We start from the raw sequence: 111,671 nt of genomic DNA, 5'->3' as shown, positions 1-111,671 counted from the left end.
GGTCAGGCTGTTCAGCTCCAACAACGTACTAAGATCAATGTAGAAAGTAGCACAAAGGCCACTTTGCATGCTATTGCCATTTGCTTCACAAACAGCAATTTTTTTACACAATTTTATGCGGGTGACATTTTAACTTGAGTCCCGCAGCTGCAAAATTATGCAAAGCCCATTAACTATGAACACAAAACTATGTACCAAAAAAGCGTCATGCATTCAATTTCACAAAAAAATGTAGCCAGCAGGAGCAGTGAAGGGTGTTAAGTGCCCTCCTAGGGAACAACCGGCCTTGCACTCTCCCCATCATCTGTTGACAGCAGCCACCAGCAAGATGGGCTCTGCTGCCCCTCCCCCCATGTGGCACTTTAGCTGACTGCCTAATGGAAGCACTGACCCTGCTCAGCTGCAAAAACTTAGTGTCTGTGATTTGTTTGCTGCTTAGTACTTCAGCCTCCACAACTGTAAAATAAAAAATTAAAATAACTTTTAAATCAGTAGTTCTCAAATGTGGCCACCAATGCCCTTTTCGCAGCCATGGTGGATGAAGGCATCAGCTAGGGTTAGCGGAGTATTTTAGTTAATGCATTGTCAACGCAAGAGTAATTCTAGGACATGTTTCATTACAGAGTGGTGGATGCATGGAGCGGCCTCCCATGGTGGCGACAAGAACAGTATCTGAGTTCAAGAAAGCATGGGATAAACTCAGGGAGGTGATGGGAATTATAATGCTAAGTTAATTGGACAGATGGGCAGACTGGATGGACCATCTGGTCTTTTTCTGCCTTCGTTTCTGTGAGTCAGTGGAACCACCGGCAATGGTTGGTAGCCCCATGTGCGACCTGGACTGGCTGCTGTCAGAGGCAGGATGCTGGACGCGATAGCTCTTGGTCTAACCCAGCAAGACAATTCTTATGTTCTTATGTAAAACTTTCTTGTGAGAGCTTCTACTCTAACTCCTTAAAATTAATATAAAAGCAAGTTAGAAGAAATGAAAGATACATTAACATTCTGTACCTATAAGTAAAGCTAGAATGCCAATAAACCTTTTACAAACATTTTCTATTGTAACTACTGTTTCCTGTTAAATTTTAACTAGTCAGACAAGCTCTAATTAAAATAAAATTGTTCACTGTCTTAATTATAACAGTTTGGAATTAAGCTATTTAGGTACACAGCTTCTGTCAACTGCACCGAATTCTTGGGTAAAACATTTGCTTAATTAAATGTTCGACTGAACAAAGTCGTGAGAGCTGTAGTGCTTACCTGCAAGTGAGTCCGTGGGAGAAGGTGTCCTATGTGACTTCGCAAGGTCTTTAATACTGACTCGACTTACACAATAGATAAATTACAACACGCAAGTGATCCAGGCTGCAGAACAGCTACTCTCTGCTGTGATCTGCGAGTGAATGGCTGGAGAGCGTGTAAAGTGATCGTTCCCTATGCCAGGAAAAACCTCTTCCCATTAAATACAGTCTAGTCCTATACCACTCCTCTGTGAAATAAATAGTGAGGCATGGCACTCTCTTCCCTGAGAGAGTCTTAGCATGGTGTGAGGGGCAATCCTGCCTCTGAGCTCCAGCAAGGGGTTAAGGATATTCTCTCTGAGTTACTACTGACCCAACATCCCCCACAGCATGGTGTCAGGGGCATTCCTCTCTCTGAGCTGGTACTGCCCCAAATGCCCCAGCATGGTGTGAGGGACACTCCTGGCTCTGAGCTCCAGCAAGGGGTTAAGGATACTCCTCTCTCTGAGTTACTACTGACCCAACATCCTCCAGCACGGTGTTCGGGGCACTTCTCTGAGCCGGTACTGACAGAACACCCTAGCAGTGCTGCAGAGGGTTTTTATCTTTTGCATGCATGTTAGGTTAAATTCAGGTTCTGATTGCTCCCTGGTCATTAAAGCTAAGATCTGACAGTCTTTATCTTTTTTTGTCTTTATTTAAAATGTGTTAATCCCTTAAGCAATGTACAAAAGGGGACATACATAAAAGTTTAAAACAAAATACGACAAAAGCTTAAATTGACAATGCCAATTCTAAGGCCTCAAGTTAAGAAATAAATGTGCTGGAAATAGCTCAAAAATAGGCCGGTTTAAAAAATAAATATTTTTAATAGTGTTTTAAAGATCTTTAGACAGTCTGCCAAATGCAAAGCCTCAGGTAACATGTTCCAGAAGGTCGGAGCTGGGATGGAGAAAGCCCAGTCTGTTTCCAACAGCCGAGCTTGTCGAATAGATGGTACATTCAGAAAGCCTGTTAGAGAAGATCTCAGTGAGCATGTGGGACAGTAGATGCGTAACAGTGCGTTACTCCAAGGCAAGTCATTGGAGATGATTAACTTAAAAACGGTCATGCCAATTTTGTATTGAGTGCGATGGCTAATGGGAAGCCAATGTAAATCGATTAGTCTAGGGGGACACGTGCTCTCTGCCTTTACCTCCTGCAATCACGCGATCAACCGTAATGGTTTCAAAGTAACTGCTGGAAGAGCAGGATACGCTGAGGTCTAGCAGTCAATCGTGGGCAGGAATGAAGCTAGGACCACCATACGGAAGTCAGATTTGTGCAACAGATGTCTAAGTCCACCCAAATAGTTTGTTTAAAAAAACCCCAAACATGGGGGTGGAAGGAGAGGTGGGGGATCAACGGCACCAAGGTTTTTAATGCATGAAAATAGGAAATGGGAGATTATCAATGACAGTTGAGGTTATGTTAAAGCTTGGAATGTGGTCTCTGAACCAGTAAAAACTGCATCTTTGTAATAGTCAGAGCTAATTTGTTGAAAAAGCCATTTTTTTTAATAGTAGTTAGGCAGATTTGTACAATCTTGCCAATAGATGAGCAGATGAAGAACTGTACATCACTGATTTTCATTGCTGACTTGTGGGACGATTCTGGATTTCAGTCCCTAGTGCAAGAAGTTGAGATACCTTAGCACTCAGATGCCTTTTTCTTACAATTAAAAGCTGCATTAATGTCCGATGTGGATCTTATCCAGCTTGTTAGATCTTTAAATAGTATGAAGGATTTTTTTTTTTAAGTGATACAGAGGCTACAGCCAAGGGTACTGCAGCTGTTTATCGGGGTATAAATACTTCAGGAAAAACTCAGACACTTATAACTGCTCGGAATGCCATGGCCTGGACAAGCATGTGATAGGTAACCCATCATCTTTCTATATGTAACAGACAAATTGAACTTATGGCTAAACTACTGTATAGAAACTATCACACCCCCCTTTTCTTTTTGAAAGCTTTTCCAGGTGCCACTATCTGTTGGTGTGGGTGTGGTGAGACAGCACTTATTTTCAACGTGTGGTGGGATTGTCAGATCACTTGCCAATTTTGGTCACAAGAGTCAGAAAATAGCTGATATTTTATTTTATTTTATTTATTTAGAGTTTTTATATACCGGCAATCATGAAAACATATCTTGCTGGTTTACATCGAACAGGAGTGCATTATAAACAAAAACTAGAACTGTGGTGTCCGAAAGTACAGTTACATTTAACAAGGGTAGCCGAACTTGGAGAAGGAAGAAGAGAGGAGAGAAAAGAGATGGTTAAACAATATACAATTTAAATATAGTATACAGAATAAATGTACAGAATAAATGTTGATATCTTGCACTTGCCCGTCTTTGCTGGTCCCTCTCTGGCACTTTTGGGCAATGGACTGACTCGGGCATGATGGGCGGCCAGCTTTTGTTAGCAGCTCAGTAATCCTACCATGGAATATTGGCTGAAGCAAGTCTGGGACATAACAGACAGAGAAGTTACGATTTGATTTAACACACAAAACAATTATGGCAAACTATGGGGTCCATATCTCACCTCTATTGATTCTTAAGCTGTCTGCGCACTCACCTGAGGGTTGATTTGGTAGGTTTAAAACTGATTTCTTTCTCATGCCTTCTCCTCTGGCATGTGGCTTGTCTCACTGCCTGTGTAGATTTGGAATAATTATACCAGCACACTATGTTGTCATTCTTGTTTATGGTGTATGCTATAAACTGTTTAAAGTTATTAAAAAAAAAAAAAGCTGTATATCATCCACGTAGAATTTATACCCCAAGGGGGTAAAGTCACTGTTGAAGAGTACAGAGGGTATATGGGATTCTTGAACATATTATTCTGTTAATTTTATGCATGGGCTCTGCTTCAAACACACCTGATCCATCACAATGCTGTACATTGAGAGCAAGTGATTAGTACATATGACGACATGCTCATTACTTTTCCTCGGTATTTTATATGCATTATAAGTAAAACCTTTGGGGAAAAGGTTCATGTCTCTTTTCACAAGGAATGGTGGCATCAATTTCTAGAAGAATCTGTAAAAAAACAAATAAACCTAAGTAGACTCAGAAAATTCTGCCCTTAAACCTCGCAGCAGTATAAAGATACCACATGATTTTTTGAGCTCGTAGGCAAAGCAGGCTCCTTTTGAACTTCTTCTGCATGTGCTCTCCAGTGCTTAGGACCCTACGATGATGGGACTGAAGAACCAGGTTAATCTCCCTATTACATCAGTGCAATGTCAGCCATTCTTAAAGGCTTATCTGGGCAGTGCTATTAACTTCTCCAAAAATGATTGGAGGAGAATCTGGAGCAAACGCGCAGAAAGTCTAGGAAAAGGCCACAGCAGGGTCAGGTAATCCCCCATGGTGTTCCAGCTTTTGGATATGAGTGAAGTTCTGGGGTCTGCTTGACAAAGCAAGCTACTCCCTGGGATTGCCAGTTCTTCGTGGCTGAAGGGGCGCCTACTGGCACTGCTGGGAGATTAAGAAATTAAATAGGATATTTGACCTATGCAGTAAGGTTCTCCTTCTGGAAAGCAAATCCCAACATGAGTGCCTGGAAACAAATGCCAGAGCGAGCAGTAGTTGGGGGAAAAAAAAAAAAAAGCTTTCTAGCTGAAGGGCAAGCTGGAATGAAAGCCGGGTGGGATCCTTCTTAGCAGAAATACAGGAGCACCTGGGTTTTAGGGGCTATATTTGGAAGCCGATGCCAGCATGCTGAGCTGTAAGCTTACTGAAGTATTTGCTAACACTTTCCTTCAAGGAAGGCGGAAGAATGAAAACTCCATGTACATTACAGAAAGTGATTATTCCTGCTGGTCCTTTGGTTGCCTGAAGGTGCGTCATTATTAAGGCTGAGGCAGGTCATGGTTTTCCCCTGAAGGGAATCTATTTGAATTCAGTACTTCTGCTAAAGGGAAAAGAACAGGAAGGTATCTCACCCGAGCTCTGCTCATCACCTGCCCAAAGTGACTTTGGACTTCAGAAGCAGTGGATGCTGCTGCTGACAGGGGTCAACATAATCAACATTTACAGCCTTGATGCCCCATCTTACTCCCTAAATGGATCCAATTAAGCCTTATTACAAGTAGATATGGCAGCATCTGAATGCTTTCAAGAACAGGGCGTAATTTGTAGACAGAAAGGAAGTGGAACTGTGGAGGGGGTGAGACGGCCATAGCCAGGGCTGATTTGTGGAAAGGGGTGGGGTCTGGGACAAGGCAAGAACTCTCTCTCACACCTCCCCCCACTCAAAGCCACGTGGCTGCCCTTGTCTCAGGGTGAGCAGCTCCAACACTCTGTTCTCTGCTTCCTTCGGGGAGGGGGGCATCAATGATCCATGCAACTAATGGCTCTGTTTCCTTAAGGGAGCCAGAATTGATATACGCTGCTGGCTCTGCTTTCTCTGGTCCCGGAAAAAGTGTGGCAGAACGCTGTTCTGGGTTGTTTCTGTCAGAAGTTTAAGACCTCGGTACTGGTCACAGAGGGGTTAAACTCTCATAAGATGGAAAGTTGTGAGCAGTCATGGCATTCCGCAAGACCAGAGTTTTAGCCTTGACAATTGGCACTTCTGCTCACAACTTTCCAACTTGTGCTAGGCTTAAGATATTGTCCTTGCTCTGACTACCAAAGGTGAATTAAATTGCAAAGGAGAGGACCCCTGCTCACTCTGTTTGAAATAAAGGCAAATGGTGACCTGTGAATTACTTGGCAGTACCTTTGTTGGTCAAGAGAGAGGGACCAATGCAAATGCTTTCCTTTGAAGCCTACAGAAGTCCTTCTCACCTATACAAATGTTAAATTTTCCTCAGGCTCCACTACAAGGGGAGATGCCATGGCTGGAAGCCAGTGGTATTACTCCCCCAAACTGCAGTGACACCGAGTGGACCTGGCTACAATTTCTAGGATTAAATCGATATTTCTACAGAAGGAAAATTTTGAGTTGAATGGACCTATGGCAGTTCTTGGAATCAGAACTTGGGGTGTAATCCTGGCCCAGAGCCAATGAGGAGCAGGAGATCAATTGCTAATGAACTTTAATTAGGTATAAAAGAAAGATTGTCTTTTGTGTACAGTCAGACAGGCAGAGCGAGGAAAAAACAGGATGACATAGCAATGAGGGGAGGTTCCTACCCCAGCCATATGGCTGCTATACAAAGGAAAGAGCAGTTGCAGAAAGATGGAAGTGTTCCTCATAACCATAGGCTGTAGAATAGTAATTATATAGCAGTGCTGAGAAAACTGTGGTTTGTTATTTTGTAGTGAGGGAGAAGAGTGTGAGTTTCAAGTATTTCCTGACCTTTTGTTTCATTTATAGTTAGGACTGTACTTTGAATAGTATCTACATATATTCAGTATCAGGTTGACTTAGTTGCAGGGAAATTCATATTGGTCAGAACCAGGATCTCCAGTCTCCTAAAACAAGTGGACCTTGCAACCACAGGATCTCAGAACAGCTTGTCTAAAGAAAAGGAAAACAGAACTCACATGAGACTCAACTGAGAACTTATGTTATTATTCTGGCCAGAATTTAGGTGGGAGTTTGAAGTATTATGCAAGTGAACTGGACTAAGATACAGAGAAGGGCTAGTGATTTTTCTTTTATATCTTACAACCTGATTTTCCTCATTTTTCAATGTTAATAAAATCTTTTCTTTTTTTTAGTATATTGCCATTTGTCTGTGTTTGCCATAGAGTATAAGAATTCTAATGCGCTGTGCAACTGTGCATGCACTGATTTTATATGCAATACTTGCTGTAGCTACATAAGGTGGGTTTTATGTTATCACTTATTGTTCTGTTCTCTGCTCCAGCCTCTCCTCCCCAGCCCTGGGAGACCCTGTACTTGTGTGTGGGTATTAAATTTGTCTGTCCCTAAACACACAGTTAAGAGGTGGAGTTATTTTTGTGGCCCCTCCCACCATAGGGGAGAAGTTAAAACATTTTTTTTTAGTATGCAATTTATTACATTTTAAAACAGTACAAATCAAGGGGGAACAAGAGGGGAGAGGCTGTTTCTTTGTGCGCACCAGGCTCACTCCAACTCCTCTTCCTTTCAAGATGGCTGGAGAGGAACACCCCTAACTGCTCTGCATCTGAAGCCTGAAAAGAAATGCCAAAACTGCAATCCACCTAGGGCTGGTGCATCCCATTAGGTGAACTAGGCAGTCGACATGGGTGCCTACCATTAGGGGGGCAGCAAAGTGCAGCCATGCGGGGCCACAAGTGGAGCCGAGCTTACTCACAGCCCAGAGAACAGAATTGGCTAGCTGTGAACAGTGCCCATCCTGCTCACGGCTAAGATAAAGCAAACAGCCATCCACGAGCGGCATTTCATAAGAACATGCCATATTGGGTCAGACCAAGGGTCCATCAAGCCCAGCATTGTTTCCAACAGAGGCCAATCCAGGCCACAAGAATCTGGCAAGTACCCAAAAACTAAGTCTATCCTATGTTACTGTTGCTAGTAATAGCAGTGGCTATTTTCTAAGTCAACTTAATTAATAGCAGGTAATGGACTTCTCCAAGAACTTATCCAATCCTTTTTTAAACCCAGCTACACTAACTGCACTAACCACATCCTCTGGCAACAAATTCCAGAGTTTAATTGTGCGTTGAGTGAAAAAAAACTTTCTCCGATTAGTTTTAAATGTGCCACATGCTAACTTCATGGAGTGCCCCCTAGTCCTTCTATTATCTATTCCATGACTTTTTAGTTTTCCTAGAAGCCTCTCATGAGGAACTTTGTCAAACGCCTTCTGAAAATCCAAGTATTCTACATCTACAGGTTCACCTTTATCCACATGTTTATTAACCCCTTCAAAAAAGTGAAGCAGATTTGTGAGGCAAGACTTGCCCTGGGTAAAGCCATGCTGACTTTGTTCCATTAAACCATGTCTTTCTATATGTTCTGTGATTTTGATGTTTAGAACACTTTCCACTATTTTTCCTGGCACTGAAGTCAGGCTAACCTGTCTGTAGTTTCCCGGATCGCCCCTGGAGCACTTTTTAAATATTGGGGTTACATTTGCTATCCTCCAGTCTTCAGGTACAATGGATGATTTTAATGATAAGTTACAAATTTTTACTAATAGGTCTGAAATTTCATTTTTCAGTTCCTTCAGAACCCTGGGGTGTATACCATGCGGTCCAGGTGATTTACTACTCTTCAGTTTTTCAGTCAGGCCTACCACATCTTCTAGGTTCACTGTGATTTTGTACAGTCCATCTGAATCATTACCCATGAAAACCTTCTCCATTACGGGTACCTCCCCAACATCCTCTTCAGTAAACACCGAAGCAAAGAAATAGTTTAATCTTTCCACAGTGCCTTATCTTCTCTAAGTGTCCCTTTAAGCCCTCAATCATGTAACGGTCCAACTGACTCCGTCGCAAGCTTTTTGCTTCAGATATATTTTTTAAAGTTTTTACTGTGCATTTTTGTCTCTGCGGCCAACTTCTTTTCAAATTCTCTCTTAGCCTGTCTTATCAATGTCTTACATTTAACTTGCCAATGTTTATGCTTTATCCTATTCTCTTCTGTTGGATCCTTCTTCCAATTTTTTAATGAAGATCTTTTGGCTAAAATAGCCTCTTTTCACCTCACCTTTTAACCATGCCGGTAATCATTTTGCCTTCCTTCCACCTTTCTTAATGTGTGGAATACATCTGGACTGTGCTTCTAGGATGGGTTTTTTTTTTTTTTTTTTTTTAAATCAATGTCAACGTCTCTGGCATACTTTACACCTTTTTAGCTGCTCCTTTCAGTTTGTTTCTAACTATTTTTCTCATTTTATCAAAGTTTCCCTTTTGAAAGTTTAGCGCTAGAGCCATAGATTTACTTACTGTCTCCCTTCCTGTCATTAAATCAAATTTGATCATATTATGATCACTATTGCTAAGCGGCCCCACCACCGTTACCTCTCTCACCAAGTCCTGTGCTCCACTGAGAATTAGATCTAAAATTGCTCCTTCTCTCATCGGTTCTTGAACCAATTGCTCCATAAAGCTGTCATTTATTCCATCCAGGAACTTTATCTCTCTAGCATGCCCTGATGTTTCACTTACCCAGTCAATATTGGGGTCATTGAAGTCTCCCATTATTACTGCACTACCAATTTGGTTAGCTTCCCTAATTTCTCTTAACATTTCACTGTCCATCTCACCATCTTGGCCAGGTGGACGGTAGTATGAATGAGGGTGCATGGCAGGGGGTTCACATAGGGAGCCTAATACCCTTGCATGAGCCTTTGTTCTACCACATTCCCCCACAAATTAAGCCCTGCTCCAGAGGAAGATTTGATGAGAGAAAGATGGGAGAGATCTAAGCCCCTTACTTAAGAGTGAAATGCATTGAAGAGAAACTATGAAAATAGGAAAGTTTTGGCAGAACATTTTCTGTCCTATAGCTGAAAACGAGTGAGCAACTTTGCATAAGCTCCATTAATGTCCGTTTCCTAGCACACCCGGGCCTTCTGGTCTAAAGGGTCCCTTTTTTTCTGTCCTGGGACTGTCATTTACGGAAAGGAATCCAATTTTTAAACCTTATCTTGTCCTCATCTCAGAGCACCCTCTCTCCTCGTGCTTGGAGCCACAGTTAACAGGCAAGACAAGACAGGATTACCTTATAGAAAAATACAAACATCAGCAGCAGAGGGGCAGAAAGGAAAGTAGTGTAACTCAGTGTACAGATGTGAGGCGCTTCATCACTCTAGGAAGCTACAAGAACCACTGAATGTTGAGGATGACACAGTGTAGTGTCTGTGGTGGGATTAAAAGGGCACTCTCCAAACTGCAGGGTGCGAGTTTAGGAATGTATATTGCTAGGCTCACCTGATGCCTTAGCATCCAAACTCCAATTTGATAAGACATCTCCTTAGAGAAAGTCTAAACAACGATCTGGATTCAAGAGCAGGATTAAATCTTAAAGGCCTCAAAGCAATTTCAAGTTGATGAGCCCATGCCGCCCAGCTCTGAGATTGCAAACCATTGGAATTAAATAACCAGGCTAGCCATTTCACCCTTACCGCAAGCAACTCCTTCAAGGTAAGGTACTCTCTCCTCAACACAATCTAATGACATCTCATTAAACTCTGAAAAGGGAAGGTGAAACAAACTAATGTATTTAGTACTATAGAGAGGAACATTCATTTCTTGTTCAAGAGTTAAGATTTATCATCTAGCACCATCTAGTGGCTACAGGAAAGGTAACTTTTCCATCATAAAACACAGGACAAACCGTGCATTTCCAGAACAGTAGGCAAGAATGCAGAGGCAAAAAAGTATTAAAGATGTAATCATTCCTTTAAGAAGAAAAGGTACTGGGTTGGGACCAACAGTGGTCTCCATCCTTGACTGCAAAAAGGAAAAGAAAGCAATTTGCTGCTCTTCCACAAGGTTTCGGGTCAATCTGGCAGAAAAGTAGCCCTGTACTTGTGTTAATTAGCATATGGGATCACGACAGCAGAAAGATACCATACGTCCTTATCTAGTCTGTCCATCTGCAATCCTTACCACTCCCTCAGAGATCCCCTGTGCTTATCCCATGCTTCCTTGCATTCAGATACAGTCCTTGTCACCTGTACTGAGAGGCTGTTGCATGCATCCATCTTATACCGTCTTTGCAAATATTTCCTTAGATTAGTCCTGAAGCTACCACCCCCTCTTTCACCCTCATCCCATGACAGGATGCTCCCCTCCTGTGTCTGGAAATCTTGGAGATATGTCACAGAGAAGGAATGCTGATTTTATAAACCGTTGGGATCATTTGCAAAGATGGTATAAGACACCTAAATATATTTAAATGTCTATCATACCTCCCCTCTCTCACCTTTCCTCTAGGGTCTACACCTTTAAGTCTGACCTTATATGCTTTTTATCGATGACCACTGACCATGTGGACTTAGCCTTCATCTTCCAGAAGAGGTAAAGACGACAAAAGGTGGGGGATAAACAAGGAGGTTCCCCAGTGGCAAGAGGACAGAAATAAAGTGTCCTGGGATAACCTATGGTAACTTTGCTGCATGGGCTTAACCTGCACCGAGCAGCACTTACAATCCTATACTCCTTGCTGAGCAGACTGAATGGTTTGGGTCTCATGTACAATTCTACATGAAATACTTTTAGTACACTATCAAGATGCATTTTATTTTATTTTTTAATATTCCCATATTTTTTATGCTTTAGATGTTTATGATTTTTTTATGTATGGTTTTTGCTTGATTTATTGTTGTAACCCACCCAGCACAACTGGTTTGGTGTAGGCAGAAAATACATGTTTTTAATAAAAAACAAAACAAAACTGTGTTTAAACACTGCTCTAGAGATAGTAAAGGCAATAAAAGAGCCCAATCAACCAGTCAGTCATCAGCCCTGAATTTGTCAAGAGGCATCCAGCATGCACATGCCTAGGATGGCAAACATTTAGGGGCCAACACGGTAAATTAACACAGAGGGTCACAATTATAAATACTCCCTTATTTGCTTATAGATATATCACACAACAACACAGAGATAACACATTCACAATGTGTATAGCATTTATTGAACAAAATAACACACTCGCCTATATAGACACTCTAAAAACTAAACTAGCACACACATACAACCATTCATACCCATTATTTGTTTAAAAACAACTTCTACATAAATTAACAATGTACATGAATTACAAGAATTCACAAATCATTTATTACCAAAAATACAATTGCAAATTCCCAAAACTAGAAAGTGGATCCAGATCATAAATTTCTTTACATAGATCTGAATATATTTAATAAATTCTGAAAATGGATCCTGAATCCAGGTGTTTAACTGCTTCTCAACATAAGTCCATTGCGCTACCTCTCAACATGGGTCCTCTCAGCATAGGTCCAACAAAAGATATCTTCGTTTCACCTTATAAAAAAGGCTTCCTCAGGGACTAATTATTATCAAGGTAGTTTAACTTCCATGTCCATTTCTCCTTACAAAAAGGCTTCCTCAGGGACTGAATGTATTCAAAGCTGTTTGACTTCCATGTTCATTCACTAAAAATGTTAGTTACAATTTCAATTTACACAATTGAAACTACCAAATTGTATCGATCTTTATAGACAAAAAAGAGAGGTGGAAACCTACCTCGTATGGATACAAAATATCTTACATCAATCCGTTACTTTTGTAACAAAAACAGAAACCTTCTTTTAAATACACACCGGTCAAACAGCTTTGAATACATTCAGTCCCTGAGGAAGCCTTTTTGTAAGGAGAAATGGACATGGAAGTTAAACTACCTTAACAATTAGTCCCTGAGGAAGCCTTTTTATAAGGTGAAATGAAGATATCTTTTGTTGGACCTATGCTGAGAGGACCCATGTTGAGAGGTAGCACAATGGACTTATGTTGAGAAGCAGTTAAACACCTGGATTCAGGATCCATTTTCAGAATTTATTAAATATATTCAGATCTATGTAAAGAAATTTATGATCTGGATCCACTTTCTAGTTTTGGGAATTTGCAATTGTATTTTTGGTAATAAATGATTTGTGAACTCTTGTAATTCATGTACATTGTTAATTTATGTAGAAGTTGTTTTTAAACAAATAATGGGTATGAATGGTTGTATGTGTGTGCTAGTTTAGTTTTTAGATAGGTGAGTGTGTTATTTTGTTCAATAAATGCTATACACATTGTGAATGTGTTATCTCTGTGTTGTTGTGTGATATATCTATAAACATTTAGGGGCAGCAGGTTGCCTAAAATTTGCTGCCATTCAGCAGAGAACAGCCCCCTGCCACCCTTTAACAGATGCTTACAGGAGGAGAGGTAGGGGTGGGTGTGGTGAAAGCACAAAATGTGCCTAGGTGCAGCCAAATCCTAGATCTGTCCTTTGCCAGTCATTTGTGACAGCAAAATGTTAGTGACTCAAGTAAGCAGCTTCTATACAAGAGGGCTGAAGATATCACAGTCACACTTCCTTACACAGTCCAACAGCAATCAGACTTTATAAGGAAGCCATGCAGAAAATCCCTAACCTGAGTCCCAAGTCAGGACTTTGCATGCTGGATCAACTGGGGATGCAGCAGAGGCAGATTTTGGGAAGAATGGTGGTGGGAATAGTCAAGGGCATCATTAAGGCAACGCTGCATTTCGAGCCCATGATACAGAGCTCAGGAAGGCGGCCTGGGGCATGGCTCCTGGCCCCAGGACCATTGATGCAATGAGCAGTCTAGAACAGTGGGGGAGGGAGGGTCCGTCTATTACAACAGGAGAAGCTTCCCCAGGCCTATGAGCGTAAAAACTCCTGCCAGGAGCAGCCCAGGACTGGCTCCCTTGTGCTAAAAGGAAGAGGAACTACTGGCCAAAAATAAATGTAGGAGCTAATTTTAGCTTCATCTCAGTTTGTCAGTCACTTATATGATAAGCAGAATCTATATAAATAAAAATGTAAATGTTCATTTGTTCAAAATCTTAAATCTCTGAAAGTTCTTCACCGATTGCTTTGAAATTTTGACAACGTTGCATTCGATTTCGCATGTGTTTTTATATACCTATTTTATATAGATGTCACACCTGTGACAGGTAAAAACATGCTTTTTGGGGAAAACAGCGCCATCTGTTGGACGTAAAAGCAACACACGCTATCTACAATATAAATGGGCTCTGACCGACGGACTGCAAATGCGCAGTAGAGAGCAGCTCTACCGCTCATGTGTGGACCATTGAGCTCTGCGCTACGTGCTGGGTGTCACAGAGGGGAGGAGGAGAGGGCAGACGAGTCGCCGCTCCGAGAAATGGCTCAGCCCGTTCCTCCGCCGCTGGGGAAGGGGGGAGGGAGTAGGGACTGCCGGACAGTTACACACAGGAGGAGGAAAGGGTAGAAGAGTCGCCGAGCCAGTCAGTCCACTGCCGGGAAGGGAGTTGGGACGGCCAGAGCAGAGCTAATGTGCATTGTGAAATTAAACCAGACTGAGCCACGGCAATGCGTGGCCGGGTACAGCTAGTATATAATGAATACAGCTTCCCGGGATAATTTCCATAAACTGACTCTTGGATATGATAGAGACATTTATTTACCTCCAGGGAATAAGCGTAAAGGAGGCTCTAGAACGAGGGGTCATGGAATGAGAGTAATCTTAGGAAATATTTCTTTACAGAGGGTGGTGGATGCCATGGAATTGTCTCCCAGTGGAGGTGGTGGAGACACAAGGACAGTAAGTGAACTCAGGAAAGCCTGGGATAAACGCAGGGAAGCTGTGAGGGAGTGGTAGGGATTGTGCTGCTGAATTAGTTTGTGTGGATGGGCAGACTAGATGGCTTTCTTCTGCATTCATGCTTCTCTCTGTTACCATGGTTCACACATCTCAGGCAAAGGTAAACACAAACTCCTAGGATTTCCAATATTTCTAAAGGTGGGGAGATGGTATTGGGCAAATGTGTTCTGTCAAATACAGTAAATGAAGTTGCACAATGGAAGAGTGAAATTGGTTTCATATTAAATAAATTCATTCAACAAAACTACTGGTAAAAATCAAACACTAATTGTGTTCATGCCTGTTAAAGTACAAGAAAACCAAAATTGAAAGTTAGTTGGTACTCATAATGCACCAGTGTTAGACATGAGGTCCTATGAAGAGTAGGTAGCACTGGAATTTAGATCACCCGCCTGATTTAGAAAAACAAAGTTAGCAAACAGGAAGCAAGCGCCCCTACTAAAAACATCACAAATCCTTCAAATCTGCTGCTACGTACGTCTGAGAACTGGAGGGTAGCCAGTATTTAAGAAAGGGATCCAGAAAAAAAAAAAACCAAACAGATCAGCAAGCAACATGTGCTAGGTAAATGGTGGAAGGCAGAATTTCTGGCCGTACAGATAAAGAAGGCTTAATGGGGAAGAGCCCTTATGAATTCAGCACTGCCAAGTCAAGTCATTCTTTATTCATGAGTCTGAATTATTGGAGTCAAACAAACATAGGCAAGCCAGGCAAGACAGCAGATCTGTATTACCCTCCTAAGAGTGTCTTCAGGAAATTAAAGTCACAGGATAGGAGACAGTGTCCTATCTTGGATAAGTAATTGGTTAAAGGACAGGAAATAGCTTTTCCAATGGAGGTTAAGGGTGGAGTGCCTCAGGATTTGCACTGGGACCCGTGCAGATCACCCAAAATTAAAAAACATAAGCAGAATTACAGGAGGGCCCTGAGAGACAAGGGAACTGGGCATCTAAATGCCAGACGACATTCAATGTGGATAAATACAAAGTCAAGCTCATGGGGAAAAATAATCCCAAACCGTTTGCTATCCTGGGGTGCACACATTAGGAACCACCCCTGAAGAAAAGGCCCGTGGACTCATTGAGAGCAATGCAGTACATTCTTCTGCTCAGTGTGCAATAGAAGATCCATGGTGCAGTTCTGGTCAGCCCATCGCAAAGAGGTACAACACAGAAGGGCAACAAACGATAAAGGGGATGGAGCAGCTCCCTTATGAACAGGGCTGAACAAGTTAAGGATCTTCAGCTCGGCTTAGAGACAGAGGGGCTACAATAGAGGTTTATTAAAGCATGTGTGGAACAAGTTAATAGTGAACAGCTACCCTTTCAAATTGGACTAGGAGATGTGCCAGGAAACTGGTACATTTACAACAAATGTACAAAAGTATTTGTAAATAAGCTTTGGAATTTGCCAGGGAATGTGTCCAAGGCTTGAAGTAGAGCTGGGCTTAAAAAAAAAAAAAAAAGGGGGGGGGGGGGTTTGGCAAGTTTCTGGAGGACAGGGCTAATAACTACAAGCCAGACAGGCACAAGGATCACCTCTTCTGGGAATGAACAGGGACGTGATCTTCATGTTAGGAGCTGCCAGGTATTTCCCAGTCACCCAAGACTGACCACTGTCAGGATGCTGGGCTCGGTAGACTATTGGCCTGAACCAGTATGGCTGTACACTTTGCTGGACAGACTGGAAGGACCATTTTGATCTTTATTTGCTGTCATTTACTGTGCTAGGTTATGTTCATGAGTTAACAGCAGATGGCAGTGACAGTCTTAGTTATCAACACACATCTGATATTAGGAGCACAAGTCAATACTAACTAGTGGGCATTAAAGTGCCACAATGTTCAAATACATTTCTTTTGTGCAGGTCGCCTGGGCGTTATGCGGAGAATGGGGTGCCAGTATCTGTGAAGCACAAGGCGGGCTGGCCGTACTGAGCTGGGTAAATCAGTGCTGAACAGAATGCAGCGTGCAGGCCACAGACATTACAAGCCTGCAGTTTGGGTCCCTTGTGCATGGATCTTATGAAAGCCCTCCTGAAACCACCGTCCGGAGCACCCTAAATGAGTCCTGGGGTAGATCCGTTTCACTTTGGACAGACAGAAGAAAATCTGCCTGGATTTGTAGCAACTTAATCTTCAGTGCAAACCAATAAACCCAGTCCAAAGGTGATGGTGTGGCGGGCTCCGAGTAGTCTCGGCAGCTCTGGGCAGAGACTTACTCCTACTTCAGCTTATAAACACAACACCCTTCTATAGGCTTAAAGGACATTTAGTGTGGTGCCAGCTCCACAGCTATTTTGCTGAGATGATAGGTGCATGGGTCCCTAGTGAATGGCACCCTAAACAGCTCAGTTCATGGGTACTTTCTGTTTAAAGTGTCCTTATACCAAGCAAGTTGAATTATTTCACTCCTATAAGCCTCTTTAAATAGACCACTTTGCATAGCCCTGCCCCCTCCACATTCTACTTTATATCCTCCTCACTGCCACTCAAGCAACAGACTTTGACCCAAGCAATGGCTTCTTCTAAAACCAAGCTAACATGGACCCTAAATCCAGCCACTGGATGTCCCCATTACACAAGAGAGGCTTTCGTCCTGAAGCAGCAATTTCTGACGCATGGACAAGTCATGCATGTGTTTTTATAGAATCCCCCCCCCCCCCCCCCAAATCTCCTCCGCCTGGTTCCTCAAACCAGCCACCGCAAGACCCATTGTAGCATGAGAGAAGTCCGTGCAGGTTTAAAATTGACTGAGGGCCCCTAGGCTGTGAACTTCCTGTCCTATCATCTCCTTCAGCACTGAACACCCACAAGATTATGCCGTTTGCTGTTAGCAAGGTCGGGTCTCACCCCCTACATTCACTGACCTGCTATAATTCACCATTCAACAGAAATGGTGCCATCTATTCCTAACAAAAATCTGATTTTATAATGTGGAGGTTAATATATACACAAGGTGTTACCACAGCCTACAGCCTTGTCCTAAAAGTGAGTGAGATCACAGCATTATGAAATATCAGGGCAACATTTAAGTCTAACGCTCTGCTGCAAATGTTATCCCCAAGCTATTGTGACACTTTTGCAATGCAGTACTACAAGAGAAAGGACAGGCTGATCACTTGACGGCAGTAGGACAAGGCTGGGGGCAGCACCTTCACATGGTCACTGCCTCCAACACTAAACTACAATTTAAAAAAATAGGGAATATTTTTCCTCTCAAACTGGAGTGAGGAATGAGATTAAAATCTGTTGCCACTTACCAATAATCACCTGCCAGCTTGGCTCCTGAAGAAATGCATCTTTGCCTAGTTCTTCTGCGCTTTCTTGGGTATCATCAGTGGCCAAACATCTCCACAGGCAACATTCAGAAGAAAGTTAAGATGAGCATTAACCAGATGCTTCCTGAGCAGCTGACCTCAGAAGAGCTGCGGTGCTCACCTGGAGGGCACATGCTGAGGATTTCCAAGAACAAGACCTCCCACGTCACATCAACAAAGTCCTAAATCCATAGTTACATGACTGCAGGTGACAGTACCGAGCAATCACTGCCAGCCAGAACCAGAAAGATTTGCACCTGACTGTGTTTAGGGAATTATGAGCCGGCAGTTCCAGCTTTCACCCTTTTCTGGATGTACCGCAAGGGACCACAGCTTGTCATGGGTATTTGAGCTAAGCAAGTGAAGCGTTAGTGTGAGATTCTCTCTAACTGCTGGCAACAGATCTCAGCACTATGACAAGCTAGCAAACATTCAGGCTGATACCTGTCATTGGACGCGCGTTTTCCCTTACCCCTTATTCAGTAAGGGGCGGAAAACGCGCGTCCAACCCGCAGAACCTAATAGCGCCCTCAACATGCAAATGCATGTTGAGGGCCCTATTAGGTATTCCCGCGCGATTCAGTAAGTAAAATGTGCAGCCAAGCCGTACATTTTACTTTCAGAAATTAGCGCCTGCCCAAAGGTAGGCGCTAATTTCTTTGGGCACCGGGAAAGTGTACAGAAAAGCAGTAAAAACTGCTTTTCTGTGCACCCTCCGACTTAATTTCATGGCGATATTAAGTCGGAGGTCCCGAATGGGTAAAAAAAGTAAAAGAAAAAAAAATGTGAAGTCAGCTGGCGGGTCGAAAACAGGATGCTCAATTTTGCCGGCGTCCAGTTTCCGAGCTCGTAGCTGTCAGCGGGCTCGAGAACCGACGCCGGCAAAATTGAGCGCCGTCAAACCCGCTGACAGCCACCGCTCCAGTCCAAAAGGAGGTGCTAGGGACGCGGTAGTGTCCCTAGCACCTCCTTTTGCCCATTTCTACCGCCGGACCTAATTTAAACACTGCATTGCACGCACAGGCGAGCGGGCGTTTGCCCGCTCTCCCGCGTACTTTACTGAATCGGCCTGATTGTAAATCCCAAGTAAATTCAGCATTTCTGCAAAGAAGTGAGCTGAAGACAGCTCTTCCCACACTCCCAGGTCCTGCTGACCAGGCATGCCATATGGCATGAAGAAAAATGTGTTGAGAATCAAAATGTTATGCCCACTAGTCTCCAGATGTGGGCGTGAGCTTCTTGTACACCTAGCAGCATGTCTGAGCAGTGTGAAACGCTCACCAGGGCACATCCTTTTCTGCCTCTGCTATGAGGACACAGGTACCATCTCCCCACACTTTGTATAATACTCGCTGTACTCTAAATCAGTTAGCTAATACACATTCAGTCAAATGGCAAAGGTCCTCCATGTCTGATCTTGCAACCAGAGATGAACCCTCTTCCCCTAGCTGTGGTAGTAATTGGGGGGTGGGGGGTGGGGCTTGAACCCACCTGATCTCTGATCTGCTTGCTCAGGTCAGGGCACAACCAAATTAGATTGACAGCGGTATTTTTCGGGGAGGGGGGGTGGGGCTGGATTCTGACAGCTGGCTGAAAGGGCTTCTGAAGTCCGAGCACGTGGCTCCAGCCAAGCACAGAGTGGTGCAATTAAATGATGTTCTAATTCCTGGAAAGCTACCAGCTTCCCTGCCCAGCACACGCTGGTCTCTCTCACGCCTGCTCAACACGGAGCCCTGACTTCTTACATTCTGATTGTTCATTCAGAATCCTTGATCCCTCAGGGGGGTGAGGGAGGAGGAAGAGGCCAGCTGTTTACACTGCAGACAAAAGACACTTTTAAATGTTATCCTTAGATTCATTATTTCTCTGAGCATAGAATTAAATGCTTCAATTCTGCGTTAAGCCATTTTTCATGAATTTACACGGCACTCTATTGCACAGCATGCAGCTGGCTAGGAAACTTCCTCCTCAATACACTGGCTTGCCCTTTGATTCTATTTCACTGTTTTTTTTCATTTAGTATTTGGGGAGATTAGCAAAACAGGCCTGCAGGTTTTGGACTTGTGGGCAGCAAGTGAAGTGACCCAACATTAAGGCGAAAACCCAACAGCACACTGAGCCCTGGTTTATTCAGGCTTTTCCAGGAAGTAACATCCCAACACACAAATATGTAACACGTTTGGTACTTGCTTAGTACTAACATGCTGCTAGTATGTAGGACGCAGCTTGGCCTTTTTTAGGGGCTGCAGATGTGACAAGAAGCTGGGCATCCTGCCAGGTTTGCACAGCTTACTGGGCATCAAATAGCTCCCCACCAGGCACTGGGGGAGGAGGGTGTGGAGAAAATGGCAGTTGTCCAAACATCTGCTACATAGGACAAGTCGGTAATCGAGGCAGGCAATTAATCGGCAGAGATTCTGAAATCCTTCCGCCCCATCCCCACCCCCCACACGTGGAGGTTCTTAAGGTGACCCCGGGCGACATCCTGCTGCTCCATGCCCTTTTCACTGCTTACAGGGAATCCAGAAGGAAGCATCTGCAATTTCCCTTCCTCACAGCAGTCTCCAGAGTTCATTCAAAACAAATGATCTATTCTTAGCTGCACTAGCACCTTGGTAAGGGATGAGGAAAAGAAAAAATGCTTGAAATTTCCAAGTGCCCAATTGCAGAACATCCTCTCCAGCTCTGTTTCACCCTGAAGACTTCCCTGTAAACACTGTGCTTCACATGAATGGTGTGTGAGAGAACTCTGCCATTTTCTGAAAATTAACCCTCTTCCCAGCTTAAGGAGTCTGATGCCGATCCTAAGGATCAGGTCGGTGCAGTTCATTGAGAATGAACTCTGCAATTTACAATTCCCAATTCCTTCCAAGTCTGGTGCACAGATAATCCTAACACATCTGAAACCACTACTTTAAAAAAAAGAAAACCAGATTAACTCATGTCAAACTGCTTTATTACATCTTAAATAACAGTACATTTTAATAAGTATCTATCTTGCATCCAGCTTTCTTGTAGTACACGGACCTTAAAATTAAATACAAAAGGTGAAAAGGGATATAGGTTGCAGAGCGCTCTACAGAGTTATTTCATGGAAACAGACTTATTTTCATCTTTTTTGTTGGGTTTTGTTTTTTTTTTCTGCCAAGTCCTGGCCTAGCACACAATTACGGCACACTTTTAGTTTGTACAAAATGGAGGGAGAAAGTCACTACTGCTGCCAGGGAGGGGCCATCCAAAGGCTGCTGCTACTAACCTGATCATTAAAATAAAGGCCTCTAAAATTCTGACTCTGCTGTGGAGCCTTAACTTCTAAACAGGACGCTCAAGTTTGTCATCTCCCTCAGAAACCATGAACAGCATTCTTCTTTGAACAGACTACTTTTGGTTTTTTTGTTATAATTAATGAAAAACCCATAAAAAGCAAAATCGCACTACTGGAAACTGTGCATAGCTTCTCAGTAACTGAAGTTTACCATCGATTCATGCACAGAGTAGCGGCAATAAAAAATAGAGTGGCAATGGCTATAGGTTGGGGTTTTGTTTTTTTTTTATTTTAAACAAGCTGGAAAAAGAAATTGAAGGCCTTCGTTCCAGATGCATTTGTTAATTTTTAGCATTTCTACAGCATGCAAGTAAAGTAAATCCCACCCATTATGGCAAACAATATGAAAAACCCCCTTTGTTTTGTTTTAACTTAGAAAGTTCAAGATTTATTATTTCCAAAACATTGATTTGTACATCATTTCATACACAAAGAGGACAGAGTAAGTCCAAGCACAGGGATGAGGCTCTCTGAAAAAGAGAGCCCCACGATACAGAGACTGCTCTCCAATTGCTTTACGAAATCCAAGGAGTGAAACTAAACCCTGAAATTTCATTTGAAGGGAAGAGGGGAAAAAGGGCTTGGTTTGTACCAAATACCCACAGACATGAAAGATTCTTTAAATTAGTCTTTCTTTGCCGAGAAATGCATGTGCTTGGTTAGTTTATGGTTGAAAAGTATTCTCTATATGTTTTTGTGCAATTACCTGTGACAGACAAATTAGAAAAAATTGGGGACTAAATTTACAGCATTAATAACCCCAGACACTGGTATGGGACACCCTGGTTTTGCTCAATTGACCACAAAGAAATATATATATATATATATTAAAATAAGGAAATGATTTAAAAAAATACCAGTACAAACACTTTAAAATCTGAAACCATATGAGAAAAAAAAAAAAAGACAAGTATTCTGCTTTGTGTCAAACTTAACAAAAAACAAACAGAACTGTGGAATCTAAAACTTTAAACTCCCCAAAGTTAAGGTTAGTTTTATCATGTTCCCTATTATCCTCAAGCTGATTATGCTCTGGTTCCATGATAGTGTTTCCTTTTCCTCAAGACAAAGTAGAAGATGAAATGGTCCCAAAAGGAATGCACAATTTTATGTTTCATTCACCTAAAATCTCAGAAATTCTTCCTTCTGGAGAATTGTGCTCTTTGTTTTGGCGAGAGGGAGAAGGGAAAAGTTTCTGCCGTTTGTACAATGGAAGGGGGAGAGCGGTGTCCAAGTTAGTATGGTTGGATTGGATATGCTAAAATTTGGATTTTTCAGATGTTGGAATGCTCTTCCAGTCACCGTGGAGTCAAATCTGCTACCTTGAAGGGGAAAAGAAAAATAGTTACAAACTAGAGAACATGAAGGCATTCATAAAATGCAGATTTTGCTGCTACAGCTGGCCTGTGTGGAAAGTATTTGAAAACATAAGGTTATATATATTCTTTATTTAATATGGCTGCTGAAAGACTCGCCAGAAACTTGGCCTAGAGTCTGGTACTGGAGGAGATTTGTCAGAGTGTCTTCAGATCTTGAGCATTCTGTCTGAGCCTGATATAAAGGCCTTACTATCATCCAAGTGCAGTTTGGGAGCCTGAAACATGGAGATAGTGCATATGTACAGTACGAGTACTGCATCTATTGAATGATGCAAGATCTATTTATCAATCACAGGTTGTCTGGCAGTTTCCTTTCACTTCTCTGCATACTAAGATGAGTAAAGCCCTAAGCTAATCAATATGTTAAAATATCTCTCTCTCAAAATAGCTGAGCTACTCTCCACATTACAGGTTCTGGGCATTATCTGTAAGAATTTCACCTCTGCCCCTGAAAAGTTTCAAACCAGGCCAGGCAAGGGAAAAGTATTCTACCAGGTTTCCACTCTGGAAGTAACTGCACTTATGCTTAAGTGCTACATAAAATCCAAATCAAGTACGTACCTAAAGATTTTAGTTCCAGATCTTCAAGAAACTATCCCATGATCCTGTTGCCACCGCCATGCCATCATCAGTCACACCCAAGCAACTTACACGATTATCATGGCCAGCAAGAACACCTGAGCAGTAAAGAGATAGAAGTATTCGTGTTATATTTTTTTACATTTTGTACTTATTCACAGACTGTGATAAACTAACTGCATGCTATTGTGGCCATCGTTATGCCACAAGCTTTCCAGGGGAGATCTGTGCTCCCCTCCCATTACTGCTTCTTTCACAGTGTGCTGTCCACTTTTAACTCCTTTCCCTTGCACGGCACACGGATACCACACTAAGTAATAAGCAAGGCTATATTTTGCCAGTGTCTAGGATTATACAAACTGCACTATGTTACCCAACCTTCCACAGTTCAGGGAGGGTATGCACATATATACAATCCATGTAATAAAATATAAAACAAAATAAAATGTGGTCATCAGGTACACTCCAAGTACTGGGCATAAGATATTGAGTGTCTTCAGATCCCAGATAACTTATGAAATAGAAGTTTTGAGCAGGAAAAGATCTTACCCTCTCACTAAATCCTCAGTGAGCATGCATCTGCAGGAATGGGGAGCACTACTGCTTAATGTATAATAGACAGGGCCTGACACATTGATGAAAGTGCTACTGCTTAGGAGCGTCAAGCCCTGTTAACTCGAGGATTGTGTTACCATTTTGTGCCTACTGCAAACATGTGCCACTTAATTTACAACTTGCCAACTAAATCTACCTATATTGAAGTGCTGGGAAAAATGTTCAGCAAATTCAGTCTTGATCATTTTATTTCTGATTTGCTCATTCCCTTCTATATGAAAGCAGAAGTCTTGAACTGAACATGGGAGCCCAAAGCTGTTCCACAATTCAATAGATCCAAAGAGCTATTAGAAAACAGAAGCAGCACTAAATACATGTGCATGAACCAAGCACATTCTTTTGTTCTCTGGCCCCATACCTACTTCAATTACACCCACCTTAACTTCAGCAGAAATAGCATGATTTAAATAACCCAATTTACAGCTTGCTAAATTCATATCCATCTACATATTCCAACTGTATCAAATACATTCAGCTCTTACTGATCACAAAACTGAAAACAAAAAAAGCCAAACTGTCCTTAAAAGTAATATGCCACCAAAAGGAATAGGGAAACTATTTGCAAAGCAAATCTATAACCACACTTTAGTGTGTCAGCAAATCAGAGCGTGCACTTACATAGTTCATGTGCTAAATATTGTTGTATATGCAATTGAAAATGATTGAAAAATAAACATCTGGCACCCTTTGTGGGCAACATAGGTGAAAGAGAGAGTTTGGGACACTTTTTTGTGCAGAGAAGTTTTGCATGTTTTTCCGGCTTGCTGACACCCATAAAGGCACATTAAAGTTTGGGTACAGATTCGCTCTGCAATAATTATTTCACTGTTCCTTTTCATTGGTAGCGTATCAATTCTTGATACATTTTTTATCTCTGCAGTACTTCCCATCCAAAATATATATGGTCAAGACCATTTTTAAAAATTCATGGTGCCACAGGAAACCACCTGCTGCAACAGCTGTTGAGATGGCTGGAAACTGTTAGAGGATGCATTAAAAAAAAAAAAGTTTGGACACCTTAATGATCACACTGTGTTTAATACAATGTCTGCATGCTGTAACACTAGTTACAGAGATAGATCCAACATCTGTATTGGTTGAAGCTACACAAGAGGGCTTTTTTAAAATTTAATAACCTAATTAAAAAAAAAAGCATGGCACAAACAGAATAATGAAGCAGCAGTTACAACCCCAGAAGTTACATGAGAAGTAGGAGTAGGTACCTGGTTCCAAATGCATCGACCCAAAATGGACAGACTGGATGGGCCATTTTGGTCTTCATTTGCATCAATTTTACTATGTTAATAAAATGCAATGGACCAGTAATGTCAATTGGACTTCAGAGCTCAAACTTTTAACTTTATGCAGTACTACATTTGAAGTTATGAACAGAAATAAAGGGAGCAATCTCACCCATACTGCACCCTAAAAGTTAAAATGCTATTCCTGGCACTTACAAAACTGCTCAGATCTGAGCAGTGAACACTTTTCTATCACAATTTACTCTTTAGGTCTAACCTTTAAAATTAAAACAATTTGAAAACTACTTCCTAGAATGGGACTTTTCCTTACTGTCAACTTCTGTTCTAATAACTTCCATAGTAGCAGTTAGGCCCCTGTGACTAATCAAGAGCAGCAGCTTTAATCCAGCTGTCCATAGCACTTCCTTCTCCAGTGGCCCTTACCATCTCCAGCGATTCATAATAGGAAATGCAAATCTTACAGTCCACACACTATACAAATTAACAGGTCCTGAGCAGGCGAGTAGCATACCCAAAATATTCAAAGAGTTGGTTTGGACTGCTGAAGGCATTATCAGAATAAGATCTGACAGTAAGGAACATGTCCATTCTATTACAGTAATCTAACTTATCATTCCAATCTGTGTTTGTAGCTGAGGGATGCAGGGTGGCTAACAACGCCTGCAGGGCCTGGTAAAACTCCTGGATGAACATAGCTTAATGGGGAACAGCCAATATCGATTTAGGAAGAGGAAGTCATGCCTTACAAATTTCCTTGGGAAACTAAAAAGATGGGATAGGAAAGGAAAATTGGTTATCTGCCAATTTTCATTCTTGGAATCCACAGATCAGTTCAGACTCCTGGGTTTTGCCTCCCTACCAGCAAATTGAGACAGAAGTTTCACTGATAACTGCTACATAATCTAGTTTGCCACCTGCAGTCCCCTCAGTGTTGAAATAACCATTGAATCAACACTAATTATGAATCCCAACTCCCACAACGAGCAGGAGGAAGGTAAAATTGCAAACAAAATGGAAACTTGCTCCCAGAAACTAAAAGTAGAAGAGCATTGGTTCCATTAACTATGCTTTATATACAAACTGTTAGTACGAGCGGTAGACTCCTCCCCCCCCCAATGGGTGGCTCTGTGGAATTCTAGGAATGAAAATTCGCACATAAGAACCAAATTTACCTTTTCTGTTCATACCCCAAATCAGTCCAGACCCCTAGGATGTACCTAAGCTCCCCTAAATAGGGTGGGATCATGAGAGTCCTGCTCGTAAAGCATTCTCAAAGCACATGGACTCCGGAGCCTGGACATCCAAGCAATGTCTGGCACAAGCGTGCAATTACTTCCATGTAGCCGCCCTGCAAATTTCTTGCAGGGAGACCTGTTGGGATTCGGCATGAGAGGTCACCTGAGAACGAGTCAAGTAAGCCCTTAATCCCTCAGGCACAGGAGGACCCTTATAAAGGGTAAGCTGAGCCAATAGCCTCCTTTGGTCAACGCACAATCATAGTATTTGATGCCTTACACCCTTTCTTTGGACCACTCCACAGCACAAGGAGGTGATCCCTCCTCTGGAAATAATCAGTAACCTTAAGATACCTCAATAATGTTTGCCTCACATACAAGACAAAGCTCTTTCATGAAGCATAGACAAATCCAAATCCGGAAAAGCCTGAAGTTCCACAGTTTGACTAAGATTGAATGCCAAAATAACTTTGGGCAGAAAAGAAGCTACCATGCTTAAAGATACCCCAGACTCCAAAATCTGAAGAAAAGCATCTCGACATGACAACGCCTGAAGTTCTAAGATTCTTCTTGCTGAACAAATAGCCATGAGAAATAACATTTTCAGAGTCAAGTCCTTTATAGTTGCCCTAAGTGGTTCAAACAGAGCTTCACATATTCCTCTAAGTATCAGATTAAGGTTCCAAGGAGAACATGGAAGATGTAAATGCTTCACTCCTCGAAGAAAACACATCACATCCTGATGTGGACATAGGACATTCATGCACCTTACCCCAAAGACAGCCTAAGGCTGTTAGCTACAGTCTCAGAGAGTTAAAGACCAGACCCTTAACCAACCCTCCTGCAGAAAAGCCAAAATATGCAATGCCATAGCCTGCATAGGCTTACTCCATTAACTGTACACCAGCATTCGAAGACCCTCACATATGCCAAAGATGTGAAAGGTCACCTAAGCATGCGATAAGATGGTAATAACTTCTTCGGAATATCCCCTCTGTCTCAGACATTTCTTCTCAAAAGCCAGGCCATGAGACAGAAGTGAGTCATCTGGTCCGAAAATATTGAGCTCTGGCGGAGAAGGTTCAACAGATGGCTGAACCTCAGCTGCCTGTCTATGGCAGTCTGTGAACCATGGCCACTTGAACCACCAGAATCACTTGCTTGGATGTGTCGCTATCCATCATAACATCTTGCCAACAAATGGCCATGGAAGAAAAACAGAAGAATGCCTAGAGACAAGGTAGAACCAGAGCACTGATTCCTTCTGCCCTGTAGTCTCTCCATTAGCTGTAAAACCAAGGCACTTTGGCATTTTGTCTGGACACCATCAAGCCCATGGGGGTGGGGAACCCCATCTGTCGTGAATTAGACACATCGCCATCTCAAACAGCTCCTATTCCCCAGGGTCTAGCTTTTTCTGGCTGCAAAAATCCACTTGTACGTTATCCACCCCAGACATGAGATGCCATCAGCAGCTTCAAGCATTGTTCTGCCCAAACAAAAGTCCTGGGCCACTGCCTGACTTTTGGTTCGTCCCTGCCAGTTGATGCAGGCCACCACTGTTGCAGTCTTATAGAACCCGCACAGAATGGTCGTGTTAACAGAGGCAGAAAGGCAAGTAACGTGAAAAGGAATGCTCTAATCTAACAGATTGATAAACCACGAACCTTTCCTGCTTTGACCACTGGCCCTGCACCGATTCTTACACACACTGCCCCCATTCGGAAAGGCTGGCATCGGTGGTGACTATCATCCAAATCTGAACCAACTCCGCACTATGCTCCTGATTGGCATTAATAAGCCACAAAGACCATCTCTACCTTCCCCTTTGAGCAGGAAGGGAAACTAAACTCCTCTGATAACTGATTCCACTGGGAAAGAGCAGCTCTCTGAAGAGGCATCATAAATGCCCAGGACACCAGCTCCAATGTCAATACCATAGAAACCAGGACTTGTAGATAGGGCATTCGATGCTCAGAGTCTGGGACTAACAGGCAACTAAATCTGACCCTGTAACTTTAGTGACCTCTCTTCTGTGAGAAACACTTCCTTCCTGGATGTCGCATAGAACCCCTAGATAATCCAGGGTTTGAGAGGAAACAAGATGGCTCTGTCATATTTACTACCCAACTGAGAGAACTTAAATTCAACAGTACCCGTTGCATCGGCTGCCAACAGAGATCCTCCGACTTTGCTTTAATGAGGCAGTCGTCCAGATACAGATGCAATAACACACCTTCTCGACTGAGGGCTGCGGCCACTTTGAACATACACGGAGCTGTTGCCAGTCCGAAAGGAAAGGCCCGAAACTGAAAATGTTCCCCATGTATCTTGAATCATAGGAACCACTGGTGCTCTGGCCTGATGGCTATGTGCAGATATACTTCTGTCAAGACCAGAGAAGCCAAGCACTCTTCCTTGTACCAGAGCTATGACAGATCTCAGTCTGCATGCATAAACAAGAAACCTTAAGAGCCATATTTACCTTCTTTAAATCCAAAATCGACCAAAACATTCTCTTTTTTAGCACCACAAAATAAATGGAATATCTTCCTTTTCTTTGCTCCTCAAGGAACTAGCACTATTGCCCCCAGATGCCACAAGCTGTCCACCTTCCTCTGGACAGCTACCCACTTGGCTTGGGGAGCACAAGGGAAAATGATATAAGCCTCTTGTATTGGCTGAGCAAATTCTAACACATAGCCATCTTTTATCACACTGATGATCATAGTAGTTTTGGCTCACTCCTTGTAAGAGCACTAAACATCCTCAGAAGGCCGGAACAGAAGAGTGGACTTTCCTCGCCTCAGAGGACTTTTTACCTCCAGTTCCCAGGCCAAGGTTGACTTGGGATGGTTTGCGCCCATCCCGAAAGGACTGTCCCCATAACTGTGCTCTTCTGAAGCCCTGCCTCTGAGACCCTGAAAAACCTTTATTTTGGAAAAATGTCTTATTGTCTCGAAAACATGCATGGGTGGGAAAAAAATCTTCTGCCCTTTAGCTTGTCCTCTCGTAGCTTATGCTCTTTGGACTCTCCCAGATGCTTCACTATTTGCCTTCAAGTTCTCACCAAATAAGAGCTTACCCTCGAATGGAAGAGCACCCAGCTGAGATTTGGACCAAACGTCCACCGACCAGTTTCGCAACCAAAGTAACCTTGGGGCCAACACCACAGACAATCCTAGATGATGTTCTGATTACATCACAGCTGCTTCCAAGTGCTCCGCCTGTTTCATTGCCAACAAGATTGTGTCCCCTGCAACTGCTGGACCCAGTGCACGCATGAGCTCTGCATAAAACTGCTGCAAACCGCAGCCCTTATGCCCAGAGCTGAGACCTTAAAATTTTTCTTGGTACTTCCAACTTTCGATCCTGCACATCTCTTAATGCAGCAGAGCTAGCTAATGGAATGGTGGTCTTGGTTACTTGCAGACACTAAAGCATTCACCTTTGGAAGTGCCAAAAACTCCAATCTCTCTTCCAATAACAGCCAGAGCTTCGCCATTATTCTTCCAACCTTCAAGCCGGATCTCAGGGGTCTCCCCCTTTCCAAACCACCAGGTTTCTCCACCGACTTATGAGGGGGAAAGGCTTTCGCTGGTTCCCTCAATCATCCAATATGGGATGCACCCCCTCTAGATTGGATTCCTTCTGCGAAATCTTGATTCCAAGCTCCTTCAGGACATACGCAATCAAGGGCCACAGGTCTTCCTCGAGGAGACACACCACCTTAGAGTCATCCCTCTCGGCTATTGGAATCTCTTCTGGTCCCTTGTCCAGGTCCACCTCATTTTGTCCCAACTTTGTTCCTGGGGAATCCTCCACAGCAGCATCAGAATAGTCTTGAGTCATCAGTATCCCTCTCGGGACTATTTAGGTGAGGGGAAAGCTCCAAAATCTTCTGAATGCTTAACTACTTTCCTTTTGCCACCCCAGGTCCCTGCACCAGCCAAGAACCTTTGGAGGACCTGGACCTAAGGATAACATCCCTTGCTGATTTCTTGGCTAAATAAGCTTTAGTAAAAAGCTAAAGGCATCTCTTTTTAAGCAAGCATTTAATTAATTTTAATTCACACTTTTTACTTGTTTTAGATGCTGGTTATTGCTTATGTTTTTATTAATTCGTATTGAAATTGATTTTTTGAATGAAAGCCATATTCATCAAGAGCTGGAATTGCAGGGTAGGAAGATTTGCATGCACTGGGCTCCTTTGTATGCAAACTTCTCAAGCATATTTATTGTGGATATCCTCAAAACCTGACCGGCTAGGTGTGTGAGGACTGGATTAAGAACCCTGTCAGGCTCCACGGAAAAGCAAAAACTGAAGAGGACCCCGCGAGGATGTGTGGTATAATGCATACCTGAGCATGCTTAAGAAGGCTCAGTCAAAGTTCTAGAAACTTGACATAAGTTTTCCATGCCAGGCTCCATCCAATGTCGCCCATGTGCATGGACTGCCATCCTGCTTGTCCTAAGAGTGTCTAATGCGATTTCACACATAGAAACATAGAAATGATGGCAGAAGACGACCAAACAGTCCATCCAGTCTCTGCCCAGCAAGCTTTCACACTTTTTTTTCCTATACTTTTCTGTTACTCTTGTCCCTTTAAATAACTATTTTGGTTCTATTTCCCTTCCACCCCCGCCATCGTAGATAGCAGTGCTGGAGCTGTATCTAAGAGAAGTATCTAGCAAATTGGTTTGGGGTAGTAACCACCGTAATAAGCAAGCTACTCCCACGCTTGTTTACCCAGCCTGTGCAACTCGGTCCTTGTTGGTTGTTTGAATATAAATCCTCTTTTCTTCATACCACTTGCCGTTGAAGCAGTGAGCTGCGCTAGATATGTATTCTAAGTGAAGTATCAGGCTTGATTCGGGATAGTAACCGCCAAATGTGATCTTGAAAAGCTGTTGTCAGAATGATGGCCTGTTTTTACATTACAATAATGTATAGGGTCCTGTCTGATGAATAGCAAAGCCCTTTCATAGAGTGATGCAGGAGGGAGGCTGCCTACTCCAAGGTCTGTGTTCTTCATGACCAGACCCAACTATAGCATTCTTAGGCCACTGTTTCTATCTAGATTCAATGCAATCATCCTACAAAGCAAACATTTTATTCCCCTAATCAAGCTCAACTGATCTGAGAGCAGTCTACAGTGGATGACCCAAGCATTGCAAGGGTACTCATGTGAAACCTAGTTCATAGAACCATCTCTATGGTTGACAACCTGAGTCCCAGATCCATACGTAAAGACCAGTCTGGAACTGGTCATACGTAAAGACCAGTCTGGAACTGGTCAGGTTACCAGATGACAGCATCTGGTAACCTGACCAGTTCCAGACTGGTACAGAATCTTAATCCTAGGTAAGATAGATCCTGAGGCAGGTAGAGAGTTCTTGTCCAAATTATAATCCATCTGAGTAGCTGCAATAAGGGAACCACCTTACTGTGAGCCTTGCAGAACTCCTGATGCATCCAACCCAAGTATGTCATTCAGGTACAGAAATACAAACATGTTCCACAACTGAGTTTGCAAACAACTTTGTAAACAATCTGGGGCCAAGGGTTGGTAGAATGGAAGAGCCTTGTACTGATCATGCAATTAGTTTAGGTCCAACTTGAGGAATTTCTTGAAACACAGGGCAATCAGTATGTGTAATCACACATCCTGGAGAATCAAGATGCCTAGAAGTACCCTGGGTCTGTCTAATTCCATTCTGAAGTGTTCAACCAGCATGGACTTGTACAATTTCTTTAACAGAATAGGCCTGAAGTCACAGAGCTTCTTTGGGATCTAGAAAGTAGGTAGAATAAACCCATGTACCTTTGCATAAGGACAGACAATGCCCTGCAATTCTACAAGTTGAGTCAGTGTCTGCCACAGTGCAAAAGCCTTCCCTCAGGTTTAAGAATTCTATTAGGTGTCACTTTCAGGTAATACCCAGAACTAAACCACTTGCAATGGATTTTTTCCAGATTGGAAAGAAACTGCTGCTTCTCTCCTACTTGAGGCAGGTTCCTAGGACAGTAAGCAATTCCTCTTCCCTAAAAGGAGATCTTGCACCCCTGGGGAATCTTAGTCTTATTGCAGGAGGGCCTTTTTTTAGGCCTCTGAGAACTAAATACAAAAGGGATCCCAAGCAAGTAGCTCTTAGCATAGCTTTTCTGTCACAAGCCTTTGCTTGCTGCTACTTCATAGGCCTTCAGAACCTAGAAGCAGCACTCAGGAGCTGCTACTACTGCAAACTATCTGCAGTGCATAACAGCACAAAAGGCAGGAAGGACAGGAAATAGTAGTAGTTGAGATACGAAGTGCTATGAGGCAACTCCTAGTGCTAAGCTGCTGTTCTCAACTTCACTGCCCAAGCAGTAATACCCACAGGTTTGGTTTAATTATATAGCAAATCAGAAGAGTTTTTTTTAAATGCAGATTTGCTGACTTGCCAAATAGATTAGGAAGTCTTACTGGAAATGTTTTCACAATTGAAATGCCTCTTCAAAGAATCTGTTGAAGAGGAAGATAATCCATGGTATTCATCAGATCCAAGCTATGCCCTCTAGTAAAGGATTACGTTAGCACTTAGCTTTTTCCTAGGAACAGCTAACCTAAGTTCTCTTCGATTAACAGGACCGAGTCAGTAAAACATCTAGTACACTATTATGGTACTTATTAGTCCAGCGTTCCGCTGCTTGCACCAGATCTTTCAATTAAGTTAACCTCAGTGGTAATTTCACTATTGTTATATTATCACATTTAATGGGTTAGGCAAAAAGCCAGTACTATCACATTTAATTCTACATCAACATTTTCATATAGTATCACATTCATAGATCAGTAAATTGTCCGTGGAATGGAAGGGGAGGAGGAGAGGGTGTTGCCCAAGTAAGGAACAGCCTTTCAACCGAAAAATCAGTGTCAATACATCACCTGCTCTATCGGCTTTTAGCGTATCCCAGACATTGCAGTTAAAGTCATCATATCCAGCAAGAAGTAGACGCCCACTCTTCGAGAATGCTACAGAGGTGATGCCACAGATGATATTGTCATGTGAGTATACCATAAGCTCCTGATCAGCACGGAGGTCAAAAAGCCTGCAGGTGGCATCATCTGAACCAGTGGCAAATGCATTGCCATTGGGGAAGAACTATCGAAAGACAAAAGGAAAAAAAAAGTTTATACATTAGGATACCTCCTGCTTTAAAGAAATGCTACGTGTGGTATTCCTGATCCATCTGGAACACTGTCCTACTGAGATGAATCCTTTAATCCTGAAAGTGAAGGTATAGCTCTTCAGCCATCTTTATCTTCTTTACTGTAGGCCTTTTATTCAGCTTTTCTTTATAATGGCCATGAAGAAAGACTGAGCTCACACTAGAGATGTAACTTTTGCAATTATATGTGGAGAGCCACAATGCTATCTTTACATTAGAGAAATGTTAGGCGATCTATAATTTTTCTTTTTAAGTACTCATTGTTTTCATGTACTAAGCAACATCGCCTGAAGCCTCTAGCTGAAGACTTTGGGGGCAATAATCAGTGTTTAGGCTGGTAAATAAATTTACCCACATAAAAACAGCTTAATTATTGCTTCCTTCTTCCTCCGACCCAGTACACAAGTATTGCAAAAAGTTGCTTACCTGTAACAGGTGTTGTCAAGAGGACAGCAAATGTAAATCCTCAAGTGCTGAACTGCATTAGAAATTTTTATAACTGGGCCGCTTATTATACCTATAGTCTTCAGCAGAGATTTCAGTCTATGATAGAATTATACTAACTGAGCGGCTGTCCTATGTGGGCTTACTGAGCTTGTGGATCATTCTTTCACACTGTTCCATTAATTAAAAAGGTTTAAAGAGAGTCTGCTTGGTAATTTGTCTAAAATAGTAACCGGAGATTCAGATAAACATTTTGTCAAAAATCTGAATGTTAGATACGACAGGGAAATTATTAGAAACTAGCTGAAAAAAAATTGTTGTTGGGTACCACATAAAACCATAAATAATTCAGTTGCCTTTGATATTACAAAAAATTAACAAAAACATACACAGATGGCATTGATGTCTGACTCGTGGCCAGTAAAGGTTTGCCGACACATTCCTTCTCTAACATCCCAGAGTTTGGCTGAAGCATCACAGGCACCAGAGACAAACAATCTGGTATCGGGGGCGAGAGAGAGGCTCATAACATCCCCAGTATGGCCCGTAAACGTGGTCGTCTGTTGCCCAGTTTCGATGTCCCATAGAGCGCTGGAAAGTAAGTGGAAGAGAGAGAGGAGAAAACACCACTATCATACAAAACCCATCAAATTCTACATGTCAAATGTAGGTTACATGAAATATCTGAAGGGCTCATCCATTGTCACACAAATCTAGTTAGATGGCAAATGCCATACTCAGTCTAAACACACACAGCCAGGCACGTTACAGCACATATCAAGACCTGGATCAAGCCTATAATCCGAAGCCATGCAGCTTTTATGGAAAGAGAACACTGAATTAATTTGTATGCGATCACTGATGTAGAGATATCATTGGGACTCAAATACTATATTAAATAAAATGTACTAATATATTGTGTGAATATATGGAGGGGGTTATAATTATGGTGTGCTTTGTCTTTTGCTTATAAGGAGAAATTACTACTTACCGGATAATTTCATTTTCTTTAGCATAGACAGATGGACTCAGGACCAGAGGGTTATGCACCTCTGCCAGCAGATGAAGCCAGAGAAAGCTGACACCACAGTATATATACTCCTGCAGTATTCAAAAGCAACTGTGAACAGGCTAGCAAAAAGCTTGGTTAATAACAGTCAACCATTACTGTACCATCCCCCTGTGGCCTTCCATCCTGCAAACTATTCTGTCACAGGGGAAAGGCAAAGTGCAGCTTGAATCAGTACCCAAGAACTTCAAATCTCTCCTGCAACTGAAGAAGCGAGGAAACTTCACATTGTGAGAAGGTGCCACCAGTCTAGGAACGGCAATACCCATTCTCCCAGCTCCAGACTCTCCTGGCTGAGAAAGTCTTTTCCTGTAATATGAAAGGCAGAGCTCATCTGGAGATGCTCTTCCGCCCATTCCATAAGTTGGTCTATTTCCAGTAACACTTGCTGGCTGCCGACTGATGTAAGCCACTGTAGTTGTGATGTCAGATATTATTCGGACTGCTTGATCCCGCAAGTCTGTCAGTGAACTGCAAGCACGCCGACCGGACTGCCCAGGCTTCCAGTTGATTGATGCTCTAGAGAGACTTCGGTATTCCAGCGCCCTTGCGCTGTTAGTTCCTGACAGTGAGCTCCCGAACATAAGAACATGCCATTCTGGGTCAGATCAAGGGTCCATCAAGCCCAGCATCCTGTTTCCAACAGTGGCCAATCCAGGCCATAAGAACCTGGCAAGTACCCAAAAACTAAGTCTATTCCATGTTACCGCTGCTAGTAATAGCGGTGGTTATTATCTAAATCAACCCTGGAAACTCACATCTGTTGAGGGAGACTCCCTTTCTCAGATGATCATCTTGCAACCACCACTGCAGGTGAGAGCAGATTTCCATCGGCAAGTGGAGCCAAACTGAATAGTCCTGAGATTGTGGGTTCTTGCATATGCGCTCTTGCCCACAGCACCACTTCCAGGGTTGTCGCCAAACTGAGTACCTGTAGATAGGACCACACTGTTGGGCATATAGTGTTCACCAAAAGACATGCCTGCGACATCAGCTTCTAAATCCGAGCTTCTGGCAGGAAAACTTTGCCTTGCGTCGAACCAGACACCAAGTTACTCAAATTTTATTTGTTTATTTGTAGAGTTTTATATACCGTTATTCGGTAGAGCCATCATAACGGTTTACAAAATATGCAATCATACAAAATATGCAATTAGCATACAATCAAATGGCATTAACATGGTAGTTGGGAACAGTAGAGTATTGTGAACAGTAAACATTTTTTCTTAGTAGCTGAATAACAGAATAGTTGACTAATGACTAAGAAGACTGAAGACTGCTCTTGGCCAGGCTCATTTCCCAACCGAGCTCCTGCACCGTGAAATGCAGAAAACACTGGTGTTCCAACCCAATGGGAATATGGATGTAGACCTCGGACAGATCCAGAGAGGGCAGATATTCCCAACTGCACGGTCATTATCACCGAATGCAAGGTTTCCACAACATGTTCAGATATGGTTCCAGTCCCAAAAGGAATTTCCCCATCTTCCAGGGAGTCAGAATCTGCCTCATCAGTGCCATCTGGGTTCCTGTCAGGAACACCCACAACTAACCGATGTGTGCTTTGGTGCTTAAACATAGGCTTGGAAGAGGGATGGCCACCATCTGAGGATCCGACCTGACAGGATTGGTCGAAGCTGAGGACTGTAATCCTTGAAAGATCTACCCAAGAAAAGGCAGACGGATCCAGGCCAAAACCAGAAAGTACTGGAGCAGGGCCCACTGAGCTGCCATCTACTGTGGAGGAACCAGTCAAGGAAGATCCTCCAGACAAGTCCTTAGCCAGACCATCACCAGGCTGGGAAAAACCAGGCTTAGCAAAACCAGAGGAAGATAATTCATCCTGAGCCTCTAAACAGCGCTGACAAGTTAGAGCGCACACTCCAGGCAGAGATGCCTGAATATGACAGGCAACACAGAGAGAAAGGCACTTAGGTTTCTTGTTCACCGGCACCATTATGTTAGTCAGTCGACTGAGGATGTACGTCCAAGCTGGCTTCTGCTGCAAAATTTCAAGCTCACAAACGTTTGGCGCCTCAAGTTTATGCGCCGCAAAAAGATGCAGTGTGCCAAAATCTGGGAGCACCAGAGATATGCACCCAGGAAATGCACCCAAAACTGGGGGCACAATTCATATGCAGAGCAAAAAAATGTGCACCCAGGAAATGCACCCAAAACTGGGTGCACAATTCATATGCAGAGCAAAAAAATGTGCACCCAGGAAATGCACCCAGAACTGGGCGCACAATTCATATGCAGAGCAAAAAAATGTGCACCCAGGAAATGCACCCAAAACTGGGCGCACAATTCATATGCAGAGCAAAAAAATGTGCACCCAGGAAATGCACCCAAAACTGGGCGCACAATTCATATGCAGAGCAAAAAAATGTGCACCCAGGAAATGCACCCAGAACTGGGCGCACAATTCATATGCAGAGCAAAAAAATGTGCACCCAGGAAATGCACCCAGAACTGGGCGCACAATTCATATGCAGAGCAAAAAAATGTGCACCCAGGAAATGCACCCAGAACTGGGCGCACAATTCATATGCAGAGCCAGATGTACCTTGCACACCAATGTTCTTGCAGAGGGCAGCTGAACATGCACAGCAGCCCGCAAAAATGCTGCTGCAGCCTACCATGCGGCGTGCAGGGCCTAGTCCACCCAGGCAGCTCAGTTCTCTTAACCCCCCCACAGGAGTGGGAACAAACGGAATGGCTCACCGAGCACGGAGACCAGAGAAAGTCCTACAAAACCCCTCTACACCGACTTTTTTTTTTTTTAAACTTACCTGAGCTCAGCCCTTCCCTGCTGAGTACAAAGACTGTCTCTGGCTGCAGGGGGAGAGGGCTTCTGCCGTCACTGCCATGTTCTGCTTCACAGGAAAGCAGGGCTGCTTTTTTTTTTTTTTGTTAAATAAAATTCTCCTAAAATCTGAAGCATTCCACATAGGGAGATGCACGTCCATCATCTGCCGGAGACAGAACACCGGTGGGCTGATGTCACTGCAGGAATACACACACACAGTGATGTCAGCTTGCTCCGTCTTCATCTGCTGGCAGAGGTGTCATGAGTCCACCTGTCTTACACACACTAGGAAACTTGTGTTTATGTTTGTGATCTTAATGTTGCATTTCTCCTAGAAGCATTCAATGCCTGTTTCTACTCACATGGGTTATTATTGGGGCAGACTCTTGCTGTCTATCTTACAAAATATAATGCAATTACACAATTCTGCAGTATAAAACAAAGATAAGAGCAGCCATAAAGCTGCAACTTAGAAGATTAGCAACTTCAAATGAATTCTTCAGTACATGTAAAGGGTCAGGACCATGCCACAAAGTCAAAGAATTCACTTTAAACTTCAGTAACTCACCAAGTGGTGTCCCCAGAGCTGGTTATTATTTGATTATCATCCAGGAAGCGGCAGCATGACAGGTAACCTGCAGAACATGGTAAAAAAAATTAAAATATCAATAGTTATTCAGAGTTAAAGCTCTATTTATGCAACCTGGAACTGGGAAAGAAGACACTAAAGAAATACTTGAGTTAAATTTACCAAGTTTAATGGGTTTTTAGGACAAAATAACTCAATTACCATCGTACTGTATCCAATCCTTCCAGACATCACTCAGTCTATCAAGTCCCATCAGATTCACATAGCAAATCCCTTACAGTTGCAAGCAGCTCTAGTGTCACTAACAATTAGAGTTGCCCATTTAAAGTTATGCTAAGGATATCTCTCAGTTTCCAGTGATAAGAGCATGACCACTTGTAAGATATCACTCCTTATCCAGGACAATTTTTTTCTATGTGCGCCTCCTTCTTGGACACACGAGTATACAAGATCCCCATTTTGTTCACAACTAGCATGGCTGATGCTGGAGGATCTAGGCTCATAGGTCTCCTGCATAGCAGGCCAGACAGACCCAGCTGCGTGGCTGCCTGCATTCCTGCTAAGACTCATAAAATTTAAGACAAAAGTTACAATACAAAACGAGTCCTGTCTGAGGTCCAATGCAAATCAAGTTTATTACATAACATGTACAGATTTAATTTCTCAGATGTTTAATAAATCACATTCTGGAAATGGCAGCACTCATTTATCAACGCTAACTTTGTATTAAACTGGACACTGCTATGAGTCTTGCACAGTATATCCGGTTCAGTATGAGTGATCTATGGTCTTGTTTACACAGGACAAAGAAGAGATTATGGCCCAGAGAAGGCTTCCAGGTATCTGAAGAGCAGAAACATTATAGTATTTGCTCTCGACAGTTATAAATAGCTGATTTATCTTAGTTTCTAAGCATTTCTACTGTTATTTTCATTTACTTATTTAATAGTTTGACTACTGAAAAGTCTTTATGTAATTAACTTTGCAATGAACCAGTAGAGAGTGAACTTCAATACATAAATCCAATCATCTGGACACTCGCATCCTCAATCTGGGTGCAGACTTCCTTAGAGATGGATTTCAGTTTTTTGGGATAGTTACACAACTTTTCATGAACCTACAGAAAAGGAAGAACAGCATGCCACTCCTAACAGATCAAAACAAAAATCTAGGTAAAACACAAAGAGCCTAATATAAAATCCAGAAAAGTATGTCAACAAATCATTCTGTAAAAATAAAAAGGATATATTTATTTAAAGCCAGCGCCAAATATTTTGGCACCCAGTCTATGAACACACCAAGTAGGGACTGAACCTGGATATGTCCGTCCATAAAAACACTTTCTTTTTAACAAACGCATCCCTGCCAAAGAAAGCAGAGTTGCTTACCTGTTACTTTAATATCAAAGAAACTAGAACTTTGATATCAGACACTTGATATCAAACTTTGATATCAAACTAGAAATTTCAAACATGCCCTACTGAGCTTGTTCAGCTGTAGTCCTCATCCTGCCCCCTTGGCAGAGTCCAGTCCATGAAATAGCTAATACAGGGAGAAACCAACTCCAGGGGGAGGCGGGAGGGTTTCGTGAGGACTGACATCCTGTTGTCCTAGGAGAATACCTGTTAAAGGAGAAGCAGGATAGAAGTCCTCACACATGGGAGAATCCCACGCTATAGGCTGTCCAAGAAAGAAAGTGAGAAACCACACCTGTGTTGAAAGCACCACCTCTCTCCCTTTTGCCTGTGAGGCAGCCGCCCCACAAAGGGGTCTAGGCAGGAAAAGAGTTGGGTTCTACAAAGAGAAAACCATAGAAATGATTGAGACACAAACCCCCGATGTGTAGCAGTGACACCTAAGGCAGGGGAGTGACGCGAGTGCCAACAAGTAACATACTCTGCATCATGGAAAACATTACAAGTAGGGTTTCAGATCAGTAAAAACCCACAGGTCTAGAACCTCCTGGATACAGGAAAAAGTCTCTTGGATGAAGACCACAGATTTCTTAGGTGTTACAAGACAACCGAAAAACTGGGCTCGGGAGCTCCCCAGAAAAACTGCGGTCCACTGACATTCGAAGGACAATGTCTCTGCAGAAGTGTGTCCCATGTTTGGCTCAGAGGCACAATGGGCAGAAAACCCAAGCAACGCTTGGAAGAATAAACAATGGCAGAGTCTGTGACAAAACCTACATGCCAAAGCACCAGACATAGCTGACCAGCAGGACAGCATAAAGAGTTTCAGGGGATGAAAGGCAATCCCTGAATAGGATCACCAGCCCAAACCCCCGAACAGGGAGATGTGTTAGGCCTGAAGTTAACCCACACTGCACCCTGTCAAGGGCAGGGCTATCCATCCTGTCTACAGGATAGTTCAGGTGAGCAAGACGACACTTTGGGCAACTTAGTGAAGTGAGAAAAGCTATAGGCAGTATTGGCCAGAGCTTTGCAAAAATATAGGGAAAAGTAGTGTCTCTTTCCCTGCAAGTATTTAATTTTATTTATTTAAAAGAATTTATATACCGGAAATTAAATAGGATCTGTCTGACTAAGCGGTTTACAAAAGTAAAACACATAAAAATACAAAAATTAAAACAAATAAAATAAATCAAATAGACAAATACTTTCAAAACTATTAAAAACTACTTTTAACAAATTAACAAAAAATCAATAGCGGAATTTTTGTGATTCATGACGATAGGTTCAGTAAACTGTGAGGATTGTTAGGTGATATTGTATGCAGCGGCAAAGATATGTTTTTAAAGCCTTTTTAAATTCTTTTACATTTGCCAATAAACGGATTTCTTCTGGGATAGAATTCCAGAGAGTTGGTCCGGCGACAGAAAAAGCACGTTTCTTTCTTAGTATACACTAAGATATGACATAAATGCCCTTAGCTTTTCACCCCCTTGAAACTGCAACTAAGTTGAAAGGAGCGAAGAACAAAAGGAGGCAGACCACTGGACTGCCTGGATAAGCACAAGCTGCTAGGTTGTATAACAACCCCAGGAAAAAATAACTCACTGCCGATTCCAGTAGGGGGTTACCTACCGAGATACAGCCCTCAGCCTACTTGGAACTTCTGAAGCTGAGAGCAAATTTCATAGGGAAGAAATCCACAAACACTCCACTAAGATAGGAAGTCAGGGTACTGCAAGTGCAAACCCCTGTCAAACAGGATTTCTTTACCAGCCTGGAAACTCTAAGGGTACCAGAGCAAGGGCAATCTCAGAACAGATTGCCCTGAACCTGGCTTAGGTATTAATACCTCAGCCATGAAAGCAAAGAAGTACTGTTCCATTTACTGGACCACATCATTGCATTAATCAGGACTCCCCTGTCCAGACAGGGTTATCCCTAAAATGGGGGGGGGGGGGGGGGGGGGGGGGGGGGGGGAAGTACGGCTTGCAACCAAAGAGCAGAACCTCTGTTGTGGGGTCCCTTGTCCCCCAACTCCCTCAGCCATGGATATGGTGATTGCCACATATGCTTTTCAACCTATTAGCTGGAGTAAAACTCTCCTCACTGAGGTAGGGTCCTGCAGGCTAGAATGACTGGTAATAGTGGTCCTTATCAAGAGACTCCCATTGAGCTCAGCAGGTAGCAAAGGTGACTCCTGGACAGGAGAAACCCCTAATCTTCACTGGGGAGCTACTTTGCAAAGGCTCCCTTGCAAAACAGATCTGCTGTGCGCTATAGTTCATTCGCCTCTTGGATCCCACAAGGAACAGAGAGCGACTGCCAGTCTGAAGCAGTTACATGCCTTTTCCAGGAAATGGAGAACAAGGGATACCCCTTGCAGGGGTGGACAACCAGGTGTCCAGAGGGGAACCCAGTCTAATCCTCCCTTCCTGAAGGGAAGAAAAAGTAACAGGAATTGGGGGCCTCAATACTGAAGAACCTGTCAACCTGTCTCCAGTTGAGATCTAACACACAATCCCTGTTCGCTGAGGATCAGAAGTGACCAATCTGCCACTGGCAGCCACCCTCAGATGAGGAAGGCCACCACAGTAATCAACAAAGGGACCCCAGCAAAAATGGTCAAATGACAGCCGCTACCATCCCCCAGACTTAGCCTACAAGGAGATGCACCGATTCAGTGATAAACCTGCCAGGAGCCCCAGGGACTTCCCCACAAAGGGGATTTGTGACATGGAAAGGATCAAAAAACATTCCCCTTGAGGAAGTAAATGACTCCCGACATTACAGTTGGCCGTTGCCAGTCCCGCACTGGCACCGGAGCCGTGCGCTGACAGCAATCTGGGCTGATGCTTTCGGGATCTCCCACTGTGCTTGGCTCGGTCTTTCCCTGGCACAGAGGAGGCGGAGGATCCCGATGTTCGGGACATCGGTGAGATCATGGAGTATCAGTCACCATCTCTGCGATCCTTCAAGGAAGTGGAGAGAGCAGCAGCAAGGGGGAGCATATCAAGGGGCTCGCCGTGACCTCTGGGTGTTGATGCTGACACTGGAGTGAATGCAGCAGACTTGAAAGAACCAAAAAGCTTCTCCATCTTATCAAGATGCACATGATAGCCCTTGGGGATCATTTGATTACACAGGTGCCAGCCCTGGACATCATGTGATGTCCCCAGGCAGAGGATACAAACCTCATACGGATCTGTGATGGACACTGTTCAGACACTGGGGGCACCAGCAAAAATCAGACGCCACCATAAAAATTATCCGGCTTGCAGACGATGACCAACAGTCACCAGAGGAGAAAGACTGGAATCCACTGCAAAGAAGCTAACAAATATGGCAACTTTACCTAGCATGCCGAGGCGGCACTGACTGAAGAGGGACCTGATGATGGAAATTGGAATCACTGTTCCCGCAAAAAAAAAAAAAAGAGTGGAAGTCCACGAATCACAAGGCAACTGTACTGTGGAAGAGAGACTGAAGAGGGGCCTTGTGTGGACACACTGATAGCAGCATGCTGGGCAAAGCTTCTAGAAACTGACAAAAGTTTTCCATGCCAGACTATCGGATGATGTCACCCACTTGAGGACTACCATCCTGCTTGTCCTAGGAGAATACTAAAAATTACAAGGGAACAACCTTCACACTTTCCCCTTATTTGATTTCAGTTATGCTAAAATTCTTCTTTCCATAAGAAAATGCCATGCTGGGTAATACCCAGGTCCATCAAGCCCAGTCAGGGTCACAAATACCCAGCAGGTGCCAAGAAGTTGATTTCCTGTTACTCACTCCCAGATACAGCAATAGTTTTCTTTAGTCTATTTTATGGACCTGTTAACTTTTAAACCCTGCTCTGCTAGTCTCCTTGGCCACATCCTCTGGCAACAGGTTTCTAGATTGGATTCTGTGCCAAGTGAAAATCACTTTCTCCAATTTGTTTTAAGTCTGCTGGTTCTTAGTTTTAGGAGGTGTCCCCTTGTTTTAGTATTACCTGAATGGGTAAATAGCTGTCCTTTATTTTTACCCATTTCATCCTATTCCTGATTTTAGAAACATATCAAATCCCCTCTCAGCCATCTTTTTTCTAAGCTGAAGAGCCCTAATCTGCATAGCCCCTTAGTCCACACCTTGCACGTCTCATAAGTGAACCATTCCATCCCCTTTATCGTTTTTGTTGCTCTCCCTGCCCTTTTTCTAGCAACGCTCTCTAATTTTAAGGCGGGGCAACCAAAACTGCACACAATACTCAAAGTGTGGTTGCAGCATGGCTCAATACAGAGGCAATAGATGTTCCATTTTATCGTCTATGCTTTTTGAATCGTTCCAATTTAATGTTTTGAGGGTTTAGGTTTGCAATTTGAGCTCTTTCAGTATTCTGGGGTTGATGTCACCTAGTCCTGGTGATTTGTTTCGCTTTAGTTTGTCAGTTTGATCCATTACATCCTCCATTATCACCGAGATCTGTTTTAGTTTCTCAGATTCACAGTGAAAGTATATAAAAGTTAGTTTTTGCCTCCCTGCCAGGCTTTTTGAATTCTTTCTGGGCCTGTCTTACTGTTTTACATCTAACTTTCCAGTGCTTACGCTCTTGCCTGGGTTTATTTTAATTTTTTTAAATAATGCCCTTTTAGCTTTGACTGTCTTTCACCTCACCATTAAACTGTGCTGACAGTCGTTTGTTCTTCCTTTGAATATATTTTTATCTGGGCTTCCAAATGGTTCTTTTAAACAATGTCCACATCTCATGCAAACTTTTAGCCTTTTTAAAGGTACAAGTTGATGTTGTAGTTTTATATTATCTCAGATTTGCTTGCATTATAATCCTTGTTGCTTAGCAGCCTCACTATAGTAACCCCTTGCACTAGGCTGCACTTTCCATTGATGACTACATCTTACGTAGCTGCCCCTTTTTAGTTTTACGATTAGTTGCTACATGAAGCAGTCATTTATGGCATCTAAAAGACAACCTCTCTAGCATGCCCTGCTGAGATACTGACCCAGTGAATGCTGGGATTGTGTTGTCAAATTTATTTGCTTTTCTCATTGCAGCTAACATGTCACAGTGCTTTTTTCATCTTGGCTAGGTGGATGGTAGGATACATCCACTGCTATATTCTTACCCAGCACACAAGCTATTTCTACCCATTAGGACTGCACAGTGCATTTGGTTTCCTGCATGATTTTTATCTTTATATGTAGTGCCACTCCAATTCGATCTGCCCCACACAATGATGTATGCTGCCATTGTTTAAGGGCAGTACAATGCAAGTGACTGGTAGAGCAAACCCCATTTTCTTTCAGCCCAGTAAATTCTCTCTCCCTTTTCCCTTCTAGCTCCGTCAGAACCAGGGCTGGAATTCCGGCACCATGAGCCTTCATTCACATCTGCCTAGGGATTTCTCTCCCTTCTTTCCTAGTCTGGTCATTGCAACAATAGTCCTGAAGCCAGGAGCCATGCACTGGAACACCTTTATCATGGTCTCTAGATTCAGCCTCCAGCTATCGCCCTTAATATCTCCCTCCACACCAGGGGGTTGTGAACGCTGTCTCTGCAGCATCTCCAGTGATCAAACTGGGGACTCTCCACATGGTAGCATGCAACACCAACCATGTGGAGAGCCCAGAAACCCCCATTCTATTACAGAAATGGGTTTAAAAAAAAAAAAAAAAAAAAGGAAGGCCCATGCACCATATCAGAGGTCCAGATATTTGTCCAAAAGCAGGAGGAAGTTGTATGATCTAAAATTTTAAAGTGATTGGGAAAAGGTAATATAAAGTTACAATGTGATATGGATGTGATCAAATTTTCACTTTAAACCCAACAAAAATACTTCAACACTAGGAATTTATTACTTGCTTATGCTGGCCTATCAAACTTTCATCACACTAAATTTAAAAATGGCTTTCTGCATCTACAAGTTTCTTGGGAATTTAAGGGGGAGAAATCTACAAGTAAGAACTTTTATGAAACCCAAAGTTATCTTGAAGGTTTTGTTTTAAAGACAAAAGCTGCATAAAAAGCAGGGCATGAAACAAATCCCTGCAGTAATTAGGATTACTCAAAACACCTCAACCTTTGGGAATAGTTATATTACACACTGTGCCTGGTGAAACAGTAACAATTTAGCAGGTAGTATGCAAGTGGCCTATGACTTGTATGATTCTTCAACCAAAAAAACAGAACACAAAACAAGTTATATCTAGATTTCCTCGAAAATTTGTTTCTTTGGATTAAAACATGACATTTAAGACAAGATGAAAATGCTGTCAAAGCAGCACTGATGGAAACCAAGGTAATTTCATTCCAATCCACTGTTCTTAACCCACATGCTTTCTAGTCTTCCTAGTTTCATTTCTTGAAAAAAAGATTACAAATTTGGCAAAACTGAAACATTAAGTGTCCAAATGTTACTAATACAAGAGACAAATCTGATATCATCACGTTCTCGAAAGACACTAAAATAAACCCCTACAGCGCCTAATTCAGCATCTATAGACTGAGGATTTAAAGGAAGTTACATCTTTTCTTAGACTTTAGCATTAAAGCCCTCAGCACTGGGTAGTTGTGGTGGAAGAGGCTAGGAAAGGAAGCCTTCCCAGGAACAGAAAATTAAAGCACATTTTCTCCCACACATGCTGTCATCTCTCCACATACTACGCACCTGTATGCCCAGCCAGTTCACGGCTTACACGAACATTTCCTTCACGAGTTTTCAGATTGTAAATGGAACAGATGTTATCAAGGCCACCGCAGGCCACATAATTTCCAGAAGGGGCATATGCACATGTCATTACCCAAGATGACCGCAGAGGGATGGCATGGACCTAGTCACAGAAAGTGAGAAAATAAGCATGCCTGTATCTAGCAGCCACTGTGACTGACAGGTTATTTGTTTACTCGACACTGTTTCTTCCCTAAAGCCACCCCTTTTAACACATTTGCTGACTTGCCTTCATAAATATGTAAAATGATTTTACTTCTAAAAAGGGTAACTTTTCTCTTCCAAATCCCAGCTGATAAAGAGATCTGTACCATGATCTGGAAATAGAAGTAACTAAACCTTAAGTTGGACTTCCATACATTTGAATCAGTTTTATCATTCTGAAAGTAGACATATACTTTCATAACTAACAGCTAGACTAGGCAGATAAACTTTTTTTCTCCTAGTTGGTTTAACAGTTTACCGCAATACAACTTACAACAGCAATTACGGGTATTTGATGCCTGAAAGTCTAGGTCTTACAATTTCAATATGATACACAAGAGTGGATATTCACATCACAAGGCAAATTAAAGCTTCAACAGCTTTACTTGGAAGAACTGCGGCTCTAGGAAAGCAATAAATAAAAGAAGTGCTAATTACGGGAGCAATATTTAAACCTGCAGGCCCACAAGTAAATTTTCCAAGGGAAACTCATCACAGGATTTCCTTTTGAAAACAGGCTCTCTGATGCCACAGCTACTTTTGTACTCACGGACTTCACATTTTGTTTTGCAGCAGTCCAGGACATAATCCGCACATGGAGATTTCAAAATTAAATCTCTGCGTATTCTGACAGCTCCGCTCCCTCCTCCCCCATACATTGCAGGTACTCGGGGGGGGGGGGGGGGCAGGCAATTAATTATTTCATCTAGATAACTGCATATGCAGCCAAGTAAAATAGTTTTGAAAATTGCCCTTTATAGTCTTTGGATACAAGTAGAGATACTTAGCTCATCTAAGACTGATAATATCAGCAGTTGCACTGAAATTTTAACTCATTGTCCCTATAAGCACTTCAATATTAGTAAACCTTGGAGGTAAATCTTAAGGCCACTTAAAACAAATTGATCCACATTCTCCAAAAGGGCAAACAGCTGCAATAAATAATATGGCAATCTGAAATTTCCTGTTCGCTTAAACAATCCAATACACTAATTTCCCTCTTCTCTCCACCCATAGTTTCTTATTCCTGGTGTTCCAGCACTATAATTGAGAATCAGGTAAGAAATGCTGGAAGATAATTAAACCAGGTTCCCTGACCTTGGCCACAAATTGCTAGTGACATTGGCACAGCCAAGATTCTTTTCCCCCTCATTATAAATTATATATACTGAACATGCTACAAACTAGGATACTTGCAAAAGTTCAAAAAGAACAACTTTACTTTTAACGCTCATTACCCAAATTGGAGAAGTTACTATTTACTTGATAACTTCATTTTCCTTAGTGTAGACAGATGGACTCCGGCCCAGTGGGTTTATGCTCCCCTGCCAGCAGATGGAGACGGAGCAAGCTGACACCACAGTATAAATAACCTTACAGTGACTCTAGCCTGCCAGTATTCTCTTCAAAAGCAACTGTGGACAGACTAGCAAAAAGCTTGATTAAGAACATGATTAAAAACAGATAATCTGAACTGTACTCAACCAACCATAAACACTGAACTCACATAAGATTCTAGGTACGCCAAGCTAGGGCCTGGATGAGCACTTAGCAGTAATCCCTTGGGACCCAGAGCCCCACAGGAGGACTACTGACACTCAGCGTCTCACCCTTGGCTGCCACATTAAGTCCATCAGTCTACACTAAGGAAAGCAAAATTATCAATTAAGTAATTTCTTTATTTCCCAGCATGTAGACAGATGGAGTCAGGACCTGTGGGATGTACCAAAGCTACTCCCCAATAGGATGGAAGGCTGCCCACGGTCCAGTCAACAGCGCACGTCCAAAGGCTGCATCCTCCCAGGCCTGCACATAGACGATAAAACCTGGAAAAGTGCATAAGGAGGACCTCTTTGCATCTTGGCAGATACAGGCGGGAGGCAGACTAACCTCCGCCCATGACACCGAGTCCTACTGGAATGAGCCCTAACCTGGAGTAGGCAACGGCTTTCCAGCATCCACATACGCAGCCATGACCACCCTCCTTAATCCAATGAGCTATGCTAGCCCACAAAGCCAGAGCACCCTTACTCCTACCATGAAGAGCAAAAGGAAAATTGGTTTTTAGCTGCTAATTTTTGTTCCTGTAGTACCATGGATCAGTCCAGACCCTGGGTTGTGTCACCAATCCAGCAGAGGGAGGCAGAGAAACATTCTATTGACTCTGATGTATACCCTGGGGTGCCACCTGCAGTCCATCAGTATTTAACGATATCAAAGCAGAAACCTAACCAATAAAAATTAACTGGCTACCTAAACGCTAACACACACTTCCAACTCACAAATCCTAAATGGAAGCAGAATCCCAAAGAACCGTGGGAATAAACAAGCAAACATTAAGCAATTAGACAGCATGAAAAGCTGTTTATACACCAAAATAATGAACGAGCGGACTCTCCGAAGAAAAAAGTAATTGCTATAATGAGACTTAAAAAGGGCGGGCTTCTGGACTGATCCATGGTACTACAGGAACGAAAATTAGCAGGTAACCAATTTTCCTTTCCCTGTACATACCTGGATCAGTCCAGACCCTGGGATGTACCAGAGCTGTTTTACTTGGGGTGGGACCCAGAGAGTCCCGCTCGGAGAACACACTCTCCGAAGGCTGCCGAACTCGGAGCCTGGACATCTAAACGGTAATGATGAGCAAAAGTGTGCAGCGACTTCCAAGTCGCTGCCTTACAAATCTCCTGAGGAGAAACTAGTTGACACTCCGCCCATGACATAGCTTGCGACCTAGTGGAATGAGCCCTCAAATCTTCTGGAAGATCGACGAGCCAGAAGATAAGCTGACTGTATGGTCTCTTAACCAGCGAGCAATCGTAGCCTTGGAAACGTTATGGCCCTTACACAAGGACCATTCCACAGAACAAACAAATGATCAGACAATCGAAAACTGTTGGTAACTTCAAGATAACAGTACACGTCGCACATCCAGTTTCTTGAGATCCTTAGAGGAAGGATCCATACGATCTAAACACGGAAAAGCTGGAAGCTCTACCGACTGATTTAAATGAAAAGAAGAAACAACCTTGGGTAAAAAAGAAGGCACAGTACGTAATGAAACTTCTGTATTTGAAATTCTAAGAAAGGGCTCTCTGCAGGACAAGGCCTGTAACTCCGAAATTCTACGAGCTGAGGAAATGGCCACAAGGTAAACCACCTTCAACGTAAGATCTTTCAAAGTCGAATGCTTAAGGAGTTCAAAAGGTGCCGCACACAGAGCCCTAAGAACCAAATTCAAACTCCATGCAGGACAAGGGTTCTGGAACAGAGGACGTAGATGTTTTGCGCCTCTGAGAAAATGCACCACGTCCGGATGCGCCGCCAAGGATAAACCACATACCTTACCCCGAAAGCATCCAAGAGCTACAACTTGGACACGTAAGGAACTGCAGGACAAACCTTTCGCTAAACCATCTTGTAAAAAAGACAAAATATCCAATATGGAAGCCTGCACTGGTCCTAACTGGTGCTCAATACACCACGTTTCAAAAACTCTCCACACTCTCATATAAGCCAAAGATGTAGAAGGCTTACGAGAATGCAATAAAGTAGCCACCACAGCATTGGAATAACCTTTGCTTTTTAACCAGCGCCTCTCAAAAGCCATGCCGCTAGAGAGAAGCGTTAGACCTCTTCCAAAAAAACCGGATCCTGAGACAAGAGGCACGGTAGATCCCAAAATCGTAGGGGACCGTCTAGCACCAGATTGACCAAGTCCGAGAACCACTGACAGCGTGGCCACTCCGGAGCCACTAAAACAACGTCGACTCGTTGAAGCTCTATCCGACGCAGGGCCTTGCCGATCAGAGGCCAGGGTGGAAACAAAGAGAAGAACATCCTTTGGCCAAGGAACCACCAGAGTGTCCACTCCTTCCGCTCCTCTTTCCCTCCTGCGGCTGAAGAACCGAGGGGCCTTGGAATTCTGGAATATTGCCACGAGATCCACTGCCGGTCTGGACCTCCTGTTGCATATCATCTGATAGGCTTCGTCGCAAAGTTCCCACTCCCCCGGGTCGAGATGATGACTGAGGAATTTGGCTTGAAAGTCGTCAACCTCGGCAATGTAAGAAGCTGCGATGCTGAGCAGATGATGTTCTGCCCAGGTGATCAGCTGCTGTGCTTCCCGCACCACCAGATGGCTTAGAGTTCCTCCCTGGCGGTTGATGTGCGCTATAGTGGTCGCATTGTCGGAGAGAATACGCACAGACTTCTCGCATAGGATAGGTTGAAAAGCGATCAATGCCAAGCGTACCGCTCTGGTCTCTAACCGATTGATCGACCACCGCGCTTCTTCTTTGGACCACTGACCCTGAACAGATGTTTTCTGACATACCGCTCCCCAGCCTGAAAGACTGGCATCTGTGGTGACTACAGTCCATTCCGAAATCTCTAGAGGGACTCCCCGCCATAGATTGACTGGCTGTAACCAACCCAGACTGATCGAGCCTTCTCTGTAAGGGAAAGGGGAAGGTGGTATAGTTCCAAAACCGGATTCCAGCGTGAAAGCAATGCAGACTGAAGTGGCCTCATATGTGCAAAGGCCCAGGGAACCAACTCCAGAGTAGAAGTCATTGAACCGATGACTATCAAATAATCCCGTACACATGGTATAGGAATGGACAGTAAGTTTCGGATTTGCGTTTGCAGCTTGAGAAGGCGATATTCTGGAAGGAACATTCTCTCTTGACGAGTGTCGAACAGTGCGCCCAAAAACTCCAGAGACTGCGAAGGAACTAGGTGACTTGTCCTAGTTGATCACCCAGCCTAGAGACTGCAAGAGGTCGATGACTCTGCTGACCGATGAGCGACAAAGACTCCGACTTTGCCTGAATTAACCAGTCCAGGTACGGATGGACCAAAAGGCCCTCCTTCCTGAGTTGTACTGCCACCACAATCATTACCTTGGTAAATGTTCTGGGAGCTGTGGCTAACCCGAACGGAAGAGCCCTGAATTGATAATGCTGTCCTAGAATGCAAAACCTGAAACTTTTGATGATTGGAGCAAATGCAGATGTGAAGATAGCCTCTGTGAGGTCAAGAGACGCTAGGAACTCTCCCTTGTGTACCGAAGCTTTGACCGTCCGGAGAGTTTCCATTCGAAACTTGGGAATCCGTATGCAACGGTTGACTCTTGAGGTCGAGAATGGAACGAAAGACTCCTTCCTTTTTTGGAAGGATGAAGAAAATTGAGTAACGACCCCTCGGTTCTGATTGAGGAACTAGAACTATAGCTCCGAGGTCGCTCAAACGTTGCAGAGAGTCCTTTATTGCGTGACTTTTTCCAGGTAAAAACATGGTGAAACCAGAAATCGGTGAAGCCGCCAAACAAAATCTAAAGCATAACCTTGATATATCACTATGAGAACCCACTGATCTGACATCCATCTGGTCCATTCCCCGAAAAACAGAGACAGCCTGCCTCCTATAACCGGAACCGGGGAATGGACCGGCCCTATCTCATTGGGCAGACTTTGTTCCACCTGAAGCTTGGGAATTTCCAGGTCTTCCGAAGCGGTGGCCACGAAAGGACTGAGGCCAATTCTGTTGCCTACCCGAAGACTGCTTAGCAGGTAGAGCAGATGGACGAGGAGAACGGAATCTTCGACCAGACCGAAAATGAGAGCAGGATGAGAAGGAGCATCGAGCTCTAGGACGATCCTCCGGTAATTTGTGAATCTTATTTTCTCCTAAGGACAGAATTATGTCTTCCAAGTGCTTCCCAAAGAGCAATTTTTCCTTAAAGGGTAAAGCTCCTAACTGAGCCTTTGAGGATGCGTCCGCCGACCAATTCCTCAACCACAGGAGTCTGCGAGCAGACACTAAAGCCACCATAGAGCGAGCCAAGGTCCCGAGGAGATCATATAAAGCATCTGTGCTGTAGGCAACCGTAGCCTCCAATCGGCCAGCTTGTGCTACCTCAGAGAGGGAAGAATTGTTTTGCAATGACTGGACCCATCGCAGACCAGCTCGTAAAGCCAAGCTACTACACATAGCTGCCCGCACACCAAGTGCAGAAACCTCAAATATTCGTTTGAGCTGAACCTCCAGTTTACCATCCTGTAGATCTTTAAGGGCTGTAGCTCCCGTCACTGAGATAGTTGTCCTCTTAGTAACAGCTGACACTGCGGCATCTACCTTGGGAAGCTTCAAAATCTCCAAAGCCTCCTCCAATAATGGATATAGCTTGTCCATGGCCCGTCCTACCTTAAGAACTAATTCAGGAGTGTCCCACTCCCGGTACAAAAGGTCAGTGAGATAAAGATGGAAAGGAAAGAACGTCGTTTGACCCCTAAGGCCTAGCAACACAGGATCGATATCACCCATCCGAGAATCCTTCTTCGGAGCCTCAAGACCCAATTCAAGTAAAATTGCTGGAATCAAAGGACTAAGTTCCTCCCTCCTAAAAAGGCAGACCACTTTAGGATCATCCCGATCCACCATGTGAGGGTCAGAACTATTGCCCAAACGAGAATCTCCTCAGAGATCCACATCCAGCAGGGACTTGCCCTGGATAGCCAAAGAGCCCTGTAGAAAAAGTGGAATGATCCGGGCCTGAGCGAAGGGGACGCTTTGGAGTTGACTCAGCACCAAAACCACTTGGTCTCACATGTTTGGAGGAGCGGATCTTTAGTCCCTGCCCAGATGAGCACTCCCTGTACTTTCTGCGGTCCTTCTTGGACTTATAAGCCTTATGAAGAAACCGGATAAAATCCCCTGAAAAGGAGGAAGAGGAATTTGAGGCTTCCTCAAGGCGCTCCTTGCCTAAACCTACTTCAGCATCGCGCGGCTTCTCCCCCCCCCCCCCCCCCAGAGACTGCCAGCTGTGGCGATAAAGGAGGCAGGTCCGAAGCTCCCTGTATGACCTGCTGTGTCGCGCTCGCATAGTACTTAATACAGCTTCCGTTCCTGCACTGCAGCGAAACGGGTCCGGAGTAGGGGAGCAGCTGCGCGAGCCAGCCGACTTGCGTCTTTCGCAGTTAAAATAGATTAGCCTTCCCCACCAGGGAGGCAAGCAGAGCAGAGACTCTCCCGTGAGAGCCATGTGCGCATCCCCACAGGCGCAGCAAGCCGCGCCTCGTGGCATTGTGGCACGAAGAAAAAAAAAGTACACCCCGGCAAAAAGTAAAAACTACGGCACTGCTGAACACTGAAATAAGCCACAATAAAAGCTGCTGGCAGAAACAGAAGTTAAAAGAAAAAAAAAATTTTTTTTTTACCTGACCAAATGCTGCGGACCCCGGGAGTTGCTCCAAATAGGGTGAGCCGGGCCCCCCGGTATCACCCCTGCCAGGAGTGGTTGCTGGGTAAAAAACCTCCCCAACTCCAGCGACCTCAGAACCAGGAGGGATAGACCCTTCAGGAACAACCAACCTCCTGGGAGGCAGTGAGGCAGCTGGCAATAAAAGTTAAGACTTTTTTTCTTTTTAATTTAAATTAAATTAAAGGAACAGCCTCTCACAGACAAAAGACCTAGAAACCCTACTAAAAAACTAATTCCTAAACAACCTGACCAGAAAAAAACCTACCAGACTGCAGGGTTAGGCACGTCCACCTCTGCTGGGAGACAGAGAAATACTGATGGACTGCAGGTGGCACCCCAGGGTATACGTCAGAGTCAGTAGAATGTTTCTCTGACTCCCTCTGCTGGATTGGTGACATAATCCAGGGTCTGGACTGATCCAAGTACATACAGGGAACAGGCGAGCCGCCTTTTGAAAAGATTCAGAGCTGTAACGCCCACGAAATCAACTGAAGAAACAGCTCCCAGCAAGATAAAACCTGCAGCTCAGAAATCAGACATGCAATACATATAGCCACCAGGAACAGTGTTCATAGTCAACAACTGTAAGGAAAGACCAGGCAGTGGTCGGAATGTAGGGCCTCCCAAAAGGTCCAGCACCAAAATAAGCCTCCACAATGGAACTGGCAACGAGAGGCCTAAGGTGCTTCACTCCCTTTAAAAAAAAAAAACAGGCCACATCAGGATGAGACAAGGAAACACCATTCACCAGGCCTCTGAAACAGGCAAGAGCTGCAACCTGCACCTTCAAGGAATTAAGGGCCAAGTCTTTATTCAATCCATCCTGCAAAAAATTCAGAATGAGAATGATCTTAAATGAACAAGGAAGAACATCCCGCTCCTGACACCAGCTCTCAAACACTCTCCAAACCTGCACACAAGCCAAGGAAGTGGAGAACTTGCAAGCGTGGAGTAAAGTGGCAATCACTGCAGAGGAATAACCACGCTTTACCAGGCAAGCCCTCTCAAACGCCAAACCGTAAAACAGAATTTGAGTTGGATCCTCGTGAAGAACTGGTCCCTGCTGAAGTAGACCCATGCGCAGCGGAAGATGAAGAGGGGCTTCCACCAGGAGTCATAGCAAATCTGCATATCACAGATGCCTGGGCCAGTCCGGCACCACCAGTACTAGCCCCCTGTGGCCTCTGATCTGGCAAATTATCCTGCCCAGCAAGGGAGGAAAGGCATAAAGCAATCTGTCTTCCAGCCAGACCTGTACAAGTGTGTCTATTCCCAGGGTCCACGGATCTCCCCTGCGACTGTAGAAGGGAGGAATCTTCGCATTTTTAGAAGTTGCCAGCAGGTCTAGGAACGTAAGGCCCCAGAGATCCACAATAAGCTGAAATGCCTTAGCTGACAACACCTGCTCTTGCTGGGTCCAGACTCTCCCTGCTGAGAAAGTCCACTTTTATGTTGTCTTTTCCTGCAATGTGAGAGGCCAAGATAGTCTGCAGATGACCTTCCGCCCATTCTATTAGTTGGTCTATTTTCTGCGACATTTGCTGGCTCTTTGTTCCTCCCTGGCAATTGATATAGGCCACAGTCATCGTGTTGTCAGACATCACGCGAATCGCTTAGATTCCGCAGCCTGTGGTTGAACTGCAAGCATGCCAGCCGTACTGCTCGGGCCTCCAGGCGATTGATGTTCCAGAGGGACTATTTGGCATTCCAGGGCCCCTAGGCCGTTAACTCCAAGCAGTGAGCCCCCCCCAACCGTGGAGACTCGTATCTGTTGCGAATACCAACCAGGCTGGAGAACAAGGGAACTCCCTTTCTCAGATGATCCTCCTGCAACAACCACTAGAGGCGGGAGCAGATTTCCATCGGCAAGTGGAGCCGAACTGCATAATCCTGAGACTGCAGGTTCTAATGAGAGTGTTGAAGAGGACACATATGCTCCCTTGCCCACGGCACCACTTTCAGGGTAGCTGCCATCAAGCTGAATACCTGTAGGTAGGACCACATCATCGGGCATATGGTGTTCATCAGCTGACACTTGAGTCAATCAATCTCTGGATCCAAACTTTGGGTAGAAAAATGGTCCTGTTCCTTGTCTAACCAGACGCCCATATACTCCGACTGTGATGGTTGAAGATTGCTCTTGGTCAGATTCACCACTTAACCGAGCTCCTGCAAAAAAGGAATTCACCTTGTGTCACTAGGCAGCTCTCTTCCTGAGACTTGGCACGAATCAGCCAGTCGTCCAAATATGGGTGCACCAGGATTCCTTCTTTTCACAAGGCCGCCACTACCACCACCATAATTTTGGAAAACATTCCGGGAGCAATGGCTAGAACAAAAGGCAGCACCCGAAACCAATAATGTCGCTCCAACACCACAGAGCGTAGAAAGCATTGGTGTTGTAACATGTGTGTCCTCTTCAACACTCATTAGACCCCGCAGTCTCAGGATTATGCGGTTTGGCTTCACTTTTTATTTTTATACCTTACCTGAGCACAGAGATAGTCTCCGGCTGCGGGGGAAGAGGGCATCTGCCATCACCACCACACTCTGCCTCCTATACCTGCTGCCTTTCAGCTGAACTAGCAGCTAAGCCTATGTGGGGAAACCCAGCTACCGGACCAAGGCACACCTCTGAAGGACCACAGGAGAGCAGGGCTCTTTTCCTGAATTTAGAATATCAAATTTCTTCTTTCAGAAAGCTCAAAGCAATCCCCATAGGGAGATGCACATCCATCTGCTGGAAACGGAGAATACTGACAGGCTGAGGTCACTGCAAGGTTATATATACTGTAACGTCAGCTTGCTCAGTTCTCCATCTGCTGGCAGGGGAGCTTAAAACCACTGGTCCTGAGTCCATCTCTGTCTGCACGCTAGGAAAATCTGAGTTTGCTAAAACTAGCTACATGTCATGAAAATAAATACAACTACTTTCATCTTAAAAGGGGTGGAACAGTAACTCCTCGTTCTTCTAAAACAGCCATCCCCAGAAAATAGCTGGCACACTAGTAGTACAATCTGAGGAAGCTTGTACCTTCAACTCTATGTGCTACACCATCTTTGGGACAAACTGGAGGAACAGTCTAAAAGTTATTAAAAATAAAATTTAACATAACCAAGAATATACAATGTAACTTGCAGATTCCAACATTTTAATACAAAACCATTACAGTTTAACATCTAAATCCTTGGTTTTTACAGCTATCTAGTAGAAAAGTCACAGATGTGAATTAATTGCTACTATGAACGCTTTTGACCAAGCTACAAGCCATTAGCTGCATGTGATACTCACCTTGTTTGTGGTGTAGCTGTCCCAAATGATAAGTTTACCATCTTGAGAGGCACTAACTAGCAGCCTGGAGGGAAAAGGGGAAAAACAAAAACAAATAAAAAAACTGTAAACATATGATCTCTGATAACTTGGAAGCAGAATAAAAAGCAGGTGCTCAGAATTACAAGGCTAGCATGACAACCAGGGCCTTGGTTAAGATCCTTACTTACTTGAATTACAAAGTGGCATGCTGTGCATCTCTCTGTCATTAAGAGGTGACTATGTTACAGACAGGCAGAGCAAGATGAATTGGAATGAAACTATATTTAGAAAACAGGCAACAGCCAAAGTTTAAGAGTCAAGGACACTCCCCCCCTTCATTTTTCCTTTAATATATTTTTGTTTTAAAACTATTTCAATTTTTGGCATTTGTATTTTTACATTTTTTCTTCCTTTCCCCCTTCTTCCAGGGACTATATTTTACTCTTCCAGTTTCTTACCATCCTCCAAGCACTCTGCCACCCCTTTCCCTTCCAGCTTCTGTTTCCAGGCACCCTCCCCTTTCCTTCTTTTCTCCTTCCTTCTATAAGGCACGATAGCTGGTAGTCCAAGCTGCATCTCCTCTCCCTGGCCCAGACCTCAGCAACAGCTGCTTCTCTGGGCCCTACCAGCAGTGCTGTTTTTTCTCCATCAGGCACCAAATTAAGGCAGCTCGGATTTTTCCAGCTCTGTTTGAGATAAAAGAGTCAAATTCCATGCTTCTAAGTATTATGCTTACCTTGTGATGTGTTTAGGAAACTCTTGTAAGAGAGTAACTGACAAAATCATAAATACCAAGCAGGAAGACATTACAACTAGAAATGCATCCAAAAATGTTGGTATTTGTATGTGGGTACGATTTACTGTACCGGGGACCTGATCACTTACTCCCCAATTTCCTGGGTATATTATGCTCTGACTGCAATCCAATACATCTTGCCCATAAGCAAATATCAATTATGGATTATTTTTTGGGATCCATCTCTAGCACTAGATCCAACACACACACAGATATAGCCCAAGAGGTAACTGTGGTTTGGATCTAAATGTAGGATTTCAGAGAATGATCACAAGATTAATACAGACCCAAGGTCTCCTGTGGAGCAACCAAATCACAGGGAGGAGTATCCTTCACAGTAGATGACAAAGAAGGTGCTAGAATACAGAATCAGTCTTATTCTAACTTTAGAACTATGTTATTTGAAGAATGCAGTTATTTGTGCTAAAAGGCTTTGCTGTGTTTCATGCCAGGTCCATATAATGCTGGAGAGTGCCCCAAGTTATCCTAGTAGGGGGAATTATGTTAAGAATTACCTAAACCTAACCACAGAGCAATACAGGACTCTGCTCTTCCTACTCCATTAAGCTCTACAGCTTAGAAGCCTTCACCTGAGCTAACGCTCTGAGGGCAATTTCAAGACCAAATGCTTGTATAAACACCAACTGGCCTGGAACAAAAGAGACTTCCAATACAAGTTCAATCACCTTAAAATGACATCTTCACAGCCAAGGATCTGAGTAAAAGCTAAGTCTAGTTGCAAGTGCCCATGAAAATAAAATGCACTTACAACATGGCTAAAATGACACTGACCAACTTTTTACTCTTCTTCAATGTACAAGTTTTTGGTCTTGAAACTGCTTCCCTCTGAGGACAGTAGCTCGGAGTTAAGCTCTGTTGACTAGAACATATTCTCCGGTATCTGCTGAGCTTAATAGGAAGAGCAGAGTTAGGTTGTCAGTTTTTTGGTGCTGTTTAACGTTTTACTTTTTCTCCACCTAGAATGGTACATAGACAAATTTTTACATAAGTTTTCATAGCTGAAACACTCACAAAAATGTAGATTCCTTTTAAACTACTGAGCCTATTCAGGGGGTTATCTTGCACATTCTTGGCAAGATGTTACAATTCTAACCATACAGAAAACACCAGGAGTATACTGTACTAAAGGAGGATGTACAAGTACTCAGAAACCTCTGTACATCATGCTAGTCATGGATAGTATCAAGGATAACATCCAGCATGAATCATCTAATACATTAAGGTGGTTTGCAGCTAGAAGACACTCAATTGTATGAGAAAGTCAAGGAGTGTGGAGATTATGCAATTTGTTACTTTCAAAGTCAAACCTGACTTTGTACTTACCACCTTATAAACAGATATTTATAGTAAATCACTTTAAGTAATAATGTATTCAAACACTTAATTACTTTTGAACAGCAAGACTGGAAAAACCCATCCAGCACCTAAAATTTAGGGTCTATCTCCCAACACCAGCCCAAGCAAAGGAGCTGGATCACGAAAAAGGGCTGAGGGAAGAAGAGAGGGAGAAAGGCTGAGTGTGAAGGTAAGGGGAGAATTAAAAAAGGAAAAATAAAGTGTAAAGTCAGCTTCATTTTTTTAAAGCACTAAAACTGGCTATCTACTCCCCCCTCCCCGGCTGCTTCAAATATTGGCTGGCCCTTAAATTTTTACCACTTCCCACCCACTGATGTATACAATAGATTTGTCTATCTGCATGGGTATAAATATACACCATTATCTTAGGAGAATGCACTGCTTAAATACATTAAAATTAAAAAAACCTTTACAAGTGGTTATTTCTTTCAAATATACAAATCTGGAACATAATAGTAAATGACAGCAGATAAAGTTAAAAAAATGGTCCATCCAGTCTGTCCAGAAAGTTGCTTTGGGTAGAAAATACCACTCTGTGCAAGTTACCCCCATTTTTGTAATATGTTCAAAGTCTTTGCGGCTTAAACTAAGTCCATAACTATTTTACTCAGTAAGAACTTCTCTCAAAGAAATGGAGAACCCCACAGTGAGCAGTCTTGAGTAAACCAGTTCAGCATTATATTGCAACTAAACAAGCATCCTTTCATTACATTAACAAGGCGGCCTTTAGTGCCTGGCTAATTAGAAATGCACTTGATATAAACGTGTTAATTCATAAATGCACCCACAGATTACAAAAACCCTCATCTACATACCTCTGATAGAAGGAAAAGATTACAGTATTAACATTTAACCCAGTCCAAAGTTAAATTAAATTACTTAATACCAGAAGCAAAATGGTTGGGTACATCGATGCCTGGTCTTCTATTTAACTAGAACAATGGGTTCTAAGTTCGTACACAATCTTATTTTCCAAGGCTCAGAGATGCAATTAATCTTTAACAGTGAACCTGACTGGAAAACTATATGTATGCAAGGGCCGAGAGACAAAATGAATCAAAAGCAGATTACAATAATCCCACTGCAAGAAACTGAATATTTTTTGGCCCAGCAGTTTATTCTTGCTCTTTTGGTTTTCGGCTTAATTAGAACCAGCTTCTAAGAGCTACCAGTACTAGGGGGCAAGGGCGGGCCAGTTTCCCCTTATTTTTGTATTTAGTCATTGCAGGGACAGCCCCCTGACCTGGGAACAAACTGTGGCTCTGGATCTCAGTCAACGTGGACCCTAAGTCTGATCATTAGGTATCACTGTCGAACAATGGCTGGATTCCCTGCACACCCAAGGAGCTGTAAACACTGTCTCTGCAGCATCCCCTTCCCAGTCAAAGAGAACAAAGCCCTTGGCCAGAAATCAAATAGGTCCACTGCATAGCATTTGACAAGCCAGCTCCAATTTTTAATTTTTTTTGTTTACAGCTTTACATCCCATAGCTAGGATACAAGTAATCTGCATGTGCTATCCAGGTATAAAGCCCAATGTGCTCAAAAGCCATTTTATATACAGATTTGTGCAGGGTACTTTCAAACAAAAGTACTCACAGAAACCTAAACAGTTCTCCATGGCACAGACCCCTCTCCACATACTAACCTGGAGTCAGTCCCCCAATGCATTGCATAAATCTTAGCCAAATGTCCCCTCAGTGTTCTTCTAGTGCGCATCTGAATTCGACCCACTGGATCAATATTGGCCGTGATCTAAAAACAGGAAATGTATTACAAGCCTTAAATTCCACTTTACTTTTTTCATGTATACAAACAATGAAAGAAGGATGTGATCAATGACTCATCTTGAATCAATGCAATTCTATGGCAGACTTCTATAGCAGAAATATACAAATGAGGCCTGACATCTGTATTTTTCGCTCCATAAGACGCACCTGACCAGATGCACCTAGGATTCAGAGGGGGAAAATTAAAAAATAAATGGTGTGCTAAACCGGCATCTGTGCGTCTTATGGAGCAAATTAGGGGAGTGTATAAAGTTGTTTTTTGTCCCCATTTCATTTTCGGGTCTGGGGAGGGCTATTTCGGGCCACTCCCCAGATCAGAGAAAAAAAAAAACAAAACTTGTTCTCTTTCTGAAAAAAAAAAACCCCTATCCCAACCCTTTAAATTTAATTAACTACAAACCCCTCCCCCCCCCCCCCCCCCAAGACCTGCCAAAAGTCCCTGGTGGTCCAGCAGGGGTCCAGGAGCGATCTCCTGCACGTGGACCATCATGCCAGTAATCAAAATGGCGCAGATGGCTCTTTGCCCTTAGTATGTCACAAGGGCCGAACAATGGCACCGGTAGACCCTGTAACATAGTAAGGGCAAAGGGCCGTCAGCACCATTTTGATTATTGGCAGCTGATGGCCCACGTGCAGATCGCTCCTGCAGTAAAGTCCCGCAGCTGCACTTTACTGGTGCCAGGCTCGACACGGTTCAGGATCAGGCGCTTTGCCCGGGATCGAGTGCTCACCTTGGTGTTCCTAGCAGGAGCAACTGCTCGGAGTCACCAGGTCACAGTGTACCACATATTGCACCTCTTGGGGCACATGGCTGTGACTGTCCATGTCACTGCCTATGCAGTGACATGGACAGTCACATGGATTGGATAAGTGCTTGGAGGAGAAGTCCATTACCTGCTATTAAGTTCACCTAGAGAATAGCTACTGCCATTAGCAATGGTTACATGGAATAGACTTAGTTTTTGGGTACTTGCCAGGTTCTTATGGCCTGGATTGGCCACTGTTGGAAACAGGATGCTGGGCTTGATGGACCCTTGGTCTGACCCAGTATGGCATTTTATGTTATGTTCTTAATCTACACATGTGCAGGACGCAATGGACCCTGTGGGCCCAGTGGCGCCAGGCCTCCCAGGAACTTCGGGTGCGCATATGGGTAACTCTGCCATTTCAGGACTCCTTATGGTGGAAGACCCAGTCCAACTTGGAGATAGGGGTGCCTTTTCAGGTGTCCCCCCTCAAAGTTATGCTCACCATGGATGCTTCCCACCTGGGCTGGGGGGCCCACATGGAAGGTCTTCGCTCCCAGGGCCGATAGTCTGTGCAGGAGGAGCAGTGTCAGATAAACTTCCTGGAGCTCCAGGCGATCTGATACACACTCTGGATGACCCTGTGATCCTAGTCTAGACCAACAACCAAGTGGCGATGTGATACAAGAACAAGCAGAGAGGCACAAGATCATTATTCCTCTGTCAAGAGGCGGTCTAGATCTGGTCTTGGGCATTCTTCTCCAAGCAACGTATTTGCCGGAGACGGAGAAAGTGGTGATGGATGACCTGAGTCGTTCCTTCCGCCCACACGAGTGGTCCCTGAAGCAGGAAGTTGCTGATTGTATCTTCTGTCGCCGGGGAAACTCAGGATGTGGATATCTTTGCTTCCTCCTGGAACAGGAAGGTGTGTCAGTTCTGCTTCCCTTCAGGGAAGACGGCAGGTTGGCAGACACCTTTGCCTGTCACTGGGGCAGGGGCCTCCTGTATGTGTACCCTCCGTTTCTGCTAGTGTCAAAGACTCTCCTGAAGCTCCAGACAGAATTGAGTAACCATGAATCTCAATCGCTCTTTACTGGCCACAGCAGATCTCGTTCCCACTTCTTCAGGATCTCTCCTGCGGGATCCAGTCTGGGGAGCTCCCCAAGACTGAATCACACAGGATCAGGGCAGACTGCACCATCCCAACCTCCAGGCTTTATCCCTTCACGGCTTAGATGAAAGGGTGATCCTGCAGTCCCTGGACCTCAAGTGGTGTCTCAGGCCCAGGTGGAATCCAGAAAGCTTTCCACTAGGAAGTCATAGCCTGAAGAGGAGGAGATTCTCCAAATGGTGTGGGCATGACCGTTTGGACCCATTCTCTTTCTCCACTGCAAAGCTTCTGAACTACCTCTTGCATATCTCAGAGGCTGGCTTAAAGACTAACTCCAGAGAGGACCTAAGATGGCGCCCTGAGAGGATGTACCTTCGCTAGCTCCGGCTCCAGTTTCTTTTTTATTCGGCTGAGAGAGCCGTAGATATCGAAATTTCCAAATGCCTCATAAAAGGAAAGGTAAAGTCCGGGTCTTTCCACCGGACCCAAGCTCTGCTGCCGGACAGCGATTGATCTCCGACTTTGCCCTCCAACCAACGCAATTAAGGGCGGCAGACCCCGCTGGAGAGCAGGCTGGAGGAGAGCTTTACTCCCCTGGGGAACTTTCACTGAGCCCTCCCGAATCTAGAACACCGCCGCGAGCTTTGCCTCCAACAGTCGACCGAGGAGCTGAGTCGCAGCCCGATGACATCATCGGGAGAAACTCGCTGGGTGGCCCAGACGCCGACCGAACGAGTGGAGAGCAGAGAGTCATCTTGGATCCCCGAGAACTTGAAACGCCGGGTGGAGAAGGTGGAACGGCAGTGGCAACCCCCAGAATATCGGGTGAATCTGACGAAGTCGTCGGTCTCGGGGTAAGAAGCCTCTCCCGGCAATTGAACAAACCGGCGGTAATAACCCTAGATAATATCTGGGAACTCATGGCAGGAATGTCTTTCAAACTAGATGTACAAGCTCAAAAACTTGACGAGATAGCCGCTAAGGTCGGAGTTCTTGAAAAGGACACAAGAATTAAATTTAAAGAGCAAGATAATTCTATTAAGAAAATTAATGAAGATATAAAAAGCCTCCAAAACGCAAATGTTACAATGGTCCTAGAAAAAGTATCTTCTTTGAGAAGGCTAGAGTCTATTGAAAATTTCATGAGACATCTTAATCTAAGACTTAAATTTTCCAGTTATATCAGGGGAAATACCCCTATTGACTTTTAGGAAATATGTAATGGAGGTATTAAAAATACCATGTGAAGAGATACCACCTGTTAAAAAATTATTCTTTTTGCCTAAGAGAAGCAGCACACCGTTAACATTTCCTCCACAGTCAGACTTTCAGAACCTGACAGATTATTTGGAAAATTCTAATGATGAAATAATGGATCGTGCGGTGCTTTTTGTTTCCTTTTTTGATGAAGTGGCGGTCTCACTGATAATGAAGAATTCTTTTAAAAATATCAATGTTTCTTTTCATGGGGCCCTAATTCGAGTATATCCAGACCTAGCTAAGTCTACGCAATTGCGTAGAAAAGAATTCCTAACTTTGAGAGCTGAGACCATAGCATTAGGGGGTAGCTTTAAGTTACGCTATCCCTGTAAATGTATCATTCAACTGGCCAGAAATACTTATGTTTTCTTCTTACCGGAAGAGTTGAGGGCTTTTATTTCTGGTAGGAGACATCCTGATGAGGAATAACGGGTATATATAAATAAGTTGGTGGTCAGGGCTCCTAGACTTGAAAATGCTTATGTTATGTACTCCTCGTAATAGTTTCTGTTCTCTCCTCTTTTTCCTATGTAATAAGAGATTTAGATAGAGATATTTTGATTTGTAAGTTATAAGGCTGGTTAGCCCAGATTATTCTGTTTACTATATCTCTGTATTTCCAATACAAATGTTTATTTGTATATTTGTCAAAAGATTATAAATAAAAAATTTAAAAAAAAAAAAAAAAGACTAACTCCAGGGTCCACCTAAGTGCTATTGGGACCTACCACCAAGGGGTGGATAGTTCACCTGTTTTGGTGCAGCCTATTGTTGGTCGCTTCATGCAGGGTCTGCTTTAGTTTAAGCCTCCTTTACGGCCCCCCGCTGTAACCTGGGTCCTCAATGTAGTTCTGGCCCAGCTTATGAAGGCTCCCTTTGAACCTTTGTGGTCCTATGACCTAAAGTACCTGACCTGGAAGGTCATCTTCTTGGTAGCGGTCACAACGGCATGCAGTCCACAAACTTCAGGCTTTGGTGTCCTACCAGCCTTACACGAAGTTCTTTCAAGATAGGTTGGGTTCTGCACACATCTAAAATTCCTGCCAAAGGTGGTGACAGATTTCCATCTCAACCAGCCAATTGTCTTGCTCACCTTTTTCCCCCCCCAAGCCTCATTTGCACCAGGGCAAAAGAGCTCTTCACAGCCTGGATGGCAAAAGGGCCTCTGCTTTCTACCTGGAGCGAACAGCAGGCCTCAGGCAGTCCACGCAACTCTTCACCTCTTGATAAAAACAGACCTCATCCAACTGGCTAATGGATTGCTGTTCTTTCAGCTATCCGCAAGGACGACTACAGCTCGGAAGCCATGTCAAGGCCCATTCTGTCAGAACCATGGCAGTTTTGGTGGTCCACTTGCAAGCAAGTCCCTGTGGACAAGATCTCCAAGGAAGCAACATGGAGCTCTGTCCATACTTTTGCCTCACACTACTGTCTGGACAGAGACAGCCGACGCAACAGCAATTTTGGCCAATCTGTCCTCCAGAATCTCTTTCAGCTGTGAAACCCAACTTGTCCTGCCTAGGGCCCATTTTTTGGGTCTAGGCTGTCTCCTTCTGTTACCAACAGCACCACTGTTGTGCCCATTGACATGCGTTAGGTGTCTGTTGGTTGTTTTGTTTTCAGGGACATCCTGTAGCTAGGGATTCATGCATGTGGAAGATTATCATCCTGCTTGTCCTAGGAGAAAGCAGAGTTGCTTACCTGAAACAGGTGTTCTAGGCGACAGGATGTTAGTCCTCAGGAAACCCGCCCGCCACCCCACAGAGTTGGATTTCTCCTGTGTTTCATTTTTTGTAATTCTATATTACATGATTGAAGAGGATGCGTGGATAGTGGCATGCTCAACGTGCCTTGTCAAAGTTCCAGAAACTGAAATGTTTTCTGTGCCGGGCTCCATCTGATATCACCCATGTGTGAGGACTAATTCTGCTGTCCTAGAAGAACACCTTTTTACAAGTAAGCAACTCTGCTTCCTCCTTACGAGAGAGAGCAATGTGCATGGACTGTGTTTAAGCCTATTTATTAGAAAGATTTGGCTGTGCAGGATGTCTGGCAGGCCTAATATAGGGTTCAGGGTACAACACCAACCATATAGCAATCAACAGCTAAGTTGTGCAGTGCACCACGGACTTCAGAAGAAACAAAAATCCGTTTCCTGAAATCTGAACAGCCCATTTTCATGCAACAGAAGCATTTAATAAAGTGTGTAGGAAGCTCTGCTTCCTTTCTAAAAATTGCCAGGAATGCTTAGCATGCAAGACGCTAATTAGACCAAAATTTTTTTCCCAGAAAACTTCACGTATCCCCCCAGCTCCAGTGCAGTTTTTTTTCCTCACCAGCTAGTACCAAGGTGGCTAATAAATCACAATATATGTTACTTACAGTAGCATTAGCAAAGAGATGCATAGATAATTCAGTTGGCAATTGGAGACAAAAAGCAGAGGTTTTAAATTCATTTCATTTACTTCCTCAGGGGATAAGAATTTAAAGATTATCCTTCCAAGCAAGTCAGGTTACATACTGGGTAATATGCCTTGGAGCAGCTGAAAAAAATTGCACCCTCCCGGCATTTAAGCTTTACTTGCTCTAGCAACAAATGTTGTAATGCTCTCAGATGGAACTAGGTCTGTCAAAGCTACCATGAAGCATAGTAGGCAAAAACTCCTCTGACAGCCTGGGGCAAACCACCTCCATCAGATAAATTAACTTGTCTTCAGCGTTTTCATAGTGTTTCGAGTGACAAGCCTTGCCTCCAGATGACATTCTGAGATGGCTGAATACTAACTTTCCCCAAATGATGATCTAGCTGTGGATCCTCCATGGATTTCACAATCTCCCATCTCTTGCCCCAGAAAACAACATGATCATCATCAGTATATTGCCCAGATAAGAGGAACACAAAGATCCCTTACTCCTGAAATTTGCTACTATGGTATGCAGCCCCTTTCTGAACATCTCTGGAGCTCATACCAGGCTATGTACTGAACATGCTGACCAAAGCCAGTTCCAGTGACATTATGCAATGAGAAACAGATCTCATCGTGTAGATCAGAGTAACACAGGATATATTTTTCAGTCTAATGGTGGACAGGTATTCCATACAAAAAGTGTACCACAAATTTAAGTTTCATGAGCTCCAACATCAGGTGAAAACCTCCACCTCCATTAGCAAATGACTAAGCCTCATTATGAAGACATACTTTACAGGTAACTGGAGGCAGCAGCAAGAAGAAAAGTCTTAAAATAAACTTACCTGGGCCAGAGTGGCATCTGCACATGCTTTCCTAGCATCCTGTCAAGGAAAGAGAAATGTTAGAGTAAACGATCAACTACATATCCTGCATTTTTGGTTTGCAAGTGTCATCCAAGCACTTCAGGATGCTGGAGACAGCAAAGGTGGAATTTGCTCAAGTTCACTATTTTAATATGCAAGCATAATTTTGTACTTTCCTATAGAAAGAAATATATTTTTATTTATTTTTAATTTTTATATACCGAGGTTCTTGTATGAAATACAAATCACTCCGGTTTACATAAAACACTGAAATGCCCAAAAAGGGGGGGGGGGGGGGGCTTCACGCATATCCAGCATAGCTCCCTGCTTCAACGGCAGGGGAGAAGTAAAACTAATAGTTCACGCATATCCAGCATAGCTCTCTGCTTCAACGGCAGGGGAGAAGAAAAACAACCAATAAGGGCTGAATAACAGTCTGGGTAAAACAAATAAGCATGGGTGTAGCTTGCTTATTGCGGCGGTTACTACCTCTACTACCCCTAACTAATCAAGCTTGATATTTCACTTGGATGCAGCTCCATCACTGCTCTCTATATTAATGGCGGGGGTGGAAGGGAAATAGAACCAAAGAGCTAAGAGAAACAGATAAGTATGAGAAAAAAATATGTGAAGCTTGCTGGGCAGACTGGATGGGCCGTTTGGTCTTCTTCTGCCGTCATTTCTATGTTTCTATAACAAAGTACAGATTGAACAAGAAACATTTAACTCTGTAAAATAGTACAGTTACAAGGAACATTTGAACTTGGTATAATAGTACAGTTACAAAAAAAACCAATTGAGCAAAGTAGCTTTAATAGAGGAACAAGGGACGGGACAACGTGAAATATGATCTTTAATAACTTATTGTGTGTGTGTATTTCTGCAGCACAAGGCCTATTACAATTGTTTTAAAATCAGAGTTATGGATTTTATAGTTGGCAGATTGCCAAAACACTGTTACTGAATTCTATGCAGAAAAAGTATCAAACCGATCACACAAGCTAACATTTTACAATTTAAAAAAAAAAGTGTCCCTTTTAATATAGACTATTTTTGGTGCAAAAATTTTTTTTTTTTTAAAGTGGCTTTGTGAGCTAGCTACATGATTTTTCATGACAGGGTCAAGTTTAAGATGTTGGTACCCACAGCCCAAACTGTGAGAGAAGGGAATGAAAGGGAGGGTGTCCCTGGAGATCAGATACTAGGATTGGGAGGGATCAGAGTGCCAGGACAGAGCCCTTCTGAAGTGGCACTAGCGCAAGTGGAAGTAGGCTCTTCATCAGCATGTGAAGTCTTCATGCCTATTATCTATCCTTCAATCTAGGCTTGTTTCATGGCATATAGAGCCCAAGAAACCGTATATTTCAAATGCAATGGAGTGCAAAAACAAAATAATGCATCCCATCCATCAGGATCTGATTTGCTGCAAGCTGAGGGGGAAGAGGTGAGTTCCCTGGAACACTGCTGCAGCACCAGCGAAGTGGCAACACCCGGCTCTCTGTGACCATGGGACAGGGAGGCGTCTCCTCGCCCTGAAGCACCACCCCTTTAAAACCATTAACACACCCTGAAGCAGCCATACCCTTTGTATCGATCTTGCCAGCCATACAAGAATGAAAGAGGGGGGAATTTTAGTATTTGGTTACTAACTGAAGAGCTTCTGTATCCTAAGCACCTGCCAACTCCAGCCAAAGAGGAACCATTATCAGAATGACCTAGGTTTAGGCATCAATGCTAGTCTATAGAACTAAGCAATCAACTCGTCTGCAGTCTTCTTCCTCAGAAGATCAACAAGACATACTTGAACCTCCTTTGATAGGGCGCACCTACCACTCCAAACAGCTTACTGCCTTCAGACTGTTTAATAATCTAGAAACTGAAGAAAAGGCAGAGAATATTTTCTACAATATGGTTTATCCCCTCCTTGTTTCAATTTTAAAAGGGCTTGACTAACAGAAAGAAAGGCATATGCCTTAACTATATTTAGCTACATTTACAGTAAAAATGTCACTGTCCTAAGCTTGCATATTACAGAACATTACAGTTACTGGAACAGACATACACCAAGAGGAAAAGTCCGGAAGTCTGCTTCTTGCTGGAGCCAATTTTTAAACTGTTTAGAAAAATTTAAAATGAATGACAACACAAAGGCATCACATTCATTTTTCAAGCTCACTATATATACAAAAAGACATTACTATCATACTAGGATAATTTGTGGGAGATCTGACCTTGGAAGGATAGAGAACATGTATTTTGATTAGTATGACCACAGCCCTGTTCCCCCATCCCCCAAAAACATTTACAATGCAACAAATGAACCAAAAAAATGTCACTACTTCAAAGGGAAAATGTCTATGCTGTGCAGCAAAGTGCGCCTGGATTAATTTCAAAACCAAGATACATCACAGACCATGTTTAAACTGCCTCTTAAAAATTGTTTTAATATGCATGCACTACAAGAAACAGAAAACCACTCTAATGCAACTTAAGTCTGTCACACTACAATCTGTTTAGGCTAGCTTTGCTTTGCAGTCTGCAAAAAAAAAAAAAAATATGCAGTACATCTGTATTGGACTACATTCTTATCTAAAATCTAAATTGTGAAGTTAACAGAAAGCAGTCTCTTGTACCCTTACTGATGTCTCAAAAATAGCTAGCGTTCCAAAACACCTTTCCAGATTTGGACAAAATGTTTGTTGCAATCATCTCAGTTTAGAATTAAAAATGTGTTCGAGGGGTGGTGTCTGATCAGCGAGGGTGAAGAATTTCAGCAGGTTTCACATTAATAATGCTGCTTATATGAAAATGAAATTATATAAATTCAGATTTTGGGATTATTTTTGTAATAGATTCACCAGAAAAACTGAGCACTATATAAATTATCCATGCATGTTTCCAATTACAGACATTTAAAGTGCTCTAAAAACTCAGGACACAAAGCATGCACAACATTAGGAGCAATATGTCTGTATTTTGTTTATATACATGTACAGTATTCAAAATCCTTGCAGCTGCGGTCATCTCACCAGCGCAACATTTATATTATTTAAGAAACTTGTATCCCACTCTATCACCAGCTCTAGGTGGGTAACAATATCACATACATAAACCATCTACATAAACCGCAAAAATACATTTAAAAAAAAAAAAAAAAAAGCAAAACTGCTCAGTTAAGACAAAAGAAAAAAAGAAAACCTGTAAAAACCACAGCAATATGTTGTAAAAAGCAGCTGTTATCAGACTAGGGCAACTACGACTCCTACTATACTAGACCTTAATGTTGGTGATTTAATGACGTGCTGACCTGATTTAAAGCAAGTATTGATTGTCATGAGCCTGTAGGCTATACCAGATTCATCCAACTCTTCAAGATTTGTTGCTGAACTGCAAATAAATGAGCAGCTTTCTAAAACAAATCAGATAGTCTCCAAGGAGCTCAAATCCAAAATCTGTTTTTCAGAGCAAGGAGCAGGAAAATCCAAATAGTTGCTCTCAAACTCAGCCAGTCTAATGAGTGTGACTCTAGTAGGGATGTGCATTCACTTAATTCGTACTGGTTCAGGGGACCCGAACTTGGGAAAAATTCGTTTTTCGGGTTAGCGTGGGGGGAGGGGTACATTTATTAAAAAAAAAAAAAAATCCAAACCTACCCCAACCCTTCAAATTTAAATACAAACCCCCCCCCCCAATCCTGATCCTCCTCCAAGACTTACTAAAAGCCCTGGTGGTCCAGCAGGATCCCGGGAGCGTTCTCTCCCTCTCGGGCCATCAGCTGCCACTAATCAAAATGGCGCCGGTGGCCCTTTGCCCTTACCATATGACAGGGGCTACCGGTGCCATCTGTCTGCCCCTGTCACATGGAAGGAGCAATGGACATCCGGCGCCATCTTAGAAAATGGTGCAGGCCATCCATTGCTCCTTCCATGTGACAGGGGCCAACCAATGGCAGCAGTAGCCCCTGTCACATGGTAAGGGTAAAGGGCCACCGGCGCCATTTTGATTAGTGGCAGCTGATGGCCCGAGAGGGAGAGAACGCTCCCGGGATCCTGCTGGACCACCAGGGCTTTTAAGTAAGTCTTGGGGGGGGGGGGGGAGGAGATCAGGATGGTGGTGGTGGTGGTGGTGGGGTTTGTATTTAAGTAAGTTTGAAGGGTTGGGGTGGGGGGTTTTTTCCAGTGAAAGTTACCGAAAAAACCCCAAAATGACTCGAAGCCCAACCTGACAAAAACGAGGCACATCTCTAATATCTAGCAGGCTGCAAAACAAAGATTGCAGCAAGGAGGGTGGTACTTTTTTTTAAATTGTGTTGAAACACTGATGTACAAGGCCACTGATAGCTGTGTATATTAAATGTTAAGATTTTATTGGCATACAATGGAAGCAGTGCATGCAAATCTCTCCAATGCATATTCACTGTGGATATCCTGAAAACCAGACATGTGTGTGGTTCTTGAGGGCTGGAGCATCACCCCCTTAATTTAAAAAATGCACTTATTAAATAGCAATACCCACTCTGCAACAAATAAAAATGGGAGTAAAGCCTTTGTAAATTATTTAAACTGCATCCCTGAATAACTACTAGCAGCACAGCTCTCAGTCACTAAATCCATGTGATGTAATCTGAATCTTTCATACATGGCTTTGTGAAGCATGGTTTAAAACATTTAAACAAAGATTTGTCAAGAACGGAACATGATTCACTACTTTGTATATTTGCTTGTGGAATCTAAACAGTGCATGTTTTCTTTAGATGTGCTGGTAAGCCAATCCTGAAGCCCCAGTGCACAGGTGTGTGTTACTTTCCAATATTCCACAAATTTCAGTTCATATGACAATTCTATGGATACATGCATCAGTGGAGTGAGACCAGCTTGATACATACTCTGATTTGGTTCTTTAGTTGCTCCGCCTCCTGGCGTAACTGGTCAAGTTCACTCATTTTCCTGTGCTAACAAGGTGCTTCACTGCTGCTGCCACCTGGACACTCAGATCTGCAAAACAAGAGGTATACTGAGAATGAAGAATGTACAATATGGAGCAATATGTCCATTTCACACAGCACAGAAATAAAAGGTAAAGGAAAAAAATATAAGGTAGCACTCTCTCTCGGACTAACTTACTACATCTTGACTGGCTTTTGACAAAGTGTAGAACTCCCAAAAGATAGCCAAATAGTTTAGTCCAAGAGAAAGATATTGCTTTATATTTTGATGACCTTTATTTAGACATATTTCATTGTACTAATATAGCAACTACACTACATCTCAAATAATGCAGGTTTGTTATAAAAATTTTCATGCTTCCATTAGCACAAGTGCAAGATAAGTAACCAGACACTAATCATACGAGTAGTTGCACTGTAAAGGAGATGATGCACTTAAATAGCCACACAGGAATTTCAATGATCTCTCTATTAGAGACCATATGGTGGCCTTCATGTGCTTTCAACTAAATTGTACTAGATTCTTCTTTACTATACTACAAAATTTCAGTGAATGTTAGGGCAGGTCTTAGATCAGCACTTCCCAATTGGATATTGGGGGGAGGGGGGTGTCACAGAAACAGGGCTGCTCCCCCTCACTCTGAATCCAGACTTTTTCTCACCCAGTGCCTGGCAAGTACAGGGTCTATGAAACATATTCAAAGATCCAAGCCCCTCCTCCGTGGCCTACCAGGCCCTTGCACTGACTGCTACTTCTGTGGTTTCCCTGCTTTGGAATATATGGAGTGAGGGAAGAGTGAGCTCTGCTGTTTTGTTTTGGTTGGCACAAAGTACTTAGGGGATCTAGACCCACCTATTTAAGGTGGTCAAGTAATACCCCCAACTACATCTCTAGATTTGTCTCAGTCTTTTCTATTGGCCATGCCAACATTTAAGTTAAGGACTTTGGGATGGACTCTATGGATTCCTAAGGAGCTATAACTAAGACATGGGGGGCAGCAGTAAAAAATTAATGGCACTAGGTGAGAAAATGTAACCCTAATGATAAAGTAAGGGCCCAGACTACAGTTCTATGAATCCAATTCAAATACCATTGTGGGGCAGACTGGATGGGTCATCTGGTCTTTTTCTGCCATCAATTTCTCTGTTGCTATAAGCAGGTGCAAAAGACTAGGCTACAAAGAGGATGTTCTCTAGCACTCCTTCCTCAATTATGGAATAATCTTCTACTGGATATTAGAACTGAGTTGCAATATCTCTCGTTCAAGAAAAAGCTAAAACCATTGCTATATTCGGCTGTGGATAACTAGGAATACTGCTGTAGTTGGTAAACTGATGATTTGTTGTTTTATTTGTATTGTTTTAAATCTAAAACTTGTACACTGCTTTGGGCACGCACTTTTTCACTCAACGCACAATTAAACTCTGGAATTTGTTGCCAGGGGATGTGGTTAGTGCAGCTGGGTTTAAAAAAGTTTTGGATAAGTTTTTGGATAAGCCCATTACCTGCTATTAAGTTGACTTAGAAAATAGCCACTGCTATTACTAGCAACAGTAACATGGAAGAGACTTAGTTTTTGGGTACTTGCCAGGTTCTTATGGCCTGGATTGGCCACTGTTGGAAACAGGATGCTGGGCTTGATGGACCCTTGGTCTGACCCAGTATGGCATGTTCTTATATTCTTACTTGTGTGGATAGTAAAACAGATCTAAGTTTTCAAGTGTTAAAATAGGTCATACTGGGGGGCGCTGTTGCGCATCGGATGAGAGCGGTCGCCTGAACGTAGAGCTCCGCTCCCCACAAGCAAACAAACCCCGGCAAGCGCTGCTTACGCTAGATTTTTCGGCTAAATTCTTTACCCGCAACGCTTGTTAGCAGCCCGGCACACCCGGAGATGGCGGCGAAACGAAAAACCGCCGATTTGCGGCAGTTTTCGTTTGAGAAGGCAGTGCTCCCCTCGGGCCTGGAAGATGGCGGCCGCGCGGCACCCGAAATGGAGTCTGATCATGCGGCGGCGGAAACGGGGGCTGACTCGGGGGTAAGCGCAGAATCACCACCAGTGCCGGCACAACTGTCCCGAGATGAAATAAGGGAATGGTTTATCACACTCCGAGCAGACATGAAACGGGACAAAGCAGATATAATGGCGGCTGTGGCTGATATCAAGGAAGATATCGCTGCTCTGGGCCACAGGGTGGATGACATTGATATCAGGGTGGAAGGCCACGGAGAGGCTCTTAATGCCCTAAACTCCCAGCAGCTAACATTCCACAGTGAACTTGGGGCTCTTCAGGATAAACTTGAAGATCTTGAGAACCGTAGCAGACGATGCAACATACGGATTAGGGGCGTACCGGACACGGGGGAGTATGAGGACGCTACTCTCACCGCGCAACAGATTTGTGCGCATGTTCTTTCCCTCGCGAGTGCGGGTCCGTCTGACTCACCAGCGCAGCCGTCGGAGATCCGCTTGGAGAGGGCGCACCGGGCTTTGGGGCCCAGAAGTGACCTGCGCCCTAGAGATATTGTCCTCTGCTTCCATAGCTTCCTCCAGAAAAATCAGGTCTCTGAGGCCGCTCGCAACTTAAAGGAAGTTAGATGGAATAATCATGCCATTTCCATCTACCAGGATCTGGCCCCAGCAACACTTAAGCGGCGATATGATCTCCGTGAAGTCACTGCTAGTCTACGCTCTTCTTCTATCCGCTACAGATGGACATTTCCTTTTGGATTACAATTCCAAGTTCAGGGCACCACGTATCGGATCAAATCAGTGACGGAAGCGGTGGAGGCCTTCAAGCAAGCACACCTGGATATCACCTTTCAGGCTCCAAAATCGACAGCGCCACCAGCTAAAATGGATACCGCCCCACGGTGGCAGCGCGCTGCCAAGGGCGGTAGGAGACTCCGGCGCCAGACATCTGATACTGTTTCCGCCTCTGTGGATATGGGTTGAGGAGCCCTCTGGAATCCTGATTTAGGCTGTTGCCTGTATTCTCATCTACGCGCCACTGGTGCGGTTCTGGCACTGTTGCTGGGAGAATTTGTGCCTTACGGACAAGCATTTATTAGCTGTTATTTACAGTATTGATCATATTCACACTATTTATGAATGGCTTGCTGGGTTTGCTGCACTCTTTTTGATGTTTGAGTTTATGTTAAGCTTGTGGGGGGGGGGGGGGGGGTGTCTGCTAGCATTCTGATGAGTGCACCCCGTTGGAGTGTGTTTCCCACCGAGCCCGGGTGGTACACGATTGGACTAATGGGGAGGTCAGCTGGTTTTTTTCTCTTTCCACTGAGGACATTTCTAGTAATCATTTCTCTTTACAGGCGGGCGAGTGGTTTTCACCTTTATTTATCCTGGGTTCTGTCAGAGTACAGAGAGTCTGTTCTATATTGCCCTACATCATGGCGCATAAAATTGTTTCTCTCAATGTAAAGGGCCTCAACACACCCCGTAAGCGTCTCTTACTAAAGAGGGAACTGCAGAGTCTGGGGGCCACCATTGGCTTTATACAGGAAACTCATGTGCGCAAGCACCATGAAAAACTTCTGATTTTCCAGTCCTATGCTCAGTCTTACTGGGCGGCCAGTACCAAATCGTCCCGCTATGCCGGCGTGGGAGTCCTTGTCTCTAATTCCTTAACTCATGAGGTTCTGGATAAATATCTTGACACCCGCGGCCGATATTTACTTCTCAAATTGAGAGTGGGATCTAGCGTCATTACCCTACTGAATGTCTATTTTCCGAATTCTTCCCAAGTCACCTTTCTCCACGACATAGACCAGTTGCTCTTATCTTATGGCGAGGGCGATCTGGTGTTAGGTGGGGACTTCAATGCTATATATGACCCGTCCGTAGACAGTACTGCTCAGACGGTAGCCCCTCCTGGGATGCGGAAGGAGTGGAGTTCCTTCTTAGAGCGCTGGAGTTTGGTGGATATATGGAGACAACGATTCCCTCGCTCTCGGTCATACACCTTCTACTCCTCTCCGCACGGTACATACTCTCGTATTGACTATTTATTTATATCGTCCCACTTGCAGAATGCTGTCTTAGGGGCGGGTATAGAACCCATTACATGGTCCGATCATGGGCCAGTATGGCTTACTGCTCGCCTGGGTGACCGGGATAGAGGGTTTAAACCTTGGCGTCTAAATGACAGCTTGTTAAAGGATAGGGACTTCCTCGCTCGTACTGCTGATCATCTTAGGGAGTATTTTAGCAACAATACCAAGGACGCTTCACGTCCTACCACAGTGTGGGATTGTTCTAAGGCTGTGCTTCGGGGGTGGTTTATTGCTAGGGCTGTTCACTGTAATAGGGAGCGGGAGAAAGAACGCTCTCGTCTTCAGTCCGAGATTGCTACACTCACTCAACTGCATATCATTGATGGCTCTAACTCCACCTATAATAAAATACTCAGAGCTAAGGATGTTTTGAGGGCCCTTGAGGATACGGCCATTAGTCACCACTTGCTTATGTTGAAGCAGCAATTTTTTGAAGGGGGTAATAAAGCCGGACGATATTTAGCTCAGAAGCTTAAAGCTGCCAGGGCCCAAACCCTTGTAGCAAAGATTTGCAACTCCCAGGGCTCTATTGTCACTACCTCTGCAGAAATTCGTGCCTGCTTCACGGAGTTTTATGCTCAGCTCTATTCGGGGGCCCCGGGTATTTTGGAGGACGATATTACCTCGTACCTGAACTCTGTGTCTCTGTCTACCCTAACTCAAGCCCAACGGGACTCTCTGGACCGGCCCATAGAACCGCATGAAGTGTTAGAGGCAATCAAGGGCTTGAAGCCTGGCAAGGCCCCAGGCCTTGATGGGTTTACGGGCTCGTACTATCGCAATTTGGCTACGGTCCTTGTTGAGCCACTCACTGACATGTTCAATTTCCTACGTACTGAGGGACATATAGCTCAAGATAGTAACACCGCTGGCATATCGGTTATAGCCAAGCCGGGGCGGGACAGCACACAATGTGGGTCCTATCGACCTATTTCTCTGATCAATATTGATCTGAAATTACTTGCCCGGATTTTAGCTGCTCGACTCAATGGAGTCTTGACTAAACTTGTTCACTCCGATCAGGTCGGATTTGTACCTGGCCGATTAGCGGCTGATAATGTCAGGCGCATTGTTGACCTTGTTGACTATGTTTCTAACTCTAAAGTTCCTGCTGTTCTCCTCTCCTTGGATGCCGAAAAGGCGTTTGATCTAGTCCACTGGCCCTTTTTATTCCATACCCTTTCTCGAATGGGTTTTGGTAGCAATTTTATTCAGTGGATTGCCAAACTTTATGACCATCCGCAGGCCCGGGTTAAAGTCAATGGCACATATGGGGCCCCTTTTGATATATGCCGGGGTACCAGACAGGGGTGTCCGCTTTCCCCTTTACTTTTTGCGCTGTTTTTAGAGCCTTTTACCACTAGAGTTAGGAGTTCCGCTGCAGTTACTGGAGTCCGTGCGGGTGAACATCATTTCAAAATTTCGTTATTTGCGGATGACGTGATGTTTACTCTTACTGACCCATCCCAATCCCTCTCCGGGGTTCTGCAGGAACTGGGGCAGTTCACCAAGGTATCTGGACTCAAGGTCAATTATGATAAATCTGAGATTCTTAATCTCACTCTAACCGAGGCTGAAGTGCGGCGGTTGCAGGGCCAGTTTCCTTTTAAGTGGGCTAAGGGTGCGATAAAATACTTGGGAGTGCGTATCGGGCACAGGTCTGACCAATTATTTCACTTAAATTATACCCCGCTTGTTAAGACCTTAAAGACAGACTTAGATAGGTGGAGTCGACATACCCATTCGTGGCTGGGGCGAATTGCCATTATTAAAATGAATGTTTTGCCCCGTTTTCTCTACTTTTTCACCACTATCCCTATATATATCAAGACGGTGGTCCTCAACCTCTGGCAACGCATTATTTTTGGGTTTATTTGGCGCAAGCGCCCACCGCGAGTAGCGCGCGCTACTCTATACTTACCAAAGGACAGGGGCGGATTAAATGTTCCCAACCTTAGTTGGTATTACACCGCGGCACAGTTAAGAGCCCTGGTTGCTCTCCATAGAACGCAGGAGGTACCTCAGTGGATTCTCCTGGAACAATCCTTGGTTGGAGATATGCCATTATCCGCGTTACCTTGGCAGCCTCGAAGCACCTGGGCTCCCTTTTTGTATTTTCCTACCGCATTGAGGACTACGGTTCAGGTGTGGGCACAATGGAAGCATAGATTAGTTGGGACAGCGGATTTTATGCTATTGACACACCTTTTCACCAATTCCTTAATGCCCCGTGTGGCTCACTCTCAGGGGACTTGTGGGTGGCGCAGGGCAGGCCTTATCCGTATAGAACAGGTGCAGGTACAGGGGGCTATATTGTCCAGGGAGGATTTAGGCCGCCTTTATGAGCCCCTTTCCATTGATTTCTTTTTATATGCGCAGATATATCATGCCCTTCATCGGCTGCTCCGCTTGGGCACTCTTAAATTGGAGGGCTCTCTTTTTGAATCTTATTGTATGAATGCTCATCATATGCGAGGGGTGATATCTAAAACTTATGCGTTACTAAATGGGAGGCGACTCAGCCCCTTTCTGCAGCAGAAAGCGTGGGACTCTGACTTTCAACGGTCCCTCTCGGAGGAAGAATGGGATGATATCTTCACCAATGCGCACAAGTGCTCTATTTCGGCAGGTGTCCAGGAAAATTGCTATAAAATGCTGTATCGCTGGCATTATACTCCCGTACGCTTGCACCGTTTCCACTCGGCCTTTTCCGAGTTGTGTTGGCGAGGCTGCGGAGAGACTGGCACTTACTATCACATATGGTGGAGCTGCACTCTCGTAGTCCCGTTTTGGCTAAATGTTGTGGCTTGGGTCTCCGCTGTTCTGGGTGCGGAGATCCAGGCTACTCCCTGGTATACCCTACTATCCTTGTATATTGCAGATCTTAATAATGACAAACAGAGAATTGCCCAACAGGTTTTTATTGCGGCTCGCACAGAAATTGCATTACACTGGAAGCAGAGAGCTGTACCTAGTCTCGCCCAGGTGCAAGCTAGGTTACATAAATACTACCAATTGGCTAGGCTCACAGCTGTGCACCATGACCGCTTGGGGGCTTTTACAAAAATATGGGCTCCCTATCACGACTGGCTTGCATCCCAAGGATAATCATTGCATTCTTCCCCCATTCATATATAGTGACCAGTGCCGACGGATTTCTGTATACTTGTACCCACCTTGGATTTGGTGTTATAGTCCCTGTGCTTATAGAACCCCAATTTAGTGATCCTAGCATGGTGATTCCTGTTTCATTTGACTGTCGGCTTCCCGGTCTTCTAAGGGGAAGGAACCAAGAGCATTCTTACTCTTATGATATGTGTACTCTGATTAGTTGCCTGTATTGCTGACATTGGGCAGAACCGCTTTGCTTATCCTTGTTTTTCGTTTTCTTTATTTTCCCTTTTGTTGATTCCTCAGTGTAACAGTGGGTCTCTTTTTCTTGACTTACCAGCTGCCGGGGGGGGGGGGGGGGGGGGGGGGGGGATAGGTTCTAACACATGTTTCATTTCTGTATCCATTTATGAGGTTGTTCATGTTTTATGCTATCCATTTGCAATGGCGTATCTAGCGTTTGGTTTGTGTTTTGTATTTTGCCTTTTGGATATGTACTTTCTGTACCTCATTTCAATAAAAACCTTTTGAAAGAAAAAAAAAAAAAAAAAAAAAAAAAATAGGTCATACTAGATAAAAATTTGGAAAGCTCTGTGCTAGATAAAATCTTTGCCAATGTGCATTTCTAATTGCCTAATGGCATTCTATAGCTGTATTAGGTTGACAATCAATATACACAGATGAGGTTGTGTCAAATACTTCTGAGTTTGCACTAAAATGCTTCAACTGCATGCTCCACTTATATGGAAGATGTCAAGCCGCATTGTGACTTGCCTTAGCTATCTATAATAAATCCATTGAAGACTTCATTTCAGGTCCTGGAGTGGAAGGGGCACACTTGGATAGTGATAGGAGCATATTACAGTGCAAGAGTTCATAATTCCAGTCCTTGATGGACACAAACAGGCCTGCTTTTCAGATATATTTGGTCCAATAATTGGGCTAATGTATTTAATAAAAGGCAGCATTAATCAGTTCAAAAGATAAAGCTTCCATGTTTAATGAACTAAAACTCAACTATATACTTTTGATTGGTATTTTTACCTCTGTTTACTCACAGCTGTTATTTGGAACTGCATTCATATTAGCAAGAGAAAAAAAATCCAGGTCTGTGTGAAAGCTGTGCTGTAACGGAGACAAGTTGTTGCTTCCAGAATAGCATATTCCAGCCCACTTCAAAGTACAGTAATTAAAAGCTGATGTTGATAGGAATTTGCTAGTGTGCTAGAGGCTGTTTTCTGATGCTTACCAATAATGTGTCAAGAATAAAAGGCATTGCTTGGAATTTCACTCACTACAGCAGCTGTTCACAGCCCTGTTCACAAACTCTGAAAGTCTGACAGCTACAGAGAATGCAGAAAAATGGACTTTGACCTTCCCTACCCTCCAGGAAGACCATAAGATTCTTTCGTGACTCACTTTTCAATATTTCTCACTGCAAGAAATATAAAAATTAAACATTCTACTAAAAGGCAATGAGGTTTAGCAGATTCTTAATGCAAAAAAGACATTTTATGCAATCCACAACAAATGGTATAGCAACCTTTCCCAGTTACTACAAAAATAGGAAGCACTGAACCTGTATTATGTATGCATGACTAACCTCTACAAATAAGCATAAGTGAATTGATAAAGACCTAAACACAATAGCAGAGACAGCACCACACCTGAAGAATAGGGAACATGACATGTGCAGGTTCTCAGCACTGCACTATCTAGTGTCACAGCAACAATGGTGATAAGAGTTCTCTAACTTTTTTTATCTTTTTTTTTAAATAACCAGGACAGCCCAGTGGTAGTGCTACACACTGCCATGGGGGAAGACCTTGCTTCAACTCCTACATCAGAGAATGCAGCATTCCTCTCTCAGCAGGGACACCACAAGGACTAGTTTTAGGGTCTATAATTGGGCAATTCTAGAAGCAGCCCGGATGAATGGTAAGGAATAAAGACTTTCTGGGGGAATTCTGCATTGTACAGATTTCCCCTCCCGTGAAGAATTCTGCATTTGCCCAACAGAATTAGGGGTGTGGGGGGGGGGGGGGGGGGGGGGGAGATCAGAAAGCAGCAGCAATGGCAGTGAAGGCCTATGCGGACCAGAAGGGAGGAAGGAACAGCACCAATGTCACCTGGAAATGAGAAGCAGCAACAGGCTGGCCTCATGGATCAGAAGAGAGCTGGGGAGCTGGCATTGGTCTATGAAGGCTGGAAGAGATGAGCTTACAGCCTTCTGCTTTGGTCTGCATGGCCCAAAGGAGAGAGCTGTGGGGGATCCAGAGGAGCCTGAATAAGCAGGTCAGACAAGCTAGAAGAGCTGGGAAACAGAAAAAGCTGGTGAGAGGTTCAAACCTTATAAGAGGCTTCCTGGAAAGTGAAGAGATGAAACTGGTGAGGGGGAAGGGATGGAAGAGGGATCAGTCTTTGAGGGAGGGGGAAATAGCAAGTGAACTTGGGGAAGAGAAGAGATCAAATATAGGGAAAGGGTTCAAGCCATAAAGGAGAGAGAGCTGGGGAAAGTCACTGAGCCTAGAGGCGGCGAGAGCAATTTGGAGCAGCCAGATCTTATAATGGGAAAAATCTGCACACAAAAATCAATTCTACAGCTGAGTAACAACTTTTTCCTGCATTGTACTATAAATTAACTATTTATAGTACAATCCAATGCAATACATTTCTTGGTTAGCTTTCAAGAGCTAAATTCTTTTAAATTAATCCAATAAAACACATCTCTTGTTTTTAACCTTAAATTTGATTACTCAAAGATAGCAATTAGTTTTATCTAAACAAAAAGTCTGCAGGAGTAATCCTTATGTGCAAATGCCAGCCTAGTTGTGTGATGGCTGCCCAATAAGATGTGCACCACAGTATAACAGAGGCCAGCAACTGACTGCTCCACTTCCTGCAAGCCATCTGACCCTTAAAATCCACTACATAAGATATGCCATGTGCCTCTAGCCTAAATTTCCTAAAAATATAGGATAAGGTGCAGCACCTTTATCTAAATGGGTGTAGCAGATAGCAACAGTGAAAAAAAATAAGATATAAAACCCAAGAGAAAAAACAAATTCAACTAAACAGCTTCTTAGTCCTTCAAACATTAAAGGAAAGACTCCAACCCTTAGCAAAATTGCAACCCAATGACAATGCTTCCATTTAGGAAACTTAGGTATCAATATTCAACGAAGGGGTCAACGAAGGCAGTTAGCCGCAAAATGAATATATTTAGGCAAATAAACAAATGCCTTTTATACTGTTCTATAAAGAAGTGAGAAAGCAGCAGCAGGACCAGGTGGGGGAAGGAATAGAAATGTAAAAAAACCCAAAAACATTTAAATATATATATCTGTATGTGGGGGGGGGGGGGGGGGGGGAGGAATCAATATACTGCATATCTGATCACTCATGCTATATCAAATATAAAAAAGGTTCCTTACCAACCCCTAACAATTATCATACAAATTGGTGAGTTACATGTAAAAATATTTAACTATTACAAAAAAACCCAGTCATGCATCACTGTATTGATCAACTGGAAAGCAAGTATCTAGATAAAATGGTAGTCTAAAACATACTTACAATAGAAGTTGTTAGCTTCTAAAAATAAAAAAAAACAAAAACACAAAAAACCGCCACTTGGTCAGGTAGTTCCCAAAAGGCTTTCCAAGCCCTGTTCACAAGTAGCTATGTCTTTTCTCCTTTCCATCTGTCCTCTGGTCCAATGTCATCTTTAAGCCCCCAACAGAATGCTGAATCAGCTCAGTTACTCCTTCTAAGCCGTTTAAGTCTAAACCTGCTGAGAGTCTTACCTCTCCTTCTGACCCTAATCCACTACTCTCTATTCTCTACACTATTCCTCCAGCAACCAACACTATAAAATCTCTCAAGCTTGTTTTTTCTATCAGAGCACAGTAATACCTTGTATAGGAGACCAGAAAATTGCAAATGAGGTCTGCATTATACATTAAAATATTTATATGAAGCCCATGTTCAAACCAGAGTTTGGACACTTGCTTTATGAAACCTTTCCAGAACAGAATACAAAACTGGCACTGAATAAACTGAAGGTACGCAGTAAACGTTATCTAACTGTACCTTGAAAAGTTGGGGTAGGCTTGAGCAGGAGGGACTAGAAGCATTTCAAATACAGGTAGCAACAGGCATTTTGGAGAGCTCACATAATCGATACTTTAGGTCTACCAGGCTTTCATGGGTTAAACGGGGGGAAAATAAAAATCCGAAGGGCATACAATCAAACCCGAAAATATGATTTCAAAACACATGAAAGAAATTAGTTAAAGACAAGGTTCTTCAAAACAGCTTCCCAGTTTTAGTTCCATTACTTTTATGGCTCTGTTTGCTTTTTGCCCTATTTTACATGCTTTAGAAAAGAAGGGGGATCTTATGGCCTCACTGTTTTTTGTTTTTTTGAAAGCTTACATAATATTCTTTTTTTCAAATGCAGCCATTTAATGTAAATATATGTAGTTCTGATAACTGGAAAGGATGGTGCAAACAAAAGAACGCCTGGCCTAAGCACAGAGGATTCTTAATTGTAAAGATGTTAATTGTTCAATGTAAAGCGCCATGTCTTGCGTTACAATGTGAACCGATATGATATCCTGGATGAATGTCGGTATATAAAATTTTAAATAAATAAATAAAAAATGTGACGAAAAAATCAGATCTACTTGGGTGTTCTAGTACTGCACCAGATATTGGGCAGACTAGAAGGGCCTTATGGCAGGGTTTTCCAACCCTTTCCTGGAGGCACACCTATCCACAATGAACAGGCATATGAGAGATTTGCATACATTGGAGATCTAGTATATGTAAAGGAAAGAAAATAACCAATCTACACAGAAATCCCATAACACTATACAAATTCAGAATAGAAAGTTCCTTGCGCTGGCAGACACTCTTCAGAAGCACTAATCTAGGAAAAATTTATTTTGAGTGGAACACAATAGTTAAACACCTGTCAGGATCCTCAAGCTGGTAGAAATGCAAACCAGATAGTAAATGCAATTAATGAAGAAAGTAAGAGACTCAAATCAATGTCATCCATTTGGGGACCAATGACTTTGCGAGAAACAGCATCCACACAGTACAGACAGATTTCCAGACTCTGGGGAAGCAGACTGGGTACATGGCAAAGACTATTGCCTTTTCAAAAGTGTTACCTTTTGATGAAAAGGGGAAGGGAAAGACTAATCCAGAGAACTTCAATACATGGCTCAAAAACCTATATAAGGAAGGTTTTAGATACATTGAGGGCTGAGGCCATGTATGGAACAGTAAAAGGCTTTATGGTAAAGATTGCTTTTATCTATCTGCAGCAGGAAAACAGATCCTAAGTAAGAAATTCAAGACTGCTCTTGGCCAAGTTCCTGTGTTTGGAAAGGGATTGGATAAGTTCTTGGAGGAGAAGTCCGTTACCTGCTATTAATTAAGTTGACTTAGAAGATAGCCACTGCTATTACTAGCAACAGTAACATGGAATAGACTTAGTTTTTGGGTACTTGCCAAGTTCTTATGGCCTGGATTGGCCACTGTTGGAAACAGGATGCTGGGGGCATCAAGCCCAGCATCCTGTGTCCAACAGTGACCAATCCAAGTCACAAGTACCTGGCAGGATACCAAACATTAAATAGATCTAATGCTTCTAATGCCAGTAATAAGCAGTGACTATTCCACAAGTCAACTTTATTAATATAGTTTATGAACGTCTCCTCCAGGAACTTATCCAAACCTTTTTTAAACCCAGATAAACTCAGAGGGATACTGTACTGTTTTTAAATTATCAAATCAGTATTTAACACTACATATCTAACAGCAACTAATTACCATTAATTTAACACCAACATAATCTAAAATACCTGACTATACCAAACATTATCCTCAACTAAATCTCTCCACACTCTTGCTCTGAGATGCTAAGACAAACATACTCTAATCAGCTGAAAGGAATTTTATTTGAAACCCAGTTATGTGGAGTACTATCACCTACCCACTTGTGCAATATGCAAATAGAGGAAGAGGAAAGCCACACCCTGACACAAAGGCACTGCAAAATCAACCACAACATTTTATGTACTTGGATATAATCACAGTATTCAGTGCACTAGGACTAAGCATTGCAATATATAGACAATATACACTACTGGCATATAGATGTTATTGCTCAAGGTGATATTCTATAAAATGCTGATCATTACAGTAATTCAGCCAATCAAATGCACTAGTGATTGAATACATTTGGTTTTACCTTCAAGCAACTTAGACATGAGCTAACAATTCTATAATGTACCAATTATTTCAACAGCTCATTTATAAAGCTCAAATAAAACTGCCACAGAAATATCTACTTCTGCATAGGGTACACAGATCATACAGGATTTTACATATCTAACGATCCAATCTGCAAGCATTTAGTACTTCTGGCTCTTACAGTAAAGGCCTATATTCACTACTTTCTCAAAATATTGGACTGCTTTGCTTCACAGGTTAGCTCAGGACTCAACTCATACTGTAGGCAATTACCATGATAGGAGAGCCCTAAATAAGGAATATTGTTTTAGTATTAAAATGCCAAAAACAAAACAAAAAGAATGTCTCAGTCCAATTAATAATGCAGTGTTTCAGTACTTAAGAACATAAGAACATGCCATACTGGGTCAGACCAAGGGTCCATCAAGCCCAGCATCCTGTTTCCAACAGTGGCCAATCCAGGCCATAAGAACCTGGCAAGTACCCAAAAACTAAGTCTATTCTATGTTACCGTTGCTAATGGCAGTGGCTATTCTCTAAGTGAACTTAATAGCAGGTAATGGACTTCTCCTCCAAGAACTTATCCAATCCTTTTTTAAACACAGCTATACTATGTTGAGATGGTGTAGACTTCACGCCTCTTCTGAATTCTTATGCTCATCTGGCGATGGTAGCAAGATAGTTTGGTTGAGATGGAAGTGAGACACCACTTTGGGGAGGAACGACGAAACTGTGTATAACTGGATGGTTCCTGGGGTGAGTCTGAGGAACGGCTCTCGGCAGGACAGTGCTTGTAGCTCCGATATATGACAGGCCGAACAGACTGCCAGCAGGAAGGCTTCAATGTTAATAGTCGGAGAGACAGGCTGTGGAGAGGTCTGAAGGAGGTTCCTGCTAGGAAGTCTAGGACCAGGTTAAGGGTCCAAAGAGACACCGGCCACTTTAGGGGTGGTCGGATGTGCTTGATTCCTTTCAGGAAGCGGGAGACATCCGGGTGAGAAACTATGCTGCTACTCTAGCTCTTGGTTCCGTAGCATGACAAGGCCGCCACCTGTACCTTGATGGAGTTGAGGGACAATCCCTTCTGTAGTCAGTTCTATAGGAATTCTAAAATCGCAGGAATTTTGACTGAGTGTGGTATGATGTCGTGGTCCTCGCACCAGGATTTGAATACTCTCCAAATCCTTATGTATGTTAGGGATGTGGAGAACTTGCGTGCTCGGATTAGGGTGTCAATTACAGCCCTTCTCATCCATTCCAAGGGCTTCTCCAGCACTTCATAATCTGAAGCGAACATCTCAAAATTGTGCTTCAAATACCATATTATCCTCCATTCTCTAGAGACCAATAAGTCCTACCAAGATATGCAGGATAGCCAAAATATTAATGAAGGTCCGTCATGACTTGTTGGACATGCCAGAGGGGAAAGGGCTGAGCTGGATTAGAGGATTTTGCATGTTTATCTTCCAGTAGGTGACTTCCCTCTGATTCACTACCATTCTGGGTAGACATGCCTATAAGTTCTTAAACTAACACCAACTCACAGAAATAACTTTTTCACAGTTGGGCAAGTACAGCCACAGCTCTGGTATTACAGTTTAAAAGGTTTGGAAACTCCCTCCTGTCTGTCAACATCAAGTCCATTACTGGACTGCTCAACTGAGCACAAATGAGCTTGATAATCTTCTCCCAGAGTCTACCTAGGCTCTGAACTGAGATACCAGTGAAGCAACGCAGTATGACCAGACCAACACCTGCAATGAATAACGAACTGCTAGACTGAATTCAGCACCGCTAGAGAAACTGGTGCCTTGCAATCAGGTATAGAGAACTTTGTGATGACTTGTAAAAAGACATGACAAAGTTAATCTGCCCTACCATAGCTGGTTTAAAGTGCTTCAAGATAGATCTAGCTATGTCCCATACAATATTTGCTTTTTCAATTATCACCCTTAAGTACCTTTATAAATATGAATTCAACTAGTCCATGTTTGGGGGAAGAACTTCCAAGTTCATAGCAGAATTCTTTCCTCTGAATATTTTATCACATAAGCTACTTTCAATACAGTACATGAAAAGTCACATACAAGGCTGACTAAAGCTCTATTCGCATCAGGTCAGATGATTAACGAGATGTCTAATCTATGCAACAAAACAAATCCTATTACTGGTGCACACAGCTGTTGGTATAGCATTGTATATTTGGCTTCTGCATCATACACAGGATAAAAAAAAAAAAAGAGGGTCTTACCACCATGGGAACAATTAATTATTCAAGGATAAAATTGAAGAATGTTAATATTAAAGCCATCCATTTTTTATATTCTAAAATACTTTTGGTTCTAGCCTTCTCTCCAATGAGATCCATTTCTTTAACCAATCACATGCTTAATTATAGTAGGCAACTGGCTTTTACAGCTCAAAAAGGAAATAGCTAAGGTTACTGGGTGAATGGAAGAGGTTATTAAGAATATCAGCATATTATGTCAGATATACATAAGGATACATGGCTTGTTCTAGTTTTTGGCTTTGATGGCCTCTTTTGCAGCACCATTTGACCAAGAAGCAATGCCATGATGGCTAGACAATGCTATGCAAGAGACCATCACAGACAAAATGCCACATTTTAAAAATGGAAAGCAGATCTAATTAGGAAAACAGGAAGGCACATAAGCACTGCTAAATTACATGTAAACGTTAATAAACCAGGCCAAGAAAGCATTTGAGACTTGTCAAAGAGGCAAAAGTTAATAAACGTTTTAAAGTACATTAAAACATGAAACCTGCAAAAAACAAGAATGCTGGGCTGTTAGAAAACTAAGATGGTAAAAAGGGCACAGAGTATAAGGCCAGAGCAAAAAAACTAAATGAATTGTTTCGGTCTTTACTGAGGTTGTCAGGGAAATAACCAATCCTGAACCACTTTGTAGATGATCAGACCTGAAATCAATTCTCTGTGAGTCTGAAAGAGGTGCAAGAGCAAACTGACAAACTAGATAGTAGCAAATCACTGGGACCTGACTGTACTTACCACAGCATTCTTTTCCTTTACCTGAGTTTTTCCTCCTGCTCCCTTGCACTTCCAGTTTAATGAAAACCAGGCTTGAATGTGGTACTACATGCCTTCATGTACAGCTACCTTGGGGACTTTTCACAACCATTTTATACCCTCCCGATTTAGTCCAGTCATTGTAGTGATGGTCTTGGGACAAGGGCCAGGCACCAAGGCTTCTTCTGGAACCTGCAATCCTGAATCCAGTCACAAGGTGTCACCCTTAGGCAAATGACCATAACTCTTCCACCCCCACCCCGGGGGGCTGCGCGTGCTCCCTCCACAGCATCACTCCATAAACAATTAGCCAGGTGGACTCAAGCAAAGCCACTGCTTATCCCTGGGAGACATAAGGAATTGGGAATCTACTCTTTGGGATCTGCCAGGTACTTCCTAATGACTTGGACTGTCTATGGTACAAAACAGGATGCTGGACTCAAAGCACCTTTGGTCTGACCCAACATTTGTTTATAATTTATTGTATACCACTTACTCAGATTAAAAAAACTTAACCGGAGCAGTGAATACTTTTTATATGCACATTCCAAAAAATTTCTGTTAAATGTAGAGAAAAAATGTTCTCTTACATATATGATTATAAAAAACTACACAACCAATTTCACATCCTACAAAAACTGTCATACAGAACAATTTACTAATATGGATGGCAGATAAGAGCGCAATTGGCCCAATCTGCCCAGGTCTCTATTCATATTGCAAGGATATATCCCAGCTTCCAGCCATAGAAACATGGCTGCTTGTAGACCATCACTCCTTAAATCAGTCCCGTCCCCCCCCCCTTCACTGGTTCCCTACAGCCCTGGAAGATAAACATGCAAAATCCTCTAATTAATCCAACATCCAGCTCAGCCCCTCCCCTCATCTCTCTCACCAAACTGTGCCATAATCTAAACAGCTACCAAAACCAGTAAGGCAGTTTGAACATATGGCCTCTTGTCACCTACCCCTGGTCCTCTCCACAACTAAAACTTAATCCTGGCTCCTACTGGCAGCTGTGGCTAGTCCAGTGTCAGCAGCCGGGCCAGACAGCGATAACAGTTGTGGCCTGACAGACTCAGCAGTTAGGCCACTGAGAGCAGAGGTGCAGCTGTGGCCAATGGAGTGTCAGATTAGGTGGAAGAGGAAGCAGAAAGTTTAGAGCAACCATACAACACTCCCCAAAAGGAAAGCTAACCATTAAATTTATTTTAACAATTTTTATATACCGAGGTTCTGGTAACAATGTTACTAATCACTTCGGTTTACAAATAACATTGAAATGACTTAACACATGAGTCTTACAGAGAACAAGACAAACATGGGAATGAGGAGCTAGGGAATAGTTAAATTACATAAGACATTATGAAATACATAATAACAGAAATCTAACATAACATTAAATGTCAAACTCCATCTCCTTTTTAACTTCCCCCTCCAAAAAAAGGCAGAAACAACAAAAGACAAAACCCTACATCCAAAAGAGCAAGCCAAAAAATAAAAACAGAATTTGGAACAGGCAAAAATAAGAGGCAAGTAAAGAAAAAAATATATTAAGGGAGAAAAAAAAAAAAAGATACTTTCCCCAACTTCTAAGTTGGCACCTGTTTTCCAAATATTCTTCCATCCCGACTAGTCAGTAGCTGACTACCACCATGGTTGGCTTCTGGGTAACTAACGTGAGCAATGTTCCCTTGGTGGACTGTGTGTGTAACCTAATATATTGTGCAGTGTTCTCAAACTTTTTTTTTTTTAAACAAATCATTAAGATTTTTGGCTTGTTGCATAAAATTGCCATTTTCTTATATTTTACAACAGTTTCAATTATTAGCACAAAAAAATCTGATAGTAACACCAAGTGAGCTTTCAAGGTAGAAAACAGGAATATTGCTATCAGGATATAGTTTTTAACATACTCAACTTGCTGTTCAAATTCCAATTCACCTCCAGAACTATTTTTGGCTCATGATAAAATGCAAAGAAAAAAATGCCTTGCTCTATTCAGTCTTTTCCTTCATAATCTATAAGAGGAAGACAGTGAAGCTCCACAAGGCATTTATACCTGCAAACCAACAGCATGCTTGCTATTAGCTCTACTCCCAGATTGCTTTGTTTCACAGTTCTGTTCTTGTCCTGTGGTTCTCAGCAGGTGTGCCAGGACACACTAGTGTGTTGCTAAGTCCCGAGAGGTGTGTCGCAGAGACAACAGAAAAAGGATCCTTCCTCATCAGTCTGGGCAGGAGTTGCCTGACTTCTTTTATTGGGTATGACAGGAACCTATCTTGCTTCCTTCTTTTCTTCCTGGCCAGTGGGAAGTTGTACCCTCCTTCACCCAGATGAGAGCACTATATCGCCAACTCCTGCTCATATGGGCCCAGCAGGAACCAACTTTATCTTTTTATGCCTGGCCGTGAGGCTGCTGATGCTCTCTTTACCCCATGGAGCCTGAAACGTGAAAGCAGGCGCACAAGGGAAAAAGGTGCGTGCTCTATAGATCCGCTGCTGCTGCCGCCTCATCTTCTGCTGATAAAGAGGGAAAGAGACTCTGGAATGGACTGAAGTCTTTTCTGCTGGCTGGGAGCCAGGAGGAGGGGGAAATGTACTGGGCAGGAAGGCGTGGTAAGACGGATTCAGGAGTCTGCTGGATAGGAAGGAGTGGGGAGGGAGGGGTTGGGGGCTGCTGAGCAGGAAGGGGTAGTCAGAGGTATTCTGGATTGGGAAGGGAAGAAAGTTGAGCATGGTAGAGAGGGAGCACAGGGAAGAGGATTGGGGTGGGGGATGTTGGGAATATTGGACAGGGATATAAGCATGTGAAGGGATGATTGAGTAGTTGGGAGAAGTGAAGGGTATGGAGGGGAGTGACTGGGTACAAGGGCCATACTTTGTCAGTTTTGAGGATGTGCATTTCTTCTCTGAACTTTGCTTAGTGTAGGAGAAAATAAATTTGTTTCTAGCCTCCAGTTTTGCACCTCATGCAGAAGATGGTCTTGGGGTTTCCATTCCAGGTTTTGTTTCCTCATTTGTAAATTTGCAGTCTTATTCTATATTTAAGGCAGATGTTTGTGTTCTGTGTGTATGTACTGAGATGAGGTACTTTAGCCTTATTTGTTGTATTTTCTCAATATTATATCGCACTGGTGGTGAACTGCTACCTTTTCATGGATAGGGCTATTGCTGTTTCATTTCTTGGAGTCAGTGCTGCTGAGGTATGGCTGCTTTGATAGACATGTACAGAGTGGAGTTTGTTTTATTTTTCAATGTACCTGGTAATACAGGGAGTTTGTGATGCTGTTTAAGATGACACCAGAATCAGAATCTCTTTTTTGTTTGGCGAGTTGTACAGGGAAATGTTTGTTCTGCTCTTCATCCACTGTTAGGAAGCAGGAGACTCCTGTGGATGCAGAGCATATGCTTATATTTATTCACGATGGTCACGTATTCAGTGTGTCACGGCTGTGAGCATCATCTCTCAGGTGTGTCCTGATAGAAAAAGAGATAGAGAACCACTGTCCTAACAGATACGTTACTGAATTTTTTGCATCCCAAAATGCAAGATTTTATATTTTTTCACACAAGCTCATTTTACAAACCCTTGACCATTTTTCCAGTTTGAGTTTTAATTAACAATATTGCTAATAAAAATATTGACCAGAACCAGTACAAAGTCCCAAGGCTCAGTATTGGGACCAGTTCTGGTCAATATTTTTATCTATTGATTTCTATTATCATAAGGTGGCCAGAATAGGTGGATAAAGCATGGGATCAACATATGATGTCGGAGGGAGTGATAGGAATTGTAAGCTGAATTAGTTGGGTGGTTGGACAGACTAGAGTCTTTTTCTGCTATCACATGTATGTAGCCCATTGATCACTCTGCTTGAGGCAATCATTTACAATCATTCTGTGAGTCCTATTATTTAAATAGGTTTTCATCCAACTGACAACTCTGTTTATTCCCATAGAGTCCAGCTTGCTTGCCAGCCTATGTAAAACTGCATCAAGATAATATCTATATAGACATCTACTGCACCTGCCTGCTGCACCACTTGCCATCCTGTTATTTTCCCTTTGTAAAATCATGGCATCTGGTGTGCTCCACAATACTTGATTCAAGGTGCTACCTCTCTCTTTAGCAGTATTTTCATAGCTTTGCTGCTACATCTGCAGTTTCCCACCTCCTTTGTCCCTCACTTTCGTGCATGATATGAGGGTTTCAGGTTTATGATTTTGTTACATAGCCTTCACACACTTATTCTCATTTTCCAATTAGTTATATGTAGCTAAGTCTCCTGTTTTTGCTTGCTGTTTCCTGTATGTTGTCTTATCTTGGGCTTTTATCTCTTCAAAGCTTAGGTTTCTCTCACTTGTTTTTGCTTTTGGGGGTGGGGAAGAGCACCGCCTAATTTAAATACTGGTCTTAGTAGGATGTGAAATAGGCAAGAACCATAACAACGTCCTCCTTTGATGGATGTAAACCATCCCATTTGTAAAGATCCTTCTTTTCCAAGTACATTCCCCATCCCCAATGTAACCAGAATCTTTATCCCTGCACAAAATTTTCAGCCATAAAATAAAGCTCTTTTGAGAAAAATTCCTTCTACTTTCCAGATGCAGGCGGGTGTGGGTTGCAGTTCTGAAGTCACAGATTCAGCTACTTCAACACTCCAATTCTTTAAAATGCTTTTGAACGTTTTCCCAATTGATTTTCCAGGTCATTTTTACCTATATGTACAATGATATCCAGTTCACCTGCCTTTTGTTTTTCTTTAGCTAACTTCTGGCCTTTCTGCCCATTCATGTAGGCTAAGCCAACTGCAAGGCATTTGAGTTGCATCTCTCAACAGTTAATTCCCAAGTTTATACTCCCCACTATGGAGTCCCTCTATCAGGATGTTTTTCACAGAACAAAACTTGATTGATAAAACAACCTGTAGCCCATCCAGCCTGCCACATCCACTCCTCAGCTTTTGGGTGTCTGACATTTGTCAGGTCTCCCTGGCACCACAGTAAGACTTAAAAATGAAGCTGCATCTCTATGAGCAATCACTTTTGAGAGGTCTGTCAGAAAAAAAACAATCTTGTAGGTAATACACAAAGCTAATGGGGATACAAGTTAACCCCCCCCCCCCCTCCCCTCCTGTTTAAGTGAAAAGGAAATAAGGTTTAGGATAGGAATATCCATAATACATCCAAGAACTCTAGTGCAGATTTATGGTTTCTAGTGCCTGGACAAACTAGATACATGGGAAGCAATATTAAGAGTCATGCTTATGTACAGGAGGTTAATGTGTATTTGAAGGTGGTTTATTAATGGTTATACAGTAAGCAGAATGGTCGACTGAATACCATGAAAAATGAACTACTCTTATAAAAGGTGTCAAAAGCTTGATTTTCTAATCCATGGTCTGCAGAAGGGAAGAAGGAACGCCAAAATGTTTACTTTAAATAGATTAAAAAAAAAAATACGGATTAGTGGATGACCGTTCATCCACAGGTAGCCAGGTCATTTGGTCCTGTTTTATTCAGAGACCTTCTGCTCTAACCCAAACCATCTCAGTGACTGTACTCAGGCAGGGGTCAATCTGACATGCTGTTCATAGATGGTACTGTCAGGCAAAGGCAGACATTCTCTATCCTGAAGTGGGAAGCCAGGTTCAACACCATCTGCTGAGCTGCACATGAGAACACGTAAAACAAAGACATGACTGAGTGATAGTTTGTCTACAGTTCATATCAACTTGCTTTCAAGCTTCAGAAGTTGTTAAATAAGACAGCATTGTCACCTTGTTCAGTAAACTTGCAAGGAATGCGGGTAGCTCCTGCAATATCTTATTTTGAAATAAGTAGCCCATTAAAATGAGAACTTCTACTTTTATACAGAGCTCAGCACAGCTAAAAAAATCTGTGATCTGTCATTCTACTCATGTTTCTCTGAATTACTTTATACATGACTTAACAAGAAAAAAAAACTTAAATCATAAGAACTGCAAATTTTATTAGAAGAGACCAGGTATATCTAATATGATTTACATATTCGTTTGTTATGCATGCACTTGAAGTCTTCATGGAGCTACCGTACTAGAAATAGGTACAGCCTCGGAAATGTTGCCCAGTGACTTCACATATGCCATGCTAAGCAAAATTATTCATCAGAAATACACATACTTGCTTACCACCTTTTCTTGGTTACATTTAGAGAACGCCCAAAACAGAAGCTTTGGTATTTAATAGAATGATCTTAAATTAAATGATTTCCAATCAGATGTTGCACTCAACTTTGATTTCCAGGAGGTCATTCCATGCATCCACCCACTTTCCGTGAAGAAATATTTCCTGGCATTGTTCCAGAGTCTTCCTCCTTGGAGTTTCATAACGTGACCTCTAGTTTTACAGCTTTCCATTGGAAAAGATTTGATTTTTCTGCATCATTAATTCCTTTCAGAAATTTGAAAGTCTATCATATCTTCTGTCTTTCCTTTCCTCCAGTGAATATTTAGGCTCTTCAGTCTCATCTCAAATCTTTCAGTGCTGACCCCACAGCATTTTGTTGCCTCTCTGGACTGCTTCCATTCTGTCCTAATCCTTGATACAAAACCTCCAGAATTGAACACAGTACTCCAAAGTGAGGCCTCATCAATGCTTAACATAAAACCAGCTCCGCAGAGAACATTTCCAAATTATTTACCAATTTCTTGCTCGTGGCTAAACCCAAGGGCTACCTTTTTAAACAGTGTAAGTAAACAGTTTATACCATAAATATCAGTTCCTAGAAAAAAACCCAACACAGGGCTATATAAAGTTAACATAAGTATTGCAAAGTTAGATCACACCAAAAATGTCTGTCAAGCCCAGCATCCTCTTTAATGGTGGACAGTCCAGATCTCTTCAAAGTACCCGGAAGATCTTAATCAGGAGATCCCTTCCCTGTTTCTCACTCCCAGAAATGGAAGGCTATCTGGCTAAATGGCTAATAAACCCACTCTAAAAAAAACTTATCCTAACCCTTTCAGCTCATCTAAATTATGATCCTTAAACCACATTCTCTGGCAACAAATTCCATAGTTAATGTGTTGACAGTAAAATGACTTACTGGAATTCATTTTAAATCTATTTGGTTTCAGGGCATAGTCCCTAGCTCCAGTAATACTTGAAAGAGTAAATAACCACTATCAACATGTTTCATGCCTCTCACGATTTTATAAACTATCGCTCAGTCTTCACTTTTGCAAGCTGAGGAGCCCTAAACATCCAGCCTCTTATATAGCTGTTGCATCCCATTAACCATTTTAGTCACCCTTCTCTATACCTTTTCTTTGCTTTTGCTGTATCTTTTTTTCAGATGTGGCAACCAGAATTCAATACAGGGTGCAGTCACATTATAGACTGATACACAGTCATTAAGTTTTGCATTTAGTTCTCTACTCCTTTCTGAATAATTTCTAGTTTAGTCAAACCGTTTCATTGAGATGAAAAAGTTATCAAATAGAGTAAGTTTATAATTTATAAGTCAAAACAAATTAGTACACAAGAAGAGGCTGGAACAATCCTAGAAGCCAGGTCACAGCAGCACCCGAAATTGGGCACCTGAAACCTGAAATATAAAAGTGTTTAAAGAAAAATCAAATATAAAAACTAAAAAACAGACAAAACCAGAAAGACAGGGCAGCAAAATAGCAATAAGGCAAAAAAGTGAGAAAAAAGGAAAGAAATCCTTGAGCCTAGGTTTTCTAAATGTTTCCACACCTAAGAAGAATCTCGGAAACCAAAATCTAGACACCAGTTTTAAAAACGTAAATGCTTTTGTTAACATAAGTGAAGTTTGCCACCTTATCTTTCACCATGGATTTTCTCCCTTACTCTACCTATAAAAATAAATGTTGATAGATCACGCCTTTTAAGTGTGCTGTTCCCATAAATAAAAAAAAACCGAACATTTCTACCTCTAAATTTTGCTTTGACCTTCCAAGTTTGTTTCCTTTCTACATTAACTGCTCCATTAATTAACTTCATTAGCAGCCTCTGCATATGCCCTAAGAAAAGCCAACTTGAGTCAGTCCAGTATGCTTCTCAAACAATGGCATGCCCCAAAGATATTAGTAACATCCAACAGACCTGGGATCTGTATTGGACCCGTGCTTTTCAATATATTTATAAATGATCTGGAAAGGAATACGAGTGAGGTTATCAAATTTGCAGATGATACAAAATTATGCAGAGTAGTTAAGTCACAAGCGGATTGTGATAAACTGCAGGAAGACCATATGAGACTGGAAAATTGGGCATCCAAATGGCAGATTAAATTTAATGTAGATAAGGCCAAGGTGATGCATATAGGGAAAAATAACCCATGCTTATAGTTGCACAGTTAGGCTCCATATTAGGAGCTACTACCCAAGAAAAATCTAGGCATCATAGTGGATAATACATTGAAATCAGTTCATTGTGCTGTGGCAGACAAAAAAGCAAACAGAAGGTTGGGAATTATTAGAAAGGGAATGGTGAATAAAACGGAAAATATCATAATGCCTCTATCGCTCCATGGTGAGACCGCACCTTGAATACTGTGTACAATTCTGGTCGCCGCATCTCAAAAAAGATATAGTTGTGATGGAGAAGGTACAGAGAAGGGCAACCAAAATGATAAGGGGATGGAACAGCTCCCCTATGAGGAAAGACTAAAGAGGTTAGGACTTTTCAGCTAGGAGAAGAGACAACTGAGGGGGGATATGATAGAGGTGTTTAAAATCATGAGAGGTCTAGAACAGGTAAATGTGAATCGGTTATTTACTCTTTTGGATAATAGAAAGACTAGGGGGCACTCCATGAAGTTAGCGTGTGGCACATTTAAAACTAATCGGAGAAAGTTCTTTTTTACTCAACGCACAATTACACTCTGGCATTTGCTGCCAGGGGATGTGGTTAGTGCAGTTAGTATAGCTGTGTTTAAAAAAGGATTGGATAAGTTCTTGGAGGAGAAGTCCATTACCTATTAAGTTGACTTAGAAAATAGCCACTGCTATTACTAGCAACAGTAACATGGGATAGACAGTTTTTGGGTACTTGCCAGGTTCTTATGGCCTGGATTGACCACTGTTGGAGACAGGATGCTGGACTTGATGGACCCTTGGTCTGACCCAGTATGGCATGTTCTTATGACCCAAACCAGAGCAACTGTGCTGTTACTTTTTCATATTGCTTGAACCTTCAATAAGACATGTTATTCTTAAATCAGTTGAATAAAACAAGTCACCCAGTTGAAATAGAGGTCAAAGTCATCAACCATCTTAGCCCAGCACTGTTAAAGGCATACAAAGTACATGCATTGGCAGTAAAACTCAATCTGATAAAGAGTTTAAAGCACATCAGAGTAACTCTGGGAAGAAAAGCAGAACACTTAAAAGCTAAAAAATTAAAGATAATCTGAAAATTCAACCCATTATCGGGCTGGAAGTGAATGCACTAGTCCAAGTAAAAATTCTTAACACCCTTAGACAGCTCAGCATAAGATATCACTCCTCTAATCTTCTTTGCAGAGGGTATCTCCTTTGTTCAAATCCTACAAATTCTGAACATACTAAACTCTTCTGATACATTAATGCCAGATCAAGGGATAATTCACAAATAGTTTTGGCCAAATCCACACTTTTAAAAGGAGGAGATTGATTCAATTTGCTCAACAGGAACACACTATCATAATTTTCACTAATACATTGAGACATTAAATATTCCTGGTGTAGTAAAAAGTTAGTTCAGTCACCCTCATGTAATGGCTAATTCAGCCTGCTAATTGACAGAAAATTATCTAGGACTCAACCCTCATCTTTTGAATTGTTGGGTGACATATGGTTGAAATCCTCAAACTGATCACCTTGAATGGACAAAGACTTGAGTAAGCCATGAACTAATAAAATCAATACATAAAAGTACCCACCACAAAACTCAAAGCTCTCCAACAGAAAAGAAAATGTGACCAACCTAACATGATCATGCGTTAAGACTGACAGATAAGATATGATTTTGGCAAGCTGGGAGCAGGCATTATGCTCTGCAATCTACTCAGGCTTTACTATTTAAAACACTTTTAGTGACCCTTCCTTACATTTTATAACTAGCAGACTGGCCAATTAACAGAACAGGATAATCTAACAAGGAAAGATTGTATATACTATTGAGCTAATGTTTTGTCAAAGGCCATCTTACCCCACACTACAGTCTAAGTAGTCATGCAGTGGTATACTTCAGTTTTTTTTTTAAATCAAGGGCTAAGTTATGTTTTATTTAAAAACAAAAGTGTTTCTACAGGAAGATTTTCGCCCCTCCAAACAAGTAGTCCAGGGTGGGGAACAAAACATTCATAAAAATTTACATGTAGAGGCAATTAAGGTGTGCATGATTAAATTTGTCATAAAACCTCATCTCCCCTTCACTAGGCTCTTACTTTTTCATTACATATGGGCTGTATTCGAAACAAGTTTTAAACCAGTCATGCCTTGCCTTCCAAAGATGCTCTATTTACATTTGACTGGTGAGAGAACAAGAGGACTAAGGCAAAGTGGCCCACTGCAACATGGAACAATTTGGAATATCAACATTCAAATTGGTTACTATGCCATATATACAGTTATAAGTATATTCTGGAGAATGTCTAAACTTGTTTGGTGTATGCGCCACTTACAATCCCAGTGCAAGCAGAAAATGTATATGGTCTCAGAATGTGTTGATCTGAAGGCAAAGAAAAATAGCAGCAGCTTATGCATTTCTAGGTAAACCAGTACAAAGCACTATTGCTGTCACTATGTCTTGTTGTCTATCTACATGCAGGTATCAAGCACCCCCCTCCAACAAGTTCCAATCAAATCCATTCAAGTGGGGTAGCCATGACAGATGAGCTAGGAAAGCAGGGCACCTGCAATCTGGCAGAAGCTGTTCTGAGTGATGTAAGACAGCAGAAAAATGCACTTGCCTTGATTTATGCTGGGAATATTTCAACTTTCTTGTGGGCAGTGTACTTATACTATGGACCCCCTGCTAATTGTTTTGCAATGTAATCCTTTTCTGAATTATACATGGGATGTTATAATAAAATCTATCAAGTGAGCCTATTGGGATCTAAAGATTCCAGTCTTTAAGGACAAAATGGCCTTGTTCATATGTTTATACAAAATGTTCACTAGATGTCTCCAAAGTCAGGTGTCCTTTATTGTCAAGTGGTCTCAACATACAGCACTGTACAAATGCTTATTTTTCAAAAATATTACAAGAAAGGGGTTTTTTTAGGTGTATTTTCATTCCTCTGATGGTCAACAAGTATCGAACTCCAAGATGATCTACGAGTTACAAAAATAGTTAGAAATTCTTGTCTTTAGGACTACAAAAATATTCCTAAAACCATGTGAAGCTTGTTATTCTCTTGCTCATCTTTAACTATGTATAAAGCTAAAAATATTACCTTGTAATCCTTCAGGCCAAACTTGCAAAATTAATGAGCAATCTTCTGTACAACAGCGGACAGGCTGGGGTAAAGATTCATCCAAACTGATTTAGTTAGGACACCATTAGAAAGTATTGTAATTTTACACTATAATTCATAACATCATAAGAATCTGCCATGCTGGGTCAGACCAAGTGTCCATCAAGCCCAGCATCCTGTTTCCAACAGAGGCCAAACCAGGCCATAAGAACCTGGCAATTACCCAAACACTAAAAAGATCCCATGCTACTGATGCAACTAATAGCAGTGGCTATTCCCTAAGTAAACCGCTCTAGGTCCAAGAACAAAACAGAACCATGAACCTTCACATGCAACAGTAAGAGTAGTCTCCTTTTTCTGAAAGTCCCTGCACTGCTTCAAACCAGTCAATTCAGTAATGACTTAAATCTGGTAAACGTGGCCCTCTTGGGCAGACCAGTATGGGTCTCTGTTGAGCAGATTATAGTACCCTGCCTCTAATGAACTCCCAAGTGCTGTATCCACAAGATGGACAATTTTTTTTTTATAATTAGAATACTCCTGGAAACCTGTTTCTCTAAGGAAGACTCCAGAAATGTTACTTCCTTCGAGAAACAAGATTCCAAAAGGACACTGTGCAGCTATTATAATGTAACCATTAAATATAAAAGGGCTCTCCTGAAGATCAATTGCTTGCTTTGCCACCACAAATTTATCAAGTGAGCTATTACAATTTCAGCATGAATAAGTGCTTTAATGTAAATGTATCATTTACCTTTCAGAACAAGAACATTTACAGGCGAGAATGCATGCAAACTTTTCATAAGCATATTCATTGTGGATATCCTGAAAATCAGACTGGCTAGGGCATACTCTAGGATCTGCTTGAAAAACAATGCTCTAGGGGCAGTGGTTCCCAAACCTTTTCTGGAGGATTTCAGGATATCCACAATGAATATATGAGATAAATTTGCATCTACTGCCTTCACAGCATGCAAGTTTTATGAAATACATATTCCTGAAAGCCTGACTGGCTGGGGATCCCCCAGGACAGGTTTGGGAACCTCTGCTCTAGAGTATACATAAGTCATTTGATTGGTCTACATCAGACCTGAGGTAGGCAACTCCAAGTCCTGGAGTGTCAGAAATAAGGCTGGTTTTCAGGATATCCACAATAAATATGCTTAAGATATTTACACACACTGCCTCCATCGTAAACAAATACTGTATCCCTCAGGCACAATCATTGTGAATAATCTGAAAACCAGCCTTATTTGACACTCCAGGACTGGAGTAGCCAACCTCTGGTGTAGATAATACACCATTTCAGTAGCCCTTCTCTGCAGTCTCTAGAACTGGCCAGTATACTATCCTTTTCTTCCCTTTAAAATTTTTGAAACAGCAGATATAAAATCTGCAAGCAAACTTGATAAACTGGTCTATTTCAAAATGAGATCCTAGGAGGCACTTCAGTTTGGACATTGTGTATCATAGTAAAAGTGTTGCTGGGAGAAAAAATTATGAATGCAAACTTAAGGATGAACATATGGAAGTTAAAGCTGATATCCATAACTTCAAACAAAGCAGCAATAAAACACTCAGGGAATTGCATATTTTACATACGAGACCCTATCTTCTTGCAGACATTTAACTCATCCTTTGATAACTGTCCTGGCTACTGCAGTCACTTAATTCCACAAAAGGTTAAGTTGTTTACATTTTAACATTAAAATGTTGTCAAAATAAACTAGTGAAAATTGATAACCTAAAGTTAAAAAGTTAAAACCTAAAGATAAAATTTTGAAACCTAAAGATAGGCATTAAACAATTCTGTAATTTACTAGAGCAGCTACTTTTACAAATAGTTAATGCTTTTATATTTTTATTAACTTGCTATTCTATTAAATATTTGCATCTGAGTTTTTTGTATTAATGCTGACTTCGAGGAATTCTGCACATATACAATTACTGTGATTTCACAACTGTACTCAAGCATGCTGCATGTGCACACCAAAATTCAAAGGAATAGTCATTTCTTATGATGATTTGACATGTCAGATTTTCTACTATTAAGACATCATCCTGAACTTACTGTTCATATAGACACCTTAAAATATATAGGAAGTTAATTAGCCATCAAAAGAAAAAGTTTCAAAAAGCTTAGACTCCCACATAGTCTACTGAATTTAATCTTAAAAGTCACACCAGGCTCAGGAAGATGGGGGGGGGAAGAGAACAACTGGCTCTGAATTTAAGCAGGCCTATTTCAGATGCAGAGATATCAGGTGAAGAGAAGAAAATCTGAATTGTATCCATAGGCATGCAAAGTTTTGCTAATGCTAGTTATAGGCAACCAACTGCTTGCTCTTGGGCCCCTGATGGGCCTGCATCTCCACTTTATTACCACCCTACATCATCAGTGCCCTACGGTGCCAACTACCACAGTCACACTACTGTTTCCTATGCATGTTGCTCTACAGGTCAAGCAGGGTAAGGCTGAGTGCTTGAGGGTTCAGGAGAGGTAGATTGGGTAGCTACCTCAGAGGTCAGAGACAACAGCTGGCTGTGGAATCCAGTACATATGCACTCAGTCTGGCCACTATATATCACTGCTGTGGAACAAAAGCGTCCACCACTCCAGACCTTCCAAGGACCAATAGCTGATCTCAGGAATTATATGTATCTTAATGTGAAGACTCGTAGCACTGTCACTAAGCCAGAAAATAAATGCAGATTGAAATTAAATGTGCATATAAATCCTTATGTAAATTTATGTAAAATATATCACATCACCACCAAGTAACTGAAAATTGTGCCACAGAATTTTGTAACAGTTATCACAAAATCTTTCCTTCATCTGCCACAGAAAATCAAAGATCTTCAGCCTGGTCAATTTGGGAATCATGCCAAGATTTGGAAAGAGTAATACGACTATGAATTTAAATTCACAAATGACCAGGTCCTCCAAATATCTGGGCCTAATTTTCAAACTAATTTCAATTTTGAATCAAAAAAAGCAATATTTAATAGGATCCCAGTATATTCCCCTTTGCTCTCGGCACAGATTTGTGTTAGGAACTTGCAAAGAATTAAAGCAATCCTGCAATTAATGGGAATCTGATGCATGCTATGAAGTGGATGAAGTAGGTCAATTTACAGTTTTAAGTATAAAAGGTGTCTTAAATGACTCAAAAGATCTGCATGATCCTTGAAATATTCGAGATTGGTCTCAATATTGTGACAATGAAAAAACTAGAGCCAATATTTTTTAAACCTAATTGTCTCATTGCCTTACTTTATTAGCTAAAATGTCTACAGATTACTATTTTCTTTCTATAGTTTGTAGAACACGAGTAAATAGAAGTGATGCTTTTACTGCATTAACATGTTTGAGATGTCACATATCAGGATTACCAATCTTAAGAAAGGTATTTTAAGAAGTACTGGCAACTGGCATCTTAAAACATTCATAAGCTTAGTAATTTCTACAGATATTATGATTTCTGTCAAAATGTTTTTGGCAGGCTAACATGGTTGACCCTTATATGCATTATGAAAAGAGATATTCAGTTATTTTATCACAATGAAAATTACCAAAAAAGAGTTCCTAGCATTAATGCCAATTATTCAATCATCCAAGTCATTGGGGCAGCATGGCCTCCTACATTTAGTTCACTCATAAAACCTGGAGACTTCCAACAGAATTCCTTTGCATTCATTGTGACCTTGATCAAATCCCTTAAACTGTGTGCTAAGATCTTTTAGTCCTGGGGGAATTCTGTGCTATTGCAGAGTGCAGAATTCCCCCCCTAGCACCAAATTGCCATTTTCTGCACAGAATTTTGCTAAGATAGAGGAAGCCCCAGCGTGCCGTGAACTGAGCCTATTCCACGCGTGGGGAAGGTGAAGGCGGCCCCAGTGTGTGTGAAAACCCGCTTGAAGGGGTGTGTCAGAGGTAGCCTGTTTGAGAGTGTATGCGTGAGAGAGAAAGGGAACCTGTGTGGGTGTGTATGCAAGCGAGGGACCCTGTATGAAGAGATGTACATGTACACTAGAGAGAGAGGGAGCCTGTGAAAGCGAGAGAAGGACAGAAGGAGCCTGTGTGAGGGGCAGTACTGAGAGCGTGGTCCAACTCTGGGCATGGAGATAAAGTGGAAGGGGGTTGAGGGGGAAGGGGAGAGATACTGGCAGGGGGAGGAGTTGGGGGCCTGAGAAGGCAAAGTGGCCAGGGGAATAGGGAGTGTGGAAAGGACACCTCTACAGTGAGCTTCTAGGGATTTATGCTCAAAATATTTAAAATTCTGCTTCTAAGTAATAACTTTTTTCTGTATTACATTTTAAATTAAAGTCTGTAATGTATATTGTGTTATTTTGACCAATAAAGTATGCAGAATTAAGTTTTTGGGTGCAGAATTTTAAGGATGGGGGGGTTTGCACAGAATTCTCCCAGGAGTAAGCTTTGTATGCATTCAGCATGTCTTCTACAGCTATGATTCCATATTTCAAAAATTTCTCAGTTCTTCCAATGCAAATCACTTTTTCAGCATGTAAATTTTGCATGTTTAATCTTCTTGCCTTTCACTTTCTCAAAGTCTTTAGTTTTTATGCAATGCTCATTCTAGCCTATCTTCCATATTTATTAGTTATCAACTTGTCTAAAATGAGTACTACATAGTATGCATCAAAACAGGATATTAAAATTAAGATGACTAATTATTAAATCCATTAATACTGAGAGCCAGAATCTAGACAGCAAGAGTGTATCCAATTTAGACTGTTACAGGAATTAGAACGCACACACAGAAGTTAGTGTATTTTATACTGCAGAACTTACATCAAATATTTAAGTGTAAAAACAAATATTGATTAGTAAATCAAGTGTTCCCTAACTATAAACTCTAGAAGCCAAAGAAAAACTCAGGTTAACAAAAAGTAAACATTTATAAAACCTGCATTCTTTTTCAGATAACATCTTTCTAAATGTAAACCATTTCATCCGAGTGAATGTTAAACCACCTTCATTCCCAAATGTTTCCTTTTAGCATTACTCATAACAAATATCTTTCATCTTATCCCCACCTAGAAATCATTCAATAAAGCTATTTTATAAGGATAACAAGAAACCTCCTTAGAGATCCTGAAGAAAAGTCTCAAAGTATAAAAACTAAGCAACATTCACTTGAGGGAGATCCCACTGACTAAACACTCAAGGAAAGATAACGAGCAATTGCTACCAACTAATAAAACAAACCACTAGTAATACATTTGCAATAATCAAAAAGAAAATCACTTGATAAAGAGCTGCCACTAAATAATCCTATTTCTAAAGGCCCCATTTATACCTCTCTATTGCACCTGATGCCAAGGTTGCACTAGGGATGCACATTTGTCCCTAGTGACTCCTTTTTAGCACACCCCCTCATTTAAATATTAGATTGCACAACCAGGAGAGGTGGCTGGGCGCTCGTTAGAAAAGCGGGTGCTCAAGTAATTATTAGGTCCCCTCAATGGGCTGGATTAAACATTTGGTACCTTGTCTACTTTTATGACATCTATGTAACCTTTGATAAATCGGTGTGATGTTTTCCTAAGGACTGATGTTGAATCCCCGACAAGGCCCTTGTTTCACCACTGCTGGCTTCCTCAGGGGGAAAATGCTAGAAAAAAATTACACTACATATTATGATCCTTCGGAAACTTATTCTGTTCATAATGAACAGGAACCTAGATCTCCACAAACCATATATGGCACCGTATATTCAACATTTTGCAGACTGGAAGAAATTTCTGCAATTGACATGGTGGAGGTCCCAATATAATTCCTACATTAAAAACAGACTGGGAGGAAGGCATGGTTTAAATCTCAGCAAGCACCTGCTAAATCTGCAGCAAGGAGCAACAGGAGGCTGCAGTATTCTGAGCAAAACTATTACTTCTTGCCACATTAGATTCCTCTTCAAATATATAATGGTTGCTCAGCTGCTTTGAAAGTGAAGGGTCATTTAGACAGCATCTGCACTGTGGAATTTTCAATGTGACTGGGGCCTCCACCACCTCAGTTGCAGAAGTTTCTATGGTGTATGGAGATCTAGGAGCCTGTTGATTATGAACATAATGTGATTTTCAGAAGAATCATAATTTGGAGTCATTGTTTTCTAGCAGTTTCCCCCTGAGGAAGCTGGCAACTGGGAAGCAAGGGCCTTGTCTGGGATTCAACATTAGTCCTTAGGAAAACATCACACCGTTTTATCAAAGGTTACATAGACTTCATAAGAGTAGACAAGGTACTAAATGTGTAACCCAGCCCACTGAGAGCACCAACTGGTGGCCCAGTTTCTGGGAGCATCCTGTGGTATACTACAATTCTAAATAGTCAAAATGATTCCTCTGTAAAAGCATTTGATGTTTGATTCTGTAATTGTTATATGTTTTTCTTTAAACCATTTCACACCACATTCATACATGTGTTTGTTTTGATACATGCCTTGCCTCATTTAAACAATGCAACATTATTCTTCTACTTTGATGTTTTATGCAAGTGGCTCCACTTCTTTTACATACTTTGCATCATTTATGCAATATAGCACAGTACTTGCTCTAATATTAATGTCGAGGATTATGTATAGCTTAGATTTGTAACAGAAAAGCGTTCATTTTATGGAAATTAAGAAATATTTTAATGAAAAGTCAACATTAGTGCTCCTTCTCTTTCCCCTTTGTGTTGGGAGGTTTTCTTCTCTCTCCATATATATATATCCATAATATATCGGGCTTGGTAGTGTGGCCTTCGCGGGACAGGCAGAATATAGCAGAGGAGACCCTGGCATGCCGCGAACGGAGCACGTCCAGTGGCACACGCTGCGTTCGCAGCGAGGATGAAGGCGCAGTGTGCTGTTTGAGACGAAAAGGGAAGGCCCCTGTGTGCTGCGATCGGCGCACCCAGGCCTTCAACTTCGCTGCGAATGGCGCAGGTCCTGCGGCATGCCAATGAGAGAGAATGTGTTGGGGAGGGTGAGAGAGCCGGGGGGGGGGGGGATGCCGGTGAGAGAGAATGTGTGTGAGAGAGGGGGGGTGACAGAACATGGTTGGTGAGAGGGGGTAAGGAGGGTGTGAGAGAGCATGGGAGGTAAGAAGCTGGGTGGGGGGATGCTTCAGTGTCGGTTTCAGAGAGAGGGAGCCTATATGAGGGGAGGAGGATGCCGGTGAGAGAGAATGTGTATGAGAGAGGGGGTGCGGGGGAGTGCGAGACACAGCTTGGTTGGTAAAAGAGGGAGTGCGCAGGATGCTTGAGTGTGGATTTCAGAGAGGAAGCCTATATGAGGGGATGTGTGTGTGCGCCAGAGAATGAGGGAGCCTGTACGAGGGGATGTGTGCGTGCGCCAGAGAATGAGGGAGCCTGTACGAGGGGATGTGGGCGTGCGCCAGAGAATGAGGGAGCCTGTACGAGGGGATGTGTGCGTGCGCCAGAGAATGAGGGAGCCTGTACGAGGGGATGTGTGCGTGTGCCAGAGAATGAGGGAGCCTGTACGAGGGGATGTGTGCGTGTGCCAGAGAATGAGGGAGCCTGTACGAGGGGATGTGTGCGTGTGGAAGGGACACTTACAGTGAATTTCTAGGGAAAATCTGCTCAAAACAAGAGCAGATGTGCCAATAAAAAGGCTCACCGCCCGGGCGAGAACGGGTAGAGTTGCTAATAGATATATAGATATAGATAGAGATCTAGATATACACACACACACACCAACCATGCTATCAAGTCTACAGTTAAGAAAACTGCTTTCATGCAACAAAAAAAAACTCAAATACAGTTTTAAAATTTCCCTTTAGACTGCTAGAAGAAATAATTCACACAGAAATACAGATCAGTTTTTATCGTGGATTTATGGACCACTGATTTAAAAAATTGCAACCCAGCATTAAATAATTTTCTGTATGATATACAGTCTTGAATACTACTCTATCCTGCAAGGGTGGCTACTGAACTACAAATACTGGGAGCATCCAGACTAGTAAATTGCCCGCAGCAAAGCTAATTTCTTGCATGTCTATTTTAGAAGTTTGTAGCCCATTAATCCACAGACCTTAGTAGGTAGCAAGCATATGACAAACTTCTGTAAATAAAGACTACACATCCATGAAGAAGTATCTAAAAACATAGCAGTTATTTATATTTTCATATGTTTAATTTAGCAAAGGAGGAAGAAAACTTAAAACCAATATTTAACTGAGAAAACTTGAGATCTTAAATGGGCACAGTACGTTTTGAGAGAAACCCTTAGTTGTTATCCTTCCCAATAGTACTTTGGCTTTTCAGGGTTGTAAAGTTAAGGGGAAACTCGTTCTAAAAGAAATGGACTCTCTCCTTATTTTAAGAGTCCACCTGAAAAACAGCCTAAGCACCTTGTCTTAAAAAAGGGAAATAACCACAGCATTCAAGTTATAAAAAAAAATAATTTTAAACAAGATTTACAACCAAGAGTGAAAGGAATCGGGCTGTCTTCTTGTCGCCGCCTATGGTGATTTCCTGTAAGACTGTTTACCCCCCTTCCACCGACCGTATACCGTGGGGGGGAAGTCGTGAAAATAGAATCGAAAAACGAATCAACCATACAAAAAAAAAAAAAAAAGACCCTGTGCAGAAACAAACGTACTTGCATAAAATAAGCCAGGACAAAGCTGCGCGAAAGGCAGATCTGGTTTTGCAAGCTGGGACGGTGTGGAAAGGGAGAAGGAGCAGCTGGATGCTGGGATCGCCATCTTGTTGCGGTGCTTAGGCCCAGCCATTCATTCAAAGCGAAAGGAAAGCGTCAGCCTTGGGCCATCCGTGCTGTGAACAGCGGGGTCCGACCGCAGCCCCGCCCAGGCGGCTTCCGTAAGTGTGGAGCTGGACCCCCTTCCACGGCTTCCTGCCTCGGCCAGCGACCCGGGCCTGATCCGCGAAGTCTCCTCCCCACTCCGGTCAGCTGTTTGACTGCCAGTTACGGGACTCCCCGCTTCCTCATTTCACTGCTTCCTGACTCTCGCAAAATGTGCATAGGACGGGGGGGGAAAGTCTGCATCGAGATGGAACTTGAACGCGTGCTAAAGTCACGCCCGGCTTGGCAATGGGCCCACGGCCAGTCCGGGAGGCAGAGCCAGCCATGGATGTCTTGCCTATATACATGTTTTTCCCTAGGGGGGCAAGGTTAGACCCCCCCCCCCCCAAACCATGTTAGCTGTATTTTACGAACTGGCAGCTTCACAAGACGATCAGTTACAGCTGTTAGTATTAATTTATTAATTTAAAACCAAGGCCCCTTTTTTTTCGGCCGCGGCACCCATTAAAGCCACCATGGAGAAAGCCTGCCTCAGCAAGGGCGAGGGGCAAGCAAGCGTGAGCGCGGGGCCTTTGGAGTACTCAGGTGCTCCCTGCCACCCGGGAGCCAGCCCCGAGCAGCAGGAAACGAAAGTCCTCCACGTCTGTTTTTACTTGCGCGCCTTAGAAGTGTGGGCAGGAGAGCAGCCCAGCCTCAGAGGGCATTTTAAAATGGAACCCTACCCCGATCTCGGGGACTCCTCCTTCCCTGTCCCCTCGCTCGGGCTTCCTGCGGGGATCCGGAGGAAAAAGGCCAAGTCACAAACGTCTCCCCCCTCCCCCATCCTAGCTGGACACAAAGGCCCATCCCGGGGGGGGGGGGGAGCGGTTCCGGCTTAAAATTAACAGAAAGCGGGGCTGGGGAAGAGGGGGCGGGTCGGTGCTTACCTCCTCTTTAGCGTCCCCTCCCGCCTGCTCATTAACGGGAGTCCCGAGCCAGCCGATCCGGGCGGTGGGTGCTCCTGCTCGTATCCGTGGTGAGGAGGAAGGGAGGGAGGTGGTGCGGTGCAGGTCGCTCTCTCTCTCCTCCCAGCACGGCCCAGCGACGGGAAGACGGGGGGGAAGGGAGGGGGAAATGCACCGGAAGAGGGGGGGGGGGAGGGAAAAACCGTTGAACAGGATTTGGTTTTTGTGAGGAGAAATGGGGAGGGCGCTGTCTCTCCGCCGGGGGTGAGGGGGAGCCTCCCTTCCTCCCGCCGCTGACCGTTGTTTGCAGGCGGTGGGAATTTTATTTTTTTTGTAATGTGCTCGCCTCCTTGCCCTGCTCGCTCGCTGGCAAACGGCCGTCCACTCACTTCCCCTCAGCCAGCGAGAAGGAGATGGGCGCGGTAACCCTGCGGACCGGGACGGGAAACCCCACGAACACGCACTCACGCAGCACGCACCCAGCGAGGGGAGGGACCGCGGTGACGTCACCCCACCGACTCTGCGGGTGCGAGGCGCGCGCTTGGACGCATGCGTCGTTGGGGTGCGGCGCGCGCTCTGCGCTGTGGGTGATGGGACGGGAGGCGGGGACATAGTATTTATTTAGGAATTTTTTTGTTAGTATACCTTGCGCTTCTGTGCTTTGAGATGAAGTATTAGATCTGTTATGCCCAAGAGCTAATTGCATTTGTAAATGATATGTAATAGGCAAGAAGTGTTCTCCTTTCGCACTTTTAAATATGGTACAGGTATTTTATTACCCGGACGAAGATGAACACAAGGCTTTTGGCATCAGCTAGTATTCCCGCTCAGTAAATTTATAAAATAAAAACAGTAAGTGCATTAGTATAGAGCACGTCCCCCCCATCCTCAAGCGATCCAGACCCAGTTTTTAATTGTAATGGAGGAGGGGGTCCTAGCAAAAACCTTGCCATTTATTATTTAAGAAGGCAAGTAGCACGGGGGGTAGCCTATTTCCCCATGTGGAAAACATGTATTATTTGTAAGTGGAAATTACAAAGTTCTCCTTTAATTACCTCAGCGGCAAAAATAACAACAAGAAGTATTTATAAATTCCAGGAAATTGTAGCAGTAAAGCAAGGGATTTAATGATATTTTTATATTGTGCGATGTCACGGTTTGAAATTGAGAAGGTAGCTGCTTTCATCTGTTTGCATGACCCTGTATTATTTCTAAAATGCCAGTATGACGCTGTCTCTCCGTGCTGCCAGAGCCTGAAGCTATAAATCCTGAACTCGCCCAACAATTACAATTATTAACTCCACTATGAGGTCACTCCTTTATTGGCTCTTTTGTACCTATCTTATAGC

General features: G+C 42.8%; 1 protein-coding gene across 2 annotated transcripts; it reads right to left on the bottom strand.

Annotated features, from left to right (window-relative positions):
• Positions 1-20,808: 20,808 nt before the first annotated feature.
• GNB1 (G protein subunit beta 1) lies at positions 20,809-110,785 on the bottom strand. Of its 2 annotated transcripts, none has more exons than XM_029577926.1 (11): positions 110,305-110,785; positions 72,555-72,663; positions 67,649-67,687; positions 61,137-61,243; positions 57,295-57,358; positions 46,472-46,634; positions 38,368-38,434; positions 34,311-34,512; positions 33,194-33,410; positions 23,135-23,250; positions 20,809-22,516 (listed from the first exon to the last, which is right to left on the bottom strand). In XM_029577926.1, exons 2-10 carry the CDS (start codon positions 72,609-72,611, stop codon positions 23,144-23,146), a joined length of 1,023 nt encoding a protein of 340 aa, XP_029433786.1. In that variant the 5' UTR covers positions 72,612-72,663; positions 110,305-110,785; the 3' UTR covers positions 20,809-22,516; positions 23,135-23,143. The 2 variants fall into 2 exon arrangements, with proteins under 2 accessions (XP_029433786.1, XP_029433787.1); XM_029577927.1 differs by lacking the exon at positions 110,305-110,785 and adding an exon at positions 109,214-109,481.
• Positions 110,786-111,671: the final 886 nt, after the last annotated feature.

This window comes from Rhinatrema bivittatum, chromosome 15, assembly GCF_901001135.1.
Source record: "Rhinatrema bivittatum chromosome 15, aRhiBiv1.1, whole genome shotgun sequence".
Taxonomy (NCBI): Eukaryota; Metazoa; Chordata; class Amphibia; order Gymnophiona; family Rhinatrematidae; genus Rhinatrema; species Rhinatrema bivittatum.
The sequence above is the reverse complement of the archived record's forward strand: the minus strand, read 5'-3'. Positions and strand labels throughout refer to the sequence as shown.

Excerpts from the sequence above, each read along its gene's own strand:
- GNB1 (XM_029577926.1), bottom strand. The coding sequence starts at position 72,611 with ATGAGTGAACTTGACCAGTTACGCCAGGAGGCGGAGCAACTAAAGAAC. Across the intron at positions 46,635-57,294 it reads ACAGCTACACCACAAACAAG|GTCCATGCCATCCCTCTGCG; the intron begins GTGAGTATCACA and ends TTCTGTGACTAG. Across the intron at positions 34,513-38,367 it reads AGCTCTGGGGACACCACTTG|CGCTCTATGGGACATCGAAA; the intron begins GTGAGTTACTGA and ends CTTACTTTCCAG.